General features: G+C 40.8%; 1 protein-coding gene and 2 long non-coding RNA genes across 3 annotated transcripts; 1 reads left to right on the top strand and 2 right to left on the bottom strand.

Moving 5' to 3' along the window:
- Positions 1–20709: 20709 nt before the first annotated feature.
- Positions 20710–21707, bottom strand: LOC123609796. Its single transcript, XR_006717966.1, has 2 exons — positions 21144–21707; positions 20710–21038 (listed from the first exon to the last, which is right to left on the bottom strand). It is a non-coding gene; the product is annotated as an uncharacterized LOC123609796 (long non-coding RNA).
- A 23405-nt stretch (positions 21708–45112) lies between these two features.
- MARCKS (myristoylated alanine rich protein kinase C substrate) lies at positions 45113–49648 on the bottom strand. Its single transcript, XM_045499328.1, has 2 exons — positions 49095–49648; positions 45113–47253 (listed from the first exon to the last, which is right to left on the bottom strand). The coding sequence occupies exons 1-2, from the start codon at positions 49194–49196 to the stop codon at positions 46348–46350; spliced, it is 1008 nt and encodes a 335-aa protein (XP_045355284.1). The 5' UTR covers positions 49197–49648; the 3' UTR covers positions 45113–46347.
- Positions 49649–52004: 2356 nt separating this feature from the next.
- LOC123608887 lies at positions 52005–117204 on the top strand. The gene is made up of 4 exons (XR_006717498.1): positions 52005–52266; positions 60094–60180; positions 69405–69491; positions 116868–117204. It is a non-coding gene; the product is annotated as an uncharacterized LOC123608887 (long non-coding RNA).
- The last annotated feature ends 26975 nt before the right edge of the window (positions 117205–144179 follow it).

The raw sequence follows: 144179 nt of genomic DNA, 5'->3' as shown, positions 1-144179 counted from the left end.
GTCATTAAATTCAAAAGAATTGTTAGAGAAGTGCTAATTAACTTAACAATCAATAATTAATTTTATGATTAAGTATTAATTTAAGGAGCAGAGAGAAGCAGACGATGGTTTCACTGTATGAGTGCATCTTACCGAAGATAATTGCCTTTATGTTTAAAAAAGGGAAAAGGAAAGAAATATTCTCTTTAGGATCAGAGGACAATCTATTATTCATTTTTTTGTCCCCTGTTGTGTTTCAGCGAGTGCTTGGGACATAGAAAGTTTCTTGGATAGAATTTTGATGTGCCATGTGTTTATAGTTACTTTAGAAAAGGCAGGGCTAAAGCCCTCTTAGAGAGTTAGACTGCCTACCCTTTTTCTTACAGCATCTGATAACACTTATTGACAAGGACCAGCTATATAATTAAAGAATTGTCCTCAAAATTCAAAGAAAGGGAGCTATAATTAAAGTCCATCACTTGAGACTGACTTTAGAAACCCCTGGTAGGCCCAACTATACTCAGAAAGACAATCAATGCCCTAGGTTATGAAACTGATTTATATACAAGAGAACCATCCATGAAATGCCAACCAGGAAGACAGGAAGAAGGTGACCAAATGCTTTTCCACAACTTCTCAAAGAATATGTGAGTATGAGCCCAAGAAAACCAAATTCAGATTTAAATCCAGCAAACATTATTGAGCGTCTATTACGTGGTAGTTAACGTGCAAGTTATAGTCCTATGTAACATCTGGTTGGATCTTTACAATGGCAACAAAGCATCTGTCCTAAACTGAAAGAATTGAATTAGAACAGTGAATAAAATAATATATGAAGTTGAAAAGGATTTATGTAAATACAGAATGAAATAAACTGTGTAGACAAGCAGGAATATTTAGAATTCTCCACTGATTGCCCCATTAACTGGGATTTGACAACTCTCTTAAAGGCAGAGTGGATTGAATAACCACACACCTGCATATAGGCTCTAATTTTGTGCTCCTCATAGTTTAGCTGAGTCGCTCTCTCACCTCATGGCACTGGGTTGTATATACATATCTGTGTTTATATGAGTCATTTTATGGCTTATTTAAGGGAGTTTCAAGGGTAATTTTGACTACACACAATCTTTAGCTTTTCTGTTCACTTTATGTCTTTGCTGTAAGATGCAGTTCCACTGAGTAATACGGCCAGGATGAGGCAGCTGTATCAGAACTTAAGGTCAGGATCTAAGGCTGGACACCCTTTGAGGGAAAAAGCCACCCACTCTTTCCACTCCTAACGCTAGCTGTATATTTTCATTATAGCTGTCTAGCAAACCACTTCTAATGTTTGCTTTTGCTTAAAACAAACAACTCTGGCCATTTTTAACCTCAAAGATGGAGGTATTTTCAGAGGTGGGCCGTAATTACTTACTTTGGCAATACTACGCTTGGCATTAGCCTTGATCAGTCAGGACTGTCATGTCCCCCCGCCTCGCCACCCCCCACCCCCACCGTAAAAAAGGTAGAGGTGAACGAGCAGGCAGTGATGCAATCACTGAGGCCCCACTTTTGTCTTGGCAGGATTCTTAATTACCATTTCAGAGTGTCAAATAGGTCATCTGGAAAATGGGATATTAATCATTCACCCACTCCCTAAGTGTCAGCCAACCTGAACTAATGCCCCGTTCTGACTCCAGACCTTTAGACACACTGTCCCTCTGCCTGGCCGGCTCCTCAGCATCCTTCCAGATTGAACTTAGGAGCCCTTTCTCCGAGAAGGGAAGTCTTCCCTATTGTTCAGCAGGCCCCTCCCCACTTGGGGCCAAGAGCCACTCCTGAGGTTCCTCCAGTGCGTGGGCTTGTACCTGCCTGGTGAGCTCCACTCATCTCTTTCCTTGTCTGTGCCCCCAGCTTGGCCCTAAGCACCTTAAAGATGGAGATGATGTCTGCTTTACTTCTGTGCCTCGTTATGATGAGTAAGAGTTTGAAAATGTTATGTTGAATAGAAGAGAAACAGAACATCTCTGTAGGGCTTCAAATGAGATGGCAAATGTAAAGTAAAAAGCCTAACAGCTGACACACAGTAGGCACTCAGTATTAGTCTTTCTTTTCTCTCTCCCCATCCCTTGCCACTGCTTTCTTCTCAGGGGCTTTGCGAGACCCCACTCCCTGGTGTGAGAGGTGACTTCAGTGGAATGCGCTGAGTGACCTCTTCCTAAAGGAATGATGGGTTTCCAATGGGAAATGTATATTTTGGGAATGGTTTCAACTTGAACTGGTTTTAAGAGGATATGGGCTCCTCAGTGAGGACATTTTATAGAGTGACAAATGATGACCTCGCTGTCTTAGAAAATTTAGAAGAAATTAGTTTTACATTAATTAGGTGATAACGGTGTTTGGGTGTGGTCTGAAACAAAATAAACACGTTATTGAAGACTGATAGCTACAAATTACAGCTCTAATAGTAGATGTTGAGATTCACCACGAATATTATGGATCGTGTTTAATACAAAGCAAAGAAAAATTTAAAAGTGCCAATTCAGTTTTAGAGGAAGTTAAACTTCGCTCAGGAAAATTATTTAAATATAAAAGCATGAGGCAGATTTGGTCAAGCGTAAAGAGTATTTTGGCCACTAGAGGGAGCTCATACTTTAAAGAATGTTTGGAGCAACCATATTTCCCCAACAACGGCCGCTGTGGGTTTTGAAATCAGTAATGGTATTGCCCTGATTTTCTTTTTTGGAGGGTGAGGGGAGAAGTGTTTTACACTACTAACGTTCCAGAGGGATGGATGAGTGACAAAAACTGTACATCAATGTAAATATATTGGAACTGGGCTGTAAGTGTTCAGACGTGTCATCTGTGATCACACATATTTTAAGTCATGGATTCAATTTACTTTTTTCTCACAGAACATAAAGTATTTTTTAAAGGTACTTTCTTTTAAAGAAAACACATTTCCTTCCAGAGTGAAAGCTGTGGGATCATTTTGTTTTCATTTATTCCAGGAATAGGGGAATTGATGTTAATAATTTTATCATTACATGTATGTGAAAAAAATAATGTTTCACAGTCATATCAACCTTTGGAATGTCTCTTAAATATATTCTTATCCCCCTACAACACTACAACAGCCCTGGCTCGAGGATTCTTTGTTCTACCCTGGATTTTCATGATAGTTTCTTTACTGGTTTCTCTACCTCCATTGACCAACCCTGTCTGGTGTCTCCCAAATGCAACTGACTTCATACATCATTTTCAGACTCATTTTCATGAACTGTATTTTTGATCACATCACCTTCCTGCTCAGAACCTGTAGTAGCCCCCTGTTTCTATAAAATAAAGCCACAAATGGCCAATTGGCCTTCAAGATCCAATTCAAAATTACCTCCTCCTCAGGCCTCCCAGGTTCAGGCCGCAGTAATTCTCTCCCTCTCTTTTCTGAGCTCTCATGGCACCTTTTTTTCCTGTACCAATCTTTATTTTATAGGCATTTGTGAGCGTATCTTACCTCTAAGACCAACTCCCTTAAAACCATGAGTCCTTGCTCAGAAACCAGAAAGCAAGCTTTGCCTTAACAAATAAATGATGTTGAAGGTTCACCGAGAGAACCAGATTTGAGAGACATTCTGGGGTAGAACTGATAGAACCTGGTATTCTGGTTGTCTATTGCTGCCTCAAATTTTAGTTGTTTAAAGTAATGATTTATTATTATCGCTCAACATTCTGAAGGTGGACTGGACCCATCTGGGTGGTTCTTCCTTGGCGTCCTAAACGTGAAGGCAATCAGAAGGGAGCTGGGCTGGAGTCACCTGAATGTTCATCCAGGCTGGGCATCCAAGATGGCTTCCACATTTGCGTGTCTGGCCACCAGACTAGGACGGCTGAAATCACTGGAAGCTAGCCAAAATTTGCTCTTTTTTGCTGGTTCCTCCATGTGACTACATTCCTTAAAGCATGTTGGTCTTGGGTTAGATTCCTTATATGATGGCTGACTTTCCCCAGAATGAGCATTTCCAAAGACCTAGGTGGAAGCAGCCAGGCTTCTTAAGACCTAATCTTGGGGGGGCACCTGGGTTGTTCAGTCGGTTAAGTGGCTGACCTGGGCTCAGGTCATGATCGCATGGTTCGTGAGTTCGAGTCCCACATCGGGCTCTGGGCTGACAGCTCAGAGCCTGGAGCCTGCTTGGGATTCTGTGCCTTCTTCTCTCTCTGCCCCTCCCCCATTCATGCTCCATGTCTCTCTCTCTCAAAAATAAATAAACTTAAGAAAAGAAAAGAAGAAAAGAAAAGAAAAGAAGACCTAACTGTGGAAGTCATACAGGATCACTTCTTCCACAGTGCCAGCCCAGACTCAGGGTGGGAAGGGACTGCACGAGAGCACAATACTGGGAGATGTGGTTCCTCAGGCAGCCACCTCTGAAGTCTAGCTACCTCACTTACTAAAATTTTCAATGAGGAAATAGCCGTTATTTGAGGCATGGAAGTTAGAAGCTGAAGATAGACCAATCAGAAGAATTGGAAAGATCAGGGTGGGGGGAAAAAAAAACAAAAAACAAAAAACAACTTCACCGCACGACAAAGAGGTTGTCAGTCAATATCGTATAATACGTCCACAAATTTTTTCACACCCTTCTCATCAGGAGGAGCGTTTATGTTCCCTCCCCCTAAAACTGGGCAGGGTTTTCTGATTATTTGGTCTAACTGAGCATAGCAAGAATGATGCTGTGTAACTTCCAAACCAAAGTCAAAAAAAAAGATGGCAACGGTATTTCCATTGCGCTTGCTAAAGTACTTGCTCTTAAAACCTTCAGATTCTGCATTGGCAGTCTGACTTCCTTAGGCCACCCTACTGTGAGGAAGCCCATAGTCTGTGAGGGACACTGAATATACTGTCATTCATTTATGGTCATCATTTAGATGCCATATGGAGTGAGGGGTGGGAATTACCATTCTACTTGTTCGGGAGAGATATCTGAATTCTCAGATGCCAAGGGCACTTGGGTGGCTCACTTGATTAAGCGTGGGGCTCTTGATTTCTGCTCAGGTCATGACTGAATGGTTCGTGAGGTCCAGTTCTGTGCTGAACGGTGCAAAGCAAAGCCTGCTTGGGATTCTCTCACCCCTTCTTTCTGCCCCTCCCCCACTTGCGTGCCTAAGCACACAGGGATCCTCACGCGTGCATGTGTGCTCTCTAAATAAATAAATAAATAAATAAATAAATAAAATCTCAGAGGCTTAACACAGGGCCAACAAGAGTTGGTTGGGGGGCCTCGGGGCCCCCTAATGACCCTTTTTTTTGCTTTTTTAAATTTTTTAATGTGTATTTATTTCAGAGAGAGAGACAGAGATACAGCGTAAGCGGGGAAGGAGTAGAGAGACAGGGAGACACAGAATCCAGAACAGTCTCCAGGCTGTGAGCTGTCAGCACAGAGTCCAATGCAGGGCTGGAACTCATGGAGATCATGACCTAAGCTGAAGTGGGAGGCTTAACTGACTGACCCACCCAGGCACCCCCTCCCCCAATGGCCCTTTTAAAATGAGATTGAAGCTTGGCTTAAGACTTGGGGTGTGCAAGTATAAAGTTGTAAGCACGTGAGATACAGAACATCCATCAAATAACTGCAGACCTTCTCCTTTTTCACTACCATGGTTGGCTACGTGCTTCGTGCCCTGTTCTTTCTTTTAGTTCAGCCTTTGAGGTTTTTTATTTTTTTTTCAAAGCTCACTTAAAAGTCACAGACCTGTGACAGGCCATGTAAGTGTGAAAAGCCTGGAAGGAAATCGTATTGGCAGGTTTGGGTGACGCTAAGATTGGAGGGACACAAGTGCCATGGAACGTGCAGATTCCTTTCTTCTTTCTGCCCTGCTCCCTGTGTCTCTAGCACAGTAGAACATTCTCGGGGAAAACAATGTCCACTGACCTCATTCCAAAAAAATCAGCAACAACATCCAGTTGTCTTTGAGAAGGAAAGGAGGCGGCATTGAGAGACAGGACAGTTAGAAAGAGGGAGAACCACCGGTCACTCTTTCAGACTTCCCAGTGGGGACTTGGCGCCTGGCATGAACAAAGGCTGTGGCAGGAAGGACGGGCACATCAGTGGAGAGGCTGGCAGGCTGTGGCCAAGACAGGGGCAGAAGGAGGAGAGAGCCGGCCGGGATCCCTACTTCTCTCCTCCAACAACTTTTTGGTCCCCCTTTCTGAAACAAGGCTCAAGGAAGATGCCCTCTGGCCTGGGGAATGGGGGGTGACCCTGAAGCACCTCAGAGAGCAAAGGACGCAGGTTTTGCACTTGCCGTCTGGGCGGGGAAGTGGGAGGCAATGGAAGCGATTGAGGTTGGGGGTACAGAGACCTTCTTGCCAAACCCATTCCCAGGCTTTCTGACTCTCTAGGAACGGAGGGAGAGCGAGCATGCCCTGGCCAGTTTCCTGTAATTCATTCGGTGGAGCCAGGGGCCCCTCAAGGGCTCACTCTGAGAAAACACACGCACAAGAGAAAAGGATGAGAAGGAGGAAACGGCAAGCTAGGCAACTCCAAAGGGAGCAGTGGCTAAGCTCACGGGCAAACTGCTTCCGTGCAGGAAGCAAGTAAAGCGCAAACAGGATCTGAGCGAGGTCGTTTGTTTTGGAGGCGAGAGAGGGAGGCGGGGGGAGGGGGGAGCAGTGGGAATGTGCAGAATCCCGGGAGCCTTCTCCCCTCCCGGGACGTCCTGCCTGCAGCACCCTGCGAGCAAATCCTCCCTGCCTGCAAGGCACCAAGCGCCTGCAGCCCTCCCTGAATTCTGCCTGGGGAATTACAAAATTAATATCCCCCCCCCCCCCCCCCAGTTGCAAGACCAACACCAAGAGTCAGTCCTGGGGAACTGCCTGGGGGAGGAGCGAGTGTGAATTCCTGGGAGACCCTTTGTGATCTGCTGGGTATATTCTTGCCAGTTTTTAAATGTGTTAAGTTTCCTTTTTATGAAAATGCCATTCCCTGACCAGATTGTACTGATTTTGAAGTGCCCTTCTACTTTATGAACTTTAATAGCCAAATTTCTGTGTGATGGTATTCTGGCTGAACAATGGATAACAAGAACTTTCTCGGGGACTGTTTCGTTCAACACTTGACTTTTCTAGAGACAATTTTAGGAGCTTTAGGTGTGAAAGAGTATCAGCATGGACCTATTACATGGTATCCAGTACCAAGGGATTAAAAAGTTTAGGTATTAGAATTAAAAATAGCATGGACCAAGAATCCAAAGTTATGTAGCTCACTCTTTTTCAAGAAATGGGGACTTTCTGTCTTGTGGGTCCCAGTTTCATGAAAAGCAGTACTTTTCTTTTGACTTAACTCAGTCTGTTCATTCTTTCCAGAACCCCAGTGTAAGAAGAACTCATTAACCAAAAACTGTTGAAGCCGGGGGGGGGGGGGGGCGGGGGGGGGGGGGGGGGAGTGGCATATCAAAATCAAATGCACTGATTAAAAAAAAAATAGCCTCTGGGGCTCCTGGCTGGCTCAGTCAGAAGAACATGTGATTCTTGATCTCAGGGTCCTGAGTTTAAGCCCCAGGTTGAGTATAGAGATTCCTTTAAAATAAAATCTTTAAAAAAAAAAAAAGCTTCTTCTAAGGACTTTTTAGGCGGATCCAGCTGGTCTGTCTCAGCTGGTAACTACTACCTTCTCTAGCACATTCTACTCCATGGGCTATGACAAGTCACACTGTCCCATTTCTGCACATATGTCTCCTGTGTGGTCTTAGGAGAGACTTGGGAACACCTTTATGCAATAAAGGACCTGGGATGGGGGAGTAAAGGGAGTGGGCAGTTGGGCGAGTTAAACAGGTGATCTTGGATCCCAGGGACTACACATACAAGCTGCTTCTCGGTCTAAATAAGATGCAACACGATGATTTCCCCGTAGGGTCCCTGCTCATCCCAGAGAGACAGAGACGGCCCAGATTGGGGCCAGCCTCTCTTGCCATTTTCCTTGACATGTTTCCCCACCCCCACCACTCGATACTCTAACCTAAGTTTCTTTTCCGGAAACAATCACCTGGAGAGAATTAGTCCCAGATATCCCTAGGGAGGGAGTCACCCTAGACACAGCTGGATTCTTATGATGGTAGAAATGTGTCTTTTCAGTGGAGTATCCTGAAATGATTCACGGGGAATTCGGTGAACTCTTTGCGGCAGAAGCCTCAGTTGCATGGCTGTTGGGCAAGGCAGTGCTTTTTCAGAGTGGTAAACGTGACAATTGACATTTGAGACAATGTAAGAGCCATCAGTGATAAGACGGTGTGCCCATACCTGCTGGCGGCAGCTGCACAAGACAGAAGCAGTTTTAATGCACCAAATGTGGCCGCCTTCCCTTTTTAAAACGCTGATACCCGGCTTCATTGGGATCTCCTAATATAGCTCTTCCTCGACTTACGATAAGGTTCATTCTGATAAAACCACAGTAAGTCGACACTGCTGGTAGGTCGAAAATGCACTGAATACACCTAACACCTTGAACATCAGAGCTTATAGCCCAGCAGAACTTAAACATGCACAAAACACCTAACATTTGCCTACAGTGAGGCAGAATCATCTAACACAAAATCATCTAGAATGATACTTTGGTAATAAGTTTTCTAATCTGCAAAGACGCCCTGGCAATTATGGAAAGATGTGTGCATGAGGCTCTTCATGCAACCCTGTTTGTTTGTTACAAACAACTCAAGTGTCAGTCAAAAGGGGCGCATCAGGTAGGGTTCCATCCGCACCGTGGAATAGTACACACATGTCAAAATAAATAAAGAATAATGTCTCTAGACACTTCGCTGGGAAGATCGATGGGATCTATCGCTCATGAACTAAACGCTAAAACACAATCACTAAAAGAACAAAATGAAAAACTGAACCTAACTATAGATTGAGTTGATGGCACATCCCCTCAGGGAGGAATTATTTCAAGTGACTTCAGAACATGGGAATTGACTGTAGATCCCAAGTGGGATATATCCTTAGAACGAAAGGAACTGACCAAAAACAAAATCTTCAAACGTTTCCAGTAATTATATTGTTGCTATTGTTATTCTGAGACTGTTGTATGTGTTCTTTGGGGTAAAAACAAACAAGTAATTATGTAGGTGTTGTTGGGAACCAGGATTTAGAGCGCGAAAGGAGATATAGATGTCAGATTGACACGATCTTACATCTTGTGTGAGTGTAATAAAAGCCGTGTAGTCATGTGCTAGAATGTGCATGTAGAAACTAGTGATGCTTGCTAACTAGCTAGGTTTCCATCCATTCATCTATCTATCTACCTACCTACCTACCTACCTATCTATCATCGGTTACCATCTATCTCTAATCCCCTAGCTTTGTTCCCTGAAGAGGCCTGGAAACAATGAGTAACCCATTAGGAATGAGCATCTCTCACATACAGATTCTGATCTCCTAAGAACTGGGGCTCCGCTCTTGGTCTGGGTCAAGAAGTTCTCGAGGTGAATCTCTAAGTTCTGGTCACACCTGAAAACACTATTGACGACTACTCTGTGCCAAAAGGAGTCAGGGGCCAACTTGCAGGATCTTCCATCGGAATAGCAATAAAAATAATACTCGCAGTGAGTTGAAGAACATCAACTCTATTTAAATCTATGAGTTTATAATGAGTTCATCAAAAAAGAAGCTCCTGGGAACTGATGTCAGAGTGGCAGTGACAAATCTCAAGGGCAGGTAAAGGATGGCCCAGGTGGGTGAGGGCGACGGGGTGACCATACCAATGACAGTCACAAGGCAGCAGAGCAGGGATCAAGGATCAGCGCCCGCACAGCAGCAGGGGCCCCCAGAGGCAAGAGGCCTTAAGGAGAATGAGTGTGCCAAGCTACGAGCTGACCAAGGGACAGCAGGCTGAGAAGGGTGCCGTGGGATGGTGGTCCGGAGCAGACTGATGAGGACAGGAAGCCACGGGTAACTCTCACCATCACATTCGCCTCCACGTTGTCTCGTTCCTGACAGCAAGACCCGGGAGATTATATTTGGGAGTTGTTAACGTGTAGGAAATTGAAGTCAGTTACCCCAAGAATCTCATATTGTTGTAGAAAAATCTAAACACAGCGTTTTGTTATTAAAAATCAATCCATTTTATTAGAAACGAAAACGGGTTCTTCTGCTCTTTTATTTCAAGTAGAAAATTTGTCTGAAAACTATGATCCTCTGCAGCCATCCTGCTGGGACTCCTATCCGAGAAGGGGTTCTTACTCTCAATTGAAACTCTCCACAGTCACCGATAATTCCTCTTTACTTCTGCTCTCCAAGAGCTAAGTGACTCAGCTCAGTTTGGCTTTAAATTGTAGACACTATCAGTCTTTCTGTGGGGGCTCTGTTTGAACAGAGACTGGGGCTAAACTTGTTTGGCTCACAAGGCCTGGTGCTTTTCCTGACTGAAGTGCTATGATTGAATTTATATGTTTTTTGACTGCAGGCTTATTTCCTGGTTGTTCAGATTTAAAGAAACTATTGGAAATAATAAACTTCCTTCTTCTCGTGATTGAATCTATGGTGGGAATAAACAACAACAACAACAACAACAAAACAACAACACTGTCTCTCCCTCTTCCTCCTCTCTCCAGGTATACCCCAGACTCCTAATGAAGTAAATCTTCTAATAACTGGCCTCACCTCAGACCGAAAACAGGAGAGAGTTGAACACCAACTTAAAGAAAAAGTATATAGAGTCCTTATCTTAGGCAGGGGAATGTAAAGTGCATAAAAACATTCTTATTATTTGATGAAAATACTCAATTTGCCTTGCATCTGGTGGTGTGCTTTATTATTATACTTGTACCTGAGTCTTAAAAAAAAAAAAAAACTTCTGGAATGTCATTTTGGCAAACATGTTTGACTCCGTGAACAGTGTCTGGGAACTGAAATTCTGGCTCATTTCCCCTAAGCTTGCACGGGTTATACATGGTTTTCGGAAATAGAGCAGGGCCAATTTTTGATGCCTACAAGTGGCTCGTATTTACCCAGGGGCTGAGGAGATTGCTGAAATGGTTGTACTCTGGGAAAGCTTTGTGAGAAAGATGATTTATGAGAAGTGTTTGATGAAAGAAGAGGACAGACAGGTGAAGAGAAGAGGCCAGAGGGAAGTTTGGAGGAGAGCACAGGGCTAAGCATTGCAAGAATAGGTGTCCAGTGATGGAGAGGGAGGGACAAGTGGAATCGGCTAGCTCTAACGGAGACATCTAGTCTATGCAGTTAGGCGGAGGGATGTCGTTGGGAAGTGGCATTTGATAACTAGCCTTAAACTCATGATTAAAGGCTCTAATTTAAAGCAGTGGCGAATTCACAACTTGAATCTGTAGGATGATTCAGTGGTAGCTGTTGGGAAGTTTCTGAGTGAGGAATGATGTCATTAAAGAGGACATGAGAATGATGGCTCTTAGCATCTATAATCTGGAAGGAAGGAGCCTAGAGGAGTTTGAAGAGTCTACAGTGGGGGACAATGGGCCATGATTTGAGTCAGGGGGTAGCAAGGGAGGGGTTCAAAGCACTGTGTGTGGGGAAAGAACCATTGTGAGAGAGCAGCTCCAGGATTAGAGATGAAGCAGAGATATATTTTGGTTGAAGGGAAGCCCGAGGTAACAAGTCAGGAAAATGGAAGGAAAGTAATGGCCTCAACAACAATGGAGGTTGTGGGAAGGAAGAGGGGTTGCTGTAGTACAACAAATGATCTCTGCATGTAGAATATGGCACATGGCAACATTCCGAGAGGTAAAAGTTGGCAGAAAGTTGAATCATGTTGTTGATGTCCAGAGACCATGGTTGAATTCTATGTGGATTATTTAAAAGACTTCTCAGGACGATGTTTGTTTTGGTGTTTACTTTAGACAGTGGATTGGTCTACAAACATGTCTTTCAGCAGCTGGTGGTTTCTCCCAGAGAATCAATTCCTGGGCCCTGGGAACTCACATTTGGAGAATTGCAAGGACCACAGCATGAGGGCACAAGGGGCAAACCGTAGATGAAAGTGGAAAATCAGGGGGGGGTTAAAACAGAGGAAGTGTAGAGAGCATGTCACGAGGTTCAGTTTTACTCAGTGAGTCCTGGGGGATCAGTGATGCTTTATGAAGCCAGGGAATGACACGGTCAAATGTATATGTTAGAGAAACCCAACTGGTGGTGGTGAGGACAGCAGATTGAAGAGGGGGAGACAATAGAAGCAAGACCACTGCTTAGAGAGGATTATTTAAAGAATGGCCAGAAAGTCCATCTGCTAAGAAATATTAGTTGTGAAAATGCCAAGATGGGGACAACCAAACAACATGGGCTAAATTCCCATGAGTTTTAGACTTAGTGCCATGGTATTTATGGTACAGTTTAGACCACTGAGAGTCATAAGACAGCTGGGGGTTAATTTGCTCCAGAAATTGCAAAGAAGAAAGCAAGAAAGCATTTGAGTGACAAGAACCGTAAAGGGAGAAGGGATCGAGAGCATTCTAAGACACATCTTGTGGGAACTGCCTATATTGTTCAGGGTTCAGCCAGAGAGGCAGAACCACTAAGACATGTGAATATGTGCAAAGAGAATTGGTTTCCAAAATGGTAGGAGCTGGCCAAGAAAGCCCGATGTCCACAAGACAGGCAAGGGGAAAGAGAAGGTCATGAGCCAGCTGGAAATCCATGAACTTGAGCCTGCGTGAGGCTGGGAATCTCTCAGCTTTAGGAGGGACCTCGTCACTCTTTAAACGGCTTCCACTTGTCTAAGACTCGGGCAGGAAGATGTCCCTTTTTGATTAACTCAAAAGCCAGTGACTTGGGACTTTAGTTATATCCGCATAATCCCTCTGTGGCAGAACCTCGATTAGTGCTTGATTGAACAATTGGAGGATGATGTGTGCCCGCCGCAGAACAGCCCCTTTCTCCTTACTTCGTCCAGCTCTCATGAGGCAAGTACCCTCGTAGCCTGCCGGAGCCAGAAACATGCTAGAGAAGGAATTCTGCCCATAGAGTTCAGACTAGCAACGTTGACGGATCACAAAGCCATGAGCTGTCATTCTAAGACAACTATTCAGGTGAAGAACACTATTCTGGAGACCATGAGAGCTGGAAATGCAAATTACATTCCCTCTGGTTTTAAATTTTTTTTTTTTCAACGTTTATTTATTTTTGGGACAGAGAGAGACAGAGCATGAACGGGGGAGGGGCAGAGAGAGAGGGAGACACAGAATGGGAAACAGGCTCCAGGTTCTGAGGCATCAGCCCAGAGCCTGACGCGGGGCTCGAACTCACGGACCGCGAGATCGTGACCTGGCTGAAGTCGGACGCTTAACCGACTGCGCCACCCAGGCGCCCCCCTAGTCATGAGGCTTAACTGTCTCCATGTAGTATTGCTGGGCTTTACGGCTATTAATGAGAATGTCTTAGTGCAGAAAAACGTTAGCGTTTTTGTTGTATTTTCTTCTGTATTAAATAATATGTACATTCAATTTAATAAAGTAGAATAAACATTTGTAATTCAAATAAGGAATAGTCATATCATAAAGCCAAACTTAAAACTGGGACACCTGATTTTCCAAGGAAAAGTCAAAAGACTTCTATTTTCTCCCATGGCTTAGCTTCTAATTAGTTTAGTCACCTTGGCCAAGTCATTTATCCCAAAGCTCACACCTGAGTTTTCTCCTAGGTGTTATGAGGTAGCTGGCCCCAGAGATTTTTAAGATCTACAAGACTTTTGGCAACATTCATAAAACCGTGAATTATTTCTTTTTTTTTAATTTTTTTTTTTTTTCAACGTGTACTTATTTTTGGGACAGAGAGAGACAGAGCATGAACGGGGGAGGGGCAGAGAGAGAGGGAGACACAGAATCGGAAACAGGCTCCAGGCTCTGAGCCATCAGCCCAGAGCCTGACGCGGGGCTCGAACTCACGGACCGCGAGATCGTGACCTGGCTGAAGTCGGACGCTTAACCGACTGCGCCACCCAGGCGCCCCAACCGTGAATTATTTCTAAAAAACTATCTGTTGGATATTATTGACCAAATGACCTATAAAGTAATCAACTCAAAGAATTCAAAAATCTACGAAATTAGCAACACTTTCTATTGTTTTTATGTCTGCAACTTGTTAGAAATCTGTATTCCACCAGGGACTCATTAATCTCCTACACGTGAATCTCTTTAGGGCAGTTTCCGAATGCTTCAGACCTTAGAGGATGGGAGATGTGAACTGTAGTGGGTTCTGGACGTCAATATGGGGCTGACAGCCATTATGCCTCACGGAGCACCGATAGAATAAGAAAAACACACCGTGGTGATTCCTAAGTTCTAAACTACTATACATCACAGACCGGATCATTACTTGCCAGCCAGACTTGAAGAATATTTACACTGGTTATTGTGGTGAAGTTCTGGGATGACCTTTTCCTGATTTGCTTCAGGATCGCAGCCCTACAAATTAGTCAGTGTTATTTCCCTACAGAGAATGAAGGCGCCTGAAAGGAAGTTTACAGCTGTTATTTTGGTTCACGTGAATTAATTTTTTTTTTTTCTAGGAAGCTATCTATCCATCAGGGGGCGTGACCATCACTGTGTTCGTGGGATCAGGCCCCAGGATAGGATTTCGTGAGAACAAAGATCTGAGTGATCTGAGGCAAATTAAATCAAACTGTTACCTCCACTTTTGATGGGAACAAACATGAACGAGCCCCAACTAGTGTAATTTCTCATTCTTTTCAAAAGCCAGCCTTTTTTTTACCAAAGAAATTGGATATAAAATACAAAATCAGGCACCCCATTACAGACCTCAGAAGACTAAGACAATGCAAATGAGGAGACAGAAAGCATGAGAACGCTGTAGGAGGGGAGAAAAAAAGAGACAGGAGGAAGGGAAGGAGGGGGCCTATGAAGGCGTCTGATAGAGTAGATGGCCCTGAAACTTAGCTATATTGCTACCCTCAAGTATAAAGGACTTCTTATTGGAGAGTTGGAAATATGATAAGCAGTACCTTATCACCTTACATTTCTAGAGCAATTCATTCATTCAACAAATATTCACTGGGCGTCTACTCTATGCCAGGCATGTTGGGAAACAGCCATGAACACATGAAGACATTTTGTGGTTGATTCTCCTACTGTGTCTTTTCTCAAGCCTTGCATAATCTAAGTCGGAATAGATACTGGAAATATGAGATATTTTTGCCTCCTAGGGTAAAATCAGAATATGAACTAAAAGAAACACAAAATATTATTTCTCGGAGGCTTTTGTAGTTTGATTTTCATAGAAGGAAGTGATGGTTATTACTTCTTTCTAGACATCTCCAGTCTGACATTATACAGTTTGTCCAAAATTATGCTTGTCAAAAAAAAAAAAAAAAAAGGAATCTTTTTTTTTTAATTTTTTTTTTAAAGAATTTTTTTTTTTAACGTTTATTTATTTTTGAGACAGAGAAAGACAGAGCATGAACGGGGGAGGGGCAGAGAGAGAGGGAGACACAGAATCGGAAACAGGCTCCAGGTTCTGAGCTGTCAGCACAGAGCCCGACGCGGGGCTCGAACTCACGGACCGCGAGATTGTGACCTGAGGCGAAGTCGGACGCTTAACTGACTGAGCCACCCAGGAGCCCCAAAAAAAGGAATCTTCATATAGGTAACAAACAAATAAAAATCCAGCAATGGTGTGATTTTCCTGATGTCAGAATTTCACCAGCAGTAATTTCCCTTTCGCCTTCAAGAACTGAATTTGTTTAAAAGTTTATATTTATCTCAGGAGAGGCCTTGCCTTTTATTCTTTAGTTTTTTTTTTTAAGTTTCTTTCTTTCTTTTTATTTGTGAGTGAGTCAGAGACAACGTGAACAGGGGTGAGGCAGAGAGAGAGGGAGAGAGAGAATCGCAAGCAGCTCCTTGTACTGTTAGCACAGAGCCCAAAGCTCGAACCCACAAAACCGTGAGATCATGACCTGAGCCAAAACCAAAAGTCAGACGCTTAACTGACTAAGCCCCCCAGGTGTCCCAGAAGAGGCCTTGTCTTTTAAATATATAGACTTAAATATTTACAGATGAAATAATGTGATGACTGGAATCTTCCTCAAAATAACCTGGGAGCAGACAAGGTATGTGAGGATATAGATGAAACAGGATTATCCAGGAGTTGATCATTAAAAAAAAATTTTTTTTTATGTTTTTATTTATTTTGAGACAGAGAGAGACAGAGCATGAACAGAGGAGGGGTGGAGAGAGAGAGGGAGACACAGAATCCGAAGCAGGCTCCAGGCTCTGAGCTGTCAGCACAGAGCCCAAAGCAGGGCTCGAACTCACAAACTGTAAGATCGTGACCTGAGCTGAAGTTGGACGCTTAACCGACTGAGCCATCCAGGCACCTCAGGAGTTGATCATTTTGAAAGCTAGGTGATGGACACATGGCATTCCTTATACTATTCTTTTTACTTTACATGTGTTTGAAAATGTCCACAGTAAAACACTTTTTAAACTATCATATATTGTAATATGTAAATTATTATAATGCATGATTATGTGTAATAATAAATTATATATGATATATATCTAATATGTAATATATAGAATATCGCATGAACTTCTTGATTGCTTAGAATCAGAATGTGAGTGACAGATTAATTCAATCTATGGAATGAGAATGCTCCCTGCCACAATAATCCTTCCACAGTATTTTCGACCCTCTGAATGAATATGTCAATGCAATTTTAAGAGTTAAATCGATGGTCTTTATCACAATATGTCCTGTGTGGTAGCTTTGAGGGTGATGTTCTTGAAAAAAATTAGCCGAAAAAAGAGAGGAAAAGGAAAAGGAAAGAAAAACCTGTAACATTTCAGCTGTTTAACTAATTTGGGAAGAAAATAAACAAAAGTGTTTCAAGAGCCAAGTTGAACATTTGGTGTCCATGAAGAAACAAAAACACTCTGGGAATTGAGATCGTAGAGACAAGACAAACGATGTTAGTTACCAAATGGAAAATCGGGACTGTGAGTCGTCACACTGCATGTTTTGTGAGTGCTCTCACTTGATGAACTCACAGACCATATGTTTAATAAAAGTATTTATGGCAAGTGATTCCATAAACACAGAGTATATGAAGAAACTGTGGCTTATGAGACAGTGTCTGCACAATAACAAATATCTGATCAGAAAGTTTAAATAATAATCAATTTTGAGGTTTCAGAACATCTGGACTTCTGGTTCTTTGCATTCATTCAACAAATATTTATTGGCTCCATATAGGCTTCAGGCACTGTTTTGGGAGCTAGACAAACAGAAACAAAATAAGCAAAGTTTTTGCCCTCCTGAAGCTTATAGTCTAATGGAAAAGATCAGACAGTAAACATAATAAAAGTCAGAGACGTAAGGGTTGTGGAAGCAGGAACGGGCAATAGGGAGTACAGGAGTTGGAGGGAAGGAGGTGGCCATTTTCAAAAAGGGTACTCCGAAAAGGGCTCAGGGAAAAAGAGACGTATGAAGAAGCCACACAGAGACGCATTAGGGAAAAGGATTCCAGGTGGAGAACAGCAAGTACAAAGGCCCTGAGGCGGGAGCACATCTGGAGTGTTGGAGAAGCACCAAGGAGGCTGGCGTGTCTGGGTCAGCCTGAGCATGGGGAAGGAGTGGGAGGTGAGGGGGAGGGCCGACCCTGACACAGCTCTGACAAAGTCTCTCCACCCCTACCCTATGGGGATCTCTGCAGTCAAGACTGTCCATTTATTTTTTTATTTTTATTTATTTATTTTTTTAACGTTTATTTACTTTTGGGACAGAGAGAGACAGAGCATGAACGGGGGAGGGGCAGAGAGAGAGGGAGACACAGAATCGGAAGCAGGCTCCAGGCTCTGAGCCATCAGCCCAGAGCCCGACACGGGGCTCGAACCCACGGGCCGCGAGATCGTGACCTGAGCTGAAGTCGGACGCTCAACCGACTGAGCCACCCAGGCGCCCCAAGACTGTCCATTTAAGTGGTCATGGGCTGGTCAAAAATAATGAAACTTCCGTGCTACCGCCTTGGTCACTGGTGGGGGCCACTGAGCATGCTGGAAAGCTGGGGTGGACCCCACTGAACTCCGCCAAAGGAGGCTGTCAGTGCGGCCCGCTCCCCTCAGCTGAGCAGCAACGTCTTTCTTGAGAGATCTGAGCAGCTCACATCCTCTCAGAGGCAAGCAGAGCCTTATTTCAGCATCTCCAAATGCAAGTTACACTGAAAGCTCTCCCTCTCCCTTGGCTAAGGCCTGCTTTAGGCTTAGAGGTCTTCAGGGAAGGAGATGAGCAAGCAGAGCTGGGCTCTCTCTCCCTTGCTCACCTCCTCTCCCACTTAATGAGCCCAGCCTAAGAGGAGAAGGGGTTAGAAGAAAGAAGGGGCCGTTCAAGCGGAGCGGGGGTGCTCTGGGCCTAGTGAACGTTCAGCACTGATGGTCTCGGAGGTAGGGCCAGGGCTAGGTGGAGGAGAGTCAGGCATTTGCCCCCAAAAGCAATACTTGGGGCACCTGGCTGGCTGAGTCACAAGAGCAGGCGACTCTTCATCTCAGGGTCGTGAGTTCTAGCCCCACGTTGGGTGTAGAGATGACTTACGTAAGTAAATAAATCAACTTAAAAAATAAAACCTTAATAACCAAGGTAAGTGGTACTTTAACAAAATGTTTTTTTTTTTTTTTTTTTTTTTAAATAAAAGGTAGCACAGGGGCACCTGGGCGGCTCAGTCGGTTAAGCGTCCAACTCTTGATTTCGGCTCAGTTCATGATCTCATGGTTCGTGAGGTTGAGCTGCACGTCGGGCTCTGTGCCAACAGGGCAGAGCCTGCTTGGGATTCTCTCTGTCTCTCTCTCTCTCTGTCTGTCTCTCTGCCCCTCCCCTAATCACGTGCATGCTTTCTCGCTCTCTCTCAAAATAAATAAATAAACGTTTAAATAAGTTACTTAAAAATAATACAAAAATCCTACAGTGAACCGACAACACATTTTTAAAAAATTTTTTTTAATGTTTATTTATTTTTGAGACAGAGAGAGACAGAGCATGAACGGGGGAGGAGCAGAGAGAGAGGGAGACACAGAATTGGAAGCAGGCTCCAGGCTCTGAGCCGTCAGCCCAGAGCCCGACTCGGGGCTCGAACTCACGGACCGTGAGATCATGACCTGAGCCGAAGTCGGACGCCCAACCGACCAAGCCACCCCGGTGCCCCAACAACACATTTTTCATAGGCGGTCTAGGAGCTGTTGAGGCAATGTGAAGAGTGGCATTTAACATGACGTTCTCTAGTCGCGGGCAATTATGTGCAGGTCGGCCAATCTGCCTTGCCTGCCATCCCACACCTCTGTCAGGAAGGCCTTCCTCACCTTGCCAACCCTGCAGTGCCTCTCTTCCTCAGGATCTGACTCAAGGGTCTCCTCCTACTCCTGGAAGTCTTCCTTGACTACTACTATAGAACATATGCTTATACCCCCTAAACTCCACATGTTGAAGTTCTAACTCCCAAAGTGACAGAGTTGGGGGGGGGGGCGGCTCTTGGAAGGTGACTAGGCCGCCAGAGTGGAGCCCTCATGTGTGGATTGCTGCTTGTAGCAGAAGAGAGAGTAGAGAGCTTGCTTCTTTCTCCCCACCACGTAAGGAAACTGAGAAGAAGGCCCTCACCGGACACCAAATCTGCTGACACGGGAACTTCCCAGCCTCCAGAACTGTTGTGGCAGTCTTCAGTCTGTGGTATTTTGTTATTATAGCCAGAGCTGACTAGGACAGCACCCGCCCACCCCGCCCAACTCCCATTGCTCAGAAGGATCTTCAAAACTTCCACCGCACCGCCCCTGTACCCTCTTCACAACCATTTTGTATAGCCCCAGTAAATGGTGATACCCTCTAAATCACAAGCACCTTCCTTCCCTTTCTTAGTACTCTGCAGAGCATCTGGCATTTCAGATACCTTAGATTTTTTTCTCAGCAATATACTTCGGGCATTGCATGTTCCTAACTCGTAGAACTAATTGTTTAAACCCTGAAAGAGCTTTGATAAACACAAACGCATTGAACGTCCCCGGCATCTTCTCTTTATCCCATTTTTTGATGGGGACTCCCTGCGAGGCTCAGCCTAACAGCAGCGAAAGAAAGAAAAGAAGAGAAAACCCAAATCCCATGACTCCACGATGCCGCGGTGCCCGCTGCTGAGCCTCTCTTCCGGGGCAGAGCAACCACATGCAGCTTTCTCAGTGTTACTTTTCAGATTGAAGAAAACAGAAGCCCACGAAAACAATAACCTAGAAACAAAAAATCAAGAAAAGTCAAAAGAATTTTGGGGATACCAAAGTGCAGCAAAGACACAAGTTTAGAAACATCTTTTTTTTTTTTTTTTTTAATTTTTTTTCAACGTTTATTCATTTATTTTTTTGGGACAGAGAGAGACAGAGCATGAACGGGGGAGGGGCAGAGAGAGAGGGAGACACAGAATCGGAAACAGGCTCCAGGCTCTGAGCTGTCAGCACAGAGCCCGACGCGGGCTCGAACTCACGGACCGCGAGATCGTGACCTGGCTGAAGTCGGACGCTTAACCGACTGCGCCACCCAGGCGCCCTAGAAACATCTTTGAAATTCAAACTAGATTTCTTGTTATTTTGGAGTGGTTGAAAGCAAGTCGGAAGATCCACACATGTAAGACGCCAATAAATACCCACCCGCACCCCCCCATTCCAGTGCTGTTTTGTAAGGGAGTGTGTGTGTGTGTGTGTTTAAGAACACGGTGTTCAAGAAAAAACAAACAGACGACAAACAAAAACCAGGCCAACCATTTATGAACAAATCTTCCCAAGTTTCAAGAATTTTCTGACAAAATATCTTCTGTCATCTCAGAAATCTCAAAGTCCCCAAAAGCAAACCGATCATCTGAAGGCTGACCTCAGGGGTTACTCATTCATGAGGCCAAGTGTTTTGAATGCCATTGCCAAGTGATGACCGTGGATGTTGGAACACTCATTGTGGCCTCCTCTGGGTAGTCACCTCTCAGTTGCCTTGAGGAAGCCTCACATTTGGGGGTCACTTACTGATCTTTCTCCAGTCCCGGAGCATGCAAAACAAAGGGGTCAGGTGGACTGCTGGGTTTTACCTGGAAGAAAAATTTCTCCTGAAAACACCACCTTCCCCTTCCCCCCCCACCCCCCGCAACCCCTCAGAAGAACATGGTCTGATGGGCTCATTCTACCCTGCTCACCTTGGACCTTTGTATGAGCCATAGTGACGTTGGGAGAGCCCCTGTGCAAGGCAGCCCAAGGCACATAGCTCCTCAGCTCGGGGTGAGGCCAGGAGCCTGTTTGCAGATGAGCACACATCACTTGCACTCCTGGACTGGGCTCCTTTCTCTGGGAAGAGGCAAAATAGGTTCCTGCCTTCTTCCTGCTTCGGCTCTCATTTCCCTCCTACTCTCACTTTGGTTTTCTGTGACCTCTAACCCAGCCTCTCCAGTCTGATACACTGGACCAAATATTAGCTTTGCAGTCACACAGATTAAGTCTTAATCTGGCTCTGTCACTGAAACAGTGTGTGATCTTTGGCACGCTATGTCATCGTCTAGAAGAGTTAGTTCCTATTTCTTCTCCTCTTGCCCTAAACCAAAAGAAGCCCCTCTTACCACAAAACAAGACCCAAAGCTTGCATATTCATAAAGGTAGTTCAAAATGATATATAAGACACTCATACAGAGGTTACCTGCTGGAGGGGACAGACCCCAGGCAATTTGGGAACAAAAACAGGAAGGACACATACGTTTTTAAACTTCTAGCTTTTGGACCATATAAATATATTATCCATTCCACAAAGGTATGATTAAAAAATAAATCAGAGATAGATCTGTAGAAAAAAATTACTCCACGTAAATCATCTCTGACTTTCCCGCAGATAAATATTATAATAGGTTTACTTTGTTTAATTTAGATTCATTTTGACAAGTGAGCTTTTTATTAAAATGGCCATAAATATTAAATATTTTAAGTAATTATATCTGCATTATAGAATAAGGCCATAAATAAACTGTATCGTTTCTGTTCTCCATTTTTATCCCATCCACTGACTCATAAAAAAAAAATCTCTTGAGTAAAATGTTAACATTTGTAAAGCACTTTAAAGTTTACAAAGGCCTTCATGCGCCCTGATGAAGATCTGCCAGCTCCAGAAGCAGCCAGAGCGGGCGCGACTCTTCATCTCTCAGCTGAGGAAATGAGTTCCGATTTGCCCAAGGTCACAGAACAAGCAAGTGGTAGAACGGCGATTTGAACCCAGTTCTCCTGGCTCTGAATAATGCCACGGTGTTTCCTCTGATTTCAGGGCAGGATTCACACGCGAAATGTCTAAACTGATCTTGAGAGACTGGAAGAAGAAAAGCAAGACTTAAATAAACATTCTGTTGACAACATCATCATCATTCAAGCATGCCGTATTTTACGCTCCCCTGGTTCCATTTCTCTATTCTTAGATCTCCAGTGTGTTGCCCAGGAGCCCTTGACACCTGTCTCTGACTCCAAAGTGTGTGTTTGTCGTGTGTCCCTACTTCGAAAGGAGTCAGGAGCAGAGAGCTCGAGATAGTTTGTCTGGATGGGAAAAGAAAACCAAACCTTCTCTTACTCTGAAAAGCACGATGAGCTTGGATTAATACCAAAATGGCACGACATGCTACATAGCACCCTGAGGAGCGATTATGCCTACATATTTCGTTTAATTTAAGGGAAAGTGGTAAATTGGGTTTTTATGTGTGTAACATATTATGAAAAAGTGTACAGAAAAGGAATATTTCACCGGGTTGTTTTTTTTTTTTTTTCACTCCTACAAGCAATTCTCTTTTTAGCCCTAACTGGAGAAAGCTAAACATTTATTTATATCTTTTAACTGTCCTATTCTGTCTTGCTATCATCTTTCGGTTGAATACAACTGAGTTTTTCCGTGAGAGGGTCCTGTTAAGTACAAATGAACTTCAGAGATTAAACACACGTACACACGCACGCACACCCACACACAGGGACACACAGGCATGCACACGTACACACACAGGCTATTATTCCACACTGTAGTTATGTAAGGATTTTGAAATCAAAAAGCCTGGCTCAAGCCCTAACCTGGAACTTCCTACCTGTGAAACTCTGGGCGACTAACGCAAACTTCCTGAAGACTCACTTCCTGTCTTAGAATCATGGGACAGTCAAGAAAGACTTTGAAACATAGCAGTCATTTCTTCGTGCATCAATTCATTTCCTGCTTAGCACCTCTTCTGTGCAGGCCCTGAACCCGGGCCCTGGAGATAGAACAAAACAGCAATCCCAGCCCAAGGAAGCTTGCATTCTCTGAGGGGAGACAGACAATAACAGAGAAGGTACATTTTTAGAGTAGCAATAAAAATAATGGGGGAAAAGAAGAAACTTAGAGGTGCAGATTGATTAGGGAAGACTGCGGTAAGAAAGAATAAGTTTAAGAAATGTTAGTTGTAATTATAATAGTTGTAACATATTATTCTACCTTCACATATCGTATTTGCAATTCCCTGTGAGTAGACTAATGAATCTAACACTATTAATAGCATAGAAGATAATCAGATGCAAACATTCATGATGGTCACACTCCTCCTGCTTCTCTGCATATAACTTAACATCCTGGAATTGTTCTATGCCCACCCCCACCCCCCACCATCATTATTCAACACTTGCTTAACATATAATTTTATAATACATCTGGTGTAAAAGTTGTAATAATGAGATGAGCAAAACTAGTCTGAGCCTGTCAAAATAAATATATAAAGTAGATCTACTCCTTTTAAAAAAAACATGCTTTCTGGGGCGCCTGGGTGGCTCAGTCCATTAAGTGTCCGACTTCGGCTCAGGTCATGATCTCGCGGTTTTGAGTTTGAGCCCCACGTCAGGCTCTGTGCTGACAGCTCAGAGCCTGGAGCCTGCTTCGGATTCTGTGTCTGCCCGTCCCCTGCTCATGCTCTGTCTCCCTCTGTCTCAAAAATAAGTAAAACATTAAACAAAAAAATTTTTAAAAATGTTCTTTCTGTAGGGTGGAGTGTCCATTTTGCATTTCCTTGATGGGACACAGTCACTTGCCCCCAGCGTGAAGTTCCCTTTGAAGCAATTGTCAACCCCAGTGAAAATAAGCCTCTGTGGCTTTCATTACTTTTCAGAAAATAGGGTCTTTATCCAGATCCCTTCTGTTATGATGACCCCACTTAGCTCTTCGTTTTATTTCTTACCTTCTGGTGTTTCTCTTTCTACCTTTCTCCCATCTCAGATTCCTCCTTCTCGTCCCCTCCTCCTTCTTTTTTCAGCCTTCTTCTCCCTGCAAGTTACTTGGGAGAGGAGGCATTTTATCTTCAAGTGAGAACATCTCAGACTATGCAAAATAGGAATCTCTCCAATTCCTTATCCCGGGCAGCTTGAATCATCTGAAAGCGTTGCCCAAATCTCTAACGGCACAGAGAGACAAACCCTCCTAATGGCAAAGGAGGAAAAAACAACTCTCCTTCTAATGGCAAAGAAGGAAAAAAAACAAAACAAAAAAACTCCACCAGCTCTGTGGCCCCAGGTTCCTCAACCTCTCTGAATCTGTTTCCTCAGTGGAGCACACCTATATTTTTTCTGCTTAAAGCTTGTTTTATAAATTAGAAGTGATATATGAAAAGGGCTTGGCTCTTGGGCATGGCGAGGCAGCAACTGCTGAGCGATATAAATTAATGGAGTCTTGAAGGGTTATGGTCATCGCATTTCATGTCCCGACAAATACATTAATAACTTCTCTTTTTAAGTGTTTTGGTGTCCTGGAGGCCCTAACCATGAGTCGTCATGACCTCATTTGCCACTGTTCTCAGCCATATTCTCTCTGAGCCTGACTCTTCCCTTCCGTCCTTCCTGGTGTCTGTGTCTAGAATGAGCTTTGCTTTTTCTGATTTCTTTGGGTTGTTGAAACAGCAGGGCCTTTCTTTCTGATCTAAAAACCCTCGCTTAGGTCTGGGCTTGCGTCAGCCGAGCGCTGTCTTTCACGGCCACGTGTCTTTCACGGCCAGGGTGAGAGCGTGGGCTCAAACATGGGTGCACTGCCCCCCCACCCCCCACCCCACTACACCATATGGCCTCTGAGGACCAGCATTTGATTTTCATTTAATTGAAATTCTTGTAGAAGATCATGGACAATAGCATTAGCAGTAACCGGCTCTTTTCATTGTCCGAATAATCCTGGTCTGTTTTTGTGCAGATGTTGCCTTGCTCCCGGGGCAGCTGTGAGTGTGTGAAGTCCTCATCAGCGACGTGGACACTGCCCAAATGGTAATCATCGCAGAAAGTTTAGAAAATTACCAACAGATTACAGCTTCTGTCTGCCAGCACTTTCAATGCCAGCTAGCTGGGGGCTTTTTTGTTTTGGTTGTTTTTTTGTGTGTTTTTGTGAGTTTTCTTCTTCGGTACTGGAACAGGTTGTGATTTAAAGTAAGCCTTTGTACATGTGAATGAACATACAGGGCTCACACCCAATTAACAAGCTTGGACAAACGAGGGCACATACATGGTGTATTTGCAAGGATAAACAACAACTGAGCAAACTGAGGATGCTTTTCTCCCTGTCTCTTACCTTAATAATCCTCAATGCAACTCCGTATTACCCCGTCATAGCGTTGTATGTGGTGAGGGACACTTCCTGCCTGTCAAGGGCAAATACAACGATGTTGGATCACAATGACCATGGTATGAGCCATTTACCAGGACAGAAAAAAATAAAGCTGCAAGCTTCTACTCACATATGCTTCTATCTATTTTGAAGTCCAAAGGCTATGAGTGACATACCATCTAAGTGAGTTGCAAAAGCGAACATCTTAGTCTTACCCCTGCTTCTGCTATACATTCTCTCAGTTACCCCCAAGGGCTCCTTCAGCTGGCAATACAATAACAATAACGATACTATTTTTTGCTTCTTTTTTCAAGTATATTTATTTATTTTGAGAGAGAGAGAGAGAGAACGTGAGCAGGGATGAGGCAGAGAGAGAGGGAGAATCTCAAGCAGGCTCCACGCTGTCAGAGCAGAGCCCCATGAGGGGCTCGAACCCATGAAACTGTGAGACCATGACCTGAACTGAAATCGGGAGTCAGACACTCAAATGACTGAGCCACCCAGCGGCCCCTCCCTATGCTATTTAATCAGCTATACAATCTTTTTCTCTACTTTGTCCTATGTCCTTCCTTTGGATGCATTTTTAAACAGTTTCCAAAAAATTCAGTCTCCTGTGAAGCATGAATTTCTATTTTTTTTATTTAAATTTTTTTTCACTGTTTATTTGTTTTTGAGAGAGAGAGACAGAGTGCAAGTGGGGGAGGGGCAGAGAGAGAGGGTGACACAGATTCCGAAGCAGGCTCCAGGCTCTGTGCGAGGTGGGGCTCAAACTCACGGACGTGAGATCATGACCTGAGCTGAAGTCAGAGGCTTAACCGACCGAGCCACCCAGACGCTCCTAGATTGCATTATTTTTTTATTATTCAGATCAGTTTTGTTATCTCTACTGATTTTAACTGAACAATGTGTCTGGGGAATAATGTGAATTTAGATCTGACAGGTCAACTTTTATTTCGACCCTATGGAGTTGGGACAGACCCTTAGAAACCAATAAGAAATCAACCTCTCAAGAATTCTGGCAAGTTCCTCAACTTCCATTTTCTCATCTGTCAACTTATGGCCACACAGCTTCTGTATTGCACAACATATTCCTGTCATGGTTGAGCAAAGGCAGCCTGTCAGTAATAGAACAGAGGTGGGCAAATTAAACAATCTTCAAAAATCCCTTTGAGCTAAAATTGAATCGTTATGTCAGTGAGGTACTCCAGTTTTTTTCAAAATTTCCTCACATTTGCTTTTAAAATATCATTTTACCAATTATTTTTAATATATGTTCTGGACTAAATTTGGTTTAAAAATATTCTGAGTTTCAGTTTGTGTGCTAACTTAAAAAAATGAAATAGTGGGGGTGCCCGGGTGGCTCAGTCGGTTGAGCATCCGACTTCGGCTCCAGTCATGACCTCGCAGTTCGTGAGTTCGAGCCCCGCGTCGGGCTCTGTGCTGACAGCTCAGAGCGTGGAGCCTGCTTCCGATTCTGTGTCTCCCTCTCTCACTGCCCCTCCCCTACTCTCTTGCTCTCTTTCGAAAATAAATAATCATTAAAAAAAAAATGAAATAGTAAATATATATTTAAAAAAAAACAATGAGTTTCCAAACTTTATGAACACCACAAAACTCAAAGTCCTGTAACTCATGTAGCATGCCATAGAGATAATCTACACACTGATTTAAACTGAGATTGCTAACAAATTTAAACTGATTGCTAGACGTCAAATACTGATGCTAATTCATATGGAAGACTCTTAGGGCTTAACCATCACCATAAATACCGTGTGCTCTGGAGTGAACTTCCCCATAAGGATCATTGGTCTTGGAACCCAAACAAGGGCGTTTAGTTACTGACTCATTAATAAGAAACCCTTGACGGAATGATTCTCCCTGTCAAGTGGCCCTGATAATGTTAGAATCTAGCTCTTGTCCTGAAGGTAGTAGTATATTTATGTCAAATAGCTTTACCTCACATCCAACCAAAAGGGCACAGGGAAGCTTCAAAGTTTATTCACACCATGTTGGTTGGCTTCAAGTAACTTTCCCTTTCTTTGTAATTTCCAGATCAACACTGTTTTGCACTCCACATCCCCACTTTGAGCTTACTTGTTTGGTAGCCAACTTTCTAAGAACTGATGGTCACATACATCGAATTGCCTTCAGAACATTTTTCTGGTAAGTAGAATTATTCCAAGTCTAGGGGCACCTGGGTGACTCAGTTGGTTGAGCGTCTGTCCAATTCTTGATTTTGGTTCATGTCATGACCTCATGGTTTATGAGGTCGAGCCCCACGTGGGGCTCTGTGCTCACCGTTCAGAGCCTGGTTGGGATTCTCTCTCTCTCTGCTCCTCTCCCATTCATGTGCTCTCTCTCTTTCTCAAAATAAATAAAATAAAAACATGGAAAAAATTAAAAAAAAAAAAGAATTATTGCAAGTCTGAAAGCTTGCTTGCTAATGGAACACATTCAAGTCATCAGAGAAAGAAATTATACTCTAAACATGAAGTCCAGGACTAGTCCATTGCTTCTAAACTAGAAGCCCAGGACACTCCCCTCCCAGATTACTCTCACCCTGCTTTTTCCTTTGATAGTCCTTTGATAGTCAACTCCTTCTTCATGTTGAATACATTGAATTTCATTTTAATTACCGGATACTGTCTGTGCAGCATTTAAGCATGGATTAAAAATGTAGACACCACATAGAAAACTACAGAAAATTTTAGACTAGTACTGGTAGTTAAAAGTTAAAAAAAAATGATAAAATGAAAAACATAAAAATGATATATTGTTCTGAATTTTGCATAAGACAGGCTAAAAATCTTCTTTAAGAACAATTTTCTACCTGCCATATTCACATTAACTGCCACATGGTATAAATGTAGTCCTTGATCTACCAAGGAGTGCCCTTGACCTTCCAACAGATTCCGTACACACCAACGACCTCTTCGTGTCACTGCTGTGTTTTCTTCAGCTCCCTTCTACTCTGTCTCTTGACTGGGTTTCCACTCAAGTGCCATAGATGTTCTTGCAAAGGCCACTAAAGATAATGGCTTCTATCACAGCTAATCTTTTCCCAAGGCAAATAGTATTCAGGGTGAAAAGAAAGCTCCTGGCTAATTTATGTTGCTTAGAAAACCAAAATAGATAAAAGAATCGCCTTTAAAAATCACCACCACACTATAATATAATCAGGAACTGGGTAAATTCAACAATAGAAGGAAGTCAAATAGGCTGACCTTTCCCAAGTTGTTTTAAAACTGACATGTGAGTGGAAGTTACTGGTGTGGTTTTGTTGCAGCTTCTGTTTTCCTAAGGAATTTGGAATCTAAGCAGGGAAGTAGCCTGTTCTTTAAACTAGGAGGAGAACAAGAAAGAACACACCCATCCTTGGGGGGATGGGGGGGGGAGGGGGATTATTCTAGCTGGGATCCAACTCCCCAAAAGATACAGCTAAAATCACCAACCAGCAACTTGAACAAGAAGTATTATTTATCTCTTACTATTGACCTCCACTGTTCCAAACATTGGTAGAACTTGAGAAGAACAAGGATACAAAAGAAGTATTGGAATGTCCTGAGTTAAAAACTGGTCTCTTCTCTCAAGAAGCTTACAGCCTAGGGGCTCCTGAGTGGCTCAGTCAGTTAAACGTATGACTTGAGCTCAGGTCATGATCTCACGGTTTGTGGGTTCGAGCCTCAAGTGGAGCTCTGTGCTGACATCTCAGAGCCTGGAGCCTGCTTCAGATTCTGTGTCTCCCTCTCTCTCTGCCCCTCACCCACTTTCTCTCTCTCTCTCTCTCTCAAAAGTAAATAAACATTAAAAAAAATTAAAAAAAAAAGTTTATAGCCTAACTCAACATTGTTGTATTTTATTATTATTTAAAAAAAAAATTTTTTTTTTAACATTTATTTATTTTTGAGACAGAAAGAGACACAGCATGAATGGGGGAGGGGCAGAGAGAGAGGGAGACACAGAATTGGAAGCAGGCTCCAGGCTCTGGGCCATCAGCCGAGAGCCCGACGTGGGGCTCCAACTCGCGGACCGCGAGATCGTGACCTGAGCTGAAGTCGGACGCTCAACCGACTGAGCCACCCAGGGGCCCCAACATTGTTGTATTTTAAACATGTTTGAAAGTATTTAATTTTTTGCATCATCACCTATCACTTTTAAAGTTATTCCTGGGGCGCCTGGGTGGCGCAGTCGGTTAAGCGTCCGACTTCAGCCAGGTCACGATCTCGCGGTCCGTGAGTTCGAGCCCCGCGTCAGGCTCTGGGCTGATGGCTCAGAGCCTGGAGCCTGTTTCCGATTCTGTGTCTCCCTCTCTCTCTGCCCCTCCCCTGTTCATGCTCTGTCTCTCTCTGTCCCAAAAATAAATAAACGTTGGAAAAAAATTAAAAAAAAAAAAATAAAGTTATTTCTATAGTGTCTACATAAATTATTATTCTTGAATTTTTCTAACATGGACCAAATACTCTGTGTGTTATATATTGTGTTGTCTTTTCATATAAATATATTAACGAATCACCAAGAAGTAGGAGCCATCGTTAAGCCATGCGGTTTTAGCTGGGTTTATAAAATATGGTTATTAGAACAATGTCCCAGTGTGGTAAGTGGACTTATCCAATTTATACTTACCAGTCAAAAGTAATGCCCCCAAGTGAAACCTGGACAATACATTTCTAACAGCCAATGCCAGAAGCAGAACCCCATGGTCAGTCATTCCTTGGATTATATCTTCATCCAGAATTGTGCTGTGTTTGAAATCTTCAGCATCAAACCTGTCATCAAATTATCTTCTATTTGTCGAGCTTTACTTTCCTTGCTTCCATTAACTACCCCTGGCGTCCTCCTGGGTTCTGCTGATTTTCCATCATCTTCCATTTCTTCTGGATTCCTCTCCCGCATTGCTTGGCCCATAGCCTTAAATCTCTCACACCGCATTCCACATTCTTTTGTCCTTCTCCTGCTCCTGTCCTGTCCATCCTTGATCTTGGGTCAGTTTATTATCTGTTTTAGCTATATCTGAGCTGGCAGAGAAAAATCTTATCATTGTGTTGAGGGTGGCATTGCAAAATCATATATTTTTTGACCGACTATTCTACTCATTCTTAACTTCTCTTACTCATTTCCCACAGAGATGCTGCCAAACTTTTCATTCTCCTTCAGCTTTCCTTCTTATCCCCAAGAACTCACATCAAGGTATGACCTTGCCTCTTCTTTCACCTAAAAAATAGAAGCCATCAGGCTTGACCCCTCTCGATTTCTCCTTCCAGAAGCTTACCAATATTTGCAGGCTAGCTTTTCACTAAATCTTTAAACCCTAGTGTAAAAACCACTTCTTTGCATGGCCTACCCTGAATCATTCTCTCCCAATGCAATATATATATATATATATATATATATATATATTTAATTTCTAAGTTTATTTATTTATTTAAGACAAAGAGAGAAAGCAAGTGGGGGAGGGGTAGAGAGAGAGAGAGAGAGAGAGAGAGAGAGAGAGAGTACCAAGCAGGCTCCATGCTATCAGCTCAGACCCCCAACTCCGGGACTGAACTCACGAACTGTGAGATCATGACTTGAGCAGAAATCAGGAGTCTGACACTCAATTGACTGAACCACCCAGGTGCCTCTACTAAATACATTTTAATTTTTAGCTCAGAAAATGTAGCCTGTAATACTTATAATATTTATGGGTTAACTTTTTTAAATAGGTAATACATTCATACTGTATAAAATTCCAAAGGTACAAAGAGAAATCAGTACACATTCTTCTACTCCTGGAACTAGATACCCAGTTTCTTGTGTATTCTCTAAAGATATTCTTGGGCACATGTAAGCAATTAAGTATATTCTTCCCCACCCACACTTTTTGTATACATAGATACTATCATATTATACACACTATTATACACCCATCACTTAACAATGGATGCCAGAAATTATTCCAAGTCAGTATATAAAGTATTACCTCTTTCTATTTTACAGATGCATGGCTTGGTAGAATACAGACGGCCACAAATTCTTTGCCACTCTTCTACTTAAAGAGATGGAGTCTATTTTCCTCCCCTTGTATCTGGGCTGCCCTTGTAACTTATTTTGTCAACGGAATGAGGTAGAAATGATGCCGTATAACTTCTGAGGCTGGGCCTTAAGCAATCTGCAGCCTTATGTGCTGGGAACACTCCCTCTTGGAAGCTAGCCATCACGCTGGAAGAAGACCAAGCTATGAGGAGAGGCCACATGGATGAGAGTTTATGCTAATGCACTATGTCAACAATCCCAGCTGATTTTCCTTCCAACAGCCCGTACCAACTGCCAGCCATGTAAGTGAGCCATCTTGGGCATTCCAGCCTAGCTGAATCTCCAGATAACTGCAACCTCAAATGACATCACCTACAACAGAACTTCCTAGCTAAGCCCCGTCACCCACAGAATTTTGAGAACAGGTCAATAATGGTTATTGTTGTAAGCTACTATGTTCAGGGTAGTTTGTGAACAGCAATTAATAACCGACAGCACATAGTAGGTCCATCATATGGATGTACTCTAATTTATAGAATCTGACCTCTATTGATGGACATTCTGATTGTTTTTTCTTCTGCTTGTCTTTTGTTATTACAGATAATCCTGCAATTAATTATAATGTATGATGTCATTTTGCTTGCGTGAGCGTATCTGTGGGATGAGTTCTTAAAAGTAGAATTGCTCGATACAAGAGGATATGCATTTATCGTTTTGATAGCTATTGCAAAATTGTCATCCTCGGAGATTTTACTAATTTACACTTCTATCAATGATATATGAAAGTCACTACTCTCCCACACCCTCGGTAATACTGTGTGTTATCAGACTTTTTGATTTTTGTTGACTCTAATAGGCAGAAAGATAGAATTTCAATCTGTAGTTCCATTTTTATAAATGAAGATACTGTAATACAGTTTAGAGCCACTTGTATTTTCTCTTAAGTGACCCAGTCCCTGTCCCTTGCTCAGATTCTATAGGGGTATTGGTTTTTCAAATAATTTATAAAAACTCTTAAGGGAATTTAACCATGTATTTTTTTATTTTAAATTTTATTATTATTATTATTTTAGAATATTTACTTATTTATTGGGGTGGGGGGCAGAGAGAAGAGAAAGAATCCCAAGCAGGCTCTGTGCTGCCAGTGCAGAACCCGAATCAGGGCTTGAACCCATGGACCAAGAGCTCATGACCTGAGTTAAAATGGAAAGTCAAATGCTTAACCCACTGAGCCACCTAGACGCCTCATTAAATTTCTTTTTAAATGTTTATTTATTTATTTTGAGAGAGAGAGAGAGAGAGTGTGTGTGTGTATGTGTGTGTGTGTGTGTGTATGAGTCGGGGAGGGGCAGAGAGAGAGGAAGAGAGAGAATCTCAAACAGGCCCCACACTGTCAGTGCAGGGCCCCACGTGGGGCTTGATCTCACGAACCATGAGACCATGATTCGAGCCAAAATCAAGAGTCAGATGCTTAACAGACTGAGCCACCCAGGAGCCCCTAATATAAGCAGTGAAGGGGCCCTGGCTGGCCCAGTTAGTAGTACATGTGACTTCTGATCTTGGGGTCATGAGTTCAAGCCTTGTGTTAGATGTAGAGCTTACTTTAAAAAAATAAACAAAATAAATATAATATAGAGATTACTTTAAAAAATAAATAAAATATATATAATATAAGGAATAAATATTTTTCCCAGTGTGTCATTTTTCTTTTGATTTCGGTTAGAATTATGTGGTCAAATTTATATTACAGTATAAATTGGCAATTTATATTACAGTATAAAGTAGGGTCTTTGCCATTCTGATACTTAGACTTTTTTTTTCCACATTTTTATTTTAATTGTTCTTAGCATTTAAGTCTTCTCTAAGATATGGATCTTTTTTTTTTTTTTCTTTCCAGATGGCTTTCTGTTGTATTTCATGATCCATTTACAAACCTTGCTTGTAGTCCTGTACTCCTCAAGGACAGGAAACCTGTCTCTTTAATGGCTGAACCCTGAAAACCCAGAACAGTTCATACATAAAAGACTTTCAGGGCAACTGGGTGGCTCAGTTGGTTGAGCATCTGACTCTTGATTTCGGCTCAGGTCATAATCTCACAGTTTGTGGGTTCGAGCCTGCACTGGGCTCTGCGTCGTCAGCAGGGAGCCTGTTTGGGGATTCACTCTCTTCCTCTTTCTCTGACCCTTCTCCAGGCGCATGCACTCTCTCTCTCTCTCAAAAATAAATAAATAAACATTTTTAAAAAGACACTCAATAAGTATTGATAGCCGTTTGAAAAACTCTGGTTCTGCACTGAATTCTACAGATAAAATCACTCTTTCTCTCCCTTTTTTTAATTCATTTTTGAGAGAGAGAGGGAGCAAGAGAGAACGCGTGCAAGTGAGCCAGGGACAGAGAGAGAGGGAGAGAGAGTATGGAGCCCAAAGTGGGGCTCCAGCTTACATGATACAGGGCTCGAACTCACAAACTGTGAGATCATGACTTGAACCAAAGTCGGATGCTTAACCGACTGAGCCACCCAGGCGTCCCTAAAATTACTCTTTCTGACATCATCAGGGAAGATTTTGTATGAGAAAGATTTTGTAAGATTTTCTTAAGAAGGAGCAAAAAGGCTTCACTTTGAACGCCCATGTTGGAAGCACTGTGACTTAAGTGTGGGTGATATGGGAATACTTTTGAGTCTCTCTTTTCTCTAGCTTTATTTACTATCCACCAGGTATGACTGCTATTTCTTCCAATGCTAATCAATTAATACGACAGATGTCAAACACTTGATCACCCTGCACACAGAGATAGAGGTCTGGAATGTTAGTGGATACTTTAACGGTATCTAACCTCTACACAATAATTAATTTTAATTGCTTTTCACACTGGTTACGTGACCTCCTAACTTTATGGTAGTGGTTTAACTTTGTGAAGAAACTAAGAAAAGAAAACAAAAAACAAAAAGCTACAAGAAAGCCCTGATGTGAAACTCTTAAAAAACAGATGTGAAATATGTTTTAAATGTTCTATACGCAAATATAAAACATACTGATAACAAAGGAAACGTGTTGCTTTCATTGCTTGCTTTGGGTGCTGCCTCTCTTCTCCCAAAGAATATCACTGCCTTAAACTCTATTCCTCAACAGACACCGCCTGCTTCTGTAAATCACCTTCAGATTTATCTAATGATCAAAAGTCTTTACCACCTGCTCACGCTCTAACTCTAGTATTCCAAGTGACTAACATTTTTTTTTTTTAAGTTTATTTAATTTTTGAGAGAGAGACAGATTGTGAGCAGGGAAGGGGCAGAGAGAGAGGGAGACACAGAATCCGAAGCAGGCTCCAGGCTCTGAGCTGTCAGCGTAGAGCCCGAGGCAGGGATGGAAATCAGAAACCTCCAGATCATGACCTGAGCCGAAGTGGTCGCTTAACTGACTGAGCCACTGGGGCGCCCCCCAAGTAACTAACATTTGTAATGGTTCCTGGTAATCTCCCCGATAGGGGGATACATGTAGACAAGCACATGTGCACGCAAACATTCTGTCTCGCTTCTTTTCATTCCTGTGTGCTTCAGTCAAAAGAGGAAATGTTTTAGGAATAAAGGTATTGTTAGAAACTTAAGAAACCACCAAAGTATTGCTTGAGAGAGCTGTGGTTGAGATGGACCAAAAAGGATGATAGGAGGTCATTCTTTCTTTCCAAGAATGGCCTCTTCCCTGTAAAGATAAGTATTACAAATAATGATTAATACACACTTATTTAACCCCCTTCAAGTGAATCAGGAACCCCTCTTCCATGGGTACACTCTACTTATATACTGCCTTTCCCTTGTGTTTCTCAAAAGACTACAGGGAAAACATTCTCCTGAGAGGTTGGGCTTTAGTTGGTATATTTCACCAACTAAAAAATTTTTTTGTTCAGTTTTATGCTAGACGTACACATTTCACCTAGTGGTTGAACATATAAGAAATATACATCTTTATACTTAAATATATATGGCTAATGACTCTTCTTCAATATGCGATCTTCATAGTAGATTATATTTATTCAGAAAATGTGAAACCATCTATTTGAAATTATCTCTAGTAAAGCTTGTTAAAATACAACACATCTACTTGTAGGGCTATAATCCTCCCCACCCCTTATATCCCATCCCTGCCCCAGCCAGCTTTAAGGGAAAAAAATAGGGGCACCTGGGTTGAGCAGCTGACTTTTGATTTCAGCTCAGGTCATGATCCCAGCGTGGTGGAATCGAGCCTCACGTCAGGCTCTGCATGGAGAGATTCTATCTCTCCCTCTGCCCCCTTCTCCACGTATAGGCTATCTGTCTTTAAAAAAAAAAAAAAAAAGGATTTTTACAAAAGTAAATAAAGTACAAAATTTACAAAAGTAAATAAAGCAGATAACATAAATGGAATCTGATATGTACATCTCAAATGGTTTTACTGCATAAATTATGTCTCAGTGGTTTTTGAATCTTGATAATAATTTGTATGGCTAAAACATACCATTAAAGGATACAATATCCTATAATAAAAAACAAAAGTATTTACCATATGGCTTGATCATATGTATTTGTATCCAAATGCACCCATTTATAATATATCAGGGCATAACAGCTCCAGGTTATTTGAAGAACATTACTTGATAAAGAGCAATAAAGGCAGAGGAGTTGATGGAAATTCTTCCGCCTCCTTCCCCTACTACTGCCCTTGTAATCCACCAAAAAATAGTTCATTTAAGTTTTCAATTTGAAGTCTTCTTTTACTCAGGAATACAGCATAGCCACTAGGTATTGTCGTGATTTAAAGATGGCCAAAATTTCTTTGACACTTCTCCCACCGAGAGGTGGTGTCCATCCATGGACTTCTGTCCCAGAGTCTGAATGGGTTCTGTGACTATTTTGACAAATAAAGTATAGCGGAAGTGAGCTGTGCCAGTTTCTGAGACAAGGCTATGAGAGATTGGCAGCCTCTATTTCCTGTCCCTTGGAACACTGTCTTGAAACTCCACCTCTGGGAGAAGCCAGCTGCCTTGCAGCATGTCTAAGTATCCTGAAACAGCCATGAGTGTAGAGGGTGCAGAGACCTGCTAGATCTCTCTCTGCTGTTCCAGCCATCCCAGCTCAGGAACCAAGACCAGTGTCGAGGAACCATCTGAGGCCTTCTAATCCTAGCAAACACCCATGAAGAAGAATGAAGATCCCAGACATATGGCCCCAATCTAGCTATCCCAGCAGTCTCCAGTTATTCAAGCAACACTAACTGGTGACCACAAACATCATGTATCAGAGACAAGCTGTCCCTGCTGCACCTGCTCTAATCCCTGACCCACAGAACCTTCATGGATATGATTGTTATCTTGATTCTGGTGATGGTTCCACAGATGTGTACACATCAAATTGTGCCCTTTAACTCTGCGAAGTTTACCGTATAGCAATCGCACGTCAATAATGCTTTAAAAAAAAGAAAAAATAAATTGTTGTTGTTTTATACTACTGAGTTTTCAGATGGTTTATAATCTGACAGTAGATAAGCTGAATACGTATCTTCCGTATTTTATGTTTTTCTGCTGTTTACTAAAACGTTATCAAATATAAACTTGACATATAAATTTAAAAGATATACCAAGTATCGTTTTGTAGAATATTTGAATCGATTTTCATCTAATGTCTGTAATCAAGGCCGTACGATAATTAACTGTGTTTGACATTTTAAAAAATCACATTATAAATTATTAGTAGTAGTATTGGTATTATTATTTTTTTTTTTCAATGTTTATTTATTTTTGGGACAGAGAGAGACAGAGCATGAACGGGGTAGGGGCAGAGAGAGAAGGAGACACAGAGTCGGAAACAGGCTCCAGGCTCTGAGCCATCAGCCCAGAGCCTGACGCGGGGCTCGAACTCCCGGACCGCGAGATCGTGACCTGGCTGAAGTCGGACGCTTAACCGACTGCGCCACCCAGGCGCCCCTAGTATTGGTATTATTTTTAATGTGCGATTTTCCCACCAGAACAGATTCTAGATATGCAGTACATTCACTCTTATGTTTCTAGATTGCAGTCCTTTCCCTAGAACCTATTATGTTTGCCAAAATGAAAAATGAAGTATGACATAGATTCTTAAGCAGAAATCTGTCTTGTAAAAAAAATCTTTATGTAAAACATCTTAATTAAAACATATTGCAAATGATTTCAGGGTACCAGCAGAGTATCTAAGGTATTACTCAATGTTGAACCAAAAAATGTAAATACTATGAAATAAATAATAATAGCAAACATCCATTGAATACTTCTCAACTTCTAGACACTAGACTAGGTGCACTCATTCCTAATAGCTGGCACTCTTTTAACTCTCAACTGGAAATATAAGAACACTGAGGCTCAGATAGATGAAGTGATGTACCTAATATAAAAAGTTTGCATGTGGCAGAACCAGATCTTGACTCCAGCACCTAAGGGCCTAATCATCACTTCATTCTTGTACTTTCATTAGTAAATAATATTATAATCACAAGTCTAACCAATAAGAAGGAGATGTAGAGAAGAACAAAAAAGAAAGACAAGTCAGTAGCCTTTATTGTGCCTGGTTCTTCTTTACCATAGGTCAGAGACCCATGATGGTTATTATTATAACCAGATGTTATGTTTTAAAAAATTAATGAGTGCTGAAACGAAATTATAGATTTTCAACTAAAGAATCTTTAGCGAATTCAACTTCTGGTCAAAATACCCTCCTTTAACCAAATCTAAAACCTCATTCAACCATTGTTACCTATAATCTTAGGAAGCATTTGGTAGATATGGTACGTTCCGAAAACTTCAAGGAACAGATAAAGGAGGTGACAAAATTTAAAAATACAGAAATTTTGTTTAAAAAAATTTTTTTAAAGATTTCTTAAAAAAATTTTTTTTTTTAATTTGAGAGAAATAAAGGAGCGTGCATGAGCTGGGAAGAGGGACAGAGTGAGAGAAAGAGAGAGACAGAGAGAGAGAGAATCTTAAGCAGGCTCTATGCTCAGCACCAAATCCAATGCCGGGCTCAATCCCACGACCCTGGGATCATGACCTGAGCTGAAATCAAGGGTCTGATTGATGCTTGACCAACTGAGCCACGCAGGTGCCCCTAAAATTTTTATTATTAAAAATAGAGAGCACACATTCAGATTTATGCTTGATTTTATAATATATTGTAGAGGTATATTTGTATTAAATATATGTAACTATAAAACCATATTTATGTCTTTAGAAAAATACATATCAAATTATGCATAAGTATGAATGTGTTTCTATTATTAATTTATTTTGCATATAAGTTTACATATCTAAAATATGCATATATTACTTGTAAATATACTTTTGATAACAAAATTGAAATGCAGAACAGTAAGAAAGTAGGGAGGAAGCGTGCTTTATGAACAACTAGTTTTAACGAGTCTTCCTGATCTAAACAAACAAAAAACCCCTGCACTTTCTCAATAAATATGCTTATTCTGTGTTTCAAGTCTCCAGAAGTTATGGCAGAAATACTTCACAAGAAATAATCTTCATTTGATATTACTGTATTTTTTTACTGAGTGTATATTAAGTTCTTCTTTGTTCACTAAGCATTAATAAGCATGCAAAATCTTTGTGCTCTGTATAAGAATGCTAAAAAATGTAGATTTCCTCAAGCGATTTGAATAACTTTCATTCTTGTTTGGAGGAAACTCTGGTATTTGCATATTTTGGGTTTGTTTTAAATAAATGCACCACTGGAGGTCTGATAAATTTCACTTCCAGACCAGATAAAATTTTAAGTGTAGAAGCCATATACCAATAAATTTAAAAAATTTGAATTCTCATTTAAAAAATTTTTAAATTCTTAGCAATAACTTAGGCTTTTAAAATATCGGGAAGCATATGAAAAAAGGAAAGTAAGACATTCTTTGTCCTACTATAATCCAATTCATGAACTAGATAGCATTCTAAAGAAGAGAAAAATGACCCTTGTTGAGATAATTCAGTTTTCTTCTTAATAATTAATATTTTATAAATTGACCTGACCAAGTCCGTAGGCCCCTTTTTCTTCACAATTCACCAAGCGTCTTCAAATCTATTAACCTATTACCTATTTTAGATGACCTGTTGCCTCAGCCAATGCTTACCAGTTTTTCCAAAACATTAAAATAAGTAGCTCTAGTTGGTAGTTTGCTTAGAAAAGATTATTACCGTATGGTCACTTAAATTCAACTTCTTCAAAACTTCTTTATGAGAGCCATTAATTAATCCTGCCACAGGAGTCTCTGGGCTATATAATAAGCATATTTTTTCTTTCAAAATTACCAATTTCACTGACCCATACCCCAGGAGAGCAGTTTTAGTATCTCGCTGGCGGAATTAGTAATGTACGTTCACAACGTGTTCTATTTGGTGCGCTGTGTTATCAAGTACCAACATGTAAGTCTCTGTGACTGGAGACTGCTGAGTCTCCTCAAACTCATACATTTCCAGACATTTTTCTTACTACATGGAATAAGGTGTTATATTGGTAGATTTTGATGACATTTAAATATGATTATACAGCAGTAATTAGAGGGTAAGAAAAAAATTGCGATGCCTCCCATTTCTTTGAAATTGTATAAACAGATGGCTTCTCAGCATGAAACCCCAACTAAAATTAGGGATGTGCCAACACTTAAATACGTAAACCCATTTCATGTGAATAAAATAAATATTGAGTTTCATTTACCTTTTAGCACATACTTGAGTAGCATCTTCATAAAATTTAAACTGCATTTATTGAATTCTATAACTTCAAAGTATAATCTGCCATGAGCCAGTTTGAGCATCATTTGTATTACTTACATTAGTAAGTTTAAATCTATAAATGTATAATGATACTAAACAAACAGATACCATCATTGGTCACCCTTGAAGTGTGTTAGGGAACCAACTCATTACTCTGAAAATCAGTAAATAAAGTGAGAGAATTAAACATTTATTCTGCATTTCCATTAACAAAGGACAACCGATGGACAACCAAATGGTTGATGAGGGATAGTTTCTCTTTATAGAAATAACTGAACAAATAAATGAAAAAGGAAAGACAATCGGAATAACACCATTTGGCAACTCTGTATTAATGGATTTAAGCAAAAAATCAATGGCTTTAAACATCACAAAAAGAGAAATGACCAAACATTGTGTGCCTCCTGATAGAAATACATCACCTGTGTGATACAGCCCTTTGAATCTGATCAAGCCTCTCCAGGTCTGTTGGAAATTTACAGAAAATACAAGAAATACAGGAAAGACAAAATAATGTAGTAAATGACAGCATGAGGGCAATCAGCAAAATGCTTGGATACTGTAGAACAAATAATTCAGTTTCTTGCACAAGTAATTGCAAGGGAAAATAGAGATGGTTAATTCAGACATAACATTAGTTACGTATTCAGACAAAACATAACATAGTGTTTTTAGACAATATTTTTTACTATTTGTGTTCCAGAGATCTTTCCTATCAACTCATTAATAATTAAGATAGCAATATAATTTACCTTTCTAATTTTTAAATTATCATTTCTCTTTTCAGGTAACAAAAACAAGAATAAAATTCTCAAGCTAGAAAGCAGTTTCTTTTCCATTGAGGGAAGAGAAAAAGCAAGCCTGTAAAATTCTTTACATCCCTGGGAAGGGACAATCTTTCCAATCTTACCTAGAAGTTCTGTATGAGTTTCTTACGGCTGCCATAACAAAGTACCACAGACTGGGCAGCTTAAACAACAGATATTTATTTTCTCTCGATTCTGGAGGCTGCAAGTCCAAAATCAAAGTGCTGACAAGTTTGGTATCTTCTGAGGCCTCTCTCCTTGGCTTGTAGATGACCACTTTTTCATTGTGTCTTCACATTCTTTTCTCTCCATGCACATGCGCCCCTGGTGTCTCTCAATGTGGACAATCTATTTCTTCTTATAATAACACGAGTCATGTTGGATTAGGGCCCGCCATAACACCTTTATTTGAACTTAATCACCTCTTTAAAGACCCTGTGTCCAAATACAGTCACATTCTAAAGTACTGGGGGTTAGCGCTTCAATATGAACAGGACGGGAGGAGGGCCAAAAGTTCAGTCTATTACAAGACGATTCAGAATCTCAACATATTTATTGATAACACTAATGCCATATTAACGGCTTAAAGTGGTTTGTACTTTAGAAATAAAAGTTCAGTGTTAGCTCCAAAGCTAAACGAAGCTCATGAAATTAATCACATAAATTACACTTTGCAAAGTCTGTACTCAACATTCCTACTTAGTCCTCGACTCTCAGATTCTGGTTCTTCAGACCTGTCCACTCCAATGTGGTAGCCACATGTGACTGGAGTGCACCTGAAATGTGGTTGCTCGAAACTGAGGTATGTTGTTAGTATATAAATACATTGGGATTCCAAATACTTAGTAAGAAAAAAAAAAAAAAGTAATATGTCTCAATACTTTTCATGTTGATTACATGTTGAAGATTTTTTGGATTATTAATTTAATGTTTTTTTTTTTAATGTGATTATTTAAAAAGTTTAAGATTACATGTGGCTCTCATATTTCTGTTGGACGGTGCTTTCCAAAATATGGATGTATCAAAGCAAAAGTCTTGCTTTGAAGTCTTTCTTACACTTCCGATTTATCAAGAATCCCTTCCCTTTTCTCCACCCCTCCCCCCACCCCACTACACAAGTATTGAATTGTAGCACTATTTCCAGCCAGTCCTTAACTCACATTTCAAACCTAAGGAACAGTGTCCCACTTGCTAAGAAGACAGCTTGTAATGCTAACTTAACGAATTCAGTTGAAATGTGTTGTATTGAAATCCTAAGCAAAAAGTCACCTTTCCCAGAAAGAAGTTGTAACAGTAATTGACAAAGATACTCTCATTTTTCATTTACTAGTAGTACTTAAAAAGTCTTGTGCTCTCATTTTATCAAAACACTAAAAGTGGGGTTATCAGGATTCCTAGAAATCTTGTAGTAATTATTTTATATATTCGCAGCTGCTAAATCTTATGGGGTATTTTGTTTTGTTTCAAAGTTGCTGTTGAGGGGTGCCTGGCTGGCTCAGTTGGTTGAGCATGACTTTAGATCTCGGGGTTGTACGTTGCTGTTGAGCAGTTGACAGGAACTGTAGACAGAAGTATTTCAGGGATCAGTAATTTATTACTTTTTCAGGTACATAAAATATAGGTAACATTCACATCTTTTGGAAGTATTTATTTCCCATTTTAAAAATAGCACTGTTGGGTGTAATTTAAAGGAGTGCTGGAACTTGAATCCCCAGCAGGGACTGAAACATTTACAGACTGAAAGCATTTTAAAATTCAAGTTTGCCACACCCTGCTTGAAGCACTTTCACATAGCTGGGAAGTGGGAAGGAAAAAAAAAATGCTTGATATTGCACAGTGAATGATTAAAGGAAAACTAAAGCTCATAGCTCTGTTACTTAACCAATTTTTTTAATTTTTAAAGCTAACTTGAATTACATTAGACTATACCCCCCTTCCAAAATATATGAATGTAAAAAGCACCCTTTCCCCAAATTTTTAATTGCAAAATTTTATTGTTTATAGATACATGAGGGGAAAATGTAGATACACTACATTGTTTCTCAAACGTATATCAAGACCTATCATTAAAGTTTTCAGTCCACTTGTTAACAGATGAGCTAACTCACCTTCAGTGGATCTAATTTTGTATCCTAAGTCCGTCAAGCATACCTTCCAAATCCCTTAAACTGAGTAATAGTTATACTTACCATCAACACTTAAGATTTGTTTTTCTCTAAAACTTCCATTTTAAAATTAAGTTTGTAAAAAATCCTATTTTAGCAAGCTTGATTATATCAACTGGTAAAACTTTATTTTACAACAGGAATTGAATCAAATGATTATTATAATCCAGAGGAAGTATTTCATAACCATAGCAAATGCTGTTATACATACTGCCAATACAGATTTAATAGACAATACTGAACTGTACAAGAGTTATTTATTTTTCCTTAATCTCAAAGCTATTGTTAGTAATACAAAAAGCCATATTAACATTTTTCCATTAGAAAACAATGTGATGTACAAAACTTTGGATGAAAAGATATATGTCAAATTTCATTTAATCACTTGGTGGAAAATCCACCACTCCATCAATACCACCCAAAGTGTTTTAGGCAAAGATTAAAATCAAAATAACGCACCTTAATTCAAGCTGTTAAAAAAACAAGCCTAGCAATATAGTTGGCTACATAGTATTTTTGACTACTGGCGAGTTAATTTTTAACCTCCCCCCCTTTTTTTTTGAGTCCTACCACATACCAGGCCCTGTACTTGGCAGAGTAGGTATTTGAGAAAAAGTTGCTAAGGTTGGAAAGACCCCATATAGCAGTCCTTTGGTTACCAGATTTGACTTTTACCTTTCAAACATCCTTCAAGATCGAGGAACCCCAACTAAAAGTACATACTTTTCCAAGTGCTATTTTATTAGTGGGGAGGGTATTAGGTAAGAGAGGTCAAGAACTATTATTTATGATCCATTATTCCACTTAATAGCACATGTCAAGAGCTAATTTATTTTTCTAATGGGTTTAAGATTCCGTGTTCGGCTGTTACAAATGTGGTTCACCGACTGTGAACCCTACAAGGCACACTGCTCAAAAACAGCGAAGCAGGTGTGCATAAACTATTTTCCTTCGCATTTAATGAAGTAATGGTACTTGATACATCTTTATCTTCAAATTCAATTCAGTTTAGGGTCCAGCGAAGAAAAAAAAATCCAGTTATGGGGTGGTAAGAGCAAAGGTGAAACTAGTAAGGATTATTACTACATAAGGAAGTATTATTCTCTACCTTTTCTCCTTTGAGTAACAAGATACTAACACACTACTTTCATTTAAAAAAAAAATGTTTGCAACTATTGAATTGAGGCAAGTACTAAAAGGCCCATAAACTGACAATGTTGCCCATTCATCACCATCACTTCTTTACATAAGCCTGTTTTCCTAAGGTATAACACATAATCTAAGCAATATTTGGAAATTAGCCAAGCACTAAGCAATTACAATGGCAGGTAAAACACCATCAATTTCTGAAACACATTTGGCCACTTTTGCGGCCCATCTGCAGTTTGGATTAAATAGACTCTCACTCAGTATAAATTTAAGTTTCTGGACCTGCATGACAAAAAAATGTATTTTAGGAAACTTCCATATGACATTTAAAGAGTCTTCGGGTCACATCACTTTCGTATTAAATGATTATTTTCTGACATGCTATATAACTACAATAAAAATAATTGTTGAGTTTTTAAATGAAAATTCAATGCAGGTAAATGGTTACAGACATGGAATGTTCTAAGAGCTTCCTGTATGTAATCTGACACCTCTGATTATGAATTTCAGTTTGAAAACTTCAGATTAAAAACCACAATAAAATTTACTCTTGATGGCATGCAAGATGTTCCTCAAAATTAACCTTAAGACCTAGAAGTCTTAGTAGAACATAAATAAACACAACAAATTTGTACATTTTATTCACATTTATTTTTCGCTTTTAGTGTGCTCACAGAAAATTAGAACACCTTAAGCAGGAGTTTAATAGCAATTTTTGTAAGCAAAGTTACATTCCATCTCTAAGTCAAATTGGTCAAAGCTTCTCCAGTATTTACAAAACATGATAGACAAGATGCTACACAAAACCATTGCATCTGAAGATTTTTTTCCTTTATTCTCAAAGACGACTGGAAAAGAAAGCATTGTCTGCTGTAATCAAAAACATACCACAGTATAAACAGTAACCATTCCACTTATCACAGCTTGGTTGAGTTTAAAATTTGTGTTTAAAAGGTCCAAGATGACTGCAGTTTTACAAAAATGGGCAGGGTGGAAAGTTGCAAACTTCATGTGCTTCTGGATATCAAGATTTGTTTTTATACAATAGTCACAGTTAAAAACACCCTGCTGGTAATACATAATTACACTTTATTAAGGTCATAAACCAGCAATAAACAATAAAGCCTATACAACTTGTAGTTCTACTTAATCACTGACTGGTACAGCTAACATGAGATAAGTGAAAAGTTCCTATGGTTTAAATGAACTCCTAAGACTATGATCTTTTTTAAAATCTGGGTATTGGTGTTTTTTTTTTTTTTTTTCTTCTCTTTCCTTCTTAGTCAAGACTTGTAGTGTTGTAAACCTGCCTCACAAAATACATCGTAATAACTTTTCTTTAAAAAAAAAAGAAAAAGACTAAGCCTTTACACCATCATTTATTTCTAGCGGTACGTTACTCTTGGCAATGTCACGCACCACTTAAACTTCCCCATCGTGGCCCCTATCACTTCATCTGATATCCCTTTTGACCCACCCATCTCCTTCATATATGGGCATGTCCATAGATTGACAAAGAAAGTTTACATTTTTGAATAAAGATGCAAAGTATGCAAAAAACATTAATACTGATGCAAAAAATAAAAACAAAAGAGAAACAAGGCAGAGGAAGGTGTTTAAGCTCTCCTCGACCTGTTGGAATGGTGGTAACAGAATGATCTGAGATGGGATCTGTGGGGGGAGGAGGGGTGGGGGAACAAAATTTGCTGCGTAAAAAGAAAAGGAAAATTAAAAAAAAAGACATCTTTAAAATCAATCCCTGGTTGTAGACAAGTTCTCCAAAACCAGTACCTGGCACCACTCCAACAAACAAACGGGGGGGGGAGGGGGAGAAAAGTTCTTCGATTATCTCAAAACTCGGGCCCTTTTACTCTGCCGCCTCCGCTGGGGGGGCTTCTGGACTGCACTCGGGCTGGGCCTCCTGTGACGGGGCTGCGCAGGCTGACGAGGCTGTCGCGGCCGCCGCCTCCTCCGCGGGCGCCGCCTCCTGCTCCGGGGGCGCACCGGGCCCGGCGGCTGAGGGCGCCTCGCAGGCAGCGGCGCTGGCCCCGGCCTCCTCGGCCTTCTCCTCGCCCTTGCTGGGCTCCTCGGGGGGCTTGGCCTCCTCGCTGGCGGCTGGTTTCTCGGGCGCGACGGCGGCCTCTTCGGGCTTGGCCTCCTGCGGGTCGCCGCCCGCCGCCCCCTCCTCACCCGCCGCGGCCTCCTCGCCCGGCGCCGCGGCCGCCTGCTCCCCGGAGGCAGCGCCCGCCTCTGCGGCGGCCGCAGCGGCGCTCCCGGAGGCCTCGTCCTTGCCGCCTTCGGCGGAGGCGCCGGCTGCGCCCTCGGCCTCCCCGCCCTCTCCCGCTTCCTTCTTGTTCTTCTTGAAGGAGAAGCCGCTCAGCTTGAAAGACTTCTTGAAGGAAAAGCGCTTCTTTTTTTTTTTCGGGGTCTCGTTGCTGGGCGAGGGCGTGGCCCCGTCCTCCGCCTTGGGCGAAGACGTCGAGGAGGCGGCCGACGCGGCCTCCCCCTCCGCGGCCGAGGGCGAGCCGGGCTCGGCGGCCTCGCCCTCGGCGGGAGCCTCCTTCTCCGCGGGGCTGGCCCCGGCCTCGGGGGCGGCGGCGGCGGCCGGCTCCTCCTTCTCGGCCGCGGCGGGCGACGCCGCCCCGCTCCCGGCGCCCGCGGGCTCCTCCTTGTCGGCGGCCGGGGCGCTGCCGTTGGCCTGCAGCTCCTCCTTGGCGCCCGGCTCGGCGGCCGCGGGAGAAGCGTCGCCGTTTACCTTCACGTGGCCATTTTCCTGCGGGGCAGAGAAGGCGGGATTGTCACTGAAGCGGCCCGGGCGCCGCCATCGCCGCCCCCACCCTGGGGCCGGGAGGGACAGGCTTCCCCCCTGGGCCCCTCTCGCTTTGGAGACCCCCCCCCACCCCCTCATGGGGAGGCAGGGTTGCCTGCCTAGACGAGCGCTCTCCGAAGAAGCGGGGCAGTGCCGTTGGGGGCGCCCTAAAGACACAGCAGGAGCCTCGACCCCTCAACAAATGCCCTGCGGATTGAAGAGGGCCGAACCCCAGACGTAGAATGCAAAGGGTAACCCATTCCAGCCTTCGCCTCACGGCCTATGCAAAAAAAGCCACGTAACACACGATACACCAAGCGCCCTTTGGGGGAAGGCACAGAGCCAGAGTCGGTACACAGTCCCCCTTTCCCCTAAACCCTAAAGGGCTCTTCAAAACACCGAGAACTCCCAGGGGCATCAGCGCTCCAGCCAGAAGCGCCTGAGCTGCGCGCGCAAAGGTCCTACGCCCCCTTGGGCTTGGGGTCGCCAGGGGGCGCTGCGCCTCCACCGCGCAGAGCTGGGCGCGGGCGGGCGCGGAGGGGCGGGGCCGCGGGGCCACCCCGCCCTGCCCAGCCCGGCCCTGCCCGCCGGCCGAGGCGCCCCCGAGCCCGGATCGCGCAGCCGAGAGTCCACAAACAAAGCTCAGGTGGCTTCCCTGCATCCTGGTCCGAATAAAACCAACAAGGCAGGGGGAAACCCATTATTTCTAAGATCTTGCCTCCGCTTCCACGCCCACCTTCGCCTACGATTCTGTGTAGCCGGGGCGCGCCACGGCGGCTCATCTTACATTTTTAACGGGTTCAGAGCCTCTTGGCAGAGCTCGCCTTCCCCATTAGGTTAGAGCAGGCGAAGCTACACGGCCTCTACTCTAGGAAAAGAGGCGTGGTGGGTGCCCAGTGTTTTCAAAGCAGCCACCCATGGCCGACCTCTCGCGCCCACCCAACCGTGGCCATCTGCCTGGGTCCGGGCAGCTCCGGGGTGGCCCCCCGCAGTGGTCTAGGCGCCAAGCACACGCACAATCCCATCCGAAACACCCGAACTGTCTCTTCTTGACCATCTGGAGAGGGTCTTCAAGGACTCACCGAGTCTTCCCACCCCAGGGATACCATTTAAAAGTCGGATGGGTGTGTAATTCCACAGACAGCTAACGAATAAAGGCTTAGAACAGTGGGAAAGCCCCACCGAAAGACACTGTAACCCTTCTGCCCAGGAGATACTGAAACCCTTCTGCCCAGCTCCAGCCAGCCAGCCAGCCAGCAACCTTTCCAAGAACCCAGGGCTTGCCGCCTCAGCATACAATAAGACAGCTTTTCCCTCCTAGCCTTTCTCCACCACCTTCCCCATTCCTCCCACCCCCTCCCCCTCCAACAATCACACCAGTTCAGAAATCTTGAAAGCGACCCAATCTCGACAGCAAACACGGAGAGCCACCCAAACACCTTTGTGCCCACCAAACACATTTGCAACCTGACTGGGGGAGGGGGGTTAGCACCTAGCTAGTCACGTTCTGCCAAGCTCCAAACACGCCATTTTAGACGATTTACCACTTCTTTCCTCGCGTCTACACAAGAATTTGCCAGGATTCTCCGGGAACCACTCCTTTGGGGGTGGAGGAGAGGACCCCCCCCCCCTCCTATGAGAAATTGACAATTTAGGCTATCGCTTTCCATTCAACTTTCAGACTGGAATCTGGCCACGCTCCTCTCTCCGCCGAATGCGCCTCGGGCGCGACCAGGAGGGAAAAAGAAGCGTCGGGACTAGAGAAAGACACCAAAGAAATGACCAGAAACACAGGTAGAATTTACCTGCCCGTTCGCTTTGGAAGGCGACGAGGCCACAGCCGCCTCCCCGGGCCTCTCCGCGGTGGCTTCTCCCTTCGCAGCGGTCTTGGAGAACTGGGCACCCATGCTGGCTTCTTCAACAAAGAAACTCAACAGATCCAAGGGGGGAACAAAGAGCCTCCGGTTGGTGTAACGACGGGGCGAGCGGCAGTAGCAGCGGCGGCGGCAGCAGCGGCGGCGGCAGCAGCACACACACCGGAGGGAGGGGGGAGTGGGGGTGGTGAAGAGGACAGAACAGAACCGATTAAATACACTCCGGATAAAAAAATTTAAGTCGAAGAGATAAAAAAGCAGCAGCGCAGGAGGGAGGGAAAAAGGGAGGAAAAGTCGAGCACAAAAAAAGGAGCCCAAGTGTAGTTTTTTAAAAAAAAGAAGTAATAAAAAAATCCCAGATTTGTAGCCGCAATGTAGACAAGAGGAAAATGGAGAAATCTCCCTGGTTGCTAATAAGATGCGGGGTCCAACGCCCAAGTGCACAGATGAATGGGCTCGCGGGCGCTGACGCGGCCCCCGCGCGCGCCGGCCAATCCGCGCACCGCACACAAAGCAGGGGGCGGAGCCTGCGCGCCCGGCGAACAATGGAGCCGCGCTTTGCAAATGGTTTGAAAATCAGCCTCAGACCGAGAATTAATGTCCTCCAAATAAATAAATCAATTAAAAAATACATGCCTCTCGCCTCCCTCTGCTTGAAAATAATAATGCATCACTTGATTGGCTTGCTTTGTTTGGAATTAATTAACGCGGGAGGGGGGTACTTGTGGCTGGGGGCGGAGAAAGCGTTAACTTGACTCGCTTTGACTCTTCTCGGTCTGTATCCGTGTCTGTCTCTCTCCACTCGCTCCCCTCCCCCATCTTCCCTGTGTGTTTATGTGTATGTGTGTGTGTATGCGAGTGTTAAAGACAATGGTTAGGATTTGTGTGCAGCATGTTTTCTTTCTCCGTGTTCCATATTGGTTTCACAGATATTGCACAGGGTTTGTTTCTTTAACGGTTGCAAATGTTATATCGCCCCCGAATTGAAAGGTATTTAAACCACGAAGATCGAATTTCATCAAACGACATCTCGAGTTAGAATTAGGTCTGTAGGCCAGATGTGGAAAATGCAAAAGCGGCAAGGAGCCTAAGCCACACTCCCTTCCCTATCCCGCATTGGCATGAAATAAAATATTAGGATATTGGCCTGCGACGCTCATCGAATCCCCCCACTCCCGACTATTGCCAAATAGTGATTTTTTCCCCCACAATATAAAGTGAGGGCCATTTACAAAAGATCATAACGGTTCGCATTTTATCACTGTATGAAATGACAATTTTTCTCTATGGTGAAACGAGACACAGCCTCGAGTGTATGAATCCAAATACGCGGTTGGGAAGCAATTCACGTAGATATGAATCATTTTCAGCCGATTGCCAGGATCGGATGGGCTCTTTCTGAACATGTGTAAGTGTGCATGCAAGCGAGTGTGTTCTTTCTTGGAAGGGAGGGAGGCAGCAGCGATGAAATGCTAAACAACCGGATTGACGATTACAGTTCTAACGAGAAGCTGCATGTTGAAAAATAGCAAGAAGATCCCTGAACGCTCCGGTCTAGCTTGCGTTAGAGAAAAAGCTTCTGTAAGGGGACACAGAGCACCTCCATCTGCACCCCTCGCCACCAAAGAACCAGACGCTATTTGTGTGTGAAAGACAAGGCACTGATTTAAAGAAGGGGAGGAGGCGGTCAAAAATCAAGGATACAGCCTAATAAACATTCTCCTACCGCCTACATTTTTGCTCCCAGAGTTTTCACTCGTTTCCACATCAGACCCTTTTCTCGTTTACGGTTAGTAATCCTGAAATGAATAATCTTTTGCTTATGGAGAGGAGAAGCAGTCGAGAGAATGGTTCATTTCTCCTGGTGTTGGCTCGGAATTCTCACAGTTTTATTTTCTGCTTATTGTAGGGAAATGGGTCACACTTTGAGTGAAAAAGATGGTTGGTTCAAGCCAATAACTCTTTGTTCAAGTATTGCTTTGAAAATCACCAAGCTGTACATCGTTACACGAAGCTTCGTCTTCTCACTGTCCACTGCCTTCAGATGCATCATTCACTCACGAAGTCATATTCCCCAGAGCTGATGCAAAGACGTTTCCGTAGAAGTGTATCCTGCCAAACATGTTATCACCCTTAAGGGAGCCCGCTGGCCTGGCCCAAGCCCCCAGCCGCCGAGGTGGACGCGAATTTCTTGTATTAGCGGAGTTCCAACTTGAAAACCCAGCTGGGCTGATCCAAAACCACCATCCAGGCGATTCCCAAAAGCTCATTTGAGGTTGTTGCTAGCCCCCACCCCCAACGTGAATCATGCCCCTTCCTCTGCATCCCCCTCCTAGTTTTAACTTGGGGGGATTGCTAGCTCGCTTTCGGATTTTCTCGCAGACGCGTCCTCAGCCCTCCATTTGGGGGCTGCTTTTATTGCTCCTTTGTTACCAGACTGCCGTGTAGCTTTCCCCCCTTTTCTTTCTCGAATGCCTATTTGCCTGGTATCGGCTTGTCTCCCTGGCAACGGCCACGAAAGATTCGGAGCCCCGGACGGGGGGAGGGGAAAGGGGCGGAGCCGGGGGGGTGGTCAGGGAGTGGTGGAGGGGAAAGAGAGGCCGAGCGAGAGACAGTCAGACAGACAGCGTAGCAGATGGCCGCGCGAGGGGGCGGGGTCCAGGCGTAGCGCGGGGGGACCCCAAGCGTTGGGGCGCGAGGGAACCAATCAATTCCCGCAGCCGCTCCGGGGCTAGAAAACAAGTGTAGACGCAGAGATTCGCGCCCCACCAGCGGTCCCTAGTTTACGGTAGAAAACACGATTTCCTTTCGATACGAAAGCGCGTGTAGAGCGTAGTTCGGAGAGCCGGCGGTCCGCAGTAACTGGCTGGGGGAGGCGGTTTGCGGCTGCCCGGGGCGCTGAGCGCTGGGGCAGTTTCTCCTGACTTCTCCCTGCGTCGGGCCAGCCAAGGGGAAAGCCTCGAATGGGAGAGAGGGGTGAAGGCAGAGGATGGGTGAGGAAGGAAAGGGCTGAGAAATGGCAAGAGCCCATCCTGCCTCGGAAACTACATAATGGCAGGGAAGGACCGCCAGCAAGACTGGAACCAGTACAAGTTGCACAGTTGTGAGTATACAGTCCCTCAGGAGTTGGGTGTTCTCGCGCCCAGAGCTAAAGGTTCCAGATCAAACGCTAAGTGTACAAATATGATTATTTATCTAAATATAATTAAAGAACCCCAGAATGCACGGTGAAAATGTGAAACAGGTAAATCCCCGTAACCAACTCACCGAGAGGAAACAGGTATTTTTTTTTTTTTTTTTTTTTTTTTTTTTTGGTATTCTTTTCGCCAGGGACTAGGCACTTTATTTCTAAGATGATGGTAATCTGTATATGATTCTAGCAAAAGAAATATTTATTTAGAATACCTCAAAGTTATTTTTCCCTTAAATTGTTAGCACTGGAAGGAATGTTTAGAGATATTTACACAAATTCTTGGGGGTCTTACTCTGTGCCACACGTACCGATCTAGTTGTTTTCACATCAGTGAACAGGACAGATGCGGTCCCTAGCCTCAGGGAGCTTACATTTTAGTAGATCGTCTAGTTTCATCCCCCCACCAGGTGAAAAACCAGGCCTATGGAAGTTGCCAGATTTTGTCGGAAGATAGAAGCAGGAATGGAGCTCACCCCCTTGATTCCAAGTCTCCAGCTTCTTCCACTGCTGCCTGGTGCTGTCTGGCCTTCACCTGATGGCACATATTCACTGGGTAGTTCCCCTCATTGGTTCCTGATTTTATTTATTTATTCAGCTGCTGCTAAGTACCAGGAAGAGGGCTAGACATCAGCTGACACCAGAAGTACAAGGGCATGGTCTTTCCTCTCATGGAGCTCTGGCCTCATATTATTATCTCTTAAAACTTCTTAGAATGTGGAGAAAGAGAACAAAAGACAAGATTGTGTGCTAAAACAAACAAAAAATGGTAAAGAGGACCGTTGTCTAGATTCCAAATTAAATATGCCTTTTTCATTCGAAAGCTTTCATTCATTCACAGGGCATGAGATCCTACTGTGTTTATGGTGTTGTGCTCCATATTTCATCCTAGATTTTATAGTACATGAACTTCAATTCCACTGCAATTAATTAGTTTGGAATATAGTGAGTAGCAAAGCAGACATAGTCTCTCATTCATTCAACAGATATTTATTGAATTTCTAGCATGTGCCGGACATTTGGAACTTATCAGGGAACAAAAGAGACAAGAAATCTTTACGGACCTTACGTGCCAGAGTGGAGAGAAAAACAAAACTTCATAACTATAAATAAGCAAATTATATGGAATGTTAGAAGCATGGAAGTGTTGTGAGGAGGGGGGAGCCAGAGAAAAGTAAGGGAAATGGCAGAATCGAACACTGAGATTGCAAATCAGTTTATAACTGTGAGTGGTCATATGTGCTCTGAAGGGAGATGCAGGGTGCTATAGGATAGTCTAATTTAGTTAGGAGAGTTAAAGAAGGCCCTTTTAAAACAGTGACGTTTAGGGGCGCCTGGGTGGCGCAGTTGGTTAAGCGTCCGACTTCAGCCAGGTCACGATCTCGCGGTCCGTGAGTTCGAGCCCTGCGTTGGGCTCTGGGCTGATGGCTCAGAGCCTGGAGCCTGTTTCCGATTCTGTGTCTCCCTCTCTCTCTGCCCCTCCCCCATTCATGCTCTGTCTCTCTCTGTCCCAAAAATAAATAAACTTTGAAAAAAAAAATTTTTTTTTAAACAGTGACGTTTAGGGACACTTGAGTGGCTCAGTCAGTTGAACGGCTTCGTGTTCCATGATTTTTGCTCAGGTCATGATTCCAGGGTCCTGGAATTGAGCCTTGCATCCGGTTTGGCACTGAGCGTGGAGACCCTTTAAGACTCTCTCTCTCTCTCTCTCTCTCTCTCTCCCTCTCTCTCCCCCCCCCCCCCCGCCCCGTCCCTCTCCCGCATGTGTGTGCTCTCTCTCTCTCTCTAAAATAAAACATATTAAAAAAAAATTCTGAAGGGGCATTTGGGTGGCTCAGTCGGTTTAGCGTCTAACTCCGGCTCAGTTCACAATCTCATGGTTTGTGAGTTTGAGCCCCATATCCAGCTTTCTGCTGTCAGTATAGAGCCTGCTTAGGATCCTCTGTCATGTGTCTCTCTGCCCCTCCCCTGCTCTCTCTCAAAAAGAAATGAACATTTTTTTTAATGTAAAAAAAAAAAAAGCAGTGACATGTAAGTAGAAACCTAAGGGAAAGTAGGCATTACTTAGGTAAAGAGTTGGAGACTTTTGTTCAGATGGACAAAATAGCAAAGCTCCTGAGGAGGGAAGCGTTCAAATGGTTTGGAAGGAAGCTCAAGTGATTAGTTTGGACATATTTTGACATGCTCGTAAAACATCTTAGTGGAAAAATTAAATGTGCAGATATAAGAATCTGGAGCTCAAAGACTGGTTTGGAATATAAATATATATAGATTTGTGGCCATTCCATATATAAATATTTTCTGAAGTCAAGTCTGGGAACACGCAAAAGGCAAGAGATTCCAGAATCACACCCTGAGTAACTTCTTTAAGAGGCTGGGTAGAGATTAGCCAGTTATATCTCAAAAGAGCTAAAAAAAAAAAAAAAAAAAAAAAGAATTTGATAGTATAACATAAAATAAAATAATAAAACAATGAATAGAAAAAAAAAAGAGAGAGAGAAAGAGAGAGATTGGGTAGAAAAAGAGCCTAGCTGGCAAAGAAGACTGCGAAGGAACCCCCAAGGAGTAGACAGAAAACCAGGAAAATGTGGCGTCAGGAAAAAATCAATGGAGATTGTGTTTCAAAGAGTAGTGGTTAGTTTTGTAAAATACTGGTGAGAAGTCAAATAAAATAAAGACTGAAAAGTTTCCATTGGATGTTGCCGGCTTTAGAACAGAATTCTGTGTACAGAATACAGACGTTATGAGTAACAGACCCCAGAGAAGCTTTTACGGTATGTTGAGAATGGAATCCCGATTCAGTGTTGACAAGTAAATGGTAGGTGAAGAAGATGACAGCATAAATGGCCCTTTCTTTATGAAATTCGACGGGGTAGAGTGTGGAGAGACAGGGTAGTAGCTAGAAAGGGATGGTATACTGCTTTTTTGTTTTGGGTTGTGTTGTCTTGAATGGAAGATATTAGAGCAAAGTTGACTGCTCCGGAAATTAATGCAGTAGACCTTTCTACTATAGGTAGATATATGCAAGATATAAGCGAGAAAAGGAGTAATGAATGGGATGAGGTTCCCTAAGAATACAGGAGGGGATGGAGATATAGGGCACATGCTGAGAAACTGGCTTTTGAGAGACCCTGTTCCTTTCCTTAAAAAGGGAAAGAAGAGGATGGCTACAGATTTACTAGAAGGAAAAATGGGAGAATTCCCTTCTGATGGTTTCTGTTTGTCCTTGGAGTCATTAGCTAAGAGTGAGGGAGAGTTGGAGTTTAATTGTGTTACAGAAGGTATGGAATGATGATTGGGAAACATAGGATTGAGATTTGGGGGCACAGTAAGATTTCAGAGCAATCATGAGTGCCCATTTGAGGTTGATAAATCCTACTGATGCCTCATCAGCATATCAAGCTTTCTCATATGATGATTTAACCGAACGATAGTGTCCATTACAATCCTCTTTAAAATCACCAGCCATTCACTTTCTCAACCTATGTCCAAATTGTGTTGCACCCAGACAGTCAATAGCTGCACAGAAGTAAAATATGGATTAAAATGACTCAGAGCTCATAATGCTCCATTACGGTTAATCCTATATGATTTCATGCAGATGTGTATAAACTTAAAGAGAAAGGGAAGAGAATTTACTGTGTGCCAGGCACTGCACTGTGTGAGCCTATGCTAGGCTTGTGTTTCACTCTAACTACAAACCCCATGGACTCATATTGTTATCTCCATTTTACAGATTTGGAAATTGATGCTCAGCAAATTTGAAAAGTGAAATACCGCTAGTGTGTTAGCCATTGTCTATTGAGGGGTGTCTGATTTTAGGACTCTCATAAGGTCTCAATTGGTTGTAACATTGCAGTGGGACCAACCATTTTTGTATGTAGTAGGAGCTTTATTAATTTTTTTCATTGGTACCGAATACTGAAACTTTCTTTAACTTTAGGCTTTGTTTTAGTGCTCCTTATTAACTGTCCAATACCACTCAAATAGAAAGATTCTTGCATAGTCAGGAAACATCAGTGTCACTGGTTATCTGATCTGGAGACTCAAGGACTAACATCTGTACAATAGGAATGAAGTTTCTGGAATGTTGAATGCCTTCCAGATACATAGGTGATTATTACAAAACCACTATAAGTGTGAGTATATTTTTAGTCACTGCTCTTCAGGCCTCTCAGTTCAATTAGCATAAGATTTTATATTTGAAAAGGTTACCAAAGGGTGGGATACATTCTAGATTATAGAAGGGTAAACAAAAAGCAGGAAAAATTAAAACTTTAAAGGAAAAGTTTTCTCCAGAAATTCTCAGTCAAAGCTTTTCTACAGTAGCATTTCCTAGAATTTGTAATATTTACTCTCCAGGGGTAGGCCGAAAACTTTCCAGATCATCTCATGAAAGAACAGAGTTGGGAGAGGGAGATAATTACCATCTCCTCTTTGTTTCCAAAGGTAACAGACAACTAACAGAGAGCAATCAAAGTTTACATTAAAAAGATCAGGTTCCTAGTCTTACAGAATTACCTAATTAATTGGCTGACCAGAAGTGACAGTATAAAATTCATATGGAAAAAAGTCGACTTTTCAGGCGTGATAGTGTAGGAACCATGCAAAGCATAATTTTTCATTGTTATTTGAAAGCCATAAATACTTTCTGATATTAAAAAGTAGATTAACTTCCTGCCTAGAGTGAGATACTTGAACTGTGTGTTTCTTGAAATTAAAGTATAGAGTTATATCAAACATTTATTTTTATTCCAAACGATAATGTCGTGTTTTTTTTAAAAAAGGGTACGTTTAACCTTTATAAATCACTTGTTGCAATCTGTAAATGGACAAGTTTTTATTAAGCTGCTGCTAAACCAGACCTGTTAGGTCTGCTCCAGTTGGATGGATCTTTCAAGTATGTTCAGCATACTGTTAGGCTTTCGGATGGGCTGACTGAGAAGGTCACTGACACTCGTTTGTTCAACAGATAGTTATTAAGTATCTACTTTATACCAGGCACTGCATAGTGCTTTGCCTACTCTGCCTTATTGAATCCCCAAGGTAATCTTACAAGGTAGAAACCATTATTTCCATTGTATTCCAAACCAAGTCCTCCAGGCGTTACATAACAGGCTGGAGTTTTTGCTGCTCATAAGTGGTCTGGGCTGGGTTCTGTATCCAGCTCTTGGTAGTTCCAAAGCCTGTGACACTGTTTCCCTGGATACCATGCTGCCTTAGAGAGAATAAGAATTTTATGGGACGTTTCCAGTTCTCTTGGAGGCTACAAAAATGCCCGAGACACCAAAAATTAACCAAAGAATATGAAACTTTATTTATGTATCCCGAGAGAAGTATCTAGGGCCACATCCATCAAATGAGAATTTGCATTTAAAGAAACACACACACACACACACACACACACACACACACACACACAGAATCTCAGGTCAGATTCTTGACCCTGGAAACATACTTGGTAACTTTATCCAGAATACAGTCACCACAAATTAGATTGTGTGTAATTGAATAAAAACATGGTTAGGTTGCACCCAGAATTTACCTCTACCTTCCCTAGGGACAAAAGTGTGTGCTGCTTAAGGGAGTGAAGTCACTCGGAATGTAGGTAAAAGAGTGTGTCGGACTACAGAGAGGAAGTTACAGTTGGGAAGGAAATCCACATGAGACGTGTGGCTGGGACATGAGATTAGAGGTGAGAGGGTACAGACAGACCTTCACAGTGCCGCTCTGGGAAGATGGTAAGGGTGCCTGGGAAGGAAGGGAATCTCAGCAGGAAATGGAGGGGTGATGACAATGAGGCATTCTTCCATTAAGGACACAGTTGGAATTTGATTTACAATTTGGTTGTAGGTGTAAATTTTTAAAGTTAAAGCAGTTTTGCATATATTATTTCATTTAATACCTACAGTAAATTCAAATACCAATTAAGTTAATCCCCTCTTATAAGAGAGTTACATAATTTGCTTGAAGTCCTGTCTTTAACTGGCCAGATCAGCCAGTGCCTGTGGTCTGCAGGGATGGGTCGACTTTCTCACTGCCCCATCCTGCTGTCTCTGCCCTCGAGGGGCATATGCCTTCTACTCCTATCCCACTTTGATATTTAATAAAAAAGATAGTCACGGCATGTTTGCAATCGATTTTGAGTTTTATTCTCATTGCTTCAAATACTGCTTCTATGCCGATGAGACTACAGTCAGCATTTCCTGTCCTAACAGCTAACGCAAATCCCAGATCTTCATTTTCTGCTGCTTCCTTACTGAGCTGGGCATTGCCTTGTGTATATTTCTTACCCCCGCCTCAAATTGAGGTTATCATTTTCCCATCCAAATTAGCATCATGTTCTGAAAGAATTTCGTTAGGTTTCTTGGAGGCATTTTTGAATCATTCCTCTCCCACATTTTCCAGGCAAAGAACAGAACCAGATATAAGACCTCAGAAGGGTTCAGTATGGCTAAACACTCTACTACCAATTAGAAATAAAAACTAAAACAGGGGCGCCTAGGTGGCTTAGTTGGGTTAGTGTCTGACTTTGGCTCAGGTCATGATCTCGCAGTCCGTGAGTTCGAGCCCTGCGTCGGGCTCTGTGCTGACAGCTCAGAGCCTGGATCCTGCTTCAGATTCTGTGTCTCCCTCTCTCTCTGCCCCTCCCCCACTCATGCTCTGTCTTTCTCACTCTCAAAAATGAATAAATGTTAAAAAAAAAATTAAAAAAAAGAAGTAAAAACTAAAACAAAAAATTACCCAACAAACTAAAAGCTTGACATTTTTGCTCGTTTGGGCAACCTGTAAACCTGTCTTTCCCCAGCCACCATCTTTCTTTCCCATCTTTTTAAACACGTGATCCCTTGTGTTGCCTTTTCTCCCACTCAAATTTCCATTGATTTGACTTTGCAAAATATAAAAATAGTTAAATAGCAAAGAGAGGACTGGAATTCTCTCTATGATTTACTGTAGCCCAGAACACCTCATGGATCATTCTTGTCAAGTTATGTTGCTTTTTTTTCTTTCAAACATCTTTGGTATTTTCTCCCTTCTCCGTTTCAAACTAAAATCAAAGCTCAAGGTTCTTGATTCTTTTGTCTGAATTACCTCATTGGTAGTCTCTGCCTGCTCCAGGGCCTTCTATGCCACAGTCATCTCCCCTGTAGCTCCCGTGATCAAAAATCGGCAAGATGCTGTCCATATAATCTCTTTTTAAAAATTTTTTAATGTTTATTTATTTTTGAGGGAGACAGAAAGATAGAGTGTGAGTGGGGGAGAGGCAAGGAGAGAGGGAGACACAGAATCCGAAGCAGGCTCCAGGCTCCGAGCTGTCAGCACAGAGCCCGACTTGGGGCTGGAACTCACAGACCACGAGATCATGACCTGAGCCGAAGTGGGATGCTTAACCAACTGAGACACCCAGGCGCCGCATGTCCCTATAATCTCTAGGCAGAGGCTAGTTTGGGTCACTGAGTAGCAATATATTAAACTGTCCCTTACAATTGTTTTATCTGCCTCCTGGCAAAGAACTAGTAATTACAAGATCTTAGTATAGCCCCATTTAATGTACTTTATAGAGAGAAGATTGAAGAACTTAATGATACTTCATAATTTCAAACAATTTAAGAAACCAGTTCTCTACCAGCTTCTTTCCTTAGGCGTTAAAAAGGAGCAGGTCTCAAGGGGAGTGTGAACTGATCTCCCTTTCTGCTGAGGAGAGAATCGTAATTTTGAACTTTCTATGTCCTTTTCCAGGTTTGTGCATTTGACTCAGCTACAGCAGTAGTTGCACCGGGAGGGGCAAAATGTCACCCAAGAGGTAGAGAAGAAAAATAGCAATTGGTAAGTAATAGACATTTCCTCCCGATTGTGTAGATAAGACAGGTTTTTTCTTCTTGATCAAAATATTTTTTCTTTTTTTTTTTTTCTTTTTTTTAACGTTTATTTATTTTTGAGACAGGGAGAGACAGCATGAATGGGGGAGGGGCAGAGAGAGAGGGAGACACGGAATCCGAAACAGGCTCCAGGTACTGAGCTGTCAGCACAGAGCCCGACGCGGGGCTCGAACTCACAGACCGCGAGATCGTGACCTGAGCCGAAGTCGGATGCCCAACCGACTGAGCCACCCAGGCGCCCCTCAAAATATTTTTTCATGTTCTCAGCATTTCATTTTCTCATACTAACACTTTTTTTTGGCTGGGCCTCTTGTTTTTTTCCCACTGTACTTTAAATGTCCTAAGTATTTCTAGTGAGTTTAAACTATACACTGTCCATTAATTGACTAAAACACATAGTGATTTTCTCTACATTTGTTTTATATTCTTTTCACCAGATGCAAAAAATATCTGTGACTTTTGAAGTTACAAAATCTGTATTATTATCATTGTGATGTTTTGAGAGTACCCCATAATAAGCAAACAAAGAACTGTTATATTGTAGATATTGTCATTACTTTATTTTTTGATGTTTATTTATTTTTGAGGGAGAGAGAGACAGAGTGTGAGTAGGGGAGGGGCAGAGAGACAGAGAGACACAGAAATCAAAGCAGGCTCCAGGCTCTGAGCTGTCAGCCCAGAGCCTGACGCAGGGCTTAAACTCAGGAGCTGGGAAATCCGACCTGAGCTGAAGTTGGATGCTCAACTGACTGAGCCACCCAGGCTCCCCTTTTTAAAAAAATGTTTTTAATGTAGACATTGTCACTACTCTTTAAAAAATAATTTGATTTTCAATTTGTCTTTTTATTGACACAATCAAAATACTCATTCAATTTAGTAAGGGAAAACAGTAAAAACTTGACAGAATATAGGCAAATATCTGCCTATATTGTTTTTTCCGTATTTTTTCATTTAATTCTTATTTAAGAACTTATTAAGCCCTTAATTAGTTGTCAGGACTATTTCATGAAACATATTAAAATGTAGTTAATGTCATTGTATGGTTATGTATTATATTGCATATTATATACACACATATATGTTATATAAGATACTGTTTATATAGTACATTATATATTATAATATATAATATAATTATGAGTGTATGGTTATGCATAAACAGGATAAAATATGAAGTTAAGAATATTGATTTCCAGGGGCACCTGGGTGGCTCAGTGGGTTGAGCGTCCAGCTTCGACTCAGGTCATGATCTTGCGGTCCATGCATCCGAGCCTCGCGTCAGGCTCTGTGCTGACAGCTCAGAACCTGGAGCCTGCTTCGGGTTCTGTCTCCCTCTTTCTCTCCCCTCCCCCGCTCACACTCTGTCTCTCTCTCTCTCTCTCTCTCTCTCTCTCTCTCAAAAATAAATAAACATTGAAAAAAAATTTTAAAATATTGATTTCCGTTGTCATTGTATTAGCACTTATAGGAACAAGCAGTTCACTTTATCACTTTATCAGAAGCCATCAGACCAATGCCAATCTTCAAATCAGTCTGGGGAAAATTTCTCTTTGGGGTGGACCTTATAAGCCACATGAGAAACTAACTCTGTCTTAATACTTCATAATTATACTGTAGGATGATGATTTTTATTACTATACTCTATCACCCACTTTGATCACTGACTTTAATAACACTAACACCTTCTAGGTACATTAAACATTTCAGTATTCAATTAAGTTTCAAAATACAGGTTTATTCACCGCGCCTTTGGCTGTTTCTAAAATTACTACTTGTCTTTAGAGAATTTACCACTCCCAGCATGAAACAGCTGTGGCGTAGCAGGACTACAGGATGTGAGGACAAGAGTTCAATTTCAGGTTCTGTTGGTAGCTATGTTGTGACCTTCCACAGTTGACTCAGTTTCCTGAACCCAAGTTTCCTCCTTTGTAAGATGTGGATCAAAATTCCTCTCTTAAAGAGTTGTTAAGATAATGTATTATTATCATCGTTGTTTTAAGGTATGCTTTGTAAGAAGTTTTCTGTTGAGATTTGAACAAAAATAGGAGAGACAATGAATATTCTGAGGTAACACATGTAACAGAGGTGGCACCTAGTAAGTAAGCTCTCAATAAATACTGGGTTTTCTTTTCATCTTGGAAAAAGGGGATTTGGTAAAAAAAACCCTGAATCGATTTGGAAGTAAAATAAATAATCAAAGCATCTATCAGCAGAACAGTTATTAAGTACTTATTTGTAAAGTAAGGATTTGCAGTGAACCCGCCATTTCTCAACCTCTCCCTTGGGCAGATTTCCCAAGGGAGAATTCCCAGAATTCCCAAAGGGAGAAGCTGACAAGAGACTACAGAAGGCCCTAGAAGGCCTGTAGTAGAATGGGCGATTCCATGTGAGTAGTTGTCTTTTTCTTCCAGCCAGCCAACGGCTCTCATGAAGCAAGTGGGATTATATTTCTTAATTAATGTCAATTTTAATTAATGTTTAGACTTCTACATGATTAAGCAAATGCCATATCCCCACGTTTTGCTTTCCTTCTATCTTTTCTTAATCTATGCTTTTCCTTAAATATCCTACAAACCGGAGTTGTTTAATATAAGTGGTTGTTTTGTCCTCTCTCCTTGGACATCTCATCTGGTCTTTGTTGGGAAAGCCAGCAGAGAAAGTCAGGGTAAAGGACAATTAGAAAAATATGCACCATTAGACTTTTTTAAATCCCACCGTCCTCATAGAAGTCCAGAAAGAATAATGAGCTTTCTTCAGGTTCTCTGTCTCACTCCTTTTTTTTTTCCCTGAGAGCCAATTAAAAGTCTTGTTAGCAGCAATCTGTTAACTTTATTTGTACCCTGGATTTCTTTGGGCAATATTTTGTTATCCTTATGCAAATTTTATTTTTGCATGTTTTTTCTTCCAATCTTGAGAAAAAAAATATTAAAAAGATAATTTTCAACAATTGTAATCCTCACAGTGATTATGACTGTCATCATGATTACAAAATGTGAAATGTGTGAATATGGCCGGAGGCAGGGCTCTGTCTAGTGGAGCAGTTAAGAGTTCTGGAATCAAATACACTTAGCTTTGGGTCCAAGCTCTGTGAGGTCAGCGTTGATATCATTTCAATGATGGGAGAGATACCGAGGCCGGGGAAGGTGAAGCAATTTTCCCTAGAGTGCCCTGCAAATACGTAGCAAAAAGTGATCTCAGAGGCCTGGTAACTGGGTTTAAACATTCCCTTTCCCTTACAGAGCAACAACCTTGGAATTCGTAGAAGATTGGATGTCAGTTTCAAATCTTGTTCCCTGTATTGCAGAGGCACTAGTGTCACGTGATTCAGGGTTGATGTCCAGCCCAGAGCATGGCTGTCCCGAAGGTGTCATAGCAGTAGTGGCCTTCTGGAGCTGTTGTTTCCTCTAGGAAGGAATACAGCCTTTTAGGTGAAGCCTGTACTCAGTATTATACGTTTCAGTATTAGAAGTTAAGCTTCTGTATTAGTTTAACCTTATAAAAACTAGAGCTATTCACATAAATATGAAAAATAAGGAAAAGAAATGAATGTGTCACAGAAGAAAACTCTAGACTTTGTAACTGCAGGTTTAATATATGACCAAGTAGCTCTGCATAAGGTGGGAGCTATGTTAATAAAAATACTACACTTGGTAATTCCTATTTTTCCATAAAAATTTTTTTTAATATGAAATTTATTGTCAAATTGGTTTCCATACAACACCCAGCGCTCATCCCAACAGGTGCCCTCCTCAATGCCCATCACCCACCCTCCCCTCCCTCCCACCCCCCATCAACCCTCAGTTTATTCTCAGTTTTTAAGAGTCTCTTACGGTTTGGCTCCCTCCCTCTCTAACTTTTTTTTCCCTTCCCCTCCCCCATGGTCTTCTGTTAAGTTTCTCAGGATCCACATAAGAGTGAAAACATATGGTATCTGTCTTTCTCTGTATGACTTATGTCACTTAGCATAACATCCATAAAAATTTTTAATGAGAAAAGGTATACCTGCTTGCTATAATTTTTAACAAGCAAAAGAATATAAATATTCCCTTTCATTATTCCTTCTTTTAGAAATTCCTCTACCTTCTGTTAGCTGGTCGTGCTGTATCTTTCTGAGCTTTTTTTCCTGTTCATTTTCATGCTCACACACAGATACGTACATGAGTTTTACAAGTACCGTGAATGAAATTATTCTGTATAGTCTTTGTATTCTATTTTGTGGCTTCTTTTTAAAACTTCGTATCTTGAAGAATTCCCCTAAGAGTACAAATAGAAAAACCTCATTTTTTTTTTTTTTAAAGAGAGAGAGAGAGAGCAAGGGAGTGGGTGGAGGGGGAGAGAGAGAGAGAGAGAGAGAGAGAGAGAATCTTACGCAGGCTCTGTGCTCAGTGCAGAGCCCCACATAGGGGTAGATCCCAAGACCCCGGGATCATGACCTGAGCCAAAATCAAGAGTAGATGCTCAACCAACTGAGCCACCCAGGCGGCCCAAGAAAAAACGTCATTCTTCTTAGCCACCACATCACGTTTCAGAGTTCATATAGAACTTTTAAAATGTATTTAGTAATTCTTCCTACGGATGAATATGTAAGCTGTTTTAAATTTTTCTCTATTATTAATACTCATATATACATTTGTCCAGATGTGTAGGTATTTTTGCAGGACGGATTGTCAAAGTAATATTGTTTCATCAAAGGTTATGATTTGTTATCAGAATCTATAGCATATTGATGATGTCGCTGAATTGACCTACAAAAATGTGATTGTTTATAGTCAGATGAGCAGTGATGAAAATGCCTGGTTCCCCATTTCCTTGTGAAAACTGCATAATATCGGTTGTTCGGTGTTTTGTAATTTGATGGGAAATAACTAGTAAGATCAGTGTTGTTTCACCTTTTTTATCATTTTTTTTTCTTTTCCTCATTCTTACTCTTTTACCTAATTATATCAGACTGTCTTTTTATTTTTGATTTGAAGGAGCTTTATACTCTTTACATATGATAGCAATTTACCCCCTTTCTGTTTAAGTTTATTTATTTTTAGATATATATAGAGAGAGCACATGTATGCAGTTGGGAGAAGGGCAGAGAGAGAATCCCAAGCAGACTCCGTACTGTGAGCGCAGAGCCTGATAACAGGGTTCAAACTCATGAACCCGTGAGATCATGGCCTGAGCTGAAATCAAGCATGGGATGGTTAACTCACTGAGCCACCCAGGTGCCCCACCTCCTTACTGTTATATGTTGCAGATATTTTCTTCCAGTCTGTCACCTCTTTTAACTTAGTGTGTGGCCTTTTGTTGTGCATAAAAGTTTAGTTTCTGTCTGTTGTTTTCCTTATGGCTTCTGGGTCTTCTGTCTTATTTAGGAATGACTTTGCTGCCTTAAAATTACATATATATTTTTCTCGTGTTTGTTATATTTTTAAAAATGTTATGATTATTAATTCAATTGGAACTTATTTTGAAAGGTAGTGTGAGGCAGGGGAGGGACAGAGAGAGAGGGAGGCAGAGAATCCCAAGCAGGCTCCACGGTGTCAGTGCAGAGCCCGATGTGGGGCTCGATCTCATGAACCTTTGAGATCATGACCTGAGCTGACGTCAAGAGTCAGATGCTCAACTGACTGCACCATCCAGGCACCCCTGTTTTTTAAATTAGTATAACTTTGTAATGTATTTTGATATCTGGTAGGGATATTTGTTCATTTGTTTTAAAAAGTCAACTTTCTTAGTCATTTATTCTTCCAAATGAAATTTGGAAACAACCTTTTAATTCCAGAAACATTTTCTCTCTAAATATTTGATGGGATTATGTAAAGTTATACAAATTGAAAATCAATTTGTGTAAAATTGACATTTTTTATAATATTGACTTTACCCTTCAGGAACATCACATGTCTCTGTTTTCAGGTCTCCTTTACATCCTTAGGTATAGAGTTAGAGATGTCTTCATTATATGTTGTGCAAATTATTCCGAGACAATCTATTGTTTTATCTTTCTCTGATTGTTTTATTTTCTATTTCTTTTTTTACTGAGGTATAACATATTAGTTTCATGTGTACAACATGATGATTCAATATTTGTAGACTACAAAATGATCACCATAATAAGTCTAGTTACCATCTGTCACCATACATGGTAATGAAATTTTTTGTGTGTGTGATGAGGCCATTTAAGATTTAGTCTCTTAACGCGTTATTAACTATAGGTAGCATGCTGTACATTATAGTCCCTGTTGTTTGTAAATGGGTTACTATAGGATCAAAGGCCAGAAATAGTAGGTGATTTGCCTACAAATTTAACTGGTTAGTAACAGAATAAAGATCAGAAACCAAGACTTCTGATTGGTCCCACTCCCCCAAAATTCAGCTTCTTCCTACAGTCTCACTCTTGTCGCTGGGTCTCTCTCTTAAAGGTAACTTCAAGTTGAATAATGAATCTGAGTGAAAGAAATATAACATAATTCCATAAGTCTGCATCACAAGAAATTGGAAAAATAGACTCTTATAAGGTTAAAATTTCTCAAATTTAATTCATGTTCAAAGTGAGTAATATGTATGTTGATAGAATTTCAGGAGATTTATTTTGTAATGTTTATTTATTATTCATTTTTGAGAGAGAGAAAGAGCTAGTGGGAGGAGCAGAGAGAGAGAGAGAATCCCAAGCAGGCTCTGCACTATCCCCGCAGAGCCCGACGTGGGGCTCGAACCCACAAACTGTCAGATTGTGACCTGAGCTGAAATCAAGAGTCAACCGAGAGGTCAACTGCCCCTGAGAAGATTTATTTTTAACCTAATGTTTCTTTAAAGGCTTCGCATAAGTGGGACGCCTGGGTGGCTCCGTTGGTTAAGCATCCAACTTCAGCTCAGGTCTGGTTTGTGGGTTCGAGCCCCGCATTGGGCTCTCTGCTGAAGGCACAGAGCCTGGAGCCTGCTTCGGATTCTGTGCCTCCCTCTCTCTCTACCCTTCCCTCACTCACAGTCTGTCTCTCTCTCAAAAATAAATAAATATTAAAATTTTTTTTTCAGTTTTGTATATCCTGTTTATTTTTAAATTAGATACACGATATTCATACTTACGTATTAGCTTATTATCCACACTGATGTCTTTTTTTTTAAATTTACATCCAAATTAGTTAGCATATAATGAAACAATGATTTCAGGAGTAGATTTCTTGGTGCCCCTTACCCATTTAGCCCATCCCCCCTCCCACAACCCCTCCAGTAACCCTCAGTTTGTTCTCCATATTTATGAGTCTCTTCTGTTTTGTCCCCCTCCCCATTTTTGTATTATTTTTGTTTCCCTTCCCTTATGTTCATCTGTTTTGTCTCTTAAAGTCCTCATATGAGTGACGTCATATGATTTTTGTCTTTCTCTGACTGACTAATTTCACTTAGCATAATACCCTCCAGTTCCATCCATGTAGTTGTAAATGGCAAGATTTCATTCTTTTTGATTGCCGAGTAATACTCCATTGTGTGTGTGTGTGTGTGTGTGTGTGTGTGTGTATGTATACACATATATGTATACACATATATGTATACACATATATGTATATATATATATATATATATATATATATATATATATATATACACATCTTCTTTATCCATTTATCCATCGATGGACATTTGGGCTCTTTCCATACTTTGGCTATTGTTGATAGTGCTGCTATAAACATGGGGGTGCATGTGTCCCTTCCAAACAGCACACCTGTATCTCGTGGGTAAATGCCTAGTAGTGCAATTGCTGGGTCGTAGGGTAATTCTGTTTCTAGTTTTTTGAGGAACCTCCATACTGTTTTCCAGAGTGGCTGCACCAGCTTGCATTCCCATTAAAAAAAAAACTTTTTTAAGGCTTCCCATAAGTGAAACCTCAACAAATCTTTTTAAACACTAATTTCAAACTTCACCTACAAAATAAAGCTATACGACATCATTCCGTTCATAAAATTGAAAAGCATTATAATTCTAATTAAGCTTAGCATTTGTCTTTTATTTAGTATGGTTGCAAAGCAGAGTTGTTTGATCACTGTCAACACTTGACAAACTGATGGTAGTTTTAGCAATTAATCAGGGCACTGTAAATCCATCATCAAGTACTTTAATGTCAGGGGAAATCTGCAAATTTCAGTAAATATGATATCAGCATTATTTATCAAAACTTAAAGTAAGGGCAGTAAGGGGCGCCTGGGTGGCTAAGTCGGTTGGGTGTCTGACTTCGGCTCAGGTCATGATCTCGTCATCCATGAGTTTGAGCCACGCGTCAAGCTCTGTGCTGACAGCTCAGAGCCTGGAGCCTGCTTCAGATTCTGTGTCCCCCTCTCTCTCTGTCCCTCCCCACCCACGCTGTGTCTCTCTCTGTCTCTCAAAAAATGAATAAACGTTAAACAAAATAAAAAAAAAAAAGTAAGGTCAGTAACATGGATAGATTCTGGCTTAGTGATGTATCCTAACAATTTCTACAGGTGGCTAGTCAGGAGGGATGCCTGATGCATTGTGTCCCTCAATTATGCAAAGGTCTTTAGACACCTTCTTTAAAGTAAGCAGATATTTATGCTAATTCCATATCGGAAAGAGAAGAACTCTGAAAGATTTAACTGCCTCTCTATCATTTTTCTCTATTTTTAAGTACAGTGCCTCAGGTAAGATGCCACTGATGCCTGTTAGATCACATCAAACGTAAAAATTTAAAAAAATGAAATGCGTAGAATAGCCCATTAAATGTTGATCCAGTCAAAAGTAGATTTAGTAGATGATAAAAACGTGGCTTGTTCTGAACCCCAAAAAGTTAGGAAAGGCACAGACTGAAAGGACCAAAGATGAGGGGAGCCGAGTTGCATAGAATGGAGGCCAGTTGAAGAAGTAAAGGTCACAACATAAAATAGAGAGGACGTGGTTTGTCTTGCTTCAGGAGGTATCTGAATTTCCAGCACTTGTGGAGATAGTCATCAAAATGCTTGAGAAAGTCTAGGTGCTATATGGAAGCAGTACGTGAGGATGAGGAATCTGACATCCTTGTTTTCAGGGGTGGCTCCTACCCCAGTAATGAGCGAGTTATGAACCTTCCGTGACACCTCTTGGGTGTTCAGGAGCCAGGTGGAGCCTCCCACAAGTGAATGGCAGAACGTTGATAAGCCTTGTATTTTAATAAAATCCTTATGTCATTGTTCACAGGAGTCTCACAGAACTTCTTAGATCCTACTGTTGAAGTCTGTGGCTCCTCTCTGGTGAAATGGATCCTGGGAAGATGTGGCACAGAAGGTAATCCAGTACGTTAACTATGATTCTTGTACTTTGTTTTGCTGTCCTTCATCTAGTTCCTCTTGACAGAAAACATATTGAAAACAATTTTTTAAAATTTATGTATTTCTTTTGAGAGAGAGCATGAGTGTGGTGGGGGCAAAGAGAGAGGGAGAGAATTCCAAGCAGGCTCCTTGCTGACACAGCACAGAGCCCAAGTTGGGGCTTGAACTCTTGGACTGTGAGACCATGACCCAAGCCCAAGTCAAGAGTAAGATGCTTAACTGACTGAACCACCCAGGTGCCCCCAATGCGTATTGTTTTAAAAAATGAAATGTTCTTGGGGCGCCTGGGTGGCGCAGTCGGTTAAGCGTCCGACTTCAGCCAGGTCACGATCTCACGGTCCGTGAGTTCGAGCCCCGCGTCGGGCTCTGGGCTGATGGCTCAGAGCCTGGAGCCTGTTTCTGATTCTGTGTCTCCCTCTCTCTCTGCCCCTCCCCCGTTCATGCTCTGTCTCTCTCTGTCCCAAAAATAAATAAACGTTGAAAAAAAAAATTAAAAAAAAAATGAAATGTTCTTATTTTAAAGATGAAAACATTTAAAATAATTACACGTAAACTTCAGTATCTCTGTTTGTCCTTTGTTCTCGTGGCTGCGCACACGAACCCGTAAGCTCAGTCAGGTAAGCCTCCACTCTTTCAGGTAGCAACTACACCTTAAATGAGAATACTGGGGATCTGGTGCGCAGATGGGCTGGAAATGGCTGTCTCAGGATATCCATGTACCAGCTTTTTACTGGGGAATTGATGCTTTTTTGGCTGACCCTTATCTTCTTTACTAAAGAAGATTTGGAAGGGAGCTTTGCATCATGTAGCTTGCCTGGTTGGCAATTTTGGTGTGTTCTTAGCCAAGAAGCAAGGGGTTCATCAAACCAAGTTTGAACCTTCAGCTCCACTTGGAGAATCGTGGTGGTTGGTGTAAGAATCAGCAAAGTCTTAGAAGTTCCCTGTCATGCGAGGCAAATTATAATTTGGTGCATAACTGAAATGTGAGTATTTTTTGAGTTGTTTGGTATCCTGGGCACAGAGTTCCCGATAGTCCGTGGCCGGCATCATGTGTGTTTTTTGTGTTTGTGTGATAATCACACGTGGCATTTCATCTTCTTCTCACTAGGTGTGTTTCATCCTTTATTTGAATAGGTAAGCCAAGATACACATCTAGTCTTGAGCCAGATAAATTCGGGTGACACAAAAATTAAGTGACTATTGAGAAGGAAAGATTTCATTACCTTCTTACCGTGTTTTTATACCCAGTAGAACACCAGTATTGGGGATTACAAGGATCTCAAATATGATGGAAGGTACTAAAACCCTGAGTCTTCTTTAAATATTACCAGTGAATAGAAGTGGGTATTCATTAATCAATTAACACATATTTATTGAGTGCCTCTGAGTTTAAAGAGTTTGAGGTGCTGCTGTGAGACTCTGTAGTGATCTCAACAGCACTTCCTAGAAACTCAAAGTGGGGGTGGCATTCGTATTCCGCCAGATTCAGGTGTAGTTACAGGGGGACCGTTCCTTAGAGAGAGTCAGATAACCTCTCCCAGCCTGCTCTTGACCATTGGCCCCACATAACTAAGACACTGACTTCCTGTTACACTCACGGAAAATGGAAGGGTGAGGTTCTCATGAACTTTTAAGTCAAAGTGCTGTTGTTGAAACTCATGCAGTGTGACATAACAGTGTGTGGTCAACAACTAAAATAAAGAAGTAGTATTCTTTACTTCCGTGAGTTTAAGAAAAAACCGTAAGTTAAGTATGAGCCTGTGTGGTGAGAACTGCCTTGTCCCCTATCTGCCCTGTGGTCTTTTAATTCTTTTATGCCCTTTCCAGACCCAGTATTGCCCTGGTTAAATCGGCCTAGGGTAACATCCTGTGTTGAGTTTTTTTCCAGGGCACAGTTCTCTGTATTAAGACTCAGCAACAGGGTCACCTTGGTGGCTCAGTCGGTTAAGTGTCCAGCTCTTGGTTTTTGGCCTCAGGTCATGATCTCAGTTTGCGGGCTTGAGCCCCATGTCAGACTCTGCACTGACAGTGTGGAGCCTGCTTGGGATTCTCTTTCTCTCTCTGCCCCTTTTTTTCTGGCTTTCTCTGTCTCTCTCTCAAAATAAATAAATTTTTAAAAAATTAAAAAAAAAAAGAGTCAGCAACATTTTTATGGAAGGGGCCAGATACTTTAGATTTTGCAGATCTATTAGTTTCCTAGGCTGCCATAATAAAATACCACAAAAAACTGAAATCTGTTTCTTTTGGTGGTTCATATCAACAGATATTTACTCTCTTAGAGTTTTGGAGGCTCTGAACAAGAAACCATTCCATGTCTCCTTTCAAGCCTGTGATGGTTGCTAGCAATCTTTGGTGTTCCTGAACTAGTAGATGCCTCGTTTCAATCTCAGCCTCTATCTCCACATAAATTCCTTCCTTCTGTGTATCTGTGTACCTTCCTGCTTTTATAAGGACACTAGCCATTGAATCTAGGGTCTACCCTAACCCCACATGACCTCATCTTAATTTCATCTACAAAGACCCTATTTCCAAATAAGTTCACATTCTGAGGTTCTGGGTGGATGTGAATTTTTGGGAGATATTATTCCACCATTCCAGAGGGCCATATGGTTACTGTTGGAATGACTCAACCCTGTTGTAGCATATAAGCAGCAATAAACAATACATCAATGAATCAGTGGGCTGTGTTCCAATAAAATTTTATTTATGGACACGGAAATGTGAATTATATGTGATTTTCACATGTCATGAAACATTGTTCTTCTTCTGATTTTTATCCAGCAATGTAAAAAACTATTCTTAGTTTGTGGATCATAGAAACAGTTAAGAGATGGGACAGGGAACAGCCAGATTTGACCCACGGGTCATAGTTGGTCAACACCTGATAGATAGTGTCGGTGGGCAGACAGAGGTAACTATCGGGTAATTTTCCTTCCTTCTGCTCATAAACCAAAGAGCCAAATTTGTGGAAAACCTGTTTGTGATTTGCATCAAGCAATTTTTGTTAGATAGCTTCATGTTTCAGCAGAGGGAAAACCAGACTGATCGGTAATGATGCTTGTTTGGCAGCATCATTCCTGATACGCTTGCCAAAATTTTGGAGAGGATTTTGTTGTCAAGATTAAGAGGTGATGCAGGCTTAAATGAAGAACATGACCTGGAGTCCTTATGCTGAAGGATTAGAACATTTCCCTCATGGGCTCGTAGTATTCCCTGTGCCAAATGTTGGAGTATACTTTGGAGGTGATTTTAAATTAAAGGCATTTTATGACTCAATACTACATGGCATCCTTTGAGATGTTGTCAATCCCTAGATACCCATTCACGGCCAGATATTAGATAATACTCTGCACATCTGCATTATCTTCTAATACTAAGAGTTCCCAAGTCATCTAGAGGCAAAGTAAACCTGAACTTTCTGATTTATCGTGTGTATTCTTTTTCATCAGATGTATATGATACACTTTTTTAAACTCATTGTTAAAGACAGTGAATATATATATGCCTTTTCAAATTGCAAAACCGATGCATGATCTTTATAGGAAATTTGAATAATGCCAAAATGAGTAATATAAAGAGTGAAAGTTTCCTATAATCCCAATTCCCAGAGATAATTTCTGAGATCTTGGTATTTATTTTTCCAAAAATTTCCACCCCATGTAATTGCGAAAGCAAATGAAAAAGTACACTGAACAGATATTTTCCATGTTTTAAGGAGATGGAGGGAAAAAGCTCGTGAACGTAAAGAGCAAAACGTATGACTAGGTATACAGATAGTCCCCAGCTAACAACGATTCGACTTCTGACTTTTTGTCTTTATGATGGCACAAAAGTAGTATGCATTCAGTAGAAACTGTACTTTGGCAGGGCTCTTGGGTGGCTCAGTCGGGGAAGCATCTGACTTCGGCTTAGGTCATGATATCGCGGTTCATGACTTCGAGCCCTGTGTTGAGTATATGGAACCTTATGTAGAGGTTGCTGACAGCTCAGAGCCTGGAGCCTGCTTCTGATCTGTTTCTCCCGCTCTCTCTACCCTCCCCCACTCACGCTCTCTGTCTCTCCCTCTCTCTCTTTCAAAAATAAATAAACGTTAAAAGAAAAAGGTAGAAACTGTACTTTGAAGTTTGAATTTTTATCTTTTCTGAGGCTACATTATTCGTATATATATATATATATATATATATATATATATAAAACAATGATATTATATTATACCAGGCAGTGGCAACCAGCCACAGCTCCCAGGCAGCCATGCGATCATGAGGATAAACAACTGACACACTTATAACCACTCTGTACCAGTACAGACCTTCTGTTTTTTGCTCTCAGTACAGTATTCAATAGAATATATGCGATATTCAACAGTTGTTATAAAGCAGGCTTTGTGTTAGATGATTTTGCCCAACTGTAGGCTAATACAAGTGTTCTGAGCATGTTTAAGATAGGCTAGACTAAACTATGATGTTCAGTAGGTTAGGTGTATTAAATGCATTTTCTTTCTTTCTTCTTCTTTTTTTAACAAAAGCAGGCTTCATGCCCAATGCAGAGCCCAATACGGGGCTTGAATGCATGACCCTGAAATCGAGACCTAAGATGAGGTCAAGAGTCTGACATTTAACTGACTGAGACATCCGGGTGCCCCTGAATTTTCAACTAAAGATATTTTCAATTTACGATGGGCTTATCAGTGAGTAGAGGAAGATATGTAAATTGTGAGTAGAGGAAGATATGTAAATATCTAATTATGCAATGAACTCATAGTATGCTGATAACAGGATATGAAAAAGTCATATTTCCTGATCTTAAGGTATATGTCTTTTGTTTTTGTTTCCATTCCAATAAGCAGAGAACGACCCACCGTAAGTAATGACTTACATATATATATATATATATATATATATATCAAAATCTTATTATTCAGAAACTCGCTAGGCCTTGGGTTTGGCAATGAATCTTTTCTCTCTGCTACAAAGAAATTCTAAACAGATATCCCTCCACCTTCTTCGAGGACATCAATATTTTAGTGAGGTTTTACATCAACACATTTTAGTAGAGGTTTTATCTACTGGGAATTGAGATATCTTGTGACCTTCAGTTTGATCTAGGTAGGAGTTGATTGCCAGGATCTGAAGTGGATTTCAGTAATAACTGGTGTGGTATATGTGCTTAGTAGCCCAGAACAGAATGGCCGAATTATCACCATTCTTCGATGACATGGAATCTTGTATACAAAAGTGGATAGATAATCCTCCACTTGCACACAAAAGTGGATAATCTTAACACTTACAGTATGCCTGCAAGTTGCCAACATCCTCTATTACTAGTGTCTTAGGGAACAGTATGGGCTTTGGAACCAGACAGACCTGGGCACGAGTCCTAAATTTACCCTCACAATGTGTGGAGCCATAAGTTACTTTAACTCTGAATTTTCTTATCTGCAAAACAGGAATAAATAGTACCCACTTTGTACAAGTGTCATAAAGATTAGTGTTAATGTGCGTGTGAAGCCCTGAGCCGGTGTCTCACATTTAGAAGGAGCTCAAAAAATGTTATTTCTTTTTTATTGTTACTATTGGAGAGATCTTTAGATGATCCAATCCAGCTCTCTTATTTAACAGGAAGAAATTGGATTCAGAAGGTTTATTGCTCTTAGGTTCCTCGGGTAGTTAGCGGCAGGCCAGGAAGGGTAATTTTGATACTCTGATTCTTCCCCCATCTTTTCATTCACTGAATTCATTCATTCATTTATTCATTCTTTATTCATCATTTATAATGCAGCCATTAAATTCCAGTTATTGTGCTGAAACCTGAGAATATAAAGGAGAATAAAATGCAGACTGTCTTGAGAAACTTACAGTCTAATGGAAAACAAATGCATACATAGATAAATTATTGTTCAGTTGGTTAGATGCTATAAGGAAGTTATTTTATACATATTTGTTAAAAATGGTCTGAATAGTGGCCTGACTTAAGTGTGGGGAAACATTAAGGCTTCATAGGGCAGCATGATATTTGAATCTAGCCCTGAAGCACGTACTGAAGATTTGAAAAGCAACTAAGTGTGTGTATGTGTTTCAGTATGTGCTTGGGAGGGCAATGGTGGTTGCAGGTGGTGGAAAAAACAGCCTGTGCAGAAGTTATGATGGTGTTAAAGAGTGTGGCATATTCAGGGCAGCTTGGATAGTTCAATGTGGTTTGGGTAGTGGGAAGAGGTGAGACCAGAGGATGCCACACAAAAGTGTCTGTAATGTAGCACCTCTTTTTCTACTGAAATGCAGTCATGCATTTTGTGGTAGCCAGAGTCCTAATGAAAGTTAAGTGTACATAAGGGGATAAATGAGTTTTTGTGATAAAACTCATTGGGATGTTTTGGGATAAAACGTGGTCCACCTTCAAATTAACAGGGCCACGATCGAACAAAGAAATTCTGTGTAAGGGTTGACTTACAGATAGTAGGCACTGAATAAGTATTCGTTAATCATTTTTATACAGTGGTCCAGTTACTTTAAATTTACTTTTGATACAAAAATCTAGGCCAATATAATAATTTACCCAATTCTGTTAAGTACAATAAAACTTTATTGACTTGTATTAGTTCATATAATTATGTGCTTTATTGTATTATGGTTATTAATTGACCTTTACAATCTGATTAATATAATTTGCTCATTTTTGTGGGATTTAATCCAGATAAAATTTCTTTTGATGGTCGCTAATTTGGCAAGGAGAATAGTCTGAACTGTCATAACTATATGTCCTATTTAATTACATCACATTTCCATGTTTAGTTGAAGTTCTGTCTCTTGTGCTCAGCATTTTACAGCATTTATGTATACCTTATGTGAATGAATATTTCCTGTTTTGATTTTGTTAAGGTGATTTATAGAAGTTTTTGTATGTGTATAATTAAAAAATTCCACCACGTATGTTTTTTTTAGTGCAATTTAAATTACATCCTCTTTGGAAAAGCGCTTTTTTCAGTGTATTATTCTATGCCTCCTATCCTAACATAACCATATTTCTACATTCCTTCGTATTTTGTTGATTCAGTTGATTTGTTACTTTTCTTCTCAGTTTTTCAGGAAGTTATCACTATGACATTTATTGCACTAAATTTGCTCAGCCAATCTTATAACTTTGTGATATAATTCTGAAGATGATCTGATTATAGAAACTTTAGCCTTCGTTTTGTAAAAAGGATTTCTTTTAATGGGGCACTTGGGTGGCTCAGTCAGTTAAGTGTCTAATTTCGGCTGAGGTCATGATCTCATGGTTTGTGAGATTGAGTCCCGCCTCAGGCTCTGCACTGACAGTGTGGAGCCTGCTTGGGACTCTCTCTCTCTCTCTCTCTCTCTCTCTCTCTCTCTGCCCCTCCCCACCCCTCTCTCTGTCTCAAAATAAATAAACTTAAAAAAAATTAAGTTCTTAATTAGTAGGTTTATAAAAATTCAAGGATTTTTGGAATCACCCTTGGTACGTTTCCTATGTCTTTAAGCTCAACCATACTCGAGAAATACCCCAAGTCTGGGAGTAATCACAACTGCTGTTGACTGCATGAAGCCAAGAACTTAGTCTGGCTGTGAAATTTTATCGTTAACTTCTTATCCCCATCACTGGGCCTTACCCCAAAAAAGGATGAAGGGGGCCGAATCTCCTCAGGGGTCTATTCAAGAGGTAATTAACATTCCTACCTAACCATTCTCTTCTTGCTCCCTTCAGTAGGCTCAGTACTTAGACTCCCCCTCACCCTCGGTCTGGATTCTTTCAGTGAGTCCTAATTATATTCATGGCCTTGGCTTTTAGGCTGAGGTAGCCTTTATGATCAATTTACGGGCTATTTTCAAAGAAACTTCCCAGTGTTTTACAGGGACTTTATTTACTTTCACAAGACCTCATCAATGTATTCATTATACAGAACCACATTGGTTGGCTTTCCTACTCTTTCCTTCATGCTGCCACCACCATAGGAAATTACATTGCAGGCAGAGGCTTCACGCAGAGAAAAGATGTCTCCTTATTCCGTGGAAGCAATTTCTGTCCTATGTGTTACTTTGGCTGTCATAACGTTCTCAGGCATGAACTTCACTCTCTTGATTAATATTTATAGCCCGCTCTTTAGGTACCTGTAATGTCGGTGTCTGTGGGAGTGGGGAGCTCAGTACGTGGCAGGCGGGAGAGTTGATACGGTCTGTTAATACATAAAGAGACCAGGGTTGTCCGAAGGTTCCACTGTCAAAGAAAGCCCTGGGACTCATTCTGGCCACTCCAAGTAGCAGGTGGCATGACCCGTTGGACTTGGGGCAGAAGACCCCAGCCCCTTGATGTTATTATAGCCGCTCGCTACTGGTTTGCTCTGTGACTTCAAGCAGTTCCTTGATGTTCGATACCTTTATTTCCCCATTCGTGATGTGGACTGAAAGACTGTCTCCGTGGAGCTTGTTACCAACAGGACAAATGGCAGGTCTGGGAGGCTGCCTTCAAGACATTCTCCTGTTCTCAGGAAGGATAAAAGTGGAGTCTTTTCCTCCCCCTGGAAAGAAGCTCCTTCCAGGAGTAGCTCACAGTTACAGGCACTGGAAAGGCCGGTCTGCGCCCTGCACTCTGCTGGCGCTCAGATCCTGCCCAGCTCTGGCTTAACACAACCATATTGCAGGTCTCCAAGTAGATCATGATACAGGATCTGGGCAGGCTTGGAGAGCAAAGAAAAAAAAAAAAAAAATGCTGGAATGTCTGTCTGGATTGAGAACTGCTCAGGAGCCATTGACGTAAACGTTTCTAATCTCTGTCATTAAGTTAGCAGGTGATTTTTGACAAACTACCTTGTGCTTTGTATCAACTTTTGTGCTTTATTAACTCATTATTGTTTATTCAGTTAACCCATGTTCTTGGAGAATCCATTATGTCTACGATATCATAAAATGCTATCCAAATTTTAGGGTTTAGGTCAAATGCTGCCTTCTCCATGAATGTTTTTTGAGACCTTTAGTTGCAGGTTCTCTTTCTTTGCTCTGGTTTCCTACTTTTTAACGTTCTTATGTGATGGTAAATATTAATGTTCTTTGTGTACATGTTCTCTTCCTATACTATAATTCTTATTTATCATCGAATCCCTAACCTGTACATCCCTTTGTACTTTACAGATAACTCAATAAATATGTAATAGAAGACATAGAAAAATAGCAGTAGTATAAGACAGTATATGATACAATGTGGGCAGATGGGTGGTACAGATAATATGTGTTCGAAGAATTAGGAGAAAGTGACTTGATGAGGAGGGACAGCCCCTTGGAAGTCGTCAGGGTGGTAATTAGTGGAGGGGGAGCGAAGGCATTTCAAGTAGAGAAAAAGCATTAGCAAATGACACACGTGGAAGAGAATATATCTTTGGGGAGCCGGGAGGAGATGATAGACAGTAAGTAACCACTAGAGGAGGGGACATTGCAAATGTCAAGCTAAGGCAATTACATTCTTCTGAAAGCCAAGGCTGGCTGCTCAAAAATGCTTGAGCAAGTGAGTGACAAGATCGAAGAGATATCTCAGGGAGATTTCTCGGGAATGGTATGCAAGGTAGTGAGAGAGCCAGGCAGCGGGGCGAGAGAGAAGAATTAGTTACTAGTGCAAGCATGTGTGAGCACCTTGCCCCAGGTATGGAGGTGTGAGGCCGTGCGACCAGAGCAGAGGAAGGGACTCTAAAGATTACAAAATGCAAGGATCAATAGGAGGGTGTGGCTGAGTTGAGGAGTAGGAAAAGGGTGGAATGAAAACTGACTCCCAAGTTCCTGTGTTTGGACGACTCGGAAAATAGTGATATCACTTATAATAATCAGAAAATCCATCTTGGAAGGAAAATAATGCATTCAGCTTTGGACATTTCTGCTTGAGGAAGGCACTGGAATGGGCGGGTACAGAGGAGACAGCTGTTCAAGTTCAGGACTGGAGGTTAGGAAGAGGGTCCTAGGTAAGGAAGTTAATGCAGATAGAGTCCAGCGACTTGCTCTTGTTATAAGCTGGCAGGACAAAATCCTATTTGGTTTTGCCATCTGCCTTTGCCTTTTGTAAAGCACCTGGTGCATAGTAGGCATTTTGTGAATCTTTTTTTTTTTTTTTTTTTTTTTTGCAAGCTACCTGGAATCATAAGCAGCCCTGTGCCACCTGTGTCTATGCTCAAGGTACAACGAAAGCACTTAAATGTGGAATTCACAAGCCCATAAAATACTTAGGTAACAGTCTTAGTCTTCTCCCTCTCCTGGGAAATATTTTATTAGTACAAGTTACCAAATTCAGTTTTATAACTTGTTTTAAATATAAAATGTGTTGAAAGGCTCTAAGCCTGTTACAGGCAGGATGCCTCAGTTAACTGGTATTTTGTACTCGCTGAGCTCTCAGGACCCTTAAAATTCTAAGAAATCTATGTTTCCTGAAGTCAAGTAAAAACAAAACAAAACAAAACAAAACCAAATAGAACTTAGCTAAACCTACCAATCATTGAAATATTGAGCGTGTGTTTTACATCACACACCCCTCCCGTTGGCCCCATGCTGCTCTGTAAAGTAATCCAGTACTGAAAATGATCACTGAGACTTGCGAACGGGACGTTTTGGTTCCACTTCTGTAGCTTTGTGGTCTGCTTCTCTCCTCCCAGCCTGGGAGTGCTGGAGCGATGCATCTTTCCACGGGTGCAGGGAAGAAGTCAGTTCTCAGAGGTGCTGGACCGATGCCTGGTTGCTCCTGGAGAATTGTGCGGCCGCCAGCGCAGCTGCGCTCCTGGTTACACGCTGACCAAGAAAAGTCCCTTTCTATGCCCTGATTTCTCAGCCCGTAGACACCGAGGCACCAGGATGTTGCAAGGAATGGGGAGGCGCTCTGCCCTATAAGTATGACCTCCTCGAGTTGCCCCCCTTCCTCCTCGCTCTAGCCTAAACTACGGTTTACACTAATGCAGCACGGAGACGACACAGGGAAGTCTCTCCTCCCTTCTGAGAAAGACACGCACCCCTGCCAAGCTGCAGAGAAAGAAAGGATGGCAGGATGGTAGGAAAGGGCTTTTTTGGTTTCTGCTGCAGTGACTGGAGGAGGTGTGGCATCATAGCAAAGCCCTGAATTGGGACACAGCGGGAGGGGTGCTACTCCTTAGCTGTGTGACTCTTTTCAAGTTACTCTCCCACTCTGAGCCTGCATTTCCTCTTTGCAAAGTGTGGGTCTCCAACTAGATGATCTCGAAAGCCTCTTTCCTTTCCTAATATTCTATTCTTTTTTAATTTTATGAAGTGAAAGAAAGAAACACTTTAAGTTAGTCTTGTCATAATACCACTGGATTACTAGGCCATGTCTAGGTCACAGATAAACACTTCTCTATGCTTTTTAAATACCCTGGGAAGAATAAAGAAAAAGTAAGTTCGGAGGACAAAATTGCCCTTCACCTTTCTGTTAAATTCAGGAAACCACAACCTTGATCTAGGGTTCATAAATTGGCCAGAACCTGAGTTTTGAGGTGGTAACCACTTGTAGGCTGAACTTGTAGGCTGGCCTTGAACGTGTACGCGGGGCTCCCGGCCTGAAGGACTAAGTTACAGCATGGAGGCAAACCAGCTTCTGATTAAACCCTTCCACCTAGCTCTGCTTCTGGTTATTAGGGGGTGAGCTTTCGGTTGCCACTGTGAGTGGGAAACGGGGTTGGTGCAGACCCTTGGCGGGGGTTGGCATCTCTCTGCTCATGCGTGTTGTTCACACTGAAATCCCATAATGTCCCCCAGGCAGCTTAATTCTGTGGTAGAACCAACTTGAATAATTAAACAAAGCAAAGATTTGACAACACTGTACTTGTGGTACAACACAGCTGTGATTCCGTGAGCTCAGCGGGGAGAAGGAGTTGGGGGCATCTGTCACAGCAAAAGCATGCTTTGGAACAAATAACAATTTAGCAGACATCCCATGTGCTCTAGAATAGAGGCTATGAAGAATATGGTCTGTCAGGAGTGAATGGGTCGTGGCGTCTGGCTGGGAGATGTTCAAGGGGCAGTTCATGTCCGCTTGGCCACGGGTGTCTTATGAAACGAATCTCCGTGCCAGGGGTGGGTCACCACATGTTCCTCTTCTTCTAGAAACACTTACTAATTGGTTCGTGGATGAGCGGTAAGTAAACAGCTGGAGAAAAAGATCAGTCTTTGGCACAACTGAAAATTTGATACCTTTTGTGTGTGTTGGTGGGAACCCTAAATGTTGAAAAAGACTACAGATTCTTTGTCTATGAGATATAACAGAAGTTAGTGTGTTTGAAAGAATTTCTTCCCTGTTGCCTTCTCCTACTGGGTAAGGCTTTAAAGAAGTAAAAATGGTTCATAAGAAGTAACCAGTTTTCTGATGCGGGACTCTGATTCTCTGCATTGCAAAAGGATTCTCCTTTATTTTATCTCGAATGTGATGGCTCTTTGTGTTCCCAAGCAGGACAGGGGATGCTTTTCAATAGTTGTTTCCTCCCCAGTGACAGTCAGTTCTGCAGAAGCCATTTGTGCAGGGAGCATGATCTGCTCAGCAAATGAGAACCTGAGCCTGTTAAGCATTGGGACAATTCTGCGACGCCGTATCTCTACAGAGCAGCAGTGAGCTCAGATCTTAACGTTAAATACCTTTGAACTGCAGGGCTCAGCTACAGGAATAGATCAGCATTGATTCTAAAAAGCAGCAATATTGGGTGCCTGGGTGGCTCAGTCGGTTAGGCGGCTGACTTCGGCTCAGGTCATGATCTCGCGGTCCGTGAGTTCGAGTCCCGCGTCGGGCTCTGTGCTGACAGCTCAGAGCCCGGAGCCTGTTTCGGATTCTGTGTCTCCCTCTCTCTGACCCTCCCCCGTTCATGCCCTGTCTCTCTCTGTCTCAAGAATAAATAAACGTTAAAAAAAAATTAAAAATAAATAAAAATAAATAAAAATAAAAAGCAGCAATATTAATATGTGATTTGTATATCTGACTTCAGAAAGCTCCAAGAAAGTTAAGTTACTGTCATGCTTCTTGGTGTGTGATTAATATAACTGCAATCATAGTTGTTTTCTAAAAAAAAAAAAAAAAAAAAAAAAAAAAAAAAGTCAGTGCCCTTCAGAATTCAACTTTTTCTCATTTTTAACATGGGCAACTTATGTAGTTTAAGATCACAGTAAAGTTCTGAAAGCACATATTTCAAATATTATGGAAGATGTGTGAAAATATTAAATATTGATTTTTTTAACTCTTTAAAATCTTTTTTCTGATCTGGGCTGTCTTGCATTGACTTTTTTTTTTCCTCTTGTTTTCATTTATTTTTCCCTTCTTGACTTCTGTCTCCGCTTTTGGAGATGTCTCCCTTCCTTGTCCACTGTGGAATCCACACGGCATTTTGTTCTTTCTCCATCAGATAATGTCTTCATCCTGGTCTGATGACCACAGCACCAACCAGGTATCTGTCCATCACTCTGGTCCCACCTCTGTCAGACTTGTGGTGGGTCTGCTGCAACAATAACTGCCTGATAGATTGGTCACAAAACTCAAGTCATTTTCTATAGAAAATTCTCTTCCTTTAGGTCCTACTGTTGGCCGCCCTACTCAAAACGCTGCCCCATGTTCTCGCCTGGCCAGTCCCAGAACCTGGCATTTTTTGCCCGTGACGGACCCTCCCATTCTTAGTTATCCCATGCCTATAACTTCACTGGGTCTCCCTATGTCAAGTTTCTCAACTTTGATCACTACAAAATATTTCGGAACAAAAATTTCTTTACTTTCTGGTAAACCCACTTACTTTTTGGTAAACCCAAACTTTCTGTTTGCAACCCACTTGGCTTCAAATTCTTTTATCAGATTTTTCTCATGTTTAGCTTTACCTTTAATGTATCCACATGTAACTTTTAGGGCAAAGCTCCCAGACTCCCATTACTTAAGTTTCCTCATTGTAGGCTACATATACTTTTTCTATAAAGCCTTGGCCATTGTCAGTCGTATCCCTCCCACGGGTCTACTCCCAAAGGTGCTCAACGTCTTTTCCCCTGTTCTGGAATGCACTCCTTCCTTTTATTTGCCAAATCCACGTCTATATGGAGCAGTGGCTTAGAGCTTGGGTGCTAGGGGCCAGATGTCCTGGGCTCAAATTCTAGCTCTGCCATTTGCCATCTGATTCCTGTTGTACAAGACGCTTAAACTACCTGAGCCTCAATATCTTCATCTTTAATATGGAGATGATAATATGACCTTACTTGATAAAGCTGTCGTAAAGACTGAATGAGTCAGTTCACATAGAGCTTAGAATGGGTCTTCACAGGGTGAACACTACTCACACACATTCAACGTTTCACTGGTCTTCACTGTCTGAAGCTATGTCTCACCCCAGTCTCTTTTCTTTTCATCCTCTGAAGACTGAACACAAGATTCTGCACGTAGAAGTTGCTCAATAAATATTTGTTGAAATCATCTAGACAGTGTTGGGAGACAGCTGACTTCTGTGGGTTTGGGACTTGACTCTTGGTTGCCTGAGAAAAGAACAGGGCACTGCCATATATCCTATGTCTTATGCTGTGTCCTTGGTCCCTATAAGAGGGCCTGACATATGGTGAATGCTCAAAATTTGCTATAAATGTTTGAATAAATGAATGAATGAAATAAATTGTCAAACTTTTCAAAGTTTAATTTAGCAACCACTTGAGTCACGATGAAATAGCGTAATTTATTTTTAAATTAGAAATCATTTTTAGCGTTGGGAATAATAGTATATATAAAAAGGAAAGTTATATATAAAATACATAATATATATGCACATGTTAAAATATGCATACATAGAATATATAGTGTATCTGTTAAGTATACGTATTATAAAACCATATACATCTTATGTATATATGTATTTTTTTTGAAAAGTAAAAAAAGACAAAACATACACAACCCCATAACTGAAAATATCTATATTTTCCTCAAATGTATGTATAGATTTGTTTTAAATGTGTAGATTTAAAAATAATGAAATCGAATCATAGTGTTCTTACTATTTTATAAACTCCATCATTTTGTTTACTCACACTTGTAGTGTGAACTAGATGTCTACTCTATAACAAACACTAAAAGTGGGTTACAGAGTCCATCGGTTTTTTGGTTTTTTTCTTCTTTCGACACATCTACTCGTGCAGTCCCACTTTCTTACCCCGATGGTGTCTATTTGGAAATGTTACAATTTAAAATTTCCAAGAGGGGGGGACGTCTAAATTATACTAGGACATGTTAGCATTCCAGAAAATATGCTTAATAACTTTGCCTTTACTTTGATTTTCCTTTTAGTTTGATTTTATTATATTTTATTTGACATGGATTTATAGCTGAAATTCCCCATTTATTTCAGAACAAACACTGAAATTAAGGCTTTAGCAATAGAGCATACAGGTGGTGCACACTTCGGTAGATGTTTTCAAGGAGATTAAAGCCTTTTGCTTTCTATTTAGCAAATGTCCCATTCAGCTGTATGTGGTGGGAGGGTCTCGCAAGTAGCTCTCTCTTTCTCTTACAGCTGTAAGAGAAAGTAAGGACACTGCTGCTTCTCCCCAATTCCATTTGTGTTTACGAAGGACTTTCAGTTTTAAAGGTCACTATAATGTCAAAATGGCTGAACAAAAGGGCACAACAATTGACCGGAAAAATGACAATGATTTAACCAAGAAGCCTTCCATTGCAAATGGGGCAAGAGTAATAGAGAAGGTGTTGGATCAAGGGAACAGTTTGGACCCTGCTGTTGAGAGCTTCAGGTAACTGCTGCGGGGGTTGTGCAACTCTACCTGGCCTTGTGGGTGGCTGGGACAGCCCTGTGGCTGGACTGGCCTTGAACCAGGAAGTCAGGTTGTCAGTAAGCTCACTTTGCTTTCACAAATATTTACTAACCACCACTTTCTTCTCCTTATTGCCACAGAAATGGAAAAAAAAAAAAAAAAGGGAAAAGCAATTTTAAAAAGCAACATGAATTTCAGTTTCAGGTTTGTGAGGTATTACAGATAAAGAGTTATGCTGAAGGAGCTTTTTTGTTTTTTTTTGCTTTAACACAAGATTTTTGTTTCTCCTGATTCACTGAAATGGCATAGCAAGTAAATGTTTAAGAGATGAATTTCAGATAGAACCTATAAGTGAAATTAATACACATATCCAGTTTACAAGTTGGGCTGAGCTTTGAGTCTAGAGGATAAGGGGATAGAATGAGGAGAAAAGGTAGTAATACTCACATATCTAATTAAGGGTTATTGGGGTAATTTAATTATGCCAAGGATAAATAATAATATTTCATGCAATGACAAAGATAACCCTGAAGAAACGGACAATTTCTATAAGGTCCCTACATACCATATCATACCTTTAACCAAAAGAAAATTATAATATATGCACCAAAGTGTCCTTGTAATAGTTTTGAATAACTGTGGCATGTTTTCTTAGTCCAATGGTTGATACCATGGACAAGTCAGAGATATTTCATTATTCCAAAGGTTCTGTGGAAGGAGTTTTTGGTAATGTCTCTATAACTACTAATAGAAAAGTACATTTTTGTGACACTGAGTTTTATTTACTTGGAGTTTGTCTTCTAAACATGCAATGTCCAGGGACGCCTGAGTGGCTCAGTCGGTTAAGCGTCTGACTTCAGTTCAGATCATGTTCTCATGGATTGTGAGTTCAAGCCCCGCATCGGGCTCTGTGCCGACAGCTCAGAGGCTGGAGCCTGCTTCAGGTTCTGTGTCTCCCTCTCTCTGTGCCCCTCCCCCCGCTCACGCTCTGTCTCTCTCTGTCTCAAAAATAAATAAACATAAAATAAATAAATAAATGTGCAATGTCTAAAGAGAATGACACTCTGAAAGCACAGTACAGCTTCAGCTGGTCAGTTCCATTTCTTCCTCACTTTAAATCTGTTTTAGGCTTATGCAACACCAACAGAATGGAATGATTACTAAAGTATTTACTTTGTAAAGATACTAATTTTCCAACAGACCTTTCATACTTTAGAAGGTCCTTGGGAATCAAATCTTATCTTTTTCTTTCTCCCTGCCTTCTAGCTCCCTGTCTGGTAGAACTTGTAAAGTAAATTGTTTCAATGTCCTTGAACATTTTGTTCACATACTTTGAAAAAAGGCAGGGGCGCAAAATGATGTTTTTCCAGGTACCATATTACAAAAAGAAAAAGAGTGCCTATTAGTCCAGCTTCTATATAAAACTTTTCAGTCTTCCAATTTATGAAAGCACAGCTAACTAGAATATTAGAGCTAGGTAGAAAGACTTTTAATGAACCCTTTGATTTACTAGAATTAGAAGATATTTAAGGGGCACCTGATCTGGCTGGCTCAGTTGGTAGAGCATATAACTCTTGATCTCAGGGTTGTGGGCTTGTGCCCCTGTTGAGTGTAGAAATTACTTAAAAGACTAAAGTGGTTTTTTTTTTTTCAAGATATTTAAAGGATCACTTAGGCTCTGAAGCTAAACCAAATATGATCAATTTTTTCTTCATATAAATATGATATAGAAGCTCAATGAAAACGTTTGTGAAAAATAACACATACATCTGTGTATTTATTCCAGTCACTATATAGCTTAGTTTTGTCTGTTTTTGCAACTTGATGTAGATGGGGATCATCAGTGCCACCAACAATCAGAATTTATGTTCTGATCGTTCTACCGTCCTCGCCAACACTTGATACTGATGAACTTCATTTTTCTTTTTTTATTGGAGTATAGTTGACACACAATGTTGCATTTGTTTCAGGTGTGCAACTCAGTGAGCTAACACATTTGTACATTCTGGTATGTCCTCCACAAGTGCAGTTACCCTCTTTGCTGTTACATTGTTACATCGCTACTACACCATCGTTGACTGTATTCTTCACGCTGTGCCTTTGATTCCCTGTTGCTTACTCATTCCATAACTGTCAGCCTATACCTTTCACTCCCCTTCATTCATTTTGCCCGGCCTCCTACCCCCCGATATCAGCAAACTTGAAAATTTTGCCTTTCCGGTGTTTGGCAACGGTATCTTGCAATTTTGGTTTGCATTTCCATGATAACTGACAGGATTGGACATCTTTGAACATCTTCTAATATTGTTTTCATACATTTCTATTTTATTTTCACTTATGCCTCTTTTTTTCTATTGGATTGTTAATATTCTTCTTCAAATATACAGAAAATTTTCATATATTTGGATGCTACTCCTTTGCAAATTATGCTTTGCAAATATATTTTCTCAGGTAAACTTACAACGTATGTATATTTTATCGTGGAGGCTTCACTTGTATTCTGCAAAGTGAATGGTCTTACGTGTACAGAGCTACTGTCTCTGTGTATACCCAGGTAGCCATGACCTACATCAGGATATAAGCTATGTCCAGGACTGCAACAGAATCCCTTATGCCTCCCTTCTATTTGAAGCTCCTGAACTGCACAAACTCACAGTACTCTACTTTTACCACGCTGGTTTAATTTTATTTGGTGTTAACTCTTAAAGAATGGAATAACATCTACTATTTTTACCTGGGTTCTTTGACCCAACATTGTATTTGAGAGATGTGTGTAAAAATGCTCTTCTTTTTTTATTGTCGTGTAGTATTCCACGGTGCAGCCATTTTGCAAGTTTTCATTCTACAGTTGATGTGCACGTGGGTTCAGGTGTCAAGCGATTAAATATTCTTGCTGTAAACATTCCTGTACTTGTCTTTTGATGAACAACAGTCCTCAGTTTCCTTGGGTTTATACCCAGGAGTGGAATTTCTGGGCATTGATGTATTGCATGTTTGCCAAACTGTCTCGTTTTCTCTTTAATGTGCATTCGCCTGACGACTAACGATGTTGAACAACTTTTCATGGGCTAAATCGTCATTCGTAAATTTCTTTTATTTTCTTTTGCTCTTTTCTTTTTTTTTGGATTGTCAGTTTTTCTGATTTTGATCTGTATTTCTTTGTAAACTATGGATTCGAGTCCGTGGTTAGACACATGTAACACAACTATCTTCTTTCAGTTTATGACTTGCCTTTTCAGTCTCTTCGTATTGTGTTTGGATAAACAGATGTGCTTAATTTTAATGATATCCAATTTATGACTTTTATAATAATGTTTAACATTACGTTAAACATTCATCTTTAAGAAATCTTTGCCTATGCCAAGGTTATATGTTCTCAATCTAGAAGTCTGGCTCTTTCAGCTTTCATGCTTTGGTCTATAGTACGTTTTGAAAAAAAAATTTAAGTAGTAGACACCATACCCGTCGTGGGGCTCGAACTCACAATCCCGAGATCAAAAGTCTCATGCTCTACTGACTGAGCCAGCCCGATGCCCAATTTTGAAACTTTTTTGGTCCTATAGTGTGAGGAAGTCAGGCTTCCTATTTTTCTTCCCATATGGATACCCAGTTGGCCCGACAATTTCAACAAATTGTTGAAACATTTTTCGCTGCATCGCGGTGACATCTTTGTTATAAATCAGATGATTGTATGCATGTGCCTCCAGTGCTATTCTCTTCTATTAACATATTTGTATCCTCTGTGCACCTTTTGATAGGTAATATTTCTAAAATATAGATAAATATATCAGTCTTTTCCTTTATAGTTTATACAGTGTTATGTCCTCCCTAACTCAAAGTAATAAAGATGTATTTCCATGTTGAGTACACCTGAAAGTTTTATAGTTTTATCTTTCAAAATTTTAAAAACTTTTAGGTTATAAGTATTTAATCAACTTGCAACTGATTTTTGAGACTCGTTTGAAGAAGAAATTCAATTCTGTTTTATTCCACATATAGTTGATGTGCATTATATCATCCCTGCATTATATTTGGAGTAGCCCCCTTTTTTTCTTCTTTGAGCTACTTCTATCCCAGCTCTGTCACAGATTAACTTTCTGTATACTCATGGGTTTGTTTCTAGACTCTGTGTTTTGTTCCATCAATCTATTTATCTGTTCTTGTATTAGGACCACACCACCCTGATTACCATATTTCCAAAGTTCCCAACACTTTACTTCTTTCAAGAGTATCTTGATAATTTGTGGCCATTTGCAGCTCCGTATGAATTTAGAATAAATTTGTCAATTCCACAAAAATCCTTGTTAGGGTTTTGTTTGGGTTTGCTTTGTATCTACAAGCTAATTTAATGAGAATTGTCATCTCTAGAATATTAATTTTCCCCATAGATTATGTGGTGTATCGTTGAAGGTTTTTTTTTTTTTTTTTTTTTTTTTAGGATTTTCTTTAATGTCTTATATAATTCTCTCCATGAAGGTATTATACTTTATTTGTTAGATAACATATGGATCTTATATTTTTCTTATTATGACAAATAATATATTCTTTACTTTCTTAATCATGAAGTTTAATATATATAGAAAATACACATGTATTTGGAGTTTAACAAATAATTTTAATAATTTTTTCAAGTTGATTTATTTATTTTGAGAGAGAGGGAGAGAATACAAGCGGGAGAGGGCCAGAGAGAGAAGGAAAGAGAGAATCCCAAGCAGGCTCTGCACTGTCAGCACAGAGCCCAACTTGGGGCTCGAACTCACAAACCTTGAGATCATGACCTGAACCAAAACCAAGGGTTGGATGCTTAACCTACTGAGCGACCCAGGTGGCCCAGTTTAACAAATGATTTTAAAGTGAACAACCATGTTAGCGGTACTCAGGTCAACCAATAGGGTATTTCTAGCCTTGTAGCAAATATTCCAAGTTGCAACCCCCAGTCCCTTCCAGAAGTAACTACTGTCCTGACTTTTTAAATAATCACAAATTTACTTTATTTTTCTTTTTTTAGTTTTAACACCTAGATATACCATCTTAAATAATGTAGTTTATTTTTGTCTGTTTTTGGACTTCTTATGAACGGAATCTTTATGCATTCTCTGTCGTGTTTCTTTTATTCAACATTATGTTTATATGATTGATCCATGTTGTAATGGTATGTTTTTTAAAAACTAGATTTTTAACATTTTGCTTTTGGAGCTTAGAAATTCAGTTGATTTTGCCTACTGATTTTTGTATATAAGACAGTGATTTTCAGACTTTAGACAACAGGCAGTGCAGAACTGTGGCCCTAGAGGAAGGAAAATAAATGAGGAGAGCCCTATAAATGCCTGTTTGCTACCTGGGGAGAATTCCAGGCTGAAGTACAGTGGGGGAGAACCTGAACAGCCTGGCGGCTCCTTGAATCCAGGATACCGAGCTCAAGATTCAAAGGTACCAGGGCTGCTGAATTCTCAAGGCAGAGCAACACAGATGAAAGAGTTGAGGGGCGCCTGGGGGGCTCAGTCAGTTAAGGGTTGGACTCTTGATTTCCGCTCAGGTCATGATCCCAGGGTTGGGGGACTGAGCCCTGCATGCTCAGCATAGGGCCCTTTTAAGAGTCTCTCTCCCCCTACCCTATGACCCAGCAATAGCACTGCTAGGAATTTACCCAAGGGATACAGGAGTACTGATGCATAGGGGCACTTGTACCCCAATGTTTATAGCAGCACTCTCAACAATAGCCAAATTATGGGAAGAGCCTAAATGTCCATCAACTGATGTATGGATAAAGAAATTGTGGTTTATATACACAATGAAATACTACTTGGCAATGAGAAAGAATGAAATATGGCCTTTTGTAGCAATGTGGATGGAACTGGAGAGTGTGATGCTAAGTGAAATAAGCCATACAGAGAAAGACAGATACCATATGGTTTCACTCTTATGTGGATCTTGAGAAACTTAACAGAAACCCATGGGGGAGGGGAAGGAAAAAAAAAAAAAGAGGTTAGAGTGGGAGAGAGCCAAAGCATAAGAGACTCTTAAAAACTGAGAACAAACTGAGGGTTGATGGGGGGTGGGAGGGAGGGGAGGGTGGGTGATGGGTATTGAGGAGGGCACCTTTTGGGATGAGCACTGGGTGTTGTATGGAAACCAATTTGACAATAAACTTCATATATTGAAGAAAAAAAAGAGTCTCTCTCCCCTCTCCCTCTGCCAATCACTGGTTGTGTGTGCGCTCGTTCTGTCTCTTTCTAAAAAAAAAAAAAAAAAAAAAAAAGAGAGAGAGAGAGAGAGAGAGCCGAAAAGAACTCTAGAATTCTGCAGAGGATTTGAGAATCTGCTGCTGGCTAAAGATCAGCACAGGTGTGCAAAGAAACTATTTAAAGTCAGGAAAAGGCCTTCACAAAAAGATCAAACAGACAGTCCCCAAACTTCACACAGGATGAAAATGGTTTGGATCCCTACCACCCAGAGTGGAAAGACCTCCTTGATATTGACACAAGGTATCAATATCAAGTAGAATCCTCACAAGGGGTACTTGGTTGGATGATTAGTCTAGATGTTCAGTCCCACCTCTAAAAGAGAACTTAAAAGGAGTCAGACTGTTTCCAAGTACCTTAACCATGTCCCAGAGCAGGATCAAGGATATTCATAAGAATACAAAAACATCCAGGACCCCACAAAATAAAATTCATAACATCTGACATCCAGTAAAAAATTAACGAGCATTCAAATAAGCAAGAAAATGCAGCTCAAGATGGGGGTGGGTGGGAAATATCAATCAATTGAAATTAATCCAGAAATCACACAGATAAAAAAATCACTCCACTGTGGTAAATATTTTCCAATTTTTAAGTTATTTCTAATAATATTTACTTTATATTTTTAATATTGTTCTTGCACTATTTTTTATTTTCCCATTTATGTTATTTCCTATTTATTTTATGTTTTAAAAGATAAGGTTTGAACTCTCTTATATTATCCCAACACAGACTTCTTTAGTCCCACTTACTCCTATTTGTTATATTATGCGTTTTTTGTTAATATTGACATGGTTAAAAATTTTGTTCACCGCTAAGATACAAACTATACTATACTCCTGGGGCGGGGGGTGGGGGGTGGCGGGTGCCTGGGTGACTCAGTTCATTAAGCATCTGACTTCGGCTCAAGTCATGATCTCTCCCTCTCTCACTGCCCCTCCCCTGCTTGCACTCTCTCTCTCTCTCTCTCTCTCTCTCTCTCTCTGTCTGTCTCTCACATGCATGCGCTCTCTCACTCCCCCTCTCTCAAAAATAAATAAACATCAAAAAAAAAACGAAAGAAAGAAAAGAAAAAGAAAGAAGAATATTTTTCCCAGTGCACCTGGGTGGCTCAGTTGGTTAAGTGTCCAACTTTGTCTCAGGTCATGATCTCAAGGTTTGTGAGTTTGAGCCCCACATCAGGCTTTCTCTGTCAGCACAGAGCCTGCTTCTGATCCTCTGTCCCCCTCTTTCTCTGCCCCGTCTCTGTTGCTTCTTCCTCTCAAAATAAATAAATAAGCTTGAAAACAAAATTTTTTTCCCTCAAAAATTAGAAGACATTAATTCTTTAATTTTTCACTAAAAGTGCTATTATTTGAAATTCGATGCTATATTTTAGTTATTTTTATTTTTAATGTTTTTAACGTTTATTTATTTTTGAGAGAGAGAGACAGAGACAGAGCTTGAGCAGGGGTGTGTGGGGGAGAACAGAGAAAGAAGGGGAGACATAGAACTGAAGCAGGCTCCAGGCTCTGAGCTGTCAGCACAGAGCCTGGTGCAGGCCTTGAACTCACAAACCGTGAGATCATGACCTGAGCTGAAGTCAGACGCTTCATCAACTGAACCACGTAGGTGCCCTAAAATTCAATGCTATTTTTATGTAACCTTCTGGAAACTTACAGAATCTTCTCTTTGTTCCAAGTTCTCTGCAGTTTCACAGTGATGTGCCTCGGTGTGCCTTTGGGCCTTGAAATTGAGTCCAGAAATCTAGGCTTATTAGTTCCGGAAATTTCTTATATTATTTCCTTAATAATGTCCTGTCTGCCAATTTAGCTGAGCTTTCTTTTCAGAATTTCTGTTATTCAGATATTGATCTCCTGCATTGATCCTCTAATTATCTTATCTTTTCTCCACTATTTTCAAGGCCTTTATCTTTTCATTCTACTTTCCTGGAGATGTTCTCAACTTTATCTTCCAACCTTTCTCTTGTTTTTGCTTTGTTTTGTTTTTCCACGTTATTTTTAAATTTCCAGAGCTCTTTTCTGAATGTATTTTTCTTTCTTTCTTCCTTTCTTTTCTCTCTCCCTCCCTCTTCCCACCCTTCCTTCCTGTCTATAGTTTTTTTTTTTTCTTTTTTTTTAATGTTTATTTTTGAGAGGAGAGAGAGTGAGCAGGGGAGGGGCATACAGAGGGGGACAGAGGATCCAAAGGGGGCTCTGTGCTGACAGAAGACAGCCCGAGGTAGGGCTCAAACTCATGAACTGGGAGATCATGACCTGACCCAAAGTCAGACACTTAGTTAACCAACTAAGCCACCTAAGAGCCCCTGTAGTTTTTGTTTTTTAAAAAAATCTTTTATTTGCTTTTCTGCTTCCTTCATTTTCCCCCTAGGCTGTGCTGTTTTTTCCACCTATGAGCTTGTTAAGAGTTTTTTTTATTTTGTAATGTTTATTTATTTTAAGAGTGAGAGTGGGGGAGGGGCAGAGAAAGAGGAAGAGAGAATCCTACAGAAACTCTGCACTGTCAGAGCTCAAAGCCTGACCTGGGGCTCAAAATCATGAACTGTAAGATCATGGCCTGAGCCGAAACCAAGAGTCCGCTGCTTAACCGCCTGAACCATGCAGGCGCCTCTCTTGTTAGAGGTTTTAACCAAATGTCTAAGGATCCTTGACTATTTATTCGTATTATGAGTGAAGCATTAGAAAGCTAATTAGAATCTGGGAACAGGGGTTTCACCATTATGACTTCTGCACTAGATAGAATTCTAGTAGGTCCTCCGTAACACATTTATTTCAGAAAATTTCTATTACTAGCTTGTTACGACGAAAAGAAAAAAAAAACTGGGATGGATTTTGTATTCCAGCAGTGTTTTCTTGGCATCTACTGAAGTCATCATATACTCTTTAACCTTTAATCTGTCGGTGTAATTTCCTAATGGTAGGGTTTCTAACAGCAGTATTTCAGAAGGGCTTTGCTGCCCTTCTCCAAGGAGAAGCTAAAATTTTCTACTTTTTAAGAAAAGGGTGGGAAGGTTGACCATGCCATTCATGCTGCCTGTGTTTAGGGCACTGCCCTCTTTCTGCTCTATGCCATGCAGAAGTTACGATTTTCCTTTTCAAAACAAGCATTTGGCCAAGAAAAATGATGGCATACTTTAAGGAGTCGGCTAAGTTTGTTGTGATCCTGACATTTTTTTGTGTTTAGTATAGTTTTTGCTTCATACACGGCCCATATGGAATTCAGTCTTCTCATGATAAGTAAGGCATCGCATCCGACGCATTTTAAGGGGGAGAAAAGGTATTTACAAAATGTCTTTTCCGTGAGCCCCTCATCTGTGGTTTAGCTGCTTTCCTTACCACAGCATAGTTTTCCTCCTACTCTTTATCGTCACATGGCAATCAAAAGACCATGGCTTTTTTTTTTTTTTTTCCTGCAGTACTGTGCTTCTCCACATACTTCCCTAAAGAAAAAGGAAGAGTCAGAGGGCTATTCTAATCATTAGTAGTAGCTGTGAAAGAGTGTCTGAGTTGCATGCTATGCCAAAGGACATTTAGCTAAATAGTTACTGGTAGTGTGAAAAAAATGAGAGACAGCCTCAAGATGTGACAGAAGAGGCCTACACCTGAGAACGAAGCCGGGAGACCGGAGGCTCATTTCTATCATCACCGGCAACTCACTGGCCCCACTGGGCCTTAGTTTCTGCGTATATTAAATAAGGACGGTTGACTTCTCTGGATGACCCCCGTAGTCTTTTTGGGCTCTGATAGTCTTTTGTGCTCAAAGCAATATCAACTCTAGAAAATATTCAGTAAGACATTTGCACTTCCTTTTCTAAATGTGACAACCTCATTAAGATGACAATATTCCAGAATTGAGTATTTTCCTCTTCACTGTGAACACTGTTTTGTTCTTAAATATATGAAATATAAGCCTTCCTGGAGAACCCAAAAATATCCTGTATAGTAGGCACAAAATGACTCCCCCCTCGCATGCCCATGCCCTAATCCCCAAATCCTGTTAATATGTTGCTTACATAGATGTGAGTAAATTAGGGATCTCCAGAAGGAGAGGGTAGCCTGGATTATCTAGGTGGGGGTCAATCTAATCACAAGGGTCCTTATATGTGGAAGAGGAAAGGAAAGAGGTCAGAGTGATGTGATGTGAGAAATGAACCTGCTACTGTTGGCTTTGAAAATGAATGAAGGGACCCATCAGCCAAGGAATGTGGGCAGCCTCTAAGAGCTGGAAAAGTCAAAGAAATGGATTCTTCCCTAGAACCTCCAGAAGGAATGCAGCCCTTTGAAACTTTGATGTTAGCCGCATGAAACACATTTTTGTTTTCTAACCTCCAGAGCTATGAGATAATCAATCTGTTTCGTTTCAAGCCACTATTTTTGTGATAATTTGTCGCAGCAACAATGGGAAACTAGTATAGTTCGTCAGCTCTGGCCTTTACTATATTGAGCAAATGTACCTTCGTCTTTAATGTATTTCTACGCATGTTGTTCACGTGTGTGATAGCAAATACTTCCATTCTGCCTTAATAATCAAGAATGATTTCATGTTATTGTTTATATGATAGCTAAAGGAATACCTAGCAAATTGACTAACTATGCTTCTGTGTACCATTATATTCCTACATTTAATTATTCCCTGGGACTACATTTTATTCTTAGAATTCCTAGAATATTGGATCTGGAGAGAACCGTGAATATGATCTAATAAAATGTAATCCTCTTTTCACAGGAGAGGAAATTGTTACCTGTTGAGCTTAAACCCGTGACTTTCCCATAATCATCCCGCAAGTTGCTTATAACACGAAGATCAAAATTGAGGGTTTCCGGCTCCCAGTCTAGGGTTTGTCTGACTACACCATAGGTCCTCCAACGGAAAGTGTTAGGACATGAAAATATTTAAGAAATCTGGCCTCTTAATGTGAAAGAGGAGGCAGTGTGAAAGCCAAATGTGTCTTATGTAGTTCAACTCATTTTCACCTGAGAAACAGTATAACACAGTGGTTCTGACCTGGGACCCCAAAGGGTCCATACAGTACCCTCTACACAAATCCTGTCTCTAGTACTCACCAGCAAAGGGAATCTAGTTGAGTTATTTAATGTCTCCATGCCTCCATTTCTTTATCTGTGAAAGGGAGATGGTAATTGTACCGAACTCATAAGGTTGTGGGAGATTTCAATACATTAATAACTGTAAAGCTCCTAGGAGAAGGCCTGGACCGTATTTACTTCCAAGTAATTAGGAGCAATTCTATTATTAGCAGTAGGCTGTATAATAAAGACAAACTATTTTTAGTTGAACAAAAGAACACTTTTTACGAATATTAATATTATTAATATTTATTCCTGCTGTGCTTATTAGCCACCTCCTGCGGTGAAGGCGTGAATACTTAACCCTGAAACGGGGCCCGTTGTTCAGATAAATTGCCTGTAGACTGAAAATCTTGTACTCTTGCGTGCCATCAGACGTTTTGTGGACAATTAGCCCATGCCTGTCATGAGTGCTCTTGCTAATTAAAGTCGCATTAATACCAAAGAACTGTACAATGGCGGGTTCTATACTGTCATTTCTGCAAGCTGCATTGTTTCAAGGACAAAGCGGCTGATGTACTGTTTCTTTTCTTTCATAATGCTGAGCATGGGTATCTGATAGACTTGCTTAGGCTGGCAAACTTTTGAGCAGAAGTGCTAGATTTGTATGCATCTTCGAGAATTGGGCAGTTTGAAGCTAAAGCGAGCTAGGAAAGAAATAGGAAGTGAGAAAGTAGAACGGAAAGACATAGGTAGATAGAGGAAGAAAAAAGGGGAAGGAGGAAAGAAGGAGACTTGAAAAGACATGAAAGATAAATGAAACCACTTAAATGGAGAACAGTTTAAGAGCCAAACAGGAGACGCTCCAGGCAGAAGGGTTTTCTACTGAAGTGTTTCTGATGCCAGACCAGTGCTTCGCAGGCTGTAATGTACATCAGAATCGACCAGAGGACTTGTTAGAACAATTCCCTGAGTTCCGTCTGCAGGGATCCTGATCCAGTAGGTTAGAGTGGAGCCTAATGCAAATTCTAACAAGTCCAGAGGGGGACACTGAGACTGCCAGTCTGAGGACACTTTGAGAACCTCTGGGTCATACTATAGTCACACAAAATAAAAATAGTAGTTTTCTGCTTTTTTTAAATTGAGCTATGTTTTTATACATAGTGAATTGCACAGATTATAATGGTCTTGGTTTGCTACCCTAAGCAATTCCCTCCTAAGTCATGTGAAGATTTACCTGTCTCCATCAAGGATAGCAGGAGACTTTTTTGAACACAGTCCTAGTGTCCTCGAATAATAAAATGAACTTCAGTGAGTTTTTTAGCTCTTTGAAGAAAAACATATATTCTATAACCTGGAATTGAATGCCAAAGAACTAGAAAGCACCTACATTATCTTGTTTATTCCTGGAATATTCCCGGGCTCATCTAAGCTATAGCCCATTGTTTTTTTAAATATGAAATTTATTGTCAAATTGGTTTCCATACAACACCCAGTGCTCCTCCCAACAGGTGCCCTCCTCAATGCCTGTCACCAACTTTCCCTTCTCCCCCACCCCCCATCAACCCTCAGTTTCTTCTCAGTTTTTAAGAGTCTCTTATGGTTTGGCTCTCTCCCTCTCTAACTTTTTTTTTTCCTTTCCCCTCCCCCCATGGTCTTCTGTTAAGTTTCTCAGGATCCACATAAGAGTGAAAACATATGGTATCTGTCTTTCTCTGTATGACTTATTTCACTTAGCATCACACTCTCCAGTTCCATCCACGTTGCTACAAAGGGCCATATTTCATTCTTTCTCATTGCCAAGTAGTATTCCATTGTGTATATAAACCACAGTTTCTTTAACCATTCATCAGTTGATGGACATTTAGGCTCTTTTCTATCTCTTATTTATTATTCCATTTGAGACGAGGAAATTTGGGTGTGTCACACATTGCATTCTCTCCTGTTCTTTGAATTAGCCATTCACTGGATTTATGTAATACATAATCTGAGACATTGGCCAAGGAAGCTGTTGAGATTGAAATCCTTCAGCAGTGCATCTGAACCCCTAGGATCTTGTTAAAGATGCAGATTTTGATTCAGTGGGCCAGGCGTGGGGTTCAAAATTCTGCCCGGGTAAGAAGTTCGCAAATAATATTGATGTTGTGAGTCCACAACATTACATTTTCAGTAGTGAGGCCCTGTCTGGTGTGTGTAGGTGTGTAGGTTCTCTAACTTTAGCCAGTGCCAGAAGGGATGGAGGGCTTGTTAGAACATGGAGTTTTGGCCTCCACCCCTAAGTACCTCAATCAATGGGAATGAGGCCCCAGTGATTGCATTTCTGAATTCTCAGATGATGCTGGGGAAAGAGCAGGGAGCACACTCTGACAGCTAACGAGCTATTAACCACCCCTCTCATTTTGCTGATGCTAATGGACTTGCCAACAATTGCCACTGCTAGTGGACAACATCTACCTTCAAAGAGCTCTGACAGAATCACTAGTGGTCTCTTGATGGACAAACCCAATGGGTTCCTTTTGGTCTTCACATTTCTTGGCTTCTCAGTGGCTTCTGACTGTTGTTGCTCCCCTCTTGAACCCTCATCTCTCTTGGGTACAGTAATAGAATTTTCTCTTTTTGCTTCCTACTTTTCTAACTCTGTTCTAATTTCAGACTCTTACGTAAATTTCTCTTTTTTCCATCCCTGTGCTTTAGCCCCACAACTGTGTTTTAGTTCAGCCCCTTATCATCTGCCACCTAGATCATGTCACTACTTTCCTACTGGATCCTTCTGCCTTGGTTGAGTCTCCAAGCCATTCTCCCCACCTCTACCTGAGCGATCTTTATAAAATACAGGAGTGATGGTATTCTCGCCCTGCTTAAAACCCTTGGTGGCTTCCCGTTTGCCACAGGATGCCTTCCAAACTCTTCAGCTTGGCTGACGTGGCTCTCTGTAATCTGACGTCTCACCTTTTCTCTTACCACACCTACTTTGGAATTTTCCTTAAAAACAACCAATTCCCATTGAGGCTACACGATTTCTGTGCTCCTTTCTCTTCCCAGAATTCTTCCCTTCCCATTTTTCCCAACCTGCTAAACTACCAAACACCTCAACTTTCATGTGTCTCTCCTCTGGACCCTTACTGTGACCATCCCAGGAAGTAGTGAGTTCTTTCTTCTCATGCCCACACATGATGATGATGATGCCAGTAATACCGGATTATAAAAGTCTTGAGAACAAAAAAAAATTATTTTTTCAGACTGGTGTTCCTGGTGCATTGCTCAGTGCCTGACATGTCAGTCACCTTGTTTTCTGAACAAATGAATGAATCAGTGATCGAGGGAGAAGCAGCTGATAAAGACCTTTGGGGACTGCATTAGTCTCCCGAGTCTGCTTACAAGAACTGAAATGTATTCCCTCTGAGTCCTGGAGGCCGGAAACCTCAAGTCAAAGTGTTGGGGGGCTGTGTACTCTCTGAAGGCTCTAAGGAGAGATTCCTTCCTTTTCTTTTCCAGACCAGCTATTCCTCGGCCTGTTGCTGTTACCACTTCAATCTCTGTCCCATTTTCTCCTCTTCTAGTCTGTCTCTTATAAGAACACTTACTGTTTTTAGGGCCCATCTGGATAGTCCAGGATGACCTCATCTTGAGATCCTGAGCTTAATTTCATCTGCAAGGACCCTTTTTCCAAATAAGGTCCCATCACAGGTTCTGGTGGCTGGGACCTGGACACATCTTGCTAGGGGCCACCATTCAACCCACCGAAGGGACTGCGAGAAAAACAAAGATGGTATCTATATGTAGAAATTGGAAAAAGACAGGTAATCCTCATCTTCCTTCTAGATCCCATGTAATAACAATGGATAGAAGGTAGTAGACTTGCTCTCTGTTACTGTAGTTCTCCTCAATCAGTTATCATGCAAAGACAAACTCGTTTTTGTTAAAAAAAAAAAAAAAATCATTAAGTGCGTGTGTGTGCGTATGTGTGTGTATATTGGGCGCCTTGGTTCAAGCACGAAGAATATTCTCCTTTTTGCCTAAAACATATCAACTCCTTCCCCCTAAGCTTGAAAAATAAAACACAAGCATCGCATCTACTGGTCTTTGAAAAGTAATCCTTTCTGAACTCATTTTGGTTTTCTTACAACTTCACATTTGTCCTGGAGGAGAGGAAATGATTTCACTTCCTGGTATGGTACCTTGCCTTTGTCAGCATTAGGCACTTCACAACTACTTTTGATGAAACTGTTAATTGGTATTGGATGAGTGCAAGCAGAGACGTGGGGTTGGGAGAGGCAGTCATGGAAACTGTGAGGACAGGAGACTGGGCAAAGGCAGTGGGAAGGCGTTCCAGGTTCCGGCCCAGCCACTTGCCCTCCAGTTCGCACATGATCGTCCAGCACCAAAGCCAGGGTTTCCAGAGTGGACAGATTTCATTTCCATTAGTGCCTGCCTGACAATCGCCAAGATCAAGCCTTTCCCTCTGACTCTACAGTTGAAGTGCGAAGACTTTCTCAGCTCCTCTGTGACTGTGTGTGAGCTCAGGAGAACTGGGGGAAATGAAAAAATACAGGACGAAGAATCCATAGTGTTACATTTCCCCTCAGTTTTCCACAAGACAAGAACAGCACAGGATACTGTAATTTGTCAAACCCCCAAACAAAACAAAACAGGTCTGTTGTTAATACAGACAAGTGGTCACAGCTGCAGAAAAGTTTCCACATGAAATCTTTCAGTCCTAACCAGTCATTTTGCAGTTTTGTGATCACTTTTCCAGGATCCTTTTTTCCCACCAGCGTTTATCCGTGTTAACTATTTGTTCCACGCTGCGAGGTCCCCTCTGGTAGATGTGTTTCTCACAGTGCTGCTCTCCCACGGTTTTCTGACGTTCTATTTGCTGTCACCGGGACGTGTGTGTTAGTTCACTTGACACTGTGGCTTTAGCAGTAAAAGTAAATGGCTTGATGATGTAATCTGTTAGAAGAGCTGCTGTCAGGCTCCTGTCTGTACCCCCACTTTCAACCTCCGGGTTGAGATACAACCCACCCCTCAAAGTGTGCAGCTAATGCGTGTCCCACGGATGAACGCAGAGACGCTTGAAAGCCAGGCTGGCATACTGCTCAAACGTAGGCCAGGTGTGCTGAGAGTTTTCCAAAGGTTTGCCTGTATTTTGGTGAAGTTGAATTTTCTAAGCTCCTCTGAATTGCTGCTAAAGTGAGAAAGCCACACTGAGAGAACGGGTGTTTGATCATTTAAGGCAAAAATGCAAACCTCAGGCGAACCTCAGGGAATCCAAAGGCAACTCAAAACAGAAAGAAGAGAGTTTTGTGTGACATTTCTGTGATCGAAACTGATGAGTTATAAATTTTCACTGTTGATACTTAGCCTGTCTTCCTCTTTTGCCAGTATATATTTATCTCTTCGGGCATAATACCATGTTACAGGAAAACTGCTTTCATTTTGACTGCATTTGTGATACTCAAACACATAGAAATTGATGTTTACTTTTGAACTTACAAGAAAGAGTTTCCAAAGAATGGTGTAGATTGTGACATAACTGTTTAACCTAGGCAAGGAAAAAGGGATTTCGGAGCCTTTGAAAAACACTTGGCCAGCACAGAGACAATTAGAATATGAATAATTCCAAAACTGAAATGACAAAGTGTTCATATTCGAAAGCCCTGTCCACAGCTTTCTACTTGGCAAATTGTATGGACTTTCAGAATTATTCAATGTAAAGCAAGGTCATAAAAATGGAGTTCAAATATAAAATAATTTTTACAGTACTTTTTACAACGCGTCCACTTATTCAGATGTACCGCCATTTAAATTAGTTAAGATGCTACTGTATTTGTACTTACAGAACCATAACATAAATTTTTTGTTACATTTGTTTATGTGCATTTAAAAGCCACAATTTTACAGATTTTATGTTATAGTTCAAGAAAAGGAGGAAAAATAAACAAGAAAAATGTTTTATACCTTTTTATTATAAAGTATTACAGGTTCATTGCTAAAAATCATGGAAATACAGAAAAATCTAAAGGCAAGAAAACCACTTACAATTTTACCACTTAATAGTAATCGTCATTAACATTTTTAGTATCACTTGTAGCCTTTTTGTCTGTATATTATTTGAAACAACAAAAAAAAATCAAGATCAGCTAATGTGCCGGTCCATCCAAAGGATTTAACAATGCAGCTGGGGCAACTGAATATCCATGTGGAAGAAAACAAATAAACTTTGACCCATATCTCACTCCATACATAAAAAATTAATTTGAGATATGGGGCGCCTGGGTGGCTCAGTCGGTTAAGCGTCCGACTTCAGCCCAGGCCATGATCTCACAGTTCGTGAGTTCGAGCCCTGCATCGAGCTCTGCGCTGACAGCACGAAGCTTGCTTGGGATTCTCTGTCTCCTTTTGTCTTTGCCCCTCCACCATGCTCTCTCTCTCTTTCTTTCTCTCTCTCTCTCTCTCAAAATAAATAAATAAACTTAAAAAAACACATAAGGCATTAATCATCAGAGAAAGAAAAGGTTAAATTGGATGGTGCAGTTTTTTCTGCTCTATAAAAGACACCATTCAGAAATGACTAGACAAGTCATAAATAAACTGAGAGAAAAATATTCTGAACACATATACGTGATAAAAGACTTGTATCTAGAATATATAAAGAACTCCTAAAAATCAATAATAAAAGGCCAAGTGAATTTAAAAATGAGTGCATTATTTATTGCTACATAATGAGTTAGTCTACAGCTTAGTTTAAAGCAACAAATATTTATTATCTCATGCTTTCTGAGGACCAGGAATTTGGGGGCAGATTAGGTGGGTGGCTATGTTTTAGTGTCACTCATGAGGCTGCATTTGAGGTACAAGCTGGGGCTGCAGTCAACTGAAGGCCTGACTGGAGCTGGACGACTCACTTCCAAGATGACTTACTCACAGGGCCGTTGGCAGGAGGCCTCGTTCTCTTGCTACGTGGGCTTCTTTCTAGACGGCTTGAATGTCCTCATGATATAGCAGCTGTCTTCCCCTAGAAAGAGCAATCCAAAAAGCAGAGCAAGGAGGAAGTCATGATATCTTTACGTTCTCATTTAGACATCCACAGCACCACTTTTCCCATAGTCTATTCATTAAAAGCAACTCACGAAGTACAGCCCATATTTAAGGTGAGGGCAACTAGGCTCCGCTTTGGGATGGAGGGATATCCAATGTTTTGTGCACATGTTTTAAAGCAACCACAAAAGATGATATATGTAAATGAACAATACGTATAGAAAAACACGTGGCCACTTCATCAGTCAATTAATACATGCAAATTAAATCCACTGTGAAGTACCATTTCAAGCCATTAGGATGGCTAGAAAGAAAAAGATCGACAACACCAAATGTTGACGAGGATGTGAAGCAACTGGACCTCTCATCGCTGCTGGTGAGAATGTAAAATAGGACAAACATTTTGGTGACTTGGTTAGCAGTGTCTTATAAGGTTAACTTTAATGCTTACTCCACATCTGGTATTTTCCCGAGAGAAAGAAAAACATGTCCACAAAACTTTAGACGTGGCAATATTTATATTAGTTTATGCATAAACATTTAAAACTGGAAGCATTCTAATGTTTATTGACAGGGAGAAGGAAAAACAGACTTAGACAATGGAATACTTATAAAATGGTATGTTCACACAATCAAATATTACTGAGCAATGCAAAAGAGTGAGCTCCTAAAACAATCAACATCAAGAGTGAGTCTCAAAATGTAAAGATCTAATGATTCAGCAAAAGAAGCCAGACCCAAAAGAGCAAATATTGTATAATTCCATTTCTATGAAGTCCAAGAATAGGCAAAACTAGTCTATAGAGATAAAAATAAGAAAATGGTTGCCTAGTGAGGATGGGAGAAGAGAATCAATTGGAAAGAGGCAAGAGGGGACTATCTGGGGGGATTCTGAAAATATTCTAGTTCTTGTTTTGGATGATAGTTACACTAGTGTGCACAATTTCCAAAACTTATAAAACTGGACACCAAGATCTGTACATTCTATTATATGTTAATAATGCTGTAATAGAAAATAAAAATGATCACAGAGTTTTATTTATTGCTTCTTTGACATAATATTATACTGTGAGTGTTTTCTGGTGCCCTTCAGTATTGTTTGAGAAAGTGTTTTGATGGCTACATAATGGTTTCATGATATAAATATATTAAAATTGAAATTGTAAATGTTAAGATTAATCCTGAATTTTATAAAAAGCACGGATGAATTTTCTTTTAAGTATCTTGTTTTGTGTGCATTTGTGATTATGGGAACATTATATTTAAGGTTTATATCAAGGAAATCTGGTGTTCCTAATTAGGCAATGAGGATTAAAGGTCTTTCATCATTAGGTATTTCCTGCTGGACCTTCTTTCCTTCCTTCCTTCTTTCCCTCCCTCCCTCCTTCTTCCCTCCCTCCCTTCGATCCTTCCTTCTATCCTTTTTCCCTTCCTCTGTCCCTTCATTCCTTCCTTCATTCACTCGTTCCTTCCCTCCCTCTCTCCTTCCTTGTATCCTTTATCCCTTCCTCCCTCTTTCATTTCTTTCCTTCCTCCCCCCTTCTTCCTCTCTCTCCCTCTTCTTTTCCCTCTTTTTCTTTCTCCCTCCTCCCCACCTCCTGCCTATTGTATTTTAGCCAACTTTTTATTTTGAAAAAATTCAATCCTACAGAAAAATAAGAGTATAATTAATATCTTAAATATCCTTCACCTAGGCTCACTAATTCTTAACATTTTGCCGCATTGCATTCTGTGTGTGTGTGTGTGTGTGTGTGTGTATACACATTTTCTTAAGTTGTACATGTTACTTCAGCATGTGCAAACAAGGGTAATAACCTATGAAATTACAACAAAAATGGTTACTCTCAATAAACTTAACATTGATGCAATAATGTTGTTGTATTTAATAATGTTGAATATAGAGTGCATATTCAGGGCACCTGGGTGGCTCAGTCGGTTAAGCATCTGACTTGATCTCAGGTCATGATCTCACATTTATGGGTTCAAGCCCTGCATCGGGCTCTGTGCTGACAGCTCAGAGCCTGGAGCCTGCTTCAGAATCTGTGACTCCCTCTCTCTCTGTCCCTCCCCTGCTCACTGTCTGTCTCTCAAAAAATAAATAAATGTTAAAAAAAAATAGAGAGTGCATATTCAAATTTGCTAAATTGTCCCCAAACTGTCCTTTATACTTTTTTTTGAGTCAGTATCCAAACAAAGATAATGCATTGCATTTGGTTATTTCCTTAATCTCCTTTAACATATTCTAGAATAATCCCTCTATATTTTTTCTGTCTGACATATATGGATATTTTGAGCTGTCCAAAACAACTGTCTTGTAGAATGTTCCACAACCTGGATTTGTCTGATTATTTCCTCATGATTAAGTTCAGGTTAAACATTTTTGGCAAGAACGCTGCATGAGTGATGTGTGTAATGTGTTACATTATATAATGTCACTGTGTTCTTTTGCTGTTGAAATGAAGTTTGATCTCTTGGTGAGGATATTTTTACCAGATCACCATTTTTCTCTTCGGAACTAAAATATCGTCTGTGGAGTGATCATATGACTCTCCCGTCTTCCAATGCCACTCACCCAATAATTTCAACATTAACAAATGATTCTTACCTGATTCGGTTATTACAGTGACAGTTACAAAATGTTTTTCTAACTCTATCCTGTTTTTCACATTTACTAGCTGGCATTCTTCTGTACAACAGTGTTTTTCCTCTTTCCTCCTTCTCTATGTTAGTGTCATGGCTTCTTTTTAAAAAAAAAATTTTTTTTTTCCTAACACACAACCAGGTGCATCCTCTTACAAATGACTTGAATTATTTACATTATAATGAATGAAATTTTATATTTAGGCCCGTGGAAATTCAGTCCTAAGTAATAAGAAGAATTTAGAGAACTTTATTTCCTGGATGTGTCCATGTAGATGATGACATATATACCTACCTGTACCAAGAAACATGTGGGTGTACATAAATATACGCACATGTATATATACATACAGATAGAGACACATATTTTTCTCTGATATAAAAATAATATACGCCCATTGTAAAGATTTTAGGAAAGACAGAAAAGTACCAAGAGGAAAAGCATATACTTTGTCCCAGTATTCAGAGATAACGAATATTAAAATTTTGCTGTGTATTGTGGCTGGCTTCCAAGAGGCTGCCCAATGATCCTCACCTCCTAGTACTCGGGCCCTCGAGGAGCTTCCTTGTATATTGAAACAAGCTGATTTGTGTGAACATTAAAAGACTTTGACAGGGATGATGTGTGACTTTTTAAGGCTAAGGCACTAAAGGCGTTACAACTTCTGTTTGGTCTTTGGGGTTGTTCCCGCTGAGGGACTCCAACCACCCTGCTCGAAGACAGTCAGGCATCTCTGGAAAGGCCCACGAAGGGAGGTTCTGAAACCTCCTACCAGCAGCCAGCATCAACTGACCATCCATGTGAGTGAGCCACCTTGGAATTGGGTCTCCAGTGCTGGTCACACCTTCAGATGACTACTGCCCCAGCTAACATCTGCTTGCAACCCCATGAGAGAACCGAAGCAAGAACCACCAAACTAAGCTCCCAGATTTCTGACCTGTAAAAACCATGAGAGCTAATAAATGATTATTGTTGTTTGTAAACACGAATTTTGGGGTGATTCGTGATACAACAATAGATACGTAATAGAGTATTCTTCCACTTTTTTCTATTATATTTGTTTTTTCATTCAGCAAATGTTCACTGAACATTTGCTACATCAGGGAGGATGAAACCAGAGAAACAGAATCAGAACGGAATATAAATGGAGTATGTGTATGTGTGTATTTATTACAACGAATTGACCTACATATGCCAGCATGGGGGTGTCTAAGCAAGCCTGAAGTCCATGGGGCAGGCAGTTAGGAAGGGAAGATCAGAAGCAGATTGGAACCCCATGAGCTTAGGCTGAAGTTTGTCCACAGGCAACAATCAGTCAGGAAGAAAGATCCAGAGGGAAGGGAGAACAGGTGAACATTCAGCTGCTGGTTTGTAGTCTTGTAGCTCAGAGAAGTCCTAAGCTTTCTTTTAAAGGCCTTCCAACTGACTTAGGCCCACCAAAAGTAGTCTTTTCTTGGGTTAATTTGAAGCCAATTTGAGACTTCAATTACATTTGCGAAGTCCCCTCATAGCAGCACCTAGCTTAGTGTTTGATTGAGAAACTGGGAGAAGTATGTATGTATGTATGTATGCCCCAAAATGGCTGCCGCCTCCCTTCCTTTCTCCAGATCTTATGGGTCCCTTGTAGGCCACCCTATTTGGAAACACAATAGAAAGGGAATTCTGGGGTCTGCCGTTTGGCTTAACCAGGTCAACACTTTACAAAGCCAACATGGCTGGTATGCACTAGGCTTAGTTCTAGATCCTCGGGATACATTAATAAGTAAAACACACAAGATGACTGACTAACGGAACTTGTATCTTAGTGGGAAAAGATAAGAAACCAACGTGTAAAAAATAAGCCCTCTAAATAAACCTCCCAACAAATAAAAATACAGTATCAGAAAGTGAGAAGCGTTAAGAAAAGAAAATGAGATAGTGGGATATGAGATGACTAGAGAATGGGATGTGGAGAGATTAGAGGGTGGGAGACAGGGAGACTCAATGGTGGGATGTGGGGAGACTAGATAGTGAGATGTAGGGAAGCTAGAGCGTGAGATACGGGGAGACTAGATATTTGGATATGGGGTGAGAGTTTACTAAGGTGGTCAGGAAAGGCTTCTTGGAAGAGATGGCCTTTGAGCAGAGACCAAACAATGAGAAATTACTATCCAGCCATTTAAAGAAGAGAGGAAGGTTCTCCCATTGGGAACAGCAAGTACAAAAGCTCTGAAGTAAAAATGAGCTAGGCTTTTTCAGAGGACAGCCAGGAGACAGTGGATGGAGCCAGTGGGAGAGGAGGGAAGGGTAAATTCAAAGAGGTAACAGAAAGTCGGGTCAGGACTTTTATTCCGAGCACTATGGGAAACCACTGAGGGTTTAGAACAGAGGAATGACATGATCTGACCTACATTTTCAAAGGGATCAAGAGCCGAAGCAGGGAAACCAGTTAGCAGGCCATTGCTGAGATGTGGGTAAGAGATGATGGTGACTTGGACCAAGACTTCTGAAGCACAGAAGTTTCCAATGTGTTCTGTAGTCAGACAGGTTTGAAACAGCAGGAGGCTATAAAGTCAGACCTTTCCAGTCCTGACATTTTCTTTCTTCTCATGCTAGTGAAGATTCTTCAGAGAAAATAGAACCATATATATGTGTTTTTCAGCTTCCGTACTGTTTTTCATAATGGCTGATCCAATTTACATCCTCACCAACAATGCATGAGAGTTCCCTTTTCTCCACATTCTTGCCAACACTTACCTCTTCTCTTCTTGATGATAGCCAACTAACAGGTGTGAGGATAGAGATCTCTATACAGATCTATATACAGATCTCTATAGATACTATATATGGAAGGGGAAGGATTTATAATGAGCAGCTGGCTGAGAAATGCCATGATTTGCTGTCTGCAAGCTAGAGACCCAGGAGAGCCAGTGGTATAATTCAGCCTGAGTCTGAAGGCCTGAGAGCCAAGAGAGCTGATGGTATAAATCTCAATCTGGGAGTCAGAAAAGATGAAATGGGATGTTCCAAATCAATTGGTGAGGGAGGAGAAAAGGAACCAATTCTTCCTTCCTTTGATTTTTGTTCTTTTTGGGCCCTCAAAGGATTGGAAAAGACCCACCCACATAGGGAGGTTAATTTACTGCATCCACTGGTGAAATGCTATTCTCATCCAGAAACTACCCACACAGATATACCCAGAAATAATGTTTAATCTGTGCATCCCATAGCCAGTCAAGCTGACACATAAAATTAACCATCACAGCTGGCTTCTCCAAATTATCACCTCTTACTGGTTAACATGGTACTTGTGACTAATTTTGCTTACGCAGATTCACTTAACATGAGCCACACACACAATATTATACATCGATACTGCATCTTTCTTCTATACCTATATGATTTTTAGAAGGCTTTTAGAAATGTTCATGCTGTTTTCTATATTGATTAATATACTTAAGACATCAATAGAGAGCTGGAATAATGGACTCAAAAAATCAGCCATAAAAATTAAACACTTCAAAGAAAGCCGTTTTATTGTTTATTATCTATACATTCATGGCTGCGTCTTGCATTTGGATTGGGGGTTTTTGTCTCATTTTCAACAGTTTCGTGTCCTGCATCTCCTCTGACCTCTACAACATTCCCGAAGGCAAGCAAGGCAAGATGATGCATAACAAAATGGACCAAGGCTGAAGGAAGCCTTCTGGTTCATTGTGAGTCCACTAGTTGTAAGACAGAACAGAAGGTTCAAGGGTAAGAAAGATTGTTTCCGTGTTGAGAAGTCGTCAACCTAGTAGGGAAGAACAACATGTAAACAGATAGCTGTAAGGGAAGATTATATGTGATAAGTAATATGAATAGCAGACAGGGATGGTTTGGGGAATAGGAAGGCAGAAGAATCAGATTGAGCAGAGGCAAAGAATATGCCTAAAATACCGCAGCTAGTTATTACAGTGTTCTTGGCACATATTAGCAATGAGAAGTTGGGCCAGTGGAAAGTCAAGGGTGTAAGTAACAAAAGTAAGGTCTGAGTCTGCCTCAAATAATATTTCCCTGAAACTAAGCACAGAAGATATTATTTTACTCACGGAAAAAAAAGAAAACTTTTTGGAAAATGTTAACCCTTGCAAGGTATTGATTAAACTGTTCATCTTCTGTGGCTGAAAATTTTCCTCAGGATTATAAATGATGTTGAATAATATTTGATTTTGAAGAGGATATATTTTTAATATCTAAAACATGTTTATGACTGACACTGAGAAACTGAGTCTGTGCATAGTGGAGCAGGACAGGAGATGAAACAATGACAGGAGTGTGGGAACCCTGCTACCCAGTGATGAAGCACAGGTGAGACCTGAAGTGACAGGGCACCATGGATGTGGGACCGGTGGAGCCACAGCTCCTGCCCTCCAGGGAGTTATCTTGGGTCTGGCAGGCCCTGTTGGACAAGTGTGTACATTTCTTCGGGCATGGGCCCTGCATAGGCTGATCGTGGTCATTGTGCCCCACCATCAAAGCATAGCTCTGTCCTTTCTATGTTGGGGGCGATGAAACCAGCAGTCATTTACTTTACATATTTATCTTTTTAAAAAAAATTTTATGTTTATTTATTTTGAGAGAGAAAGAGAGAGCACGAGCGGGGAAGGGGCAGAGAGAGAGGGAGACACAGAATCTGAAGCAGGCTCCAGGCTCTGAGCTGTCAGCACAGAGCCCGAAGCAGGGCTCAAACCTCTGAACTGCAAGATCATGACCTGAGCCGAAGTGTCAGATGCTCAAACGACTAAGCCACCCAGGTGCCCCTACATATTTATTTTTTAAGAGGCATTTTCTTCCAACTGCAGCTAAGGAATATTGTGAATAAGTCAGGATGCTTGTGTTACAATAGGGTAGAAACCTCTCTCTTTTTTAGCACGGTGGTTCTTCTGTTGCTATTCTAAGGTATTTTATGGGGCGGTTTGAACAATATCCTTGCTTCCTTAGAATGGTCCCCACGAGGGATCCCATTAAATCGATGTATGTATATGTGTATGTACATATATATGCCCATGTATACATGGATATTTGTGTAGAAATTCCATTGCAGTAAAACCCATTAGATTGCAGATTTCTACACGATGAAACTGTTCTCAGAGCCTGTTTATTTCAAGCACTCTTTCCTTTTAGTACTCTATGACCTCCTCCTACACATTTATACTTTCTTAGATATCAAAGTGTAATACATTATTTCTAACATCTGAAAAAAAAGGCAATTATTCTCTAAGCTATTAACAGCCAAAAAAATTAAGGAAATATGCGGGACTTCAAGGGAGTGCTTTATCCTCATTTTTATACAAAGGGACTGAATAATATGTATAGGTAATTGTACAATAGGATTAATGTATTTCTTTGATCATGACTACATGTGTAATTAATTTGGGAGCAGAAAGGTAGCTTGAATTCCTTATTTCTTTTCTTTTCAAACATCTATTATTTATTTTTTTAATCTTTTATATTTTGAGAGAGACAGAGGGAATGCCAGTGGGGGCAGGGGCAGGGAGAGAGGGAGAGAGAGGATCCCAAGTAGGCTCCGTGCTATCACTGCAAAGCCCAATGCCAGGCTCCGTCCCAGGAACCATGAGATCATGACCTGAGCCGAAATCAAGAGTCGGATGCTCAACCCACTGAGCCACCCAGGCGCCCCTCTTAGGATTTCTCTAGAAGAAGAAGACAACTCCCAGGAATTGGCAGGATGCACGGCGGTCTGTTTGAGGAAAGAACGGAACTGCGCCATACATCTACTCCGTGTCCGTGAGAGACGCAGACACACGCACAGAAAAGCAACTCACTTCAAAGACTACAGAGCAACAAAATAACTGTGGGCTATTTCCCGGGGTCAACATAGATTCACATCAGCTTATACTTTCCCAGTGAAATCTGCATCACCGTGTATTCGTAATTGTCAGCAGGCAGTAACTCTAAGGCACTGTAATGTTTCAATCATAAAAAGATATTCAAGCCATTTGTATATACTCCGCTTACTAACGTAGGAAACCTACTGAACATTTTTAGGAAAATTATCAAGCCCTAAGTTTGAAACAAAAAGGGATTCCATTTAAATCCGTCTTAACCTTCTATTTTGTTCGGGGCTAGGTCTTGCTATTTCTAAAATGAATTTCAGTCGCTAAAAGAATAAACTATTTAGGAATTACCAGAACCGTTTCCTGAAATTCTGAAAACACTTAAAATTTCATATTAGCGTGTCGTGGAATTCAAACTACCTTTCTGCTCCCAAATGAATTATCCATGTAGTCATGATCAAATGATCGTATGCTTTGAACAATGTGTATTTGTGTATGTGTGTGTGTGTGTGTTTAACTTTTATTGGTGCTAATTTACTCAACAAGGAAGGTCCCAAAGACCTGGGAAATTATTATTTGTATGGTTTTGTAATATCCATAACAAAGGAAATTTGGCCAAGCGTCCCATTCCAGATTTTGAGTGGATGACGATTTTGGCAGGAAGAAGAATATAATTTAGTAAGTCAATGAAAAAAATATTTAAAATAGGCCTCTATCTTTATAGAGAAAGATGATGCAAACATTGTATGAAAAATAGAAGCCAGCTCTTTAAATTGATTTATGTGGTCTGTTTTAACATGTCAATATTTTATGTGCTATATGTCTGTTAGTAATCTGTTTTCATGGGCAAGCTCATTATAAATGTGCACTTATTGGAGGTGAGCTTTATCTTCCTTTCACACCAGGCCTTATTTAAAACTAGACAAATACACTGGGGAGCCTGGGTGGCTCAGTTGGTTAAGTGTCTGACTTCGACTCAGGTCATGATCTGGCGGTTCAGGAGTTCAAGCCCGCTTCAGGCTTTGTGCTGACAGCTTGGAGCCTGGAGCCTGCTTCAGATTCTGTGTCTCCCTCTCTCTCTGCCCCAGTCCTGCTCATGTTCTGTCTCTTTCAAAAAAAAAATAAAAGCATTACCAAAAAAAAACTAAACAAATACATTCTTGATTTTAGGTATATATGCAGTGCTCTCTGTTTCTTGTTTTTGTTTTTTGTTTTTTTCCCACAAATTCATTACTTTTGTAAAGACTCTGTGAGTCTTATAAGCTTGATCGTAATTGCTAATATTAAGAAGACAGGCATGGAGCCTAGAGGTCATCCACCTAAAGAAGATGATTTTCTTCCAGTGATTCACTCAACATCACCAAGAAATACCCCTTTGGGTCTAGTTTCCTTATCTGTGAAATGAAGGTTTTGCCATGGCTAATTGCTAAGGGTCCTCTTTTTGTGATTCTATAAAAACAATTACTTTTGCGATTTCCTTTTGACATAAGATATATGGGAAGTTTGGGATCTTTTAGCATAAAAATTTAAGAAAATAGGAATCAGGAAGATATAAGCAGGAATTAGCCAGATATATACTTTCATGTAAAAAATCTCATTCAGGATTAGGTAAGATGAAAATCCCAGGATTGGTATGTGCATGTATGGAATATTGTTTTGGTTTTACATTTTAATGTGCAACTGAGCCTGCCCTAACAAAATGAGTTTTCAAGCAGTAACGTTTGCCCTAAAGAACGTTTGCCCTAAAAATTGTCAGTTGTGGTCTGTGTAGGCAGTGTGTAGGCAGGACTCTCGGCTTCCAGGAAAATTTCTGTCTTTACAAAAAGAGATTTCCCAGCTACCTTTTGAATTATTTCCCTAAAAACACGACTTGCTTGACGGCAGAAGTGACCTGTGGCTGCCTCCACCTTTACCTGAGTTGCGAACAGAAGCTGAGAGGAAAGAGAGAGGAGGTGTGGTCAGAGGTGCTGGGAGGCGGTGGGCCCAAAGCTTTTGCGGAAAATGGTCCGATTGACTGGATCTCCATGAGGGCTATCGATTGCTGACACTTGGTGTGGATTGAACTGAGTCCCTCTCAGATTCATTTGTGGAAGTCCTATCCCCTAGGACCTCAGGATATGACTTTAAGGGGAGACAGTGTCTTTGCAGAGGTAATCCAGGTAAAATGAGTCCATTATATAACTGGTGTTTGTACTAAAAGGGGAAATATGGAAACATACATATACGGGAAGAAGGCCATGGGAGCATGAAGACAGCCTCCTATAAGGCAAGGAGCGAGGCCCAAAACAGACCCTTCCCACACAGCCCTCAGAAGGAATCAACTCCCCACACTGCCATCAGAAGGAACCCGATTTAACTCTTGATTTTGGATTTCTAGCCTCCTGAACTGTGAGATACTAAGTTTCTCTTATTTAAGGAACCCATGTTGTGGTACTTTGTTCAGCAGCCCTAGAAAACTGACACAACACTCAGCCTGAATAGATTCAAGGAATAAGTAAGCAGTAAAAAATTCTGATTGTATTGGAGTCTTCCCACAGAGAAGTGAACCTTATTTGGTTTGTTTGAGATGAAACTGGGTATCTTTTTTTGTATGGTTTTATTTGTAATCAAAACACTTTTTTTTTAACTGAAAAACAATTATACATACACACATATACCTACACATATATACACATATATGCATTCATATGCTCCCGTAAGTGTTGTTAAAAAAGTTAAACTATATAGAAATATAGAATGTAAAATAAAAGCTATTTTCCAGTCCTCTTTCCTCAGTTTTAAATACCTCCCTAGCACTTTGCTGTTTGAAATCTAGCTTTGTATTTTTACAGTGCTAGATTCTTAATGTTACACTGTACAAACTTTAATACAATTCCAGTCTGATACCGGAGTTCTGCTAAAACAGTACATTTAAGAGTCCGTACTATGGGACTATGTTATAAGTGGGCTTTTATATACTTCTGTTATCTCAGCACCATGGGTAAGCTATAAAATAGGCCTAGTATTTTAAGTTACATCCTATAATAGGTCACATGTTTAGAATTTAGTATAGTACCAACCAAGGAAGAATTTTTTAAAAATCAACTATCAACTTTGTTTTTTTCCTGGTTTTGTTTCGTTTACTACTTAAAATATTTTTATAGTTAAGAAAAAAACAACGGACTTCATCTTGTTAAAGCCTTTTTCTAGGAACCAATAATAAATGACCTGCCTTCTCTGAAGTTTGAGTCCGTTATAGTACAGTGATATCCCTTTTATAGAGAACTCAATAAACCAGTAGCTCACCTACCTGAAATAATAGACTAGGACTTTAGGTATAAAGGTCTCTGAATAGACTAAATGAACATTGCAAAATCTGCACAAGACAGCTCAGACCTTTATCAACAGACATGTCCCATAAGTTGTTAATTGGTGTGTGTATGTTCGTGTTCAAATGTAGCTCCAACAACTTATCATGAGGCCAAAGTAGAGTAGGGGCGCCTGGGTGGCTCAGTGGGTTAAGCGACCGACTTCAGCTCAAGTCTTGATCTGGTGGTTCATGCGTTCGAGCCCCATGTCAAGCTCTGTGCTGAAAGCTCAGAGCCTGGAGCTTGCTTCGGATTCTGTGTCTTCCTCTCTCTTTGCCCCTCTTCCCCTCAAAAATAAACAAACATTTAAAAATTAAAAAAAAAAAAAACAAAGTAGAGTAAAAGTCATTTAAAAAAAGGCAATATTTTACTCCTTGTATGCACAATGACAAGACTAAGAAGGAAAGTTTAAACTCTCAGTAGCTAGGAAGGAACCAAAAACTATAAAATGCTACGGTAAGTTGAAAACAATTGGGTGGAATAATTTAGTAACAGGGAAAACAGTGCTTTAGGTCTTGAGGTCATTCTTATATTAGAGTACTAAATAATAACTGATGCTCTAAAGTGGCCCTGAGTCATTGTGAAAAAAATTTTATTGCAATCAATATTGAAGGTGGTAGAAAATTGGGTAATATATTTAAGAATGATTTCCACCTAAAACTTTGCAAACATTAAAAGGATTTGGGGGGGGGGGAAGATTTGGTTATCTGCAAAATTTTGCTCTATAGGTATTTGAGGTTTTCTTAGTATCCCAATTAAAGTATTGTATTTGCTTGCCTAAGTATTGCATTACATGAGTATTGTACCTTAATTTAACTGGACCTTGGTTAAGATAGAACATTAAGGGGCGCCTGGGTGGCTCGGTCGGTTAAGCGTCCGACTTCGGCTCAGGTCATGATCTCACGGTCTGTGAGTTCGAGCCCCGCGTCGGGCTCTGTGCTGACAGCTCAGAGCCTGGAGCCCATTTCAGATTCTGTGTCTCCCTCTCTCTCTGCCCCTCCCCTGTTCATGCTCTGTCTCTCTCTGTCTCAAAAATAAATAAACATTAAAAAAAAAAAAAAGATAGAACATTAATTCCATGGGGCGCCTGGGTGGCGCAGTCGGTTAAGCGTCCGACTTCAGCCAGGTCAGGATCTCGCGGTCTGTGAGTTCGAGCCCCGCGTCAGGCTCTGGGCTGATGGCTCAGAGCCTGGAGCCTGCTTCCGATTCTGTGTCTCCCTCTCTCTCTGCCCCTCCCCCGTTCATGCTCTGTCTCTCTCTGTCCCCCAAAAAAATAAATAAAACGTTGAAAAAAAAATTTTTTTTAAAGATAGAACATTAATTCCATTGGTTGAAAGTAAATTGTGAACCAATCAATACTTAGATGTTTGTAGTACTCTTCCTTATTTAGGCAAGTTGAGAGCTACATTGTATCAGAATGAAGGAAAGCCCACATTCTCGGCCTACAGGGGCAGTTCATAAAGAGGAATGGACTTCAAATGGAGAGACCTCATTAAAATGCATGCTTCTCATTCTTGGAGCTCTACAAATAAAGGAGAAGCAAGAGACCATCAACAAGATGGTGTTTGTTTCAAGTTTTACAGGTACCTTTTGTTCCACAGCATCATATCAACGGGGTATGTTGTTATTTAAATTATATTCAAATAGTCCAATAATGCCAGTTTAGGGCTGAAAGACAAGGAGAAGCTGAGAACATATGAGATGACGCTTTCGGTCTTATAAGTAAATTAAGGCAATATTATTGGTAATATTGAACAAAGAAACGGTATGATAACACTTTCTGAACAGTGGGCTTACTCATGCATGCCATTTGGTGATTCCCCTATAACGTGCCCAAGTGCAACGGTGAGGTGCTCTCCACTAACAAAGAACAGCTTATTTATAACAGCTTGTAAGCAGAGGTCTTTCAAAGTGCAAAGATACCCTCTTTCCTTCCCAAGGAGCAATTGCTTTGCACATATGTGCTACAAATACCAAGCACGGGGAGCTTGGTTTTTAATTACAAAGTAAAATATCATTCCAAAATTGCATAATTGGTGGTTGCCTTTTGCAATGCAATGAACATAAGGGAACCTGACATTAAATATTTGACGTGCTGCCATGACATTTTCTGAGATTTTATTTTATGCTGCTTTTAAGCTGCAGACTATGTTAAATTTGAATTCCTTGGGGGGTAATAGAGTGATACAGAATTAAAGAACCTAGCTCTCATGTTGGAATGCCTGTGTTCACAGATTGTACAGTTCAGATTTTAGGGAAAAAAAAGTAATTATAGAAATGGAGACATATTGGATCCTTTATTCTCTCCTTACAGTAGTTTCTTCTTTTTTTTTTTTTTTTGGATCTAGAGACCATTTAGTCAGGGAGGGATGTCTCTGGTTTTCCCTTTGAGGGAAAGACAGCGGAGTGGAGGAAAATACAGTGACAGTCAGTGCCCAACATTGTGCAGGCTACTGAAATTAAGAGACCGATGTCACAGACCCCTGTAGTGTGTATATTCCCTCATGTCACAGAGTTGCTGGAAGAACAGTAGTAGAACTGATGCTGCCCTAGTTCTCCCTGTTCCAGAAAGTGCCTTTTAGAGTTTATGCTATTTGCTCAGCAGGGTTCAATGCTTCTGCAGCCGATGGCACCACCCTGATAAATTGGAGGATAATGCGCACTAACTTGCCCCTTTCCTACACCCAGCACCCCCTTTTGTCCCTTACTCCACAAAGAGAGCATGGAGAGCCCACCTCTTAAAGCCGAAAGCGACTTCAAGAGTTCATCTGTTTTGTCACTGAAAGAGCAAAGGGCAAGTAGGTGTGGAATTTTCTTCCATAATGTAATAGAAGAAAATAAATTCTTAATGGTAAAAATAAAAAAAAAAAAATCTTGGGTTTTATTCCTTCTTACTGAGGAGTATGCAATTATTCCTTCTTACTGAGGAGTGGGTAAAAGACAACCTGCCTGCTTCATTCATTCTGAATGCCTAACGTGCATATCCAAATCAGTGTTGTCAGGGACGCTGAGAATGAATTGCAGCCTAAGGAGGAGGCTCACCACCCCACCCAGCCAGCTTTTGCATTTTCCTACACATTTAGTGCTTTGTGTCATCACATTTCAGGGTTATTTCCTCTGCCCCAAACCGATGTTTTTCAGGTTCGGTGTTATTATTTTGATGACCCCAATAACAGAAGTAGGACCACTTAAACACACACACAGCCTGACCAATTCCAGCATTTTCTTTGATCTTAGAGATCCTGTAAGCAGAGCATGGCTGTGACCCTCTCACTTGGTTGGCTGAGCAACGTTCAAGGCCAGCACTCAAATTCTCCCTTGTCTTTAAAGCGATCATTTAGTATTTATTTAAAATATAAAATTATTTTTGTTGCTGATATTACCAATAATATTTATTGCATTTTTAAAAATTTTTATTTATTTTTTAGAGAGAGAGAGAGAGAGCGCACACACATGTGAGAGGGGAAGGGGGCAGACAGAGAGTGCGACAGAGGATTGAAGGGGGCTGTGATCTGAAGAGAGCCCGATATGGGGCGCAAACTTACAAACTGTAAGATCATGACCTGAGCCGAAGTTGGACACTTATCTGAGTGAGCCACTCAGGCCCCTTTTTATTGCATTTTTAAGGCAATATATCTATAAAATATTTGTGGAGAAGTATTTCTTTTTGCTTTTCATAGGGAGCTAAAAGGCTTTCTTGGAATCAATCAGCTCTAGGACTAGAATACAGAGATACTTTCTTTTCGTTTTTTTTTTTTTTTTTAATGTGTATTCATTTTTGAGAGATAGAGAGAAACAGAGCATAAGTCGGGGGGAGGGGCAGAAAGAGAGGGAGACACAGAATCCAAAGCAGGCTCCAGGCCCTGAGCTGTCAGCACAGAGCTCAACGCAGGGCTTGAACCCATGAACCAGGAGATCATGACCTGAATCCAAGTTGGTGGCTTAACTGACTGAGCCACCCAGGCGCCCCTAGAGATACTTTCTATTCCAGGGTTCTTTTTGCCTGTAGCCCTGGGTACCATGGGAAAAAGAAATTAATCTGCCTCTTAACAAAAATTTACCTTTTACATCTTTTCTTTAAATGTCATGTTTTGGATACAAAAGCGCATCCAAATTAAGTTTATCTATGATGTCATGCATGTAGATTGGTTTAATACGAAGGCTTCTAACTCAACCAAAGTGGTTCCACTTTTAAAAATTATGAGTGTTATTTTTATTGCATTGAACACCAAAATAATTGATTTGATGACGTATATAAGTAGCTTTAAGTAATTTTGCAGATGGACAATTTAAAAGCATATAAAATTCTTTGGCCTACATACATTTTTCAAGAGTGGTTGCCGATTCAATGAAACATCTATAAAAGATATAACAGAGAGTCAGAACATCAGATTAGTGAGGGGAAGAATCTGAGGTTGAACTTGAGAGTATTGGGAGATGTTATAATCCCAGTTATATTTCTTTTTTTTTTTTAATTTTTAAAAATGTTTATTTATTTTTTTTTTCAACGTTTTTTTTTTTTTTTATTTATTTTTGGGACAGAGAGAGACAGAGCATGAACGGGGGAGGGGCAGAGAGAGAGGGAGACACAGAATTGGAAACAGGCTCCAGGCTCTGAGCCATCAGCCCAGAGCCCGACACGGGGCTCGAACTCACGGACTGCGAGATCGTGACCTGGCTGAAGTCGGACGCTCAACCGACTGCGCCACCCAGGCGCCCCTGTTTATTTATTTTTGATAGAGAGACAGAGCATGAGCAGGAGAGGGACAGACAGAGAGACAGACAGACAGAACTCCAAGTTGTGCTCCATACTCTGAGCTGTCAGCACAGATCCTGATGTGGGGCTTGAACCCATGAACCACGAGATCATGACCTGAGCCGAAGTTGGGTGCTTAACTGACTGAGCCACCCAGGTGCCTCCTTTTTCTTTTTTCTTTTTTTTTTTTTTAATTTTTTAAATGTTTATTTGTTTTTGAGAGAGAGAAACAGCATGAGTGGGAGAGGGTAGAGAGAGAGAGCCAGTTATATTTCTTTCTGATATCCAAATGCAGAAAGGATATCTGCTTTACCAAAGGAGAAAATACAATTACCAGTAGAGAATAAATATATGTATTTGCAATCAGGATTGAAAACATCCCTTTCAGTAAAGGATTGGCAGCTTTAATTTGTCTTAAAAAGCTAAATTTATCCATTAGATAGATGTAGCAACTGTATTTTACTCAATGCATTCACACTTATGTAGCTTTTTCAATAGCAATGATTTATAGTGCCTTAGCCCAACTGCAACATGTAAGCAGAGAATCTCATTTTCTGAAATCCAACCACAATCACAACAACAACAAGAAAAATCTATCTAAAAAGACAAACCAATTTAGAAAAGACTACATCAGTTCAAATGGAGTAAAAACAGCAGACATAATCAATTTTTGGGATGCACAGTATATGGCTATAGGAACTATGAACCAATTTTATTTCCTGTTGTTTAACAGTAGATTAACGGTAGAGAAAGTCCCATAATCTTAGTTTTTAATTCCTTATTCACATTCTTGACACATATTCCAAAATATTTGTTAAACTTTTACTGAAGTAATGAATGCTACTGAATGGGCTAACAATTCAAACTAGTTTTATTGGCATATTTTCTCTATATCACTCATTATTAGAAAATTTATCAGCATGATTATACATCATGATTATAATGTGAGTTTATATACATAAAACATACAATATCAAAAGCCAAGTCATCCTACTTGAAATAGTTTTCAAACGTTCAGAATGGGCCAAATATCTTTGATCCCTGAAGCATGCAAGACAAGTTAAAAATGGTACAACTTAGTGAGTGAGTAGTAACATTTTATAGATTATCCAGAGCAGGGTTGATGCAGAGATTTAAAAAATCTATTACCTTGTTTTTAAGTTCCACACCGATAGCCCATGAATGCACTTTGACTCTAACAGACAGCTAAATATTGGGAATAAATCCTTCTTTCTTTCCTTCAGTTCCTAGAACGTTCTTGCCTTCCCCCCTGCCTGTCCACACCTTCAGAGAAAATCCAAAATGTAACACCCATAGACCTGTCTTCATGAGATCTCTAAAATTTAGCTTCAAATATCATAATCTTCACGGAGCTTAAATATTTATTATACCTTTCTTATACCACTTTCTGTATTCTGCTTATTTCCTGTATAATTTGTTAGACTGCTATTGTATAAGCTTCTTGTCAACCTTGACTTATTTTCTTATATTCCACTGTGCTGAGCACAGTGTTTTGCATATAACAATTACTTAATACATATTTGTCCACCTGAGTGAGCTGCTGCCTTCCCGGCAACCTTAAGACACAATCTAGAATTTTCTTAAGGTCAGGGGCTAAGTCATCTGCCTATTAGCCTCCTACTGCACAGTAATAACATGTCTCCTAAAATAGAAAGATTCAGCTCACCTTGATACTTTGTTAAGAACTTTAAAAATTATATGCAATAGTTAACATTTATGTCGATTTTACTCTGTGTCAAGCGCAATGAGGTCACTGTGCTAGGACTTTTATAATCATGATCTCATTTATGTCTCATTATAATTTTGTGAAATTGGTAGTAGTCTTCCCCTCGTTGAGACCTAGATTCATTAAATAATTTGCTCAGTGCTATTCAGCCCACTAATGGCAAAACAATGACTTTAACCCATACACTTAACTACTGATCCTATTGTACCTATTCAAGTGCCCAAGCAAGTCAAGAAGTGGGAACTGTTAAGTTCTAGAGGTCTCAGTGCATGGTTGAGCAAGCAGATCGTTTTGATTACATGATGCTTTCTTTCTAACCAAATATTATAAATTCAGTAGTACGTATGTAACACTAGGAACATAGAAGGCTTGTGGCAGCGTGGGGCCAGCTTCTAAATATGGATTTATAGAAACATGATCCTTGAAATTTTCCAAGGATTGGAAAAAGATTTCCAAGGATTGGACTTCCAAAAGTCCAAGAATTATGTTTCACTTATATCAAGTGCTATAATTTACAAATTATTTTCATATATATTTTCTCATTGGATTCCTACAACCATTGAGTTCATAGGCTTTGATATAGAGGATTTGTATTTGAAATTTTTTTTTTCAACGTTTATTTATTTTTGGGACAGAGAGAGACAGAGCATGAACGGGGGAGGGGCAGAGAGAGAGGGAGACACAGAATCGGAAACAGGCTCCAGGCTCTGAGCCATCAGCCCAGAGCCTGACGCAGGGCTCGAACTCACGGACCGCGAGATCGTGACCTGGCTGAAGTCGGACGCCCAACCGACTGCGCCACCCAGGCGCCCCTAGAGGATTTGTATTTGAGAAAGGTTAGGTAACTTCCATCAAATCACACAGCGAGTGTGTAAGAATTAGTTCTTTTTATTACACTCTTCTGATTATGGAGTATTTCGACATGTATTAGTATTTCAATGTGTATGTGCATTCATAATCAGGACTCCACTAACCTACCGGAAATACATGTGTATAATTTATCATTATTAATAATATAGCAGCTTTGCTACTTGCACATGGGTTGGGCACATGATGATCCTCCAAACCAGGACACCTTAAGAATGACAAATGCCAAACTAATTGGGAAGCTGAGACAACAAGCATAAATTGGGACCCTCCCCCAATTTAAATAGTACCTATCTTGTGCTAGGTCTTACTGTAAACAGTCTTGCATGAATTAGCTCAATTCTCAAACTTCATGAGGTAAGAATCATACTCATTTTCCAGATGAGCATTTTGTGAAGGTGTCCAAGGTCACGCAGCATTTGTGGATTATTTTCAGTGCATTGTGCTCTACCGAATCTCTTTGCTCACCTAATATAGGGGATGGGAGAGCAAAGGCCAAGAAGATAAGAACCTGAGAACAAGCAGGCAATGGTTATCAGAATTAAGTGGCGGAAGGAGATAACTAGCTCTTTTTTTTTTTTTTTTAAAGTAGGCTTCACATCCAGTGCCGAGCACGATGGTCGGGGCTTGAACTCACAAGGGTGCTTGACCATGAGCTCTAGAACTGAGCCAAGCACGATGGTCGGGGCTTGAACTCACAAGGGTGCTTGACCATGAGATCTAGAACTGAGCCAATATCAAGAGTCAGATGCTTAACCCACTGAGCCACCCACGTGCCCCAACTATTTTCTAATGCCAATGCCAGAGTTGCACGAATAGAAGTTTATGGGAAGCAATGGCAATTCATTAAGTATAGATAATATACCCAATAAACTTGCTGGTTACCCTTTTTTCACTGTGCACTTACACACATTAGGCCAATCAAGTGGTTTGTTGTTTTTTTTTTTTAATGTCTTTGTTTTTGAGAGAGAGAGAGAGGGAGGGAGGGAGAGAGAGCGCAGTGACTGGGGCAGGGCCGGGAGTTGGGGGGAAGGGACAGAAAGATCCAAAGCAGACTCCACACTGACAACAGAGACCCCGATGTGCAGCTCAAACTCATGAACCATGAGACCATGACCTGAACCAAAGTCAGACGCTCAGCCATCTGAGCCACCCATGCGCCCCAATCCAGTGGTTTTGATGTACTTGGTACTTTTGGAAAATTGTTGGAATACCTATGAACAATCAACTAGGTGGAGCCTTTAGCAGATGATTTTTGTATGTGTCTAGGTGAAATGAGTAAACCAATTGGGATTAATTTGTTAGCATTACTTGGATCCAACATGGGATAAATCCCAGTTTCACATTGTGGAAAAATCTGAAGCTTGTTCTGCCCCAGCTAAAACTAAAGTTTATTTTTTTATTTTTTTCCTAAGCATATGTCGTCTGTGAAGTCCTGGACCATTTCTTTAAGTACATTGCTTTCCTTCTCTGCTCTATCCCCTCCTAAATTGGTTGAGAGAAGGTCATTGGCATTCCACTTCATAGGTCAGGCTGCCTATAAAAGCAAAGATTGGAGATCTACAAGTGAAAAGAAGCATTTTAACAAACAATGCCTGGCACTTTCAATCAGATCACTTTACAAACAAGTGAATGCTTTCTCTATTGTACAAATGACCTCATCAAGGAAAGTAGATTAAGCTCTGGATCACTACTCAGAGCTATCTCCCAGCACTCCTCCCAGTCACATGCCTATTCTTCGGGTCTCCTCATCCCTTAAAAACAAGGGCAACTGTAAATACGATTCATTTCACCATTAAAAAAAAAAAAGGGTAAATATTTACACCTTAAATAGTTAAATGTAAACAATGTTTTGTTAAGTGTGATGAATTACATTCACAATGACTTCAACTTTTATTTATTTTTGGGACAGAGAGAGACAGAGCATGAACGGGGGAGGGGCAGAGAGAGAGAGACACAGAATCGGAAACAGGCTCCAGGCTCTGAGCCATCAGCCCAGAGCCCGACGCGGGGCTCGAACTCATGGACCGCGAGATCGTGACCTGGCTGAAGTCGGACGCTTAACCGACTGCGCCACCCAGGCGCCCCAACATTCATACTGATTTCAAAGCAACCTTTATTTTGGGCGGGCATTATGCTAGAACCTCTTCTATATTTTATTCTCACAATATTCTAGGCAGTACTTTCCCATTTTATACACAAGATAATCAAGGGTCAGAGAGTACATAACTTGCTCAAGGGCAGCAGTAATCTCTTCAAGAGATAAATATGTTACCGTGGTTTCTACCAAAAATTCCCAAAAATGCACAAGAATATTTGCATTTATTTATTTATTTATTTATTTATTTATATTTATTAATATATCATATAATAAGATACCACTTTTGTGGATTTACTAAGTACTCATTATTATTCTAAGCACTTTCCATACCTTCTTGTATTTTAGTTTTATGAGAACGTTGGAAAAATTCATTTTGTACATAATTAAATGGCAGCTAAATAATTTATGCAATAAATAATAATAAATAATATATAGCCGAGCTGAAGTTCAAACCCAAGTATGCATAACATGAAAGAAATCTTAGTGATACTAAATTGTTTTCAACAGAGAGTGGAGTTGTTTCATACCTCAGTGATTTTGCACTGCATTGGTAGGCTTTTGCAACTTTAAGTAACATACATTTTTTCCCCCACAAAATTAAGTATAGGTTGATGACGTGAAATTTTCTGAGATTCTTAAATACCTCTGCCATATGACAATTTTCCCATAGCATGTAGACTCAAAAAGATTTTAAGTATCTGGGGTTCAATCAACTCGTTCAATTAGATAAGGAAATGACATCCGGGTGAGATATGTCACCATCACGCAGGTTCTAGATAAAATATCTGTGTCCGTAGTGCTTTTTCTATCACATCTGGGCTATGAATGGTTTCCATAATTATTTGTTTTACGGATCTAACCATAATCGTAATGGTGGTAACAAATATTATTAGAACCACAGGCGTTTGTGGAGAGCTTAACCATATCACATGGTTCTCTATGTGTTCCTAAATTTACTACCTCATTTAAGTCTCCCAGTAACAATGTGAGGTTGGTAAACAGATCAGTCTAGGTCAGACTGGGGCTCATAACCTCCATGCTATAAATTTTCTACAGGCCACCCTCAGCTCTTAGTTTTAGCTCTTCCCCCTTTTTTTGCAAGGGGCCCTTCTGCCCTCATGCTGAGGCCTGGCTCCGCCTCTAGGACTGATTCTGATGTGTAGCTGAAGAGATCTGAAATCACCTCTGCTGCTAGAATGGCTTTCATGGTATCTGCTTATTTCTGACAGCCTTCTCCCTGTCGGCACCCCTCGCTTGTTCCTGTATTGCTTCAGCCCTCCTCTCCTGGCAGACACAAGCCTCTGGGGATGGACTGTGAGCTCCTGCACACTTCTAGTAGAATCTGAGCACTGACTGGTTAACTTCTGTGATAGCCACTGTCACCGTTCACAGCTGGGTGAAGATCCTATTTTTATAATAAACATCATGCATTTAAAAAAAAATTTTTTTTTACATTTATTTATTATTGAAAGAGAGAGTCAGAGCGTGAGCAGGGGAGGGACAGAGAGAGAGGGAGACACAGAATCAGAAGCAGGGTCCAGGCTCTGAGCTGTCAGCACAGAGCCCGATGCGGGGCTCGAACCCACGAACCGTGAGATCGTGACCTGAGCCGAAGTCGGACGCTTCACTGACTGAGCCACCCAGGTGCCCCAAACATTATGCATTTACAAACATGCATATATTATATATTTACATATAGACATATATTTGCATATACACATGTACATATATATGTAAAATGCAGGGTATTACTCAGCAACAACCAGTTCTATGTAAAGTGCTGATTCTTAGGCTCAATTTATATATTTAATATACATTTAATATGTCTTCCATATATAAAATAGAAATCACTTTGATTTTCTTCTTTTTTGAAAAATGACCTCTTGTATCAGGTGAGTCAGAATATGTTGTAGGAGATTACTAAATTAAAAGAGAATTTCCTCTTCAGAATCGATCTTTCGTAGGGACATAACTTCTACAGAATGGATCTTCTGTTAACTAGAATTGCATCATTGACCTCTGCTGCCAAACTTTAATGAGGACTCTACTGGTGAAGATCTCATGAACTTAAAATGTATTAGCAGTTTTTAAAAATTAGTAAAGATGACTATGATTTCCTAAAATTATGTTTCTAGGTGAAATCTTACCATTTGTGGAAACCCGAGAAAACAAATGTTCAGTTTTCTCAGGAAATTCAAACTAAGCTTATCTATGAAAGCATTTTAAAGGTAATTGCTATTTAAAAAAAAAAAATGTTTATTTTGAGAGAGAGAGAGAGCAAGCGAGCATCGGAGGTACAAGAGAGGGAGAGAGAGAGAATCCCAGGCAGACTCCACGTTATCAGAAGAGAGCCCTATTGGGGGCTTGAACCCACAAAACCATGAGATGATGACCTAAGCTGAAACTAAGAGTCAGTCACTTAACTGACTGAGCCACCCAAGCGCCCTGGTAATTGATATTTTTAAATTGTTTAATAAAGAAAGATCATTATTTGTCATTTCCAAATCCCTCAAAAAATCAGTTAAGTGGAAAGTAACTGAAGGCACTGACTGCTGAATCAGAATCTAGATTTGGAAATACAAAGTGATCTGAAGCTGCCTGGGGCAAAGGTGAAGAAGGGAAGAGAGAGATAATACAAATCCAGCATACAATTTCTACAAGATTTTTGGTCAGTAAATCTCAACTCTTAAATCTCAGTCCTGACCTGGAAGAAGCATCCAATGAAGCGTGCCAGTGTTGTGTATTGTTGAGAAGTATGAGGTCACACACGGTTCAGAAGGAAATTGATGGAAAACCACTCAGTTCCTTTTAGTAAGGATTTCAGAGACATTTAATTAAAATGAATTCTCTTCTGTCTGGTCAACACTGATAACTTGTGAAAAGGAAAAGCCATCCATCCTGCTATTATTAAAAGTTGAGAATCTGGGAATTGTGCCTACAGATGAGGGCGCAGATGTTGGGGCATAAGGCAGTTGTACTGCTTGGTAGAATTACACCTGAGCTGACATTTTTAGTTGAGTATTTCATGTTATCAGTGTACTTATTTAATAGGAAACTCCAGTAAGATGGTCCCCAAATATGAGAAAGAGGTCAAGAGAAGTTTGTCTTCTCCATGTAGTAAAAAATCAACACAGAATGACAGAATATTCCTGTGACGAGAAACCCACCTTGCTGATACACAGAAGGTATTTCCCAAATCTTCATTTAGAGAGTGGGTGTGTTCGCAAAGAATTTCTGACAGGAACGTGATGATGTAGAAAGACTGAAGTCATTTCAGTGGGGTGGAATCTGATAGGGATGAATTAAGGGCAGGAATTGTTTGGAATCCAGACCTACCTTCCAGCTTCTCCTGCCAGGAACCAGGAATAACTTCTCCCAAATGAAGTGTTGATTCCCTTGGACTAAATTCATTCTGGAGAAATCGTATGTGACCACCAGGTTAGTGGAAATTTCCTTGGGAAACTTTCCAACTTTATTTTCTCTCATTTGTCTCTCGCCAATATTTTATCTAAACCCCAAACAGGAAGGAAACCTCAGGATATATTACAAGCTCTATTATTTTGCCTCAGTTCTAGTCCTTTTAAATAAATTGATCATATAAGTCATTGTCTTAATTAACTTCTTAAGAGTTTGGAAAAGGCTAGCCCATGAAGGTAGAAATGAGAAATTTCAAACTATTGCCAATATATCAATACACCTTATAGAAATCATATGCTTATTGTCAATTGGGTTATGATAGCCGATTATTCTAGCTAAAGATTCTTTGCAAGAATTCTGTCACATCATAGGACAGCTACATTGGTTACTGTTCAGTGGTTCTAGCAATTATGTTTTTGACTAATAGATGATTAAATGCAGCTTGTTAGACAAAGTATTCTAAAATGTAAAGAGTATGGCTGGGTGTAAAAAGGAAACAATGACAGCAATCCTTCTTAGAAACAGGATGGGAATCACTGTTTGAACAAACACACTGTGGTTGAATTAGTAAAGTCACATTTCTTTTTTTTTTAATTCTTTTTTAATGTTTATTTCTGAGACAGAGAGAGACAGAGAGTGAGCAAGTGGGGGCAGAGATAGAGGGAGACCCAGAATCCAAAGCAGGCTCCAGGCTCTGAGCTGTCAGCACAGAGCCTGATGCGGGGCTTGAACTCACAAACTGTGAGATCATGACCTGAGCCAAAGTTGGTCACTCAACCGACTGAGCCACCCAGGCACCCCAGTAAAGTCAAATTTCTTGACCTATAAAGCTGAAGATTGCACTGTGTATTACTTTTTTGGTGAGGACTTTCTCATTTACTGTCCTGTCTCTTTAAACACAAGGAAGAGTAAATCATCTAGAATTTAGAATTTGGGGGGAGGTGGGGAAAAGTCTAAGTATCATAGAGTAATAAATCCCGTTTCTGAGTTAAACAGGAAGTGAAGTTGAAAGATCAATCCATCACTGGGGATCTAAGAAGAAACAGGGAATGAAGAGGGGGGGAAAGCACTTAGAAGCTCAGGTATGAATCTAGAATAGTCTAAAAATTTTCCTTGACTCTTCTGTAAGAAAGTAATACTTACTTGAGGATCTTCTGTAAGAGAGTAATGCTTACTTCAAGGCAGGAGTTCTCAACTGTGGCCCTGTTGATACTTTTAGCTGGACAGTTTGTGGTGGGGGCTGTCCTGTGCTTCATAGGGTGCTTAAGAAGCATTCTTGGATTCTACTAGATGCCAGTAGCATTCCCCCAGAAGTGGCAGTCAGGTGTCCCCAGCATTGCCAAATGTCGAGAGGCGACAAGGTACGAAATTTCTCTTGCTGAAACCCAAGGATCTAAGGCTCTGGGAGGATTAGGGCACAATTCTTTAGTAAAATAGTTTTTCTTGGTGTGTGTTGTTTTCTTTCAATGTTTTCTTCTGCAAGTGTTGGAGAAACCAGTTAATGAAATGCATGGTTCTCAAACGTGAAGAGTCTATTTACTGCTGTCAGTTGGCTTTGACTGATGCGAGCAACACAGGTTCTTGTATCACAAAGGAGCTGAAGACATCAAATGATACACAATTGTGTTTCATTATTGGTCATTAATTCTACCCTCCTCCAGATTATCTGGCAAAATATGCCATTTAAAGGATCAGGGGCACATTTTTCCAGAGTGAGCTGCCTTTATATTTTGTTCTTACTAATTGCCTAACAAAATGAAAGAGGAAATGTATCTTATCCTACAACTTATTTTAAAGCAATATCTTATACAAATGGCTTTCAGTTCAGTATATTGTTATAATTTTTAGTATAATTCTTTCCTTAGATATCCGTTAGAAAAAAATCAGTATATAAAATAGATAAAGCTAGGATCTCACCAATATGCGTGTTTATAAGGTGAAATTGATAGTATTTGCTTATTATAAAGTCAATCATGTTAAGAAACTGTTCCTATGAACACTGGTATTCAAAATCAAGAGTTGGGAAAGATATTGTTGAAGGGTGCCTGGGTGGCTCAGGCACTTAAGCATCTGAGTTGATTTCAGTTTAGGTGATGGTCTCACGGTTTGTGAGTTTGAGCCCCACGTTGGGCTCTGTGATGACAGTGCAGAGCCTGCTTGGGATTCTTCTCACTCCCTCTCTCTCTGCCCCTTTCCTGCCTGTGCTCTCTCTCTGTCTCTCAAAATAAATACACTTAAAAAAAAAAAAAAGAAAAGATAATGAATTATATTCCATTATATACCTGAAACTACTATATACTAGTATATACTGAAGTTAATATAACATTGTATGTTAACTATACTGGAATTAAAATTAAAAACTTTGGGAAAAAAAGAAAAAGAACTTTATGAATTAGAAAACAGAGTTGTTGGATTATATCAGTTTTACCATCAAATTAATTTCTGTATTTTTATTCGAAAAATAAAATTGATTAAAGAGAAGTTATACTTCATACCAATAGTGATTAGTATCTGATTTTATAAATTTAGCTAGGCTGATAGAAGCTGTCCTGAATAAAAGGCAAAAATCAGAGCTCTATCTAATCAATAAATAACACATTTACAGTAAATTCAAATATCTAGCTGGAGATGGTAAGCTAATGTATTGGTGGTTTCTTATTCAGTATAGAACATATTTTATCATAGTGTAGATGTTCTTTTAAAATTATTGTTTTTATATAGTGCTGAATGTATTTTTGTTATTTTTAAATATTTTTGTTTGTTTATTTGAAAGCATATTTTTATAATGAAATTCAAACTAAATATCTATGGAACACTTGAGTCACCTCCTTGAAATTCAGGGAAAGACAGTTTGAAAACCATGAACTTTCCTCTCCTTTCCTTTCCTTTCCTTTCCTTTCCTTTCCTTTCCTTTCCCTTGCTTGCTTGCTTTCTTGCTTTTTTTCTTGCTTTCTTTTTTTTTTTTTTACTTATTTAAATGCCAATGATACCAGTGAGTCAAAACTGCAAGTATTTTATCATCTGTACTTGATGGTTTTCAGAGTCTGATACATTTAAAATGGTCTGTAACATTTCTTTTTTTAAGATTGTATTTTTAAGTAATCTCTACAACCAATGTAGAACTCAAATTTACAATCCTGAGATCAAGAATCGCATGAGTCAGCCAGGAGCCCCTAACTTTTTTTTTTTAAATAATGAATTAAAAGCCTCATGTTCTACCTCCTGTTATGAAGGAAAATTCTAGCATCTGTACTTTATTTCTTTTTTCATATGTGTTGCAAATTTTTTTTTAACTTTTCTTTAAGGTTTTTTTAAAAAAAATATTTCAAACTTACAGAAAAGTTGAAAGAACTGTTCACAATGCTTTCATATCTCATGTTTTCATGTAGACACGATGCCTGAAACTCCCGTGTACATTTCTCAAAAAAAAAAGACACTCTCTTCTTGATGCCAAGTAATCTTCCAAATTAGGAAATTGGTACAATGCTACCTTCCACTCCACAACCCCCATTCAAATTTTGACAGTTATTCCAAGAGTGTCTTTTTCCTTGTTTGTTTGTGTTTTTGTTTATACCACTTTGTAGTCCTCTTTACTCTGGAGCATTTCCTTAGTCTTTCCCTGTGATTCATGACCTTGAGAGATTAAAGAAGATAGATGTTTCATTTGGTAGGATGCCCCTCAACCTGGGTCTTTATGAAGTTTTCTTATGGCCAGACTCAGATCACCCATTCCTGGCAGGAAGACCTTGGAAATGATGCTGTGTTCTTCCCCAGTTGATTGCATGATGGAAGGCACAAAGCGACCAGCCATCCCACACCTGCAGATGCCAACTTTGATAACCTGGTTAAGTGGCCAGTCTTCTTCACCTTAGAATTCCCATCTTCTCCTTTTGTAATTGATAAAGATTTTGTGTTGAGATATTTCAGAATTATGCCAATAGCCTCAAACTCATTAAGCCTGCACTGACCACCCTTAGCATTCTTCCCTGATTCCTGCCTAAATTAATGACCATTATATGGCTATCAAATGGTGATTTTTCTATTTCCATTGTTTATTAGTTGGTTTTCTACTACTGGATCTTTTTCACCTCCTTAATTTATTAATTCATTCAATCATTTTTATCAGTATAGATTTATGGATTCCTAATTTATTCAATAGATTGTGATCTATTACTATCATTCTTTATTCTGATTCTCAAAGTTTTCCAGATTTGGCCAGTAAGAACCCTTGTAAGTTGACTCTTAGGTCATTTTGACATTGTTTACATCATTCTTTGAGCACTTCCTTACTTGCTGGTACAAGATAATCCAAACTGATTTTGTATCTTCCCTACCCAAAGGCTGAAATCAATTGTTTATCTAAGGAGTTCCTTTTAGTTAGAGACTGTTATTTGGAAACCAAAATGTGTTCTCAAAGTGCTCATTGCCACTGGAGTGTCACTGCTTCTAGACCTTCTTGGGAAACAGAGCTAAAATTTTACATATATATATATATATATATATATATACACACACACACACACAGATACATATATGGATGTACATATATTTATACACATACATCTATATCTATTTTTTCCATATGGCAATGTATTTAACTATCATCCGTCTATCTAAAACTGACTTCACGCCAATATTTCCATCTCCAATTCATAATCTGAAAGATATTTCTAGCTCTCCTCTTTCATGTTCTTTAAGAGTGAGGAACCTGACTCTCATAATTGAACAATATAGTTCTATTTTCTCAAAATGATTGTCTATAATTAACCTTCCTAACATGCTTTGTTCCTCTTTCACCATCTCAAAGGAAAGGGAAGAGAAAGAAAGAGAAAGAAAGGGAAGGACAAAGAGAAGAGAGAAGAGAAGAGGGAAGGAAAAAGAAAGGGAGGGAAGAGAAGGGAATGACAGGTACCACTGCACCTTTCTATTTACTGGGCAGGTATGGTCCTGAGCTCTCACTACAGTGCATTCACTAATCATTTTACCTGTCTTTGAATTTCTCTCTGGCTCCAGATTTGGTGGAGTGGTCAGTAACATTCAACAATTTTCTCTGTGTAGCTGCTATTTCCAGATTTTACCCCCTTTTCTCCTCTTCTGTTCTGCCACTGCCATTGTTTTGCTTGAACTGTTTTTTTTTTTTTTTTTAAGTTTATTGATTTACTTTAAGAGAGAGAGAAAGAATGTGCACAAACATGCAAGTGGGGGAGGGGCAGAAAGAGAGGGCGAGAAAGAGAGAATCTCAAGCAGGCTCCGCACAGTCAGCACGGGGCCCGATGTGGGGTTTGAAGCCATGAACTGTGGGATCAAGACCTGAGTTGAAACCAAGAGTCCAAGGCTTAACTGACTGAGCCACCCAGGCGACCCTTGAATTGCTTTAATAGGCTCCTCAATTGTTCTCCATCGTGTTCCCCTCAAGATCTTCTTCTGCATAAACCCCAGAGCGATCCCTTTAAACCACAAAGCTGAGTGCAACACTCAACTGCTTTACAATTTTTCAGTGCTGTGCTATTGCTCCAAACACCATGACGCGATTTATGAGGACTTCTGTCACTGGATGGATTCTTGTTTTCTTTCTAAAACCATCTCTAATCATTTCACTGAACTTTCTATGTCAGTTACCACAGGTGCTTATAGGTGTACAAAAAAAGTCATGTTGTTTGGGAAGCAACAATTAAAAGAGAATTAATTGTTGAATCATTGTGTTGTAAAAAAATAAAAATAAAAATAAAAATAAGGGTTTTTTTAAAAAATTCCAGGCTTTTTGGATTTGAATTCTGTTTCTTGTGATCCGGTTACTGTTGCTGTACCAAAACTTATTAGTACAAAATGATATCCATTTTAAGACTACAGATTCTGTGGGTCTGGATTCTGAAAAAGGGCCAGTGTGGACAGCTCTTTCACTTCTTTGGAGGATCCACTTTTTTTTTTAATGTTTATTTATTTTTGAGGGGGGGCGGTGCTGGGCAGGGAGAGAGGGAGACACAGAATCTGAAGCAGGCTCCAGGCTCTGAGCTGTCAGCACAGAGCCCGATGCGGGGCTCAAACCCACGAGCCGAGCCATGAGATCGTGACCTGAGCCGAAGTTGGACACTTAACCGACCGAGCCACCCAGGCTCCTCCATTTTTAAGATGACTTCTTACATGTCTATCCATTTTTTAAGATGGATAGGATCCATTTTTAAGATGACTTCTTACATGTCTATCTGGTGTTTGGGCTGAGACTTAAGGATATACTCAGCCGGTCTGGTCTGCCAGAATGACTCTGTGTGGTCACTTCCGCATGGCAATCTCCAGGTTGTGGGATATTTTATTAGCTGCTCAGGGATCCAACACATGTGTTCCAATAAATCAGGTGGTAGTCACTCGACTGCTTAACACCTGGCCTCAAAAGTCACATCGCACTGTACTCTATTGGTCAGAACAAGATTCATGGGAAGGGGAGCTAGGTTCTTTCACTCTTTTAAAATGGTCATACCTTGAAAATTACTATTTTTGTGTTCATTTTTCTCATCTGTAAAACGGAGATACTAGAAGTGTGGGTTAAATGAGATGTGATATAGAGAGGGGCCAATATATAGTAAATGATCGATAAATATAAAATATTCTTGGTTTTCGATGACATTTCAGCCTGGAATTTGGTTACTGTTACTCATTGATGAAGGTGAAGGTAGGTCAGCACCTCTTTTAGAAAGTCTTTTCTCACTCTTCAGGCTGAGTTAGGTACTCCCCAGGTTCCTTGACCTCTACAGTGCTTTATAAATGGGTATTTATGTGTTTCTCTCCCCTACCAGCCTGAGACCTCTAGGGCAAAACCAGTTAATATATTATTTCTAGCATACATCATAGTGACTGCTACATAGTATTTGTTTAATAAATGCTTGACAAATGAATATATTCATTCTTAGAAGATAGGGCCCCAAAACCTTGAGACAAGATGATCATATATCCTGATTTGCCTGGGACATTCCTGATTTATGTCTGCTCTTGTGGTATCATTACTAATAGTACCACGTATTATTTTCCAAAGGTTTCCAGTGTGGATAACAAATTATAAAGTGTCTAGTCAGAGAGCATTCTAGAATCTCCACAATGTTGATAAAGAAAACACTGTCCTAGACCCTCTGATATGCTTTCCTATCATAGCAGGGGCGCTTATGGGAAATACTACAGTTTGGGAAACTCATCTCTTACCAAGGAGGTGGGAAGGCTGTTGAGGGATATATCCTTTATGATATCCTAGTGATCCAGCCTGTAGTGCTGAATCACTGGAAACATTTCCCAAAAGTGAGTTAAGAAACTATTTCCCACTGACTCAAAGGGTGTGGGGCTGTCACTGGTCCATCCTTACTAGAAAGGAATCACCTGGTTAGCTTTGACTTATGTTGAAAATGTTAACTTAGGCCCACTCTGAAATCCCATTCTCTGTTGTTTCCCAAGGGTCTTTGGGTAATACCCCATACATATCCCAGGAGTACTGGCTGATGAGTGCTCTTGGGATGTGCTACAGAGTTTGAAATGGGACCAAAATGGACTAGGACTACATTGTAAATGAACTAATGCTCTGATGTTCGCCCTTACCTGGAAAAACAGGTTTAAAAGATATGGGAAATCAGGCCACAGGATCATTCAAGAAAGAAGTTTGAAAGAATGTGTCATCAACTTGGATAGTCCTGCCAATTGCCATTTTGGGAAGTGAACAGGGACTTTTTTTTTTTGTCTTTTGGCTGGTCTTCCTCATTTTTCAAGGCCCAGTGTAAGTCCTGCTTTGTCCAAGAAACTTTCCCGGGTTGCCACAGACTGCCTCACCTCTCCTTGACCTCTGCTTCTCCCCAACTTCCCAGCTCCCCTTTATTTTAAAAATGTACTTATCTGGCAATTTTCTGATAGAGCACTTACGTGTGCCAAGCACTGTGCTGAGTGCTTTGTAATAATCATTCTTTCCAGTTACTACCACCAGGTAAGTTTTATAGGTAAAGAAATGCAGGTAACATTGAATAGGTACTTATGTTATTAGCATTACATCACCCCTTCCCCCCTAACTTGTAAGCTTCTCAAGAAATTCAAACAGGTTTCTTACTTCTTGGCATCTCAATTCCCCCACATGTAGTGGGAACTCGAAGGAGCAAATTGTTGATGTTAGTGACTGATACTGTTTTCTATCTACTCCCTGAAGACAGGACTTTATTTTATTTTTTTATTTTTTTTTAAGTTTATTTATTTTTGAGACAGAGAGAGAGCATGAACGGGGGAGGGGCAGAGAGAGAGGGGGACACAGAATCAGAAGCAGGCTCCAGGCTCTGAGCCATCAGCCCAGAACCCGACGCGGGGCTCGAACTCACGGACCGCGAGATCGTGACCTGAGCTGAAGTCGAACGCTTAACCGACTGAGCCACCCAGGCGCCCCTGAAGACAGGACTTTAAACAGAAATGCACAGAAGTGCTCTCTAGGCCATCCCTAAAGTCCTGGAAATCTCATACGAAGCCAGGGAAATTAAGTGTGAAGAGAAGGAGTCATAACTCTGTGGGACTTGCCATTTTGAGAGTCCATTGATTTCGCTTTTGAAACACAGGAAGCCTTGCTCAGCATTTGTTTAAAAGAGGAAGAAAATGTTTAAAATGTTAAGCACATTGTGACTATTTGAATATTCCCTGGTTGATTTCCTGCATTACATCTTTGAAAGTGTTCTGATTGTCATATGTATTCCAGTGCTGAGTGGTATTTCCTGTCTCAGTCTCAAAAAACGGGATTTGACTCCTAACGGGAAGCGTCAGTATCAGGATCGGCTGCAGTGACAGAGATGTGGAAACAGTGACTAGCACATGGAAACACGTTTGAATTTTGATCTTAGAATAGGCCACACACACTGAATAAGTATATGAACGTGTATAAGTATGAACGTGTATAAGTATATGAACTCAGTATGAGTACCTTATCCTAACTGTAAGTCGGATTTTTATTGTCGACTATTTCTTTTCAAAGTTCTCTAACTCCTGCCTTGAAGAATTAGCCAAAGATCATTTTTGTGTTTTTTAGTCTCCCAGGCCCGCATTGTCAGATGTTACGTGTGAAGAGGCCATTCAAGGCAGAATCATGAAAATTGCAGATAGAAAATTAGGTCATTTTTCTCTCTCTCTCTTTTTTTGTTTTCCAATACAGGCTGTTTCCTTATAAAATACTCTGAAATATTTTCCATGCTCATTTAGAATTACACTAGTGATGGGGCCATTACCGATTCCCCTGGGAGATTAGTCTACAAAAGAATGGGACGTGCTGTAGGTATAGGTTTTTTCCTGATTTTCAACCTCAAATTTCTTTTGCTCAATTTCATTCATTACCCCTTGGACCACCTGTACAGTTTCTCACAGAAGGTTGCAAGGTGCTCTGTGTGATAGGAAATGGAACCCTCTGCCAAAGTCCATTAAGGATAAAAAAGAACATACAGAGTCTCAGGTCGATCATAGTTACGGGAGAGCATTTTAAGGAAAAAAATCGTAGGTCTTAGTTGCTCAGCAATAATCAAGCCTCTTGCATTTTATTTTATTTTTGTGTTAATGTTGTTTAATGTTTATTTGTGAGAGAGCACAAGCGGGGGAGGGGCAGAGACACGGGGGCAGAAGATCCCAAGCAGGCTCTGTGCTGACAGGCTGACAGCAGCATGCCCGATGAGGGGCTCGAACTCACTAACCGCAAGATCATGACTTGCTCTGAAGTCGGAAGCTCAACTGCCTGAGCCCCCAGAAGCCCCAATCCTCTTGTATTTTAGATTCAGTTGAGCGATTCCTTTTTTCCAGAAAATTGAGGGAACTCTGGTTTCCATAAAGAGTGAGGGTTATATGGGTGTGTGTGTGTGTGTGTGTGTGTGTGTGGGAGTTGCATGGACAAAATGGAAATATATTGAAAACTTCTCTTACCCTTTGGCCCTGTGTTCTCTCTAACTTTTTTTTTTTTTAACGTTTATTTATTTTTGAGACAGAGAGAGACAGAGCATGAACGGGGGAGGATCAGAGAGAGGGAGACACAGAATCTGAAACAGGCTCCAGGCTCTGAGCAGTCAGCACAGAGCCCGACGCGGGGCTCGAACTCACGGACCGCGAGATCATGACCTGAGCCGAAGTCGGCCGCTCAACCGACTGAGCCACCCAGGCGCCCCTCTAACTTTTTTTTATCTTAAGCTTGTTCCTTCTCTAATCCTTTCTGATCATCGAGATACCAAGAACAAGAGGAAGCTCTCCATCTATACCTTTCTACTTTTCAACCCCAAACCCTGAAAATAATTATGGAGAACGGGTTTCATTTACATTTGATTTGCATAAGCCTTCTTTATTTATGGCATGTTTATTGACATTGCATAACGGGACATTATTATAGTGGGCATTTCTTTTTTTTTTTAATTTCTTTTAATGTTAATTTATTTTTGAGAGAGAGAGAGACAGAGTGTGAGAAGGGGAGGGGCAGAGAGAGAGAGGGAGACACAGAATCTGAAGCAGGCTCCAGGCCCCAGGCCTCAGGCTCCAGGCTCCAGGCTGTCAGCACACAGCCCGATACAGGACTTGAACTCAAGAACTGTGAGATCATGACCTGAGCTGAAGTCGTCCACTTAACTGACTGAGCCACCCAGGTGTCCCTGGGTTTTTCTTAAACCTATAGTGGGCATTTCTTAAACATAATCACAGAACTGGATTAGAAAAGGTTTATAAATATCTTTTTTAAGTAGGTGGGAAAAATATCAGACCCCTTCTTTTACATTGTTTTTTGTAAACATTTATTTATTTTTGAGAAACAGAGAGAGATAGAGCACGAGGAGGGAGGGGCAGAGAGAGAGGGAGACGCAGAATCCGAAGCAGGCTCCAGGCTCTGAGCTGCGAGCTGTCAGCACAGAGCCGGATGCAGGGCTTGAATCCACAAACTGTGAGATCATGACCTGAGCCGAAGTTGGGCGCTTAACCGACTGAGCCACCCAGGCACCCTCAGGCCGCTTCTTTTAGGTATATGCCAGGCCTGTCATGTGTGGGTAAAATGAATGAAGTGAGTCATCTGATCGATATGATCTTGGGATGTCTAGAATTTGTTCTCCATTGCCTTAGACTTGTATCAGTATGTTCAGTTTGACCTTCTATTCTAGTTCTAAGTGAGGCGTTTCCAAGTCACCATATCCCAGAGACACTGACCTCAAGGCTTGATCTGTGCTTAGTGTGGTCCTTTTATGTCCATAGCTGAGCCTAGTGCCTGGCGGACATCAGATGCTCTGTCAGATGATTGAATAGTGAATCATTCACCAGTTAGAGAAATAAAGTAGTAAGAGCAGTCATATATCTAGTATTTTTGACACGCAGCACTGATCACTTTTCATTCCTCCAGATAAAAAATGTGTTTCAGTGATAACTGTGACACAAAATGAATAATAGCAGTCAGAAAAAAGAGAAATAGGTAATACAATTTAATATATATCATCATGGAAATAAATAAAAAAGAAAGAGAAAATAAGCATTACACAACAAAAATACTTTAGTTATGTATGATATGTAAGTTACCGTATAATACATTAATGATTTCTTGAGAAAAGAGAAAATATTTTATTTCGTTCCATTACTTCTAGAGACAGAATTGAAATGACTCAAGTTTTCCTTCTCTTCATCATCATTGTTTGTTTTTTTTTTTTTTTTTTTAAATATCTATTGTTTTAAACGTATGAAGCTGAAATACCCCAGGGGTTGGTGACACTCTCCACCCCTCAGGCAAGCTCAAAGGATTCCAAACCATTTTGAACTTACTCTAAAAACAAATGTGGACAGCTGAGTCCCTGGGTGTACAAATGCGAGTTAATGGATTTAACTTCTGCATAGAAAGTAATGCTTTTTAGAGAATAGTATATTCTTTACATATTTGAAGATTACATATGTGTCATTGAAACTCAACAGTAACCACAGCAATTGTTTAGAACTTGGACCCACAAAAGATATTTTGGGAGGGAGGAGTATTTTATCACTGACATTGTTGAGGGTTGACAGAGCATGGGGAAAATAAAAAGCAACATGCCTTTCAGTTCATTATTTCATTTGTTATTTAAAATTCTTCTTGTTGTTTTTGCTTTCTTCAATTCTCTACAGACAACGATGAATTGCTTGCACTTGGGGCAGACCACTCCCATTGCCCTTTGCTTGGTACCCTACTATGGAAGAGCTTAATTTTGCTTTGAACACAATTTTAGGGAAAAATAAAGTTAGAAGTCTCAGGTTATCTGCTTTAGATTGGCTTTGACCTTTTGCGGGTATCCAGTAAATATTTTTTGGATGCCTAAGCAAAAGAGAGGGTGGGGGATGGGTGAAATCTCACAGGAGGGGTCTGTGGTCCCTCAGAAAGGAGTCGGCCGAACGTTGGGCTCCTGGGGACAGAAAAGCGAGGACATCAGCAATTTAGAAAGGGAAGTAAGCAGGAGAACAAAGACCTGATGTTAAGTTCTGTTGGGGATCATCTTGGACTGGTGGTGGAAAGAGCAGGAGGAAGTCAGTTTTTCTAGGCTTAACTTCCCATCTCATACTTTTCATTTCTACCTTTGACCAGGGTTACCCATACATGTTTTCCCCTTGCTGTTGCCCAGTTCCTGAGAAGACCCCTCCCATTCTTCCTCCTGGGCCTTATCTGCTTCTGTCAGGCAATTCCATGGTGAGAACTGTGCAAAACAGTGTAGCACCAAAGTGCATCTCAGGGTCAGCAGAAGCTTTGTATGCCCAGTGCGTGGTGCAAGAAGGGGGGCTTTGAGTTACATTCGCTCTGACTTTCTTCTCTTCTCTGGTTCCCTTTGCTCTCGCTGACTTAGAGTTGGCTAGGAAGCCCCCACGGTCCTTTGCAGGCATTTTATGCACTTCCTCTCCAGCTGGAGCAAGAGTAACCCAGAAGTACAGTTCTTTGAGATGGCTCTCGGCCATTCTGCTTTAGTAAGAGAAAGTCTCATGCAAACATAGGCTAAGTCCCTGTATCACGTTTAATCTCAGCCCCTCCTTCTTCTTTTTTCTTATCAAACATACGCTTTCAACATACCCGTTACGATGGCTACTGTGAGAAACGAAACAAAAACACGAACTGAAAATAACAAGTGTTGGCGAGGATGGAGAGAAATTGGAACCCTTGAACACTCCTGGTGAGAATGTTAAATGGTACGGCCACTATGGAAAATAACATGATGGTTCCTCAAAAAACTGAAGATACAATTAATATATGATCAAGGATTTCCACTTCTGGGCATATACCTTGAAGAATTGAAAGCAGGGTCATGAGGAGATATGAACACCCGTGTGTGTAGCAGCTTTATTCAAAATAGCCCAGAGGCGGAAGCTACCAAGTATCTATCAATGGAGGGATGGATAAACAAAATGTCAGAAACATACAATGAAATATGAGACAACCTTCAAAGGAAGGAGATTCTGGCACATTTTACACCACGGATGAACCTTGAGGACGCGACACCAAGTGAAATCAGACAGTCACAAAAGGACAAATATTATAGAATTTCCTTTACATAGGATACCTAGAGTAGCCAGATTCATAGAGACAGAAAGCAGAATGTGATTGCCAGGAACTGGGGGGAGAGAAAAAGGGAGAGAAGTTATTTAATGAGTACAGAATTTCATGAGTGAAAGCGTTTCAGAGATGGATGGTGGTGATGATGATATAACCATAGGAATGTACTTAATGCCACTGAATTGTACACTTAAAAATGGTTAAGGTGTGGGGCGCCTGGGTGGCTCAGTCGGTTAAGCATCTGACTCCTGATCTCCGCTCAGGTCACGATCTCACGATTTGTGAGATTGAGCCCCTCGTCAGGCTTTGCACTGACAGCAGGAGCTTGCTTGAGATTCTTTCTTTCCCCTTCTCTCTCTCTGCCTTTCCCCTGCTCATGCTGTTTTTCTCTCTCTCAAAAAAAAGAAAAGAAACAAAAAACAAACTAATGTTATGTGTGTTTTCCCATAATCAAAGAGAGAGAGAGAGAGAGAATCTGAGAGTAGTTATTCCTTAATCCCAGAAAACAACATGAGGAACATAATTATGTGTATTTCCGGGGTAAAAGATAATTTTAAAAGTAGAATTCCAAGTTTGATTGTTACACATCACTCTTAATATTAAATTAAAAGGACTATTTTGGGGGGAGTTTGAATCTGATGGCATGACTGGCAAAATCTGATGCTTAGCGGTTGGCGTGGTTCAAGTAGGACACGGAGTCGAGCAGTGTCCAGCAGAAGAGCAAATCGTGAACAGGCCCCACTGTCTAATTGGACTATGTTCTGAGATTGAGAGTTTACCTCTCAAACTCATTGCTGTTGTATTTACTGATCGGAATGTCCACTTGGCTCTTGTATCTTAGTTGGGGTTGCTCAGGCATAAGAAGTTTTGGCAAAATGAAGTAAATGACGCCAAGCAAAATGAGAGGTTATGTGAATTAAGAGCAAAGTTTTGATGAGCAGAGGCCTTCGAGAGCTGTACCGCGATATCTGTCTTTTGACATTGAGGTTACCAGGCCAGTGGCGGCATGGGTTATTAGTTAAAGAAAGCTGTGATTACCATGGAGACTGTTTGCCAAGAAGAAATAGTAATAATGATGCTTTGATTTAAGCCTCTCCTCCCCAGGGCTCACATATGCAATAATTTCCACTTATGATATACTGAGAAAGTGGGGAGGAATGGGTATTATTATCCTCACTTTATAGAAGGTGAAACTGAGGCACAGAGAAATAATTTGAGTTTGAAGGAGTGACTCATTGGCAGGGCATATGAAGTAGAAAACAGGCTGCTTCTTCCTGATCTCCAGGCCTGCTGGGTATAAATGGCTTGCCCTCTGTTCTGTTGATCCTGCTCGACAAAGCCGTACCCCAAAGTCCCCAAACACAGCCAACAGTTGGCTCCATTCATCAGCTCTCAAAGTGGACAAGCCCCCCAAAGAGATCTGGACTTTGCAGGTCCCCTCGAAGATGAGTGGATGACAGTGACATAACTTCAGCGCTGGCTGGAGAACCTCAAGTTCTCTGACTGCCCTATTTCACGGGTTCTAACAATTTGAGTAGGAAGGAAAGCAACTTTGGAATTTCAGTGAACTCTGTGTTCTTGGTTTCGAAGCCACAAGCTCCGGTGAAGTGCCACGCCGAATAAGTAGCTCCTCTGTGCCCAGGGAGAGACCACCCCCTGACCCAGAGATGCGGTTTCCTAACATGCAGATGGACGGTTTCAGAAGTCCTCAGCTGGCGCAGCTAAATATGACTGCAACAACACAATCCCATAGACAAAGGTCAGACCTATTTTAATTTCTGAGTGAGGCTGTGACTCTGGGACAAGGCCCTTCTTGTCTGATTTCCTGCTATTTTGAGTGATTCACCGGCCTAAATCTCTTTCATCTGGGAGTACACAGCCACATTCCCCTTTCAGATTTGTTTGTGAGTTAAAATAGTTCCTTCCCATCCTCAGTCTTCTTGGAGCTTCTTCTTACAGTGGTAGCATTCCTCAGGCTGGGAGGGGGTGGGGGTGGGGGGAGCTCCGCCTGGGAGGGAAAATCCGGAGGCCTTGGAATGCAACCCCCTGGGGAGGAATCCCGACTGCAGCCGGAAGTGGGGTTGCTGCTGGTCAGGGTGGTCCCACCGAGGCTCCGAGCCAATAGGTCAGCTGGAGCTGCCTTCTCTGAGAGATGACAGCGCTGGGGAAGGCGGCCGCAGGCCGGCGTGGGCTCATCCTGTCCTCTCTGCTGAAGGGACGCCTCGTGCCAGTGCTTCGGTCAAAGTCGCATCGCTCCAGACTCCGACAAGAGTCAGCCCCTACGATGCTCGCTCAGTTTCCTCTTAGGCCTTGGGTTTGGGAATTACGGATGCACTGGATTGATTGCCCTCGT

The sequence above is a fragment of the Leopardus geoffroyi genome, chromosome B2, assembly GCF_018350155.1.
Source record: "Leopardus geoffroyi isolate Oge1 chromosome B2, O.geoffroyi_Oge1_pat1.0, whole genome shotgun sequence".
Classification (NCBI taxonomy): domain Eukaryota; kingdom Metazoa; phylum Chordata; class Mammalia; order Carnivora; family Felidae; genus Leopardus; species Leopardus geoffroyi.
Note: the sequence above shows the minus strand (reverse complement) of the source record. Positions and strands in the feature narration are given on the sequence as shown.

What these genes read in the sequence shown, in the direction of transcription:
- MARCKS (XM_045499328.1), bottom strand. Translation starts at nt 49,196, where the DNA reads ATGGGTGCCCAGTTCTCCAAGACCGCTGCGAAGGGAGAAGCCACCGCG. An exon ending in CTTCCAAAGCGAACGGGCAG is followed by an intron (nt 47,254 to 49,094) that starts GTAAATTCTACC and finishes TCTGCCCCGCAG; the next exon opens with GAAAATGGCCACGTGAAGGT.